Source organism: Bos mutus, chromosome 21 (assembly GCF_027580195.1).
Source record: "Bos mutus isolate GX-2022 chromosome 21, NWIPB_WYAK_1.1, whole genome shotgun sequence".
Taxonomy (NCBI): Eukaryota; Metazoa; Chordata; class Mammalia; order Artiodactyla; family Bovidae; genus Bos; species Bos mutus.
The window spans coordinates 48,134,547-48,238,846 of record NC_091637.1 but is presented as its reverse complement, the minus strand read 5'-3'; the positions used below and the strand labels follow the sequence as shown (position 1 = coordinate 48,238,846).

The window sequence follows — 104,300 nt, the reverse complement described above, 5'->3', positions numbered from 1 at the left end:
CGAGGGTGGTGCCCACTCTGCCTTCTGGGTGCCCCAGGCCAGATGGGGGTGCGCAGGGGCTGCGACCCGGCCCGGCGGGGGCTGCCTTGAGCCCTGAACTTGTGACCTTCTCACCCACCCCCTCTGCTTAGTTCTATCAGGGCCTGGGAACCCGGCTCCCTCACCCACCTACCCCAGATCAGGAGTGAAAGATAGAGTCGAGTGAAAAACAGCAGTTAGGGCATCTCTCGCAGCACCCCACCCTCCGTTCATGGCCGATCTGCCTTCCCCACCGCACCGCACCCCACCCCATCGCCGCTTCTGGGTACTTTGGCTTCTTGGTTCATTCCTTGTCTCATCCGAAGAGCCCTAGACTTTGACCCGACGTGACTTCGTCACTCGTAGTTTGGCCTTGGGAGTTAAAGGGGATAAGGAGAAAAGTGCAGGTAGAGCTCACACCTTGGGCCTTGATTACAAATAGACTTGAGTTTTAAGATTGGACCCATCTTCCGTACTTCCATTCGGCCCTAAATGTTTTCCCGTTTTGGTGGGAAGGGAAAAGTCATAGTAAATCTGCTTGTAATCACTGGAGTGAGTATGTTGAATCCGGGAGCTTCCTCAAGGTCCACCCTTCAAAGGAGTGGATAACTAGCCAAGTAAACTTGGTTAAAAGAAGTTTTAGATTTAATTATAGATGTATGTTAAGTCTTCCTTTTCTGCCTTCTCCAGTAGTCTTAACTGACATCATTTTGGAAGTTCAGTCATTTTTAATTGGCTCAGAATTTTAGATTTGGAAGGGGCCTTGTAGTTTTCCAACCAAAACCCCTCATTTTACTGATGAGAATTTGAGGATCAGAGAGGTTAAGCTATTTGTACAGTATAGTAAATCTAGTCGTGGGAAGTAGTTGAAGACACTACTTTGAGGATTTTAGGACAGAAAAGTGGGAAAGCCACATTTAATTGTCTATTAACAGATATATCTGATTGGAAGGAACTCAAATTTTACTTGCAATTTACAATGTTTCTCACTTATCTACCTATAACATGGCTAATGGGCATATATCTGATGTGCTAGGTTAAAGTGACTTAATGTTTCTTTACTTTAGTTATACCATAAGAAAGTACATTCCCAATGATTATAAGTTGTGCTGTAAAGGAGACGTTTCTTTAGAATGGTCTTTTATGTTTTGTACCACTTAATAAAATGTAATGACTAGTATATTGTCTGCATCCTAGTTTCGTGTTTGAATCAAAATTTTTTAGTTTTATGCTTTTATACAGACAGTACTAGGGGAGAGAATGCTTATCAAATAATGCCATTTCATAAAGAGCTGGTTTGCAAAAGGACTTTATTTCAGATATGCAGTTGTTGAATATGGGACCAAGCCTGGCAGGATTGGTTCTAGAGTGAGTGATTTTAAGATTAATTTCTCCCTTGGAAAGGAATTTGGGGAGGTGTTTTGCATGTCTCTGTAATCGGACCAATTAAGAAGAAAAACGTGGGACTTTTTCAGACTGCTGTTGAAAAGTGATAATGTAAGAAATAAGTAGATGTGATTTAAAGGACAAATATGATCTTAGAGCAGAGCGATTGAGGAGACAAACAGTGAGGAAGAGGAGGGGAATTGTACTTAAATATCAATCAGGTGATACTCAGTATGTCTCAGTAAAAAGTAAGGATGTCGAGTTACAATCCAGGCTTGTTACCTCTTGTAGAAACTTAAACCTGGCCAATGGCTGTGTGTAGATGTCTTCACGTTAAGTTTCATAGAGCCTGCTCTACCAGCTTCCATGCTTTTAAATTAAGCCCTAGAGTCCTAAGGGAGTGATTCTCAGGACCTCTTTATAATCTTAAACATTATTGAGGATCCAGAACAAAAGAAAAGAAAAAAAAAAAAGTCCCTTAGTACGTCCTACTCTTTGCAACTCCATGGACTATACAGTACATGGAATTCTTCAGGCCAGAACACTGAAGTGGGTAGCCTTTCCCTTCTCCAGGGGATCTTCCCAACCCAGGGATTGAACCCAGGTCTCCTGCTTTGCAGGAGGATTCTTTACCAGCTGAGCCAGGCTTAATAGAAGACAGGTGGATTTTCGGATCTACTTGCTGTTTTGATATGTTGTCTGGTTGAATTGTATGAAGGAAATCTGGCTTCACGTATGGAGCTGGAAAACTCTTATTGTTTCCTATGCTAAAACTAATGTTGGCATCTTTTAACTCCCCTCTGATTATCCTTGACCTTTGTTTTATCATTATCTTTCAACAGCCATTTTTTTCTCGAATGCTTCTTTTTTTCTCAAAGCCATCTCCTATATTTAGCTTTAAAATAATCTTTTCTAAACAAATCTAGTTATTTTAGGATTTCTCTGTACCCTTTGTCAATATTTGAAAAATCCATGATTGCTTTTGCTTAGTATAAAATTCCCTAGTTGTCTCTGAAATTCTGATAGGAGGAAATACAGTGTCTAATTTTTATTTTCTTATTATATTTTCAATTAGGATATAATTAACTAATAACATTCTTATTTCTTTAAAGAAGGGAAAGTTCTTAGCTATTTAAGATACTTAGGTTTGTTAAGCAACAGTTTCTGTAATTTGTATTATCAAAATATATTTGAGCATTTTTATGAAAACTATTATATCTAATAATACCTTTTCTTCCCTCACTTATATTTTAGAATCAGTTCCTCATCCCATCATTATTCTTAGCAACTTCAGCATCCATGCTGGCTCTGTTGGTACCCTACCTTCATAATTCTCCAATTCTTGATGCCATTCATCCCTCCCACAAATCTTTTAGCCAGCCAGATAGTACTTGAGATTCTATCTTCTTAGACCTTTAAATTTTATAATTTCCCTCCATCACTAACCACTGCTGCAGTTTGAGAGCATGAGACAGACCTGTTGCCTAGGTAGGAGAGCTGGCATCCTAGTCAAGCAGTTAAAGAATAACAAGGTGAAGATGTCTTTTGATACCGGGCCCTAACCAAAATGGCATCTCCCTCTTCTGGTAGTGAGTTTAAATGATTATTTTGAAATTATATATCTCAAATTAGAGTTTAAAATGCTCTCATATGTTGGAATGTTAGAAGTATTCTGAATTGTTTCTGCAAAAGAAGTAAGTGATATATACATCACATGGAACACACTTATCATGTGTTTATTTCTTGTTCCTCAAATGTCCTGTATTAGTATAATAAAAAATTGCCTGTCTAAAATAGAAGTACCTCATTTTAGAAAAATCTTTTTGTTGTGTACTCTTAAGCATTATATTTAACAAGTTTAATGGAAGCTTACTTCGTTCTGGGTAGAAAAGCATGTGAGTTTTAGAATTTAATGTTTTTGACAGTCTGTTTATTAGAATGATGTAACTGATAAGGTTGATACAGAAAACTTAAGACCTGGATTTTCCCCATTTTTGACTTAAATCAATGGGACATCAATTTTATCATTTATTATTTTTTCTGTAGTTTTTTTCAAGAGTGAATGAAAAAAAGGATAAAATACCTCTTTGGGGGCCTAATGAGCTTTGGGTTCTGTAGAGCCATTCATTATTTTGTTATAATTGAGGTCATTGTTCACTTGCTAATTTTTTTCTAAGATAATTATTTTCTTTCGTTTATGATTTCTAATGGATGAGTATCAGTGGAATTGGGAAAACCATACTTATTTTGAATTTTCTTAATAGGATTTAAAAATATCTTTTAATTTTGTTACAGAAATAAGAATCAAGCTCTACAATGACAACCTATTTGGAATTCATCCAACAAAATGAAGAACGAGATGGAGTCCGATTTAGTTGGAATGTTTGGCCATCAGTCGATTGGAAGCCACAAGAATGGTCGTTCCAGTAGCAGCCTTATTTACACCACTGAAGGAGAGACCAGATCTGCCACCCATTCAATATGAACCTGTTCTCTGTAGTAGGACCACTTGCCGTGCAGTTTTGAATCCTTTATGGTAATTAAAGCATATGGAAAACACTAAAGTGTCCTTATGATTTAAAAATGTAGTTTCTTACTTGTTCATTTATATAAAATGTTTTTGTTTATATTTTTTCAAATTAAAGTAGAACCAAAGAGCTATAAAATTTTAGACTCATACTAGCTGTAGTGAGTTACAAAGAAACCAAATACAAAATTGTCCGTATGTAAACTGTTAGATTCTATCAGTATTCTCTAGATACTGATGCTGGCTGTCACCTCATTTTGTGTCATTTGTAAAGTCATAATTGGGTAGTATGGTGTTTCGAAAATGTTATGATTTCTTGTTATATAAGCCAGAATCTGAAGAATCACCTTTTATTCCTCTTTCTACTCCCTCTCTTTCCACTCAATCCACTGGCAAATCTGGTGCATTCTGTCTTAAGAACAGTACTCATCCTGTCTCTTACTCTCATTCTCTGCTAATACATGGTACTTCAAAAGATGGTAATCTTTTCTTGGGTGGTTTCATTATCTTCCTAACTGATCTTCCTGTTTCCATTCTTGCCTTTCAGTAATCTCTTCTCCACCCAGAAGAGTGGAGAATTTACACTTATAATGAAAAATCCAAACCCCTTATCAAGACCTGTAAAGCTCTATATAATGTAGCCTGTGTATATTTATGCCTTCATCTGTATCATCCATTTTCTTCATTTTCACCTACATTACACCTTACCTTCTTTCTATTCTTGGATATACTTAACTTATTTCTGCCACAGACTTTGTGCAATAGCTATATGTGCTGCCTGGATTGCTTTGCCCCCAGATTTTCCTGTAACTGGTTTCTTTTCATTTCAGTTACATTTTAGTTGTTTATTAATGAAGGCTTTCCTTTAAAGTTGCCCTCCCAAATACATTCTCATGTCTTGCTTTGTTATCTTTAGTTTTTATTATCACTTTCTAAAAGTATCTTCTGCATTTATGCATTTATTGTTTATTGTCTTTCACTTCTAGAATATAAGCTTTATGAAAATAAGACCTTTGATCTCATTTACTTATCATCAGTACCTAGAATAATGGCATTCAGTAACTATATATATTTTTATTGAATATGTGTTTTCTAGAGCTGAGTTTAGAAGTCACTGAGTCACTTGGAGAAAAAAAATAAGATTATCTTAATTTATCGTTGGTATTTACTATACATTAAAAGTTACAATATATTCATTTTGGTGAGCTTGTATGTGTTAAAAGTATGAATTAAATATTGGCAACACCTAAAAATAAATGGCTTTTAAAGATTGCTTTCACTGTCAATTTGAATTGATTCATTTTCAGAAAGAAGTTAATTTTATTGAAATTGGAATTACTGCACAGTTTAGCTAAATCATGAGCTATTGTATCTTTTCTTAAAACAGTCAAGTGGATTATCGAGCAAAACTCTGGGCTTGCAACTTTTGTTATCAGAGGAATCAGGTAAGAAAGCCCCCAATGTAGATGTTAATGCTGTAATACTAATACTGTAGGAAAATACATATTTGAAAATAAAGATTACTTTTTTATAGGATTAAATAAATAAGTGATTAAAGTATCTATTTTTAAGTAATTAAGTGATCAGGAAATAATTTGTTTCAGTTTAAAAGTTCATTACTTGGTAATAATTTGTTAAAATATTTTGCTTTTTTCTACCTGTAGTTTCCACCGACTTACGCTGGTATATCTGAACTGAATCAGCCTGCTGAACTTTTACCTCAGTTTTCTAGCATTGAATATGTAGTTCTGGTAAGAACATAAAAGTAACTTTTTAAGGAAGTTTAAAATATCCAGTAATATAGCAGTACTTTATACCAAAATAATTATTCAATTGAGCTGACTTAAAAGGCATCATTCTTCATTCTCACATTGAATTGATTGAGCATTTCAAAGGTAAGAACTGTCAAGGTCAGTTTGAGCAAGGTAATTTCTATTGTAGTTATTTGAAAGGTGGCCAGGATTTTGGGTGGGGAGGTTTGATTTGCTATATCAAGTAGGTTAATAAATAGTAAAGTATCAATTTTGCTTTGTAGTTGGAAGGTTAGTTACAGATACTTGGTCAATATGAAACTGGAGCCTAATGATATATCCCCAAGTCTAATAATGAAATTACTCTTGAATTGGTTCTTGTTAGGAAAATAATTTTTCTTCCCTTTCTGAACAGCTTTATATAATTTATTTTAATATTAAGTATTAAGGTAATGTCTTTTATGAATGTTGTAGAGATAGCAGAATATGACTCACTTGAGTCTGTCACTGATTTGTCCATTCGGACTAGTTTCTAGTTCCCTTACAATGCAATTCAGATTAGATGATTATTTTATAAAAATCACCTAATTTTGCTGTTAAGCTTTAAAGTTACTGTGTTCTTGTTTTAAAAAAAGTGCTTGTTGTAAGAAATGAAACTTCATGCAGTTAAGTAAAATTGAAAGTGAAACTCCTCTTCTTGTAACATAACTAATGTTCATAAACTTAATTTTTCACTTGATGATGTGTTAGATATATAATGTTTCATTTGTAAAATGGCTTTTTTAGAATTCCATTGTTAAACATATAATAAATTATTTAATTAGTCCTCTATTGATTATCCTATGTATTGAGCTGAAGTGTTATACTTTTAAAACAACATTTTTTTTAATCACAATCTTTTTTAAAAGCGTGGTCCTCAGATGCCTTTGATATTCCTCTATGTGGTTGATACTTGCATGGAAGATGAAGATTTACAAGCCCTGAAAGAATCTATGCAGATGTCACTAAGCCTTTTACCACCTACAGCTTTGGTTGGCTTAATTACTTTTGGGAGAATGGTGCAGGTTCATGAACTTGGATGTGAGGGCATTTCAAAAAGCTATGTCTTCAGAGGAACAAAAGATCTGTCTGCCAAACAACTGCAGGTAAGCAACAAGAATGGTAGTTTGCCTGTCTCTGCATATCACTCTATGTGTGTCTAAAAATGCCTTCTAGATATATGTTTCCAGAAAATATTATGAATGACTAATATAGTTGTATTATAACAAAGCCTTTAAATTTAGTGATGGCCTCAGCTTTCTTTCGTTTGCCTTACACTGTAATCATAGAGATTGAAGACCCTTTACTTTTGAAGTATCTGTAAAACTTAGAGTGAAACTGAAGCTGTTTTCCTAAAGATTTGAAGGCTTGTAGAAGAGTCATGCTGAAGACTGAGAGAAGGCAACCACTTTTGTTTCCTTGCATGTCACTTAGGCACTAAACACTTGGTGTTTGGCAAGGGGAGATATTTTAAGGCTTGAGAGTTAATAGGTGAACTGTGAATATATATATTTTTTCATACACTCGGATATTTTTGTCTTTGAAGCAAATTAAAGCCTTGTCTTCCAAGGCAGGGAGTTATGTGCAACATACTAGGATTATCTTGGTATATTTTTCAAAATCTTTTTCTGTCTAGATATTTTGATAGATGATGAGAGATATTCATATTACTTTAAATATGTTCATCGACTGGAAGATAGTTGAGAGGGCAGAGAATGTTCATATAAGTCAGAGAATTAAGAAGCATAGGCATGAAAGATGTTTATTACTTTATAATAATAACCCCCCTTGTATAACCCCCCTTTATACAATTGCTTATTATCTCTCCCTCATATTTATTATTACACTTATTTAGCTAATGCTTCAACTTTTGTTGGTTTCACCAGATTTAAATTTTCATACAGTCAGGGACTATTTATATTTTTCACCATTACATACCTGGCCTATAACAGATACTTAAACTATATAGCTGCTGATGAATACAAGCTAAGAATACAGACATCCAAGTTACACAGTAATCTATTTTGACTATTAATTAGAAGTGAAGTATTCTAGGCTAGTTTCCCCCTACTTTGCTCACATAGCACTTTGTACTTTGCTCTCTTATGATGTCTATTTCATTATATCACTGTTTACCTCATAGTCTTCCCAACTGGAAGTTTTGCTTTCAAGGGAAGAGATTTTGTGTTCTTTATTTTTGTGTTTCTAATGTCTATGGAAGCACCTTCCATGCCATAAATAGTTAATACATCTTTGTAGGAGTAATTAAACAGACATCACAGAAATAATCTCTTTACAGGAAATGCTGGGGCTCTCTAAAGTACCAGTTACTCAAGCAACACGTGGTCCTCAGGTACAGCAGCCACCTCCTTCCAATAGGTAATAAATATGTCAAAAAGAACTTCACAGTTTTACAGTTGATACATCTGTCTTCACCCTTAACTTGAACACAGGCCTTCAGTGATCCAATACCGTTAAATATTTTTAGGAATATAAATACTGAATTAGTATACTTTTTAAAGAGTTGTGGTAACATCACATTGCTGAAATGGTTGGTTTTTCATCATGACAATGTAAGGAGTTACTTCAGTTTTGATATAGTCTTTAAAATTTTTTTTTAAATATTGGAGTATAGTTGTTTTTTTTTTTAACTTTATGTGGGGCATTTTATTTATTTATTTGTTTGAATGGTACTGGGTCTTTGTTGTCGCACGGACTTTTCTCTAGTTGCTGTGAGCGGGGGTTCCTCTTCAGTTTCGGTGCAAGGGCTTCTCACTGTAGTGGCCTCTCCCATTGCCGAGCATAGGCCCTAGAGTGTACGGGCTCAGAAGTTGCGGAACACGGGCTCAGTAGTTGAGACTCACAGTAGTTGAGACTCGCAGGCTCCAGGGCACAGGCTCAGTAGTTGTGGCATAGGGGTTTAGTTCCTGTACAGCATGTGGGATCCTGGATTCGAAATCAAACCTGTGTCTCCTGCATCGGCAGGCAGATTCTTTACCACTGAGACACCAGGAAGGCCCCTGGAATATAGTTTTGATATATTCCTGATTTTCTGTTTTTAAGTTCAAAAAATTTTATTTTTGTGCTTGAGGGCAGCCAAGCAAAAATAGGTCCCCATAAGCTTTTAATTTTGCCTTCTTAGTTTTGTGGGTAGCTTTTTCTGCTAAACTTACTAATCAGAGATGGTATTAGTAAAATCGAGTTGATGTATCTTCTCATAATTAATTCAGTAACTCTAAAACTTACTAGATTGGTAAATGGAAGATGCAGTCCCAAAGTAATACTTGGTTTGAGTGTTCTCTTTACAGTAATTGTACTCACTGAGTTCCTCAGCAGTAGACAGCATCACTTGGGAACTTACTTGAAATGCGAATTCTTGGTCACCACCCCAGACCTACTGAAACAAAACCCTGGAACCAGCAATCTGTGTCAGTACAAACCCTCTCACTGATTCTGATATACACAAAAGTTTGAGAACCATTTGGTCTGCCTTGTATTCAGCTTCTTTTTCTGTTTTTAAGAAAGTGGACAATTTGTTTCTTAAACCTTCACCCACAAACATTTATCAGTGGCTTTTTATTTTGTTCTGTTTTGTAGATTCTTACAGCCAGTACAGAAGATAGACATGAATCTCACAGACCTTCTGGGAGAGCTTCAGCGAGACCCCTGGCCTGTACCACAGGGAAAGAGACCTTTGCGTTCCTCTGGGGTGGCACTTTCCATAGCTGTAGGACTCCTTGAGGTAGTGACAGTAACTTTATTTTGGAATGTAAATACGTACATGTATTATGGACTGGTATGCACAAGATGATGCTGGGTGGAAAAATCAGGTTACAGGATAGGACATACATGATTTTATTTAAAGTTTGATCTGTGGTGTATCCTTTTGTGTGTAGAGAAGCTTCTGGAATGATGTTTACCCAAATATTAAGAGTGGCAGGATAAGGAGAATTTTATGAAATACAATTTGAAAATTTTAAACTTGACGTATCTTAGCTTTATATTAATAATTAGAAGAGTTTTTGTAAAAAAAGTTTTTTTTTTTAAAGTTTGAAATGTTACTAGAAAAGTTTCAAAGGACTTTTTTCTCTGAACTATTTGTGATTAAGTGATGTTCCTAACTCCTTGAATACTTTAGCTATATTTTCTATAAACTAAGATATTCTCCTATATAACCACAATACAACTTTTAAAATCAGGTTTTAAAATATGTGATATATATATATATCAGTATATATATATATACACTGATGTTTTATACAATACATGACACTGATGTATTGTTGTGTTGTTGTTGTTCATTTGTAAGTTCCATCTGACTCTTTGCGACCCCATGGACTGCAGCACACCAGGCTTCCCTGTCCTTCACTGTCTCCAAGAGTTTGCTTAAATTCATATCCATTGAATTATACAATACATAACACAGATATATTACTGCCATCTAATTCTCAGAACTCATTCGAGTTTCACTGATTATCTCAATAATTTTTTTTGCTTAAAAGGTTTAATTCAGAGGCATGTAGTGATTGGGCTTCGCAGGTGACGCTAGTGGTAATGAACCTGCTTGCCAATGCGCAAGACATAAGAGATGCAGGTTTGATCCCTGGGTCGGGCAGATCCCCTGGAGAAGGGCATGGCAACCTTCTCCAGTGTTCTTGCCTGGAGAATCCCATGGATAGAGGAGCCTGGTGGGCTACAGTCCATGGGGTCATAAAGAGTTGGACACGACTGAAGCAACTCAGCATGCATGCACGCACATGTAGTGATTATGTCTGTTTAGTCTCCTTCACTCGAGTACATTTCCTCAGCCTTCCTTTGCTTTCATGACCTTGGCATGTTGAAAAATTCAGGCCAGTATATAGAATGTCTCTCAAATTAGGTTTGTCTTGATGGTAGCCTCACAATTAGATTGAGGTCTTGCATCATTGGCAGGAAGATCACAGAAGTAATGCTCTGTTCTTTTTATAGTCTATCAGGTGACACATGATTTTCATTTGTCCCATTATTGATGATGATCACTTTGATCATTCATTAAAATGTGTCTGGCAGAAGTCTCCACTGTAAAATTACTCTCATTTCTCTTCCCTTTATGATTAATAAACGTTAGATGGTGAGGATCTTTAAAACCATGAAAATATCCCATTCCTCATCAAACTTTCAATTTACTCATTTATTTATTAATATCACTGTGGGTTGATGGTCTCCTGTTTTATACGAGTTACAGTCTGTTACTTTCAGTTTTGTTTTTCTTTTAACTTTCTAGTTTGACATAATTCCAAACATAGGAAAAGTCACGAAAATCGTTCAAAGAATTCCTTTATATCTTTTAACCAGATTCCTCAAATGTTAACATTTATTGCATTTGATTTGTCCTTCTCTCTCTATATAGATAGTGAAACCATTTGAAAGTCAGTTATAACCATATCCGTTTACTTCTAAATACTTTAGTGTGTATTTCTTAATTACACAAGAACATTCCTTTTGTAATGCAGCTCATTCAACAGTTACGAGATTAACATTGATAGAACACTATTTTCCAAATCTTTAAGCTTTATTCAGATTTCACCAGTTATCCTAATTCTGTATTGTATTCAGTTGTTGTGTCTCTTTAGTGTCCTTTATTCTAATAGTTCCTCAGTTTTTCTTTGTGTTTTGTGACATTAATATTTTTTAAGAGTACAGTCTAGTTATTTTTTTAATTTTAATTTTGAAATTTTTAATTGTAGGACAATGGCTTTATAATTTTGTGTTAGTTTAGGCTAGTTATTCTGTAGAATGACTTTCAATTTGGGTTTATCTGATTTTTTCTCATGAGTAGATTGAGCTTTTGCACTTTTGGCAGGAATATTGCAAAAAAAAAATGCAAATACTGATTTGTGATCTGCTTAGTGCAGCATCTCAGGAAGTCCATGATGTGACGTTAACTTATTTTATTACTGCTGGTTTACTTAGCTTTGATCACTTGGTCGAAGTGGTTTCAACCAGGTTTCTTCACTGTAATGTTATATTTTTCCCATTGTAAGTATCTAGTCCCATCACTTCATGGGAAATAGATGGGGAAACAGTGGAAGCAGTGTCAGACTTTATTTTTGGGGGGCTCCAAAATCTCTGTAGATGGTGACTGCAGCCATGAAATTAAAAGACGCTTACTCCTTGAAAGGAAAGTATGACCAACCTAGATAGCATATTCAAAAGCAGAGACATTACTTTGCCAACAAAGGTCCGTCTAGTCAAGGCTATGGTTTTTCCTGTGGTCATGTATGGATGTGAGAGTTGGACTGTGAAGAAGGCTAAGCGCCAAAGAATTGATGCTTTTGAACTGTGATGTTGGAGAAGACTCTCGAGAGTCCCTTGGACTGCAAGGAGATCCAGCCAGTCCATTCTGAAGGAGATCAGCCCTGGGATTTCTTTGGAAGGAATGATGCTAAAGCTGAAACTCCAGTACTTTGGCCACCTCATGCGAAGGGTTGACTCATTGAAAAAGACTCTGATGCTGGGAGGGATTGGGGGCAGGAGGAGAAGGGGATGACAGAGGATGAGATGGCTGGATGGCATCACTGACTCAATGGACGTGAATCTGAGTGAACTCCGGGAGTTGGTGATGGACAGGGAGGCCTGGCGTGCTGCGATTCATGGGGTCACAAAGAGTCGGACATGACTGAGCGACTGAACTGAACTGAATGGGGAGATTCCTTGTGTACGCAACAAACTTTTACCCAGTAGTTTCAGCGTCCATTCTTGATTCTTGCTTGATCAATTATTATTGAGGAGGGCTAAATAGTGACTTTCTAATTCCATCATTTCTTCTACATTTATTGACTTTCTACTTGAGTGTTCTGTTCTTCATTTATGTTTATATCAATGTGAATTCTTATTTCATCCGATGGATTATATTCCTTTACTGTCATTATTTTTTTTTTAAACTCAAATTGTCCAGATTTTGCAATGGGAGCCCTTTCAAGCTGGCTCCTGGGTCCTTATTATATGTCCTCATCACTGTTTGAATATTAACTTGCTTTCTAGTATAGTAAGATGCTCATCTTACATGTTCCCTGCCCTTGACCTGAAATTGGCCATTTAGAAGCCCTGGTTTCTTTTAGCTCTGTTTCTTTTGGAACATGACCATGCTTCTACTTCTGCTTTATTGACTATGCCAAAGCCTTTGACTGTGTGAATAACAACAAATTGTGGAAAATTCCTAAAGGGATGAGAATACCAGACCACCTTACCTGCCTCCTGAGAAATCTGCATGAAAGTCAAGAAGCAACAGTTAGAACCAGACGTGGAACAGCAAAGTGCTTCCAAATTGGGAAAGGAGTGCATCAAGGCTGTATATTGTCACCCTGCTTTTATTTAACTTATATGTGGAGTACAACATGCGAAATGCTAGGCTGGATGAAGGACAAGCTGGAATTAAGATTGCCAGGAGAAATATCAATAACCTCAGATATGCAGATGACATCACCCTTATGGCAGAAAGTGAAGAGGAACTGAAGAGCTTCTTGATAAAAGTGAAAGAGGAGAGTGAAAAAGTAGGCTTAGAACTCAATATTCAGAAAACTAAGATCATGGCATCTAGTCCCATCACTTCATGGCAAATAGATGGGGAAACAATGGAAACAGACTTTATTTTTGGGGCTCCAAGATCACTGCAGATGGTGACTGCAGCCATGAAATTAAAATACACTTGCTCCTTGGAAGAAAAGCTATGCCCAGCCTAGACAGCAGAGTAAAAACCAGAGACATTACTTTGCCAACAAAGGTCCATCTAGTCAAAGCTGTGGTTTTTCCAGTAGTCATGTATGGATGTGAGAGTTGGACTAAAAAGAAAGCTGAGTGCCAAAGAACTGATGCTTTTGAACTGTGGTGTTGGAGAAGATTCTTGAGAGTCCCTTGGACTGTAAGAAGATCCAGCCAGTCCATCCTAAAGGAAATCAGTCCTGAATATTCATTGGAAGGACTGATGCTGAAGCTGAAGCTCCCATACTTTGGCCACCTGATGTGAAGAAGTGACTCATTGGAAAAGACCCTGATGCTGGGAAAAATTGAAGGCAGGAGACAGAGGATGGATGGTTGGATGGCATCACTGACTTGATGGACATGTTTGAGCAAGCTCCAGGAGTTGGTGATGGACAGGGAATCTGGCATACTGCAGCCCATGGGGTCGCAAAGAGATGGATACAACTGAGTGACTGAACTGATGGTTCATGTGCTCACTGTTACTAGAATGTCATTGCTTTTATGTCCTAGTGAATAGAGCTAAGAAGCAGATATGTATAAGAAGAAGATAAGTATGTATGTTTCCCTTTCTCTCTATAGCTATATATTTATATATATACACATACCCATATAATTAAGTGTATGTGTGCATATATTTACACGTATATCTACATTCCCCTGCAAACATCTATGTCTATCTCTATTACAACCATAAACACTATATATATTAGAAACCAAGATTTCTTTCAAATATATCTAATTCCAATTTAGTACCACAGGATTTATTCTGTCCTTCCCACTTTGCATATTTGTAATTCCTTTGACCGTGAGAAGCTGGCTGTGACTATTTAAAATATATTTACTTATTTGCTCAGTCTTAGAATACAGATAGACTAGTTTTAGAATTTTTAGCTCAGATCTCTGTGAAAAAGCCTAGGAGTTAGGGCTCAATGTTTATTTAACATTCTGAGGATATATGAGACAAAATACACTATACTCAAAAGTGAACTGGGTTAGTTATCCCCACCCTCCCCCCACTTCATGTGGTTATGTTTTTGATTTGTTGCACATTCTGTACATTTCTTTTTAAAAAATCCCATTCCTCTTTTGCGTGTGTGTGTATGTATAGTGAAATGTTAACATGCCTCCAAATCAAAGTTGTACAAAACTATATGTTGAGAGTAGTGTCAGTCCCTTTGTTGTATGAAATTTGTCTTCTAGTAAATTTCTTAAGAAGATGTAAGGGTCCAGAATTTCATGAACTGTCTAATGTTTGAACACTTCTTCTGTGGCTTTTTTGTAGTTGAAGGATAACTTGGCAGGATATAAAAAGCCTTGCTTCTCACTTTCTTTCTGGTAGTTTTTGAAAATGATGCTCCATTGTTTTCTTGCTTTGATGATTTTGAGAAGACTGATGCCAGTCTAATTCTCTTGCCCATGTAAATTATTTGATCATTTTGCTTGGAGGTCTTGAGGAATTTATCTTTATTATCTTAATAGCGTTATTAGAATGTCTTGTGGGTAAATATTCTCTAGTTTCTGGTGATCCTTTTTTATATGTGTATTCAAATCTTTTGTTTCTATAAAGTTTTCTTGTATCATAGTTTTAAGTATTAGTTTTTTAACTGTTTTATCTTCTTTAAGAACTTCAATTACACATAAATTGGATCTTTGCCTGTTTTCCATTTCAGCCACTTTGTCTCTGCTCTCTTATTCTTTTCTTTGTTTTTATGCTCTTGGGTATTTTCTTGCTTTTCTTCAGTTTCCTTTAAGTTTTCATTTGAGTCTGGCAGTTGTTCTGTGCTGGTTGCTAGCTCCCTTCTTTCTTCCCTCTACTTTTCCCCAAACTGCCCTTGCTCTGTGTGAAGGTTTGCATGGGAGATAGCTCACTGGGACTTAGTGTTTATTTTTTTCCTTATAAGTAATTCAAAGTTTAAATGTTTTTTGTGTTCTAGTTATGAAGATGTGCGGTTTGTATACTTTTATTTGTTCTTCTTTACTGATGTTTCAGCTTTACATGATTGCTATTACATCAGCAAGATGATACCCAGGATGAAAAGAGTATTTTTATTTATTAACCTAATTTAAGAAAGTCATAGAAGTAATAAGTATACCTAATAAAAACATTCCAACAATATATAAGGATATATGAAAATGAAAATTAAAAGGCAGTTTTCCTCGCTCTTCCCTAGATTTGTTAAGTATGTGATTTTTAAAATTATTATTAAAGTTTATATCACTTACATTCTTTTCTGCACTCGATCTTAGCCAAAAGCCCGAGAAGTGATATATTCTTTTCTGAATGTAATGAATAAGTAGCTTGAAAATGCACTCTGTATTTCTTTTTAAATAACTGCTTATAGAAATTAAAAATAAAAGCATTTTGAATATGATATTATTTATTTGTGGAACAAATAGAGTGCCCTATTTTCTTCTTCTTTCCCTACTCCTTCCTGTCTGTACTAGTTAAGCAGGAGGAACAACCTTGCTTATAGGGATCAGGTTTATAGATAATTTTAAAATTAGGAAAAAAAAATAAAATTAGGAAAACATGGCTATTAGAATAGAATTTCAAAAGAAAGATATATCTTGTGTTTAAATTTTGTTAAACATTTGATTGTTCTTGAAATATGTGTGCTTTCCTGTTGTTTAGAAAGAATATATCAAAATTCACTATCAGAAATGTGTATCCATTTGTTTCCCTTTAAACTCTTCTCATGGGTTACTTTTCCCTAATAGTGTACTTTTCCCAACACTGGTGCTCGTATCATGATGTTCATTGGTGGTCCAGCCACTCAGGGGCCTGGAATGGTGGTTGGAGATGAATTGAAGACACCCATAAGATCATGGCATGACATTGAAAAAGACAATGCCAAATATGTCAAAAAGGGAACTAAGGTAAGTTTGATTTTTAAGTCTTTTTGCCTTATTAGAAAAATTCATTTGGTGAAGAAGGAGGAATATAATTACTTGATGATAAATCCGATATTGTGATGATCCTATAGCTGCCATTCAGAATTAGAGAAATAGTCTTTTTTTCCTTGATAACTTAGGGTATTTTTTTTCTGGTTTTAAATATTTAGAAACTTAATTTTGTTGTTTAGTTGCTCAGTTGTGTCTGACTCTTTGCGACCCCATGGACTGCAGCACGCCAGGCCGCCCTGTCTATTACCAGCTCCTGGAGTTTACTCCAACTCATGTCCATTGAGTCAGTGATGCCATCTGACCATCTCATCCTCTGTTGTCCCCTTCTCCTCCTGTCTTCAATCTTTCCCAGCATCAGGGTCTTTTCTAATGAGTCAGATCTTAGCATCAGGTGGCCGAAGTATTAAAAACTTTAAAAATTTAATATTTTTAAATTAAATTTAATTTCAATATTAACTTTTTAATTAAAAACTTAATAGTGGACACCAGTAGGTGTCTCTTTAAAAATTAATCCTGGGAGAAAACCTGTGTGTCTTTTTAATATTCACGTTAAAGAATGTCTTTCCCATAAGGAAGAATTTCTTAAATTTTCCTATTTCTCATTTCCAAGAGGCTGTCCTTTAGATGTGAATATTATTCGTAATTTGAATAGTCCATCATTTTCTCAAGAGTTGTTCTCTGTTCATGAAACTTCAGTTTTACCTGGGTTTGTGTCAGTACATTTTTACTACTTTTGATTCTTGACACCCTTGTATTGGTTCTGCTTGTTAATTCCCAACCAACACCCTTTTAAAAAAATTCTCTAAAGTTTACAATTTTAGTTTAGTTGTGCTGTATTGTCTCATTTTTTTTTTTTTTGGTAGTCATTATTCAATTTTTAGTGTGTAGTTAATAACAGATAATTTTTGTTACTATTAATGGATACTATTTTCCTGACACCTAATTTCCCTTTTGAGCTTGGAATATTTCTTAGAGCTATAAAAAAAGTTTTGTATTTGTTTATCTTAACGATTTTGTTATTGTCTCTCTATTTTTGATGTTACTTGGGTATAGATTTAGCCAAGAAAAAGTTCTGTGTTGATTCTTCTATTATTTTTATGTATGAAGAGCAAGATGTTCCCTATGCTTTTCTTCAAGGTTAACTTGATTGAGGAGTTTAAAAAGAATTAAAGAATGTGAAAGTGCCAGACTTACTAGAATTTATTTATTGTATTATTTTATGAGACATTATAGAAAATTAAATTAGGACAAATCCCATTTACATTATTATGGACTCTGAACATTTCTTAGATCATCTTGATCTATTGATGGTGAAAGAGTTATAGGATGATGAAGTTTGTACGTTACTTTGATTTGGTCTTGAAAATTCTGTTGTAGCATTTTGAAGCATTGGCTAATCGTGCTGCTACCACTGGTCATGTTATCGATATCTATGCATGTGCATTAGATCAGACAGGTCTCCTGGAGATGAAGTGCTGTCCTAACCTTACCGGGTATGTATTCACATTTTTATAAGTTTTGCAATTATAAACTAATAATGAGAGTTTACAAGTATAAACCAATGACAATTTTGGAAAAAGTAACCGAGTCATCATCCTGCCACTCTAGGGCAACAGCTGTTAAGTTTCTTATACTCCTTTCAGTGATGCTCACTAAATTTTTTGTAAAATACAGTTAAAAAGGCACAAGTTCTGTTTGAAAAGCTCATCTTGATACTCTTAACTCATTGTATTTTATTACTTTAGTGGCTTTTGTGAATTTTAATTAACATACCATAAAATTTACCCATTTAAAGCATATAATTTATTTTACTTTCTTTTGGCTGTGCTGCATGGTATGTGGCATGTGGGATCTTAGTTCCCCTACCAGGGATTAAACCAGTGCCCCCTGCATTGGGAGCACAGAGTCTTAACCACTGGACAGCCATGGAAGTCCTTAAAGGATATAATTTATTTTTTTAGTATATTCTAACTATCACCATAATTTAATTTAGGACATTTACAGTATCCCAGCAAGAAACTCTGTACCCATTAGCAGTCACTCTCTATTTCTCCTTCCTTCCCCTCCCCTTTCAGCCTAGACAACCACAAAACTACTTTCTCTCTCTATAGATTTGCCTCTTCTTGATATTAGGGGGAAGCCATTTTGTCCTTCACCATTAAGAATAACGTTAGCTGTGGGTTTTTGTAGATGCTTTTATCAGGTTGAATATGTTCTTATTCCTGGTTTGTTGGATTTTACTTTGAGTGAGATGGGAAGTCATTAGTGAGTTTTCGGGAGAGGAGTGATATAATTTGAATAAATGTTTTAAAAGGGTCATTGATTTCAGTTGTCTTCAGCGGTGAGATACAGGAATAGCAAGTGGTGGAATCACAGGTGGTGAGACATGGTTGGATTTTGGATATATTTAGAAGGTAGAAGATTTGCTGATAGGTTGGATCTGGGGTTTGAGAAACGCAAATGAGTCTAGAAGGATTGCACTGTTCTTTATTGAAATGGGTACAACTGGGAGGAAGAACAGTTGGGGAGAAGATTAGGAGTTCAGTTCCGAACGTGTTTGGTTTAATATGCCAGTAGACATCCGTTGGAGGAGTTGAGTAGGCAGTTGGTTATTAGAACCTGGAAGGCAGAAGATAGGTCTGGATTTATATCTGTAGATATAAATGTGGGAGTTGCCAGAATATTACAGGTTTTTTTAAAGTAGTAAAAGTGGATGAGATTATAAGATTATGTAATTTATCACTAGGAAGGTCATTGGTGACTTTCCTAAGAGCATTGAAAGTTGACTTAGAATGAATAAGAAAAGGAACAGGAGAGGGGATTGGGAGCAGCTGGTATAGACCAGAACTTCTCAGACTTCCTTTTCACATTTACATGTCAGCTGGATATCTTGGTAAAATGCAGATTCTGGGTTTAGTATGCATAGGATGGGACTTGAAATTCTGCTTTTCAAACAAGACCCTTGATGATGCTAATGTTGATGGATCAAGGGCCACACTGACTAGGAACGGTATAGACAGCTCTTGCATAAAAGTTTGTTGTAAAAGGGAACAGATAATAGGGTGCAGTATATGTTGCCATTAATTTAGGATGCTTAACTAGGTTTAGTGATAACGTAGATCATTATAGATGGTATGTTTACAAAAATGGAAAATCTGAAAGAATGTACATGCTGACTATAAAATTAGTATGTTAGGTTGTCAAGACTTCTAAATCAGGGTCAGTGTACAAGCTTCAATTATATTTTTGTATACCAGTAACAAATACAGTGGGAGAAGGCAATGGTACCCCACTCCAGTACTGTTGTCTGGAAAATCCCATGGATGGAGGAGCCTGGTAGGCTGCAGTCCATGGAGTCACTAAGAGTCAGACACGACTGAGCAACTTCACTTTCACTTTCCACTTTCATGCATTGGAGAAGGAAATGGCAACCCACTCCAGTGTTCTTGCCTGGAGAATCCCATGGATGGAGAAGCCTGGTGGGCTTCAGTCCATGGGGTCGCACAGAGTCGGACACAATTGAAGCGACTTAGCAGCAGCAGCAGCAACAAATACAGTAGACCCTTGAACACCATGAATTTGAACTGCACAGGTCCACTTATATGTGGGTATTTTTTCAGTAAATATACACTGAATTACTACACCATCCTTAGTTGGTTGAATCTGGGGATATGGAACTGTGGATACAAAGGGGTAACTAAAAAGTTTTACATAGATTTTTGACTGAGCATAAGGGTCTGTGTCCCAACTCTGGGTTGTTCAAGAGTCAACAATAAAGAGCAAACAAAATTTAACAACATACAATCTATAATAGCATCAGAGATGACATAAATAAGGACTTCAGCAGTATCAAAAATAAAATTATTGTTGAGTACTTCTCTGGTAGTTCAGTGGCTAAGACTCCATACTCCCAATGTAGGGGGTCTGGTTTCAGTCCCTGGTCCAGGAACCAGATCCTGCATGCCTCAATGAAGACCTGGCACAGTCAAATACATAAATAAATACAATCTTATTAAAAAAATTACCATTGATTAATTATACCACAGTAGTTTTATTCTTTTGCCTAATTTAATTTTTGATTGTTTTTATTATTTAAAAACTATACAAAATGTTTATAAATGTTTATATTCATGTTGTTTATGAGTATATGTGTCCTCTTGTAATTTTTTACTAAAATTTTTTTTTAATCCCCCATTTAATGGGGGATTAAATGTAAACAGAAATTTTACATGCCTTCCCCTACTTTGGGCTTCCCTGGTGGCTCAGAGGGTAAAGCATCTGCCTGCAATGCAGGAGACTGGGGTTCGATCCCTTGGCTGGGAAGATCCCTTGGAGAAGGAAATGGCAACCCACTCCGGTATTCTTGCCTGGAGAATCCCACGGACAGAGGAGCCTGGTGGGCTACAGTCCAGGGGTCACAAAGAGTCGGATATGACTGAGCGACTTCACTTTCCCCTACTTTGCATTTTTTCCTACTTTACATTTTTTACTCACATCCTGGAAATATCTTGAACAATTTGAGGATTAGGGGAACTGACCCTTTGCATAATGGAAAGTCTGAATATAATTTATAGCTGGCCTCCATATCTGTGGTTCTTCCATATTTGCAGTTCTACATTCTCAGATTCAACCATAGTGAATAGTATGGTTCTGTGTATTTACTACTGAAAAAAACCACACGTGTAAGTGAACCCATGCAGTTCAAAACCTGTGTTGTTCAAAGATCAATTGTATATTACTCTACTGTGTGGATGTACTGTATTTTATTCAGCTAGTTCAACAGATGATCATCTGGATTATTTCCAATCTTTTATTGCTGTAAAAAATACTTAAGTGAATAGACTTGTGCCTATATTTTGCTTTTTGTTTTTGTTTGCCCAGTGATCTTTGGGATGGATTCCTAACAGTATGTTTGCTGGATTAAGGAGAAAATACATATTTAATTTTGTTATATATTGTCACATTCCCTTGAGTTGGGGTTGCACCATTTTCCATTCCCATCAGCAGTTATGAAAGTGCCTACTTTGCCCACAGTCTCCTCAACAGGATACATTGTCAGGCTGCTTTGCTGATTTATTAGGGTGGAAATGGCATCTTGGATAGTTTCTATTTGACAATTAATGTTTTTTTTAAAACTTAAATTTATAGAAGTACATGGTTATGGAAAAAAATTAACAGTATGTAAGTGCATAAAGTGAAAATGCTCCCAAAGTATCCCTGTATTCTCATTCACTGGGTATAACACTGTTAAGCTTAATGTGGCACACAGAGACCAACACATGCATATACACATACATGTGTAGATGTTCTGTTTGTAAAAATGAGAATGCGTGCCATTAACTCAGCTGTCTGCACTAGCAGGAAGAACTGGGTAACTGGGGTAGGAGAGACACACATGTTCAGTTCGATTCAGTTGCTCAGTCGTGTCCGACTCTTTGCGACCCCATGAATTGCAGCACGCCAGGCCTCCCTGTCCATCACCAACTCCCAGAGTCCACCCAAACTCATGTCCATTGAGTCGGTGATGCCATCCAACCATCTCATCCTCTATCATCCCCTTCTCCTCCTGCCCTCAATCTTTCCCAGCATTAGGGTCTTTTCAAATGAGTCAGCTCTTCGCATCAGGTGGCCAAAGTATTGGAAGTTTCAGCTTCAACATCAGTCCCCCCAATGAACACCCAGGACTGATCTTTAGGATGGACTGGTTGGATCTCCTTGCAGTCCAAGGGACTCTCGAGTCTTCTCCAACACCACAGTTCAAAAGCATCAATTCTTCTGCACTCAGCTTTCTTTATAGTCCAACTCTCACTTCCAACACATATGTTACTGTGTACCCATTTGTGCTTTCTGAATTTTGTAATGTATGATGTATAACTTATTTAAAAAAGATTTTTATAAAATTACTGAGGACAAATACAAGTGTTAGGGGCACTCAGGTACCCTCAGAATTGAGATTATTTGTGGGGTAGGAATATTTTCATATAATTGAGTTTTTAAAATTAATGTTAATAAACACATTTGAGGAAATATCTTTAAAATGTTAGTAGTGTTGAGAAATAATTTGCTTTTCTGGTTTTATCACATGGACCCAAGTACTCGCATCACATTGTTTCTTGTTCTTTTCATGCAGAGGATACATGGTAATGGGCGACTCTTTCAACACTTCTTTATTCAAGCAGACCTTTCAAAGAGTTTTTACCAAAGATATGCATGGGCAGTTTAAAATGGGCTTTGGTGGTACATTAGAAATAAAGGTAAGAGCTAAAACTTGATATGTGTGGTATGTTACCAAGAGAGAAATTTGTAGGCTTGATCATAATTTTAAAATACCATCAGTCAAATTCAATATATACTTTAAAAATTGTGGTTATTTTATATTGAAACCTGGAGTTAGAGATTTTATTCACCATAATACTGTTCATTATTAAACATATAATGAAATTTTACTTGAGCATCCATAGGTAATTGTTAAAACAAGAAAAAATCATATAAGTAAAATTTCCTTTGACTCCATTTTTTGTTTAAATAGGGTTTAACTTTTTTTTTTTTTTTTTCATGTTTTCTTTATTGAATTAAAATTATACCAGTACAAAATAACAATGTATATACAAAGGGATTTGATGCAACACAGTATATACAATTATCTTTAAAAAGTTATGATACAAGTTACAATGATTATGAATATAAAATTTATATTAAAATATTCTCCATAAGTGATTTATTTGACTGTTCTGGTTCGAAGTCGTCGTTTGAGAATCTGATGATCGCTTTCTTTCACTTTACGGTCCATCAAAATCACTTGGCCAGATATATCAATAGGAGATGAAATTTCATTTGTGTATAATTTTCGTTTGGCCCGTTTTGGTCGAGACACATTTTCTTTACTTCTACATTTGAGAACTTTGAAGAGCTCATTGTTTCAATTATCTTCTTTGCTTTTGACTGAAGAATAGTTGGAGAATGTTGTAAGAAGTCTCCAAATTTCTGTAGCGTTCCTTCTTTTTTCTTAGCAGACCCGTTTACACCAACTGTGGATGCATGACTCCGTAAAGAATAAGTTTTCTTAGATGATGGGCGTATGGAAACCTTTTGTTCCTTTTTGAAAGAATTTCTATGCTCAGAAACAGGGGACTTCAAATTAATTCTTGGTGTAGCATTCTTCTTATTTTCAAATTTCACAAAGTCCTCTTCCATTTCATGACTTTTCCTCTTTCGGGCCTTGGGAGTCTTAACCGTCACTGGTGAGGTACAACCTGGGTGTTTCACTGCCATTCTGTTTGGCTGTAAAGGTGTAAATTGAATCTCTAACTCAGGTTTTGGAAATCGAGTGCTTTGATTATTTTCTGTTGACACTTCACAAGAGTCAAGGACTACAGATCCATCCTCCACTTCACCTCTGGAAATTTCAAAACTTGTTGACTGAGGTTCAGTTTCAACCCTGCCAGGATCTGTTGAACTCATTTGTGTGGGGTGGATATCCATGGTCTGTTTTTCTGTCTTAGAAGCCTCTGATGTGATCTTTTTTAATTGTTCGATTTCATTATCTTTTTGTACATTACTGGAGATCAGTGCTTTCAGCTGTATTTCTAAAGCTGCAACAAGTTGATCGCGTTCTTCCCGCCACTGCTGGAGGTTACCATCTTTCTCAGCCAACTGTCCTTTAAGTATTTCCATTTCATTTTGTTGCTTCAAACAATGCTCTCTGTCTTCGGCATATGTTTTCATCTCTTTGTTTCGTAGATTCTCAGCTTCTTTTGCTTGAGTGATAAGCATCATTTTTTCTTCTAACCATTTTTTTCTTTCAGCTTCATGTTTCTGTTCCGATTCCTGTAACTCATCTTGAAGCTTACTGAGTTTTATATTAAGTACATCTGTGTTATCCTCAAATTCTTTATTTGAACTTTGATTGTGTTTGGCTTCCAAATCTTTGTATTTTTCCTTTCATTCTTCCAATTCTGTGGCCAGTCTTTCGGTTTCCTCTAATTTAGCCTCAAGCACTTGATCTTGTTCTACCTGAGTCTGCTCTTGTTCTTCCAGGGTCATTTGCATGTCTTTGATTATTTTTTCTTTAACACTCAGATCTTTGCACACTCTCTCATACTGTATAGCTTCTTCCACTTTTTGATTATTTAACTGCTCCTTAAGTTGCTGAATGGTTCGCTGTTTCATATCTATTTCCTGAGAACACTGGTTTTTCTTTTTCTCCAGTTCATTAATTTTAATCCTCAACAATTTCTCCTCATCACGCATTACAGAGATCTCTTTCTGTACTTGCTCAATCTGCTTTTTGGCATCAGCCAGTTTCTCTTTGAGCTCAGCATAATCTTCTTCCTTCCTCTGAAGATCAGCTTTCAGATTCTGGGTAAGAGTAGTGCTTGCAGAGAGCTCCTCTTTCAACTTTTCTGTTTCTTGCCAGTTTCTTTCCTTTTCTTCTTCCTTTAATTGAAGTGAATGCTTAGCATCTTGCAAATTTTTTGTTAATTGCATGATTTCTTCTTTCAATTTGACTTCCCTTTCACTTAAATCTCTGGCATTTTGGATAGAATCTTTAAGATTTGCTTGACATTCATTCAGATTTCTTTCTTGCTTTAAAATGATAGATTCCTTTTCCATAATTTCTTGTTCTAACTTGGCTGAATGGCTACATTCATCTTTCTTAGTTTCTAACATTGCTTCAAGTTCCTTTATTTTCACCTTATAGCAAGTAACATCTTGCGTAAGTTCTGAAAGTGCTCTCTTTCCTTCCACTACATGCTGTACTTCAATATCAAGACTAATGGTTTTTTCTTGCACTTCTTCCTTCAGCTGCTGTATAAGACTATCTTTTTCTTTTAGTAAATCATCTTGATTCTTTTTCTCCCTCTCCTCTATTTTTAGTCTATTGTTTTCATTTGTATAGTCTTTTACTTCTGCCTGTAATTTTTCAATTTGTTGTTCGAGTTACTCAATCTGATGGGTTTTTTTGGAGGAAGTCTTTACAATCTCTTTTCATTCTTCCCAAATGGCTTCAACAGTAGAGTGGAAAGACCTTTCCCTACTAAGTTCTTGAATACCATGTTCTTTAACCTGCTTACTTATCAAATAATCATTATCCAAATGATGTAACTGTGTGTTTGGCAAATTATCTTCTTGAGAACAACTGGACAGATCCCTGAGATGGAGTAAATCTATGTTTGCGATCTGAGAAACTGAATCAAGTCTACGCAGTTCATCTATTTTTGCTTGCATTAATTTTATTTGTGAAACATTGTTTGTGATGTTTCGTCTAGCAGTTTCTATCTCCTCTGACAATTTCATGATCCTTTCCTTCTGTTCTTGATTTATACTTTTCTGCACATGTAATTCAGAAATCACATTGTCATAACTCGACTGAATTTGTTGGATCTCTATACTAAAGCCTAAACTTTTTTTTTCAGAAGAAGAAAGTTCCTGCTGCAAACTAACAATCTGTTTATTTAATTCTGTTTTTTTCTTCCTTTTCTTTTTTTTTTTTTTTCTGTCTTTATTTTTTAATTTTATTTTATTTTTATGTTTTTTTACCATGAGGTACTTTAGTTATTTTCAGTATTCATCCCACTTGCATAATATCTAAGACAGAACTATGTCATACCATATTCTTTTTTTTTTTTTTTCTGAAAAATTTCACAATATAATGTTGATAGTTTACCATGAAGAAATTAAGAAAAGAGAATAGTTTCTAATGTTTATCCATGTATTGACTGTTCAGAGTGCTCTTTACTCCCCTGTATTTCCCAGTTTTGTTTTGATATTATCATCATTCATAAAGGACTTTATCATTTTTTATAGCTGTGCATGCTTCCTTTCGCTTTCATTTCTCTGAAGGTGTTTTCACCCCATTTCAAAAGATACTTTCAATGAATATCTATTACAGAATTGACAGCTTTAATTTTTCAGCACTTTATTTATTTTTTTTATTTGATAAATTTAATGCCTTTTATTGCCATACCTCATTTTACTGTGCTTTGCTTTAGTGAGCTTTATAGATACATGTTTTTTTTTTTTTTTTATTAATTTTCTGTTTAGTTGATCTATCCATAAGTGTGAGTGGGGTACTAAAGTCTCCCACTATTATTGTGTTATTGTTAATTTCTCCTTTCATACTTGTTAGGATTTGTCTTACATACTGTGGTGCTCCCATGTTGGGTGGATATATATTTATAATTGTTATATCTTCTTCTTGGATTGATCCTTTGATCATTATGTAGTGACCTTCTTTATCTCTTTTTCACAGCCTTTGTTTTAAAGTCTAATTTATCTGATACAAGTATTGTGACTCCTGCTTTCTTTTGGTCCCTATTTGCATGGAAAATCTTTTTCCAGCCCTTCACTTTCAGTCTGTATGTGTCCCCTGTTTTGAGGTGGGTCTCTTGTAGACAACATATGTAGGGGTCTTGTTTTTGTATCCATTCAGCCAGTCTTTGTCTTTTTTGTTGGGGCATTCAACCATTTACGTTTAAGGTAATTACTAATAAGTATGATCCTGCTTGCCATTTACTTTATTGTTTTGGGTCTGAGTTTATACACCATTTTTGTGTTTCTGTCTAGAGAATATCCTTTAGTATTTGTTGAGAGCTGGTTTGGTGGTGCAGAATTCTCTCAGCTTTTGCTTGTCTGAAAAGCTTTTGATTTCTCCTTCATACTTGAATGAGATCCTTGCTGGGTTCTGGGCTGTAGGTTATTTTCTTTCATCATTTTAAGTATGTCTTGCCATTCCTCCTGGCTTGAAGAGTTTCTATTGAAAGATCAGCTGTTATCCTTATGGGAATTCCCTTGTGTGTTATTTGTTGTTTTTCCCTTGCTGCTTTTAATATTTGTTCTTTGTGTTTGATCTTTGTTAATTTGATTAATATGTGTCTTGGGGTGTTTCTCCTTGGGTTTATCCTGTTTGGGACTCTCTGGGTTTCTTGGACTTGGGTGATTATTTCCTTCCCCATTTTAGGGAAGTTTTCAACTATTATCTCCTCAAGTATTTTCTCATGGTCTTTCTTTTCGTCTTCTTCTTCTGGAACCCCTATGATTCGAATGTTGTCTTCCTTTTCATTTTTAAGTTCATTCTCAATGGTGAGTAAACGTGTTTTTAGCTCTTCATTATTTTCTTGTAGAAGTCTAATGTTTTCCTCATCTGAAATGCTCTCTTGCATTTCTTCACTTTTCTTTTGGTCTTCAGTGATAGCTGGACTAGCACGCGTAAGTCCTTTCTTTGCTGGTGGTTCATCTTGTTGAAGTTCATTTTCATTTAATCTTTTTCTTCCTGAATACGTTTTAGTTTTGCTGTCCTTAGACATTTCAGTCGTTTCATCACAAACCAATTTACTGTTTATTATTAAAGAAGAATTACCAACATTGTCACTGCCTTTACATGTGTTTTCCATATGAAATTTTAGGTTCTGAAATTTGTTAATAGTATCCTCTTTTTGGTCAATTTTATCCATCAACTCTTGAATTCTTTGATTCTGCGTAATTATTTTCTTATTAGATCTCTCAAGCTCTTGAACCAATGAATTTAAATTAATTTCTGATTCACTTTCTCTCTTTTTTAACTCTTCTTGGGTTTTGATTAATTCTTCTTTGGTTTTAGCTAATTCAGCTTTAACTTGATTAAACTTTATTTCTAAACAAGCAATAGCTTCCTGGGGGTCAGCAAGAGATGCAATATATAAGTGAGCAATTTCAGCCTGTTTCTTAATACCAGTGACATCATCTTGAAGAGAATCAATAATATCTTCAATTCCTACATAATTATGTCCTTCTTCAGTTTCATCTTTTATGGCATGATCTTCATTCTTTGGTTCCTCCTGAGCATCACATTTACCAATCAAATCCTTGAAAATAGCCAAACGACATTCAGCATTTTCTTCTAAAATTTCTCGTTCCTGAAGGAGAGTTTCCTTAAAGTCAGCTTCTCATTGGGCCAAATACTGAGTAAACTCCTGTGTAACTTCGTCACGAATTTTAAATTCCAATGTTAACTTTTCCTTTCTTTCATTTATTAGTTTTTTTTCAAATCTTCTATTAAATCCAGAAGTTTTCTCTTCCCCGCATGGCTACTAAAAGCCTTATCATCCTCTAATGTATCATCTAGATCTTCATCAATGAATTCAGTTTCCACATTCTGCTTTTCTTCAGCTTTTTCTAGATCCTCAACCAAATCTTCATCTTCCACCACATCTTCTAGGCTACTTTCCCATGAAATCGTGGATCTTTTTTCATTTAGTATTTTATTATCTGAATTATTAATATCTAATGATTCATCTTGAGAAGATTTGACAGGTCCAAATGATTTCTCTTGAGAGCAATTTAAAATATCTGGAACATAAACTTTTTGTGCAATGGCTGAGAACTTCAACACATTGAGTGTCTCATCATAGGTAAAAGAACATTGGCTAATGTTGACAATCATACATATCTTCCCTTTACCATTAAAAAAACTTTGAAAATAGTGGGTCAATTTACTTTCCCGGAAAGGCACATGCTGTTGAAACTTTGACTTTTCGCTATTCTTCAAAACACTGATACACTTTCCCAGAGTCAATAAAGAAGTGTTGATATTCCCGGTCTCTCTTAACCTTTCACCTTCATTCTGTGTCCTCATGCTTCGTTCTGAGCCAGCAAGATCACATAAAGACAATTCACTGACTCGTATTACATGCGGTATTTCTGAATCTTCAATCTGTAACATTCTAATGGTAAATATGCTGTGACTTCTACTAGAAGCATTGTTCAGTTTTGTGAAAGCAACACTCTGGTGCTTTGTTCCTAGCTTTAAAAGTCTATATGCTTCTTTGGCATCAGATACTTGAATCCACTGTAGATCTTTTATGAAAGAATAGCCCTTTACATCTTGGGAAAGGCGCAGTGTCTTTCTCTTTTGGAACTTAGATGATACAGGAACAAACAAATTGTAAATACATTCGTTGTAAATCTCAAAGAAAGATACCCACACAGAAAATTTTCTATTAATATCTATGTTCAAGTTTGAGTGTTCACAATCTTTCATGGATTCTTCAAACTCTGGGATACTCAAAGAGTTTGTTAGACTTCCATAAAGAGCACCATAACTGTCATTATGCATAACAACCTCTTTAATTTGCCGAAGTAATGCACTTTTGCTAGCGACTTCTTCTTTCTCTTGATCTGGTGATAACCGTAAGTATTCTCTGGACCTATGTGGTTTAAGGTTCATCTTTGTATACAGTCTTTCCTGAAGACTATCAAATAATACATTCAAAGTTCGAGGAAGAATGCCAGTATTTTCTTCTGTGCCTTGAAACGTGTAAGTTTTTCCAGAATTGGTTAGCCCGTAAGTAAAAATCAGCCGACTCTGTCCTTTCAAGAGGTCTTTAACTGGCTGCAGAATGCAACCCTGGAAGAATTCCTTCTGTGTAGTTTCTGGGCCAAAAACCTTGGAAAAACTGAATTTTTGTGCCATCTGCCCAGAGCTTTTCTCACTTAAACGACCAAGGGTAGTATACTGAGGATCCTTCAGGACAACAGTCTGTGAATCCAGAATATACACACAGCCCTCAGACTCATGTTCTTTTTCTGGCTGTGTGAATGGTCTTACTCGAAGACAAACTTGGAGATAATCTTTAGATTCAGAACTGTTTGCCTCAGTGCTTGAAGCAACTAAGGAAAATTCACGAGAGAGGTCAAGCTTAATGCCATCAAAATTTATTTCTGAAGGTCTTGCAAGTGGGTCAGCACTGAAAACATAAGATGGTCTAGACATCCCATCTTGATTTAAATTAGATTCCATTCTGGTATGTACGGAGTCCCCTATTTCCTTCCTCGGGCCCTCACCTGCAAACGTTACCCTGCCAGCCCCACCCCGGGTTTAACTTTTTAAGGCTAGGTATACCTTGTTTTATCATGCTTTGCAGGTACTATGCTTTTTACAAGTTGAGGATTTATGGCAACCCTGTGTGGAGCAAGTCTGTTAGCACCATTTTTCCACCAGCATTTGCTTATTTTATGTCTCTGTCACATTTTGGAAAGTCTCACAATATTTGAAACTTTTTCATTATTATTGCATTTGTCATCTGTGATTTTTAATGTTACCATTAATACCATAATTGTTTTGGGGCACCATGAACCATGCCCATTTAAGACAGTGAACTTAATCAGCAAATGTATATGTTCTGATCACTCCATCTATCTCTGTCCCTCTTCTCAGGCCTTCCTATTCCCTGAGACACAATAATATTTTAAATTACATCAATTAATAACTGTGCAATGGCCTCTAAAGCATTCAAGTGAAAGAAAGAGTCCCACGTCTCTCACTTTAAATCAAAAGCTTACTGAGGAAGGCATGTCAAAAGCCAAGACAGGCCAAAAGCTAGGCTTTATGGCACCATTTAGTCAAGTTGTAAAGGCAAAGGAAAAGTTCTTGAAGGAAAATAAAAGTACATGAATGATAGCAAAAAGAAAGTGAAATAGCCTGATTGTGGATATTTTTAGTAGCCTGGATAGAGGATAAAACCTGCTATAACATTCCCTTAGGCCAAATCCTAATCTCGAGCAGGCCCTGCTGCTGCTGCTAAATTGCTTCAGTCGTGTCCGACTCTGTGTGACCCCGTAGACGGCAGCCCACCAGGCTCCCCGTCCCTGGGATTCTCCAGGCAAGAACACTGGAGTGGGTTGCCATTTCCTTCTCCAATGCACGAAAGTGAAAAGTGAAAGTGAAGTTGCTCAGTCGTGTCCGACTCTTCGCAACTCCATGGACTGCAGCCTACTGGGCTCCTCCGTCCATGGGATTTGCCAGTCAAGAGTACTGGAGTGGGTCCTAACTCTCTTCAATTCTTGGAAGGCTGAGAGAGGTGAGGGAGCTGCAGAGGAAAAATCTGAAGCTAGCACAGAGTCAGTTCATAACATTTAAGGAAAGTATGAGAGTGCAAGGGAAGCAGCAAGTGGTAATGTAGAAGCTGCAGGAAAATTATCCAGAAGATCTTGCTAAGATCCATGGCCTGCATAACAGATACTGGGTTAGTTAATGAAGGTAGTTAATTAAAACAAGTTTTCAATGTAGGTGAAATTGTATTCTACTGGAAGAAAATGCCATTGAGAACTTTCATAGCTAGAGAGAAGTCAATGTCTGGCTTCAAAGGACAGTCTTGACTCTCTTGTTAGGGGCTAATACAGTTGGTGACTGTAAGTTGAATTAAGACTCATTTACCATTTCTGAAAATCCTTGGACCCTTAAGAATCTTCTCTCCATGCTCTTTAAGTGGAACAGCATATCCTGGATGACAGCATATCTTTACCGCATGTTTACTGAATATTTTGAACCCACTGTTGAGACCTGCTGCTCAGGAAAAAAAGGTTCTCTTTTAAATACTACTACTCATTGAAAATGCACCTGGTACTCCAAGAGCTCTGACGGACAATGAGATTCATGTTGTTTTCATGCCTGCTAACCCAGTATCTATTATGCAGCCCATGGATCAAGCAGTAATTTCAATTTTCAAGTCATATTTTTTAAGAAATATATTTCATAAGGTCATGCTGCCATAGACGGTGATTCATTTGATGAATCTTGGCAGAGAATTCACCATTCTAGATGCCACTAAGAACATATGTGATTTGTGGAAAGAGGTAAAAAATATCAGCCTTAACAGGCATTTGAAAGAAGTTTCAAGCCTCATGGGTCTCTGAGGGGTTCAAGACTTCAGTGGAGGAAGTAATTACAGATATAGTGGAAACAACTAGGGAACTAGAATTAGATGTGGGGAATTAGAGCTAGCTAGAATTAGAAGGCGATGGCATCCCACTCCAGTACTCTTGCCTGGCAAATCCCATGGACAGAGGAGCCTGGTAGGCTCCAGTCCATGGGGTCGCTAGGAGTCGGACACGACTGAGCAACTTCACTTTCACTTTTCACTTTCCTGCATTGGAGAAGGAAGTGGCAACCCACTCCAGTGTTCTTGCCTGGAGAATCCCAGGGACGGCAGAGCCTGGTGGGCTGCTGTCTATGGGGTCTCACGGAGTCGGACACGACTGAAGCGACTTAGCAGCAGCAGCAGAATTAGAGCCTGGGAACTTCTCTGGTGGTTCAGTGGCTGAGACTGTCTGCGCTCCCAGTGCAGGGGGCCTAGTTTCCATCCCTGGTCAGGGAACTAGATCCCACAGGCCGCAAATAGAAGTTCATATGATGCAACTGAAAGAAGCCACGTGGCATGACTAAAAGATCCTGCATGTTGCAGTAAAGATCAAAGATCCTGTGTGCTGCAACTAGGACCTGGCACAGCGAAATAAATAAATACTTAAAATAAAATGAAGCCTGAATGTGTGACTGAATTGCTACAATCTCATGATGAAGCTTGAATGGAGAAGAGTTTCTTCTTCAGAATGAGCAAAGAAAGTGGGGTTTCTTGAAATAGAATCTACTGGTGAAAATACTTTATAGATTGTTGAAATGACCCCAAAGGATTTAAAGTATTAGATAAACTTAGTTGATGAAGCAGTGACAGAGTTTGAGAGGACTCACTCCCAATTTTGAAAGAAGTTCAATTAATGGGTGAAATGCTGTCCGACAGTGTTGCATTCTACAGAGAAATTGCTTGTGAAAAGAAGAGCCATTTGATGCAGCGAACTTCATTGTTGTCTTATTTTAAGAAATTGCCACATATATCCAGAAAGCTCTCATTCAAAAAGGTGCCGATGTGGAGCCCACCAATATGGGGTGCTGACTGTATATTCTTATTTTGCAGACCTCAAGGGAAATAAAGATTTCAGGAGCTATTGGACCCTGTGTGTCTCTCAATTCTAAAGGACCCTGTGTGTCTGAAAATGTAAGTCACTACCTTTTTTTCTAAAAAGAAAATCCTTAATTCTCAGGGTAGATTCAACAGAGTCTTGGGCAGTAGGTAGCATTCTTTCAAAATGACTGTGTGGGCTGCTTTTCAGTAGAACGAGGTTCAGCTTCCATTGGTATACCTCTGTGTGTGGTGGTTCTTTCCACATGCTACTTTTCCCATCCGTCCCTAAATTAAAACTTCTGTACTGTCTCACTAGTCTTCTATTTTTTATGCCTAAGTTATTCCTTGCCCCATTGTGCCTGGGGGAGAAAAAGCAACTATTATGATTTGGAAAGTTGGAGATTTCTGAAAGTCAAAATTGATTCCCCCATTGTTTTCATTAATAGAGGTTCCATTGGAGTAATTGAATTAGATTTAAGATTTTGAAAGTGAAAGTGAAAGTCACTCAGTCGTGTCTGACTCTTTGCAACCCCATGGACTATACAGTCCATGGAATTCTCCAGGCCAGAATACTGGAGTGGGTAGCCTTTCCCTTCTCCAGGGGATCTTCCAAACCCAGGGTTCTAACTCAGGTCTCCCACATTGCAGTCTGATTCTTTACCAGCTAAGCCACAAGCTGAATTAATTCCTTTCTTTACTATTACTCTATCTAGGAGATGTATAAGGTGCTTTGAAATGGTAGAATCGTGTAGCTGTGAAGAAAATGATGGGATAAAATACAAAGTGTGCAATCATCTTTGAAATGACACTTTAAAAATTAATTTTAAGCAGTTTGCATGGTAAAAATTTATATCTAAGATGTTTTCTTGGAAATTAGATGGCTTAAATTACACAGTTCTGATCCGAAGAACCTGTATTCATATATGCGTATGTTAAATCACTATCTCTTTAAGTGGATTAAATCATTGGATAGAAGGATAATGTTAGTTGTAATTACTTCATTAAATTGAGTATACTTGTAATGTCTCCAATATGAGAAACTTATGCTAATACTTTTATAATTTACTTAGCAAGGATTTGAATTAATTTTATTTGTGTGAAAACTGCTTAATTTTATTTCATGGCATATTTATATGATCTTAAAAAAATCTTAGACATTTGACATTTATTAAATTAGTTAGAAACCTGAAGTAAATTTTTTCTCACTGGTTTTTTTTTCTACGTTTCCACCTTTATATATATATGCATATATGTGTGTGTGTGTGTGTGTGTGTGTGTATAAGTAAGTAAATGTTAGTCGCTCAGTCGTGCCCGACTTTGCGACCCCATGGACTGCAGCCCACTAGGCTCCTGTGTCCATGAGATTTTCCAGGCAAGGATACTGGAGTGGGTTGCCATTTCCTTCTCCAGGGAATCTTCCCAACCCAGGGACCAAACCCAGGTCTCCTGCACTGCAGGCAGATTCTTTACCGACTGAGCTACAAAGGAAGCCCATATATATATATATACATATATATATACACACACATATATATAGTGGTAAATTCCCACTCCAGTACTCTTGCCTGGAGAATCCCATGGACAGAGGAGCCTGGCAGGCTACAGTCCGTGGGGTTGCAAGAATCGGACATGACTTATTGACTAAACCACCACCACCACCACCAGAGATAAATTATATTCTCTAGCTTTCAAATATGCTATGTTTTATTTTTACAGGAGATAGGAACAGGTGGCACTTGTCAGTGGAAGATATGTGGACTCAGTCCCACTACAACCTTAGCCATATATTTTGAAGTTGTCAATCAGGTATGACTTTTATATTTGAATATTGAAATGTATATTTGAAAACGTAATTTAGGCCATGAATATTTCCAGAGCTATGACCAAAAGCTTGTTCTGTTTTGAAATTTTTCTTTGTCATTTTCTATTTCTCAAGGCTACACTCCTTGGTGAGAGGACATACTGTATAATAAGAGATGTCAGGGAGAGCTGCAAATACCCAACCTTGGACAACCCAGCTTTTAGTCTTTTGTTTTAAAGCTGTAGCATAAATAAAATCTTAAATTCTGCTCTAGTTATGCATTTTTGTAGGTGGGTATCTAGTTCCTCCTAGGTGTCGCAAGGTATACTGATATATGAGTCCTTTTGAAAGAAAGTTTAAGATATCAGAATTTATAGAAAAAGATTGGAAGGTAAAAGATGCCAGTATTTGGAACGATATTTTCTTCTGCTGCAGGAGAACATTATCATATTAAAGAATGATATAACGTATAAATATTGATATACCAGTAGTTATTGGGCATAAAATGAACTATGAAGTATTAGTAGTGAGCCTGCCTAAAATATATGCAGTAATTTTCTTTTTTAACTATTAAAATTTGTGAAAAAGATAGTGGCTCTTATTGACAGACAGTAACAACAACAACAAAGCAAGAATGGCTGTTGTCAAAGGGCATGAAGAAAGTTTCCCTTTTGACCGTCTTGTTTCTTTCTGAGGATGATTATCATATATTACTGTTGGTCTCTTCTCATTAATGGTTTTCTGTTGGTCATCTGTTCATCATGTGATTATCTTCCTAAAATCTGTGTTTTCATCTTATGTACGTAGGGGAGGAAACTTGGCTCTTTTTCTTTTATTGAATTGTAGTCAATTTGAAATGTTGTGTTAGTTTCAGGTGTACAGCAAAGTTATACATATATATTTTTCTATTCTTTTTCAGATTCTTTTCCCTTATAGGTTATTACAAAATATTGAGTATAGTTCCCTGTGCTATACAGTAGGTCCTTGTTGGTTATCTGTTTTATATATAGTAGTGTGTATATGTTAATCCCCAAATCCTAATCCCCCACCCCAGCCTTCCCCTTTGGTAACCATAAATTTGTTTTCTATGTCTGTGAATTTATTTCTGTTTTGTAAATAAGTTCATTTGTATCTTTTTTTTAGATCCTACATATAAATGATACCGTATGATATACGTATTTCTCTGTCTCTCTTACTTGGTATGATTATATCTCAGTCCATCCATATTACTGTAAGAGGCATTATTTCATTCTTTCTTATGTTAGTTCCATTTCTTTTTATCCAGTTACTGTTAGGCAGAATTGCCTCACATACGCTTTTTTTATCTTTTAATTTCTTTACACTTCTCCTTTCATTTTGCTTTTTCATGTTTCTCTGAATTATATTACTTGAAATTGGTTTACTAGCTTGACTCAGTCCCCTCTTATCCTTCATAATTTTGCTCCTCTCCCCAATACATTTCTCCTTCATGTGGTAAATCACCATTGTTCTGTATGCCCTTGAAATAAGCATCCTTCTGATAGATTTTAGAATGAATTGTTAGTGCTAGAATATGCAATCCATGAGTATATGAAAACATTGTAATAGACTTTGCTTAGATTCTGCTCTTTTATTTTTATGCAGCATAATGCTCCAATTCCTCAAGGAGGGCGTGGTGCAATCCAGTTTGTGACTCAGTATCAGCATTCAAGTGGGCAGAGACGCATACGAGTGACCACCATTGCTAGGAAGTAAGTTGTATTTGTTAGAGATTTAATTTATGTGTCATGCTCCCCAAACTGGCTTCCTATTTTGAGTGACATTTTGGAGTGAAGTTAGTCTGGAAAGGATTCTTAGATGAGGTGAGTCTAGACGTGAACAGACTTTTGGTCTATTTTTGTTTGTCTTGGACTTGATTGTCTGGGTAGGAAGTATTGGTCAGTATAAACTTAACCTGATCTAGGTATGGTTTAGAAAATGCACACTGAAGGACGGCATCATAGCTCTCCTTTTACTGAAATGTATTTAAATTCCAGCTTCATTTCTAAAATCATGAGACTATTTTGGTGAGTGATGGACACAGCCTAACGTTTCAACAGAGTGTTGTGTTGGATGGCCTGTTAAATAGTAGAGGGCATTAGATATATTGTCCTGCTATAACTTTGCTCTGACTTAAAATCCTTGAATGAATGTTAAGGGAGTATATTACTCTTTTGAAGAAAAAGTGCCAATTGAGCTTTCCTTTATGTTTGTTCAGATTTTATACTACAAACTTTGAAGTATTGATTCTTGGCAAATAGGTCAATTTATTTATGCCGCCTCAATATGTACACTGGAGAAGGAAATGCAACCCACTCTCATAGTCTTGCCTGGAGGATCCCAGGGACAGAGGAGCCTGGCGGGCTGCCGTCTATGGGGTTGCACAGAGTCGTACACGACTGAAGTGACTTAGCAGCGCATATACACGTTCCACCCCCACATGCCTGTATAACTTAATTTGAAATTCAAAATATTTGCTTAAGGAAACAACTGAGCATGTCAAATTGAGGGATACTTTACAAAGCCACTGGCTTAGACTCAACAAAAATGTCTTAGAAGGCAAAGAAACTGTTAGTAACTTGTCCAAATTAAAGGAGACTAAAGAGACATTATAACTAAAGCCAGTATGCAATCCTGGATAAAATCCTGTCAGGAAAATTTTTGCTATAGGGACATTGTTGAGACAATTGGGGCAATTTGAATTTGGTCTACATATAGGATAATAATATTTTATCTTTTTTTTTACCTTTAACCACGGAATTTATTGTTTGAATATTTGCAACTATTATTCTATACACAAATTTTAATTTCTTACAAAAGTCTATATTCCATATTGCTAGGTCACTTCACTTTCCATTTTATGCCAAATTTCCATCAAGAACTATTTCCCCAAATCCCAGTCTCCAGATTGTGTGGTGGTGGTGGTGGTGTTCATTTGCTAAGTTGTGTCCGATTCTTGGCAATGCCACGGACTATAGCCTGCCTGGTTCTTCTGTCCATGAGATTTCCCAGACAAGAATACTGGAGTTATATCAGTGTTTAATTTCATTAATTTTGTAACTGGAGCTGTATAAGGGAACTTTTTTATTCTTAGGAGATACACATTGAAGTATTTAAGGAGAAGGTGAAATATCTATCTTTAATTTAGTCTCACAAAGTTTGGCAAAAGAAAAAGTGTGTGTGTATGAAGGAAGAGAGAATGGCAAAACAGAATGTTACAGTGCTGACAATTGTTTAATTTAGGTGATGAACATATAGATTATTCTACTCATTGCTTTTATGTTTGAAATATTCTTAAAATGAAAAGTTTTAAAAAGAGGTTAATCTTTCAAGAGAAAGGGAACTTTTGTTATAAGAAATTTTTCATGGATTTACAGATCTTCAATTTTTTTTTGCTTCGAATTTTTGAGGCTATTTGTAGAGAGATACCATGTGTGTTTTGGTGCCATTTATATCTTTGAGTATCACCAAAGCACCCACTTCTTCAAATTAACTTATCCTGGCCATTTTCAATAATCAAGTTTTATTTTATCCCCTTTATTTATTGGCCAAGGCAAGTGCATTTGTTAAGTGAATAAACCATATGAAAGTAAAGGACTTAAGTTCCTGAGATACAGTCAAGTTATCCTGTGTTGTATAGAGAAAATAACTTTGATCTGCAAAGTTTGGTTTGAAACTACTGGTAAGAATCATAGTGAAAGAGTATTGAAAATACAGAAGACAGATTTTGCCATGTGAACAAACCCTTTAAACTTTAGGAATAAAATTTTAAATTGATGGCTAAATAACTTTTAAGTAGTAAATTTGTATGTGTTTGCTTGCTAATGTATTTTTCACTGCTGAACCGTTTTGTTTTCAGGAGAAAAATGTTTCAGCAAGTGAATATCATGGTCGTACAAGTTGGGGAAAAATTCCCATTTAAAACAATTTTGCTTTTGAGAATTCCGTGGTGATCTAGTGGTCCTAACCATTGGTACTTCAACTGCCCTGGGCCCTGGTTCACTCCCTGGTTGGGGAACTAAGATTCTGCAAGCCCTGCTGCGGGGCCAGACAAGCAACAGCTTTGTTTTTAGTTCTATGATATTTTTTTAGTTAAAAGTAATTAAATTAAACTATTAGTATAATCACTAAGTGTTTAAATTGCATTAAAAGTAACCTTTAAAATTACCAGTTCTTATTCCTTTATTCAGTCTCATTGTTTTCTGCTTTTTGGTATTTCATTAGACTGAGATAATCTATGGCTATAAGTCACCTGGAAAATATTAAACAATTATTTGTCTACTTGAAAAAAAATTAAAAGCACAGGAAAAAAGGAGAAGAATTTGAGTGCTGCTGCGTGAGATCCCTTCTTAGAGCTCTGAGTCATGTAAAAGTGGTTCAGCTTTTTACGAAGCTATAAGTATTGCCAGAATTGCTTTAAGTGAGGTGCTTTAGGAACAGGATCAGCTGAAGTATTAAAAAACTCTGCCTGTGAAATGTTAGACAAACAAACAAAAGCTATTGCTGGGTCTCCTCATTATCAGCTTGACTGGATGAGATTTATAGAACAGGTGAGTTTAATAAATTGTGCTATTTTATATATAATATCAAATGAATCACTTAGACTAAAATTTTACTTATTATTTTTTATTGGTTTTAGTGTATCAATATGGAGAGAAAAGAATACATAATAATTTTAATTAAGTAATTTTTATTACTAATAATTGAATTAAAGACCAATGAGAAAAAATTCTGATACTTTATTCATTTTCTGGTTCAGGAAATGATAATTATTTAGTCTGGGAGAAAATTTTATTTTTTGTGTTTCCATTTTTCTGTTTTTATAAGATTGAAGATTTTATAAGATTGAAGAAATGAATTTTTAAAGTCTGATATACCAACCCATGTCAGTTCAGTTCAGTTCAGTCGCTCAGTCGTATCTGATTCTTTGCGACCCCATGGATTGCAGCATGCCAGGCCTCCCTGTCCCATCACCAACTCCTGGAATTTACTCAAATTCATGCCTATTCAGTCGGTGATGCCATCCAACCATCGCATCCTCTGTCATTCCCTTCTTCTCCTGCCTTTAATCTTTCCCAGCATGAGAGTCTTTTCAAATGAGTCACTTCTTTGCATCAGGTGGCCAAAGAATTGGAGTTTCAGCTTCAACATCAGTCCTTTCAATGAATATTCAGGACTGATTTCCTTTGGATCTCCTTGCAGTCCAAGGGACTCTCAAGAGTCTTCTCCAACACCACAGTTCAAAAGCATCAATTCATCGGCTCTCAGCTTTCTTTATAGTTCAACTCTCACATCCATACATGACTACTGGAAAAACCATAGCTTTGACTAGACAGACCTTTGTTGGCAAAGTAATGTCTCTGCTTTTTGATATGCTGTCTAGGTTGGTCATAACTTTCTTTCCAAGGAGCAAGTGTCTTTTAATTTCATGGCTGTAGTCACCATTTGCAGTGATTTTGGAGCCCAAAAAAATCAAGTCTGTCACTGTTTCCACTGTTTCTTCATGTATTTCCCATGAAGTGATGGGACAAGATGCCATGATCTTAGTTTTCTGAATATTGAGTTTTAAGCCAACTTTTTTTCACCTTCATCAAGAGGCTCTTTAGTTCTTGTTCGCTTTCTGCCATAGAGTGGTGTCATCTGCATATCTGAGGTTTATTGATATTTCTCCCAGCAATCTTGATTCCAGCTTGTGCTTCATCCAGCCCAGCATTTCTCATGATGTATTCTGTATGTAAGTTAAATAAGCACAGTGCCAATATATAGCCTTGATGTGCTCCTTTCCCGATTTGGAACCAGTCTGTTGTTCCATGTCCAGTTCTAACTGTTGAATTTTCCACAGTTTGTTGTGATACCAACCCGTGTATCTGTGTGCATACACACACACATACCTATGCTGTTATTTTTATATGTAAAGATCTTAATGTTTTAAGGAATGTGTTTGGAAATCTACTGCTTCTGCGGTGGCACTGGTGGTCAAGAACTTGCCTGCCAGTGCAGGAGACATAAGGGACACGAGTTTCATCCATGGGTCAGGAACATCCCCTGGAGGAGGGCATTGCAACTCACTCCAGTATTCTTTCCTGGAGAATCCCATGGACAGAGAAGCCTGGCGGGCTGCGGTCCGTGGGGTCGCAAAGAGCTGGACAGGACTGAAGCACCTAGGCACATGCAGTTATTTTAGAGGATTTTATTAGGTTTGGATATTTTTTTCTGAAAACAGTGAGTACTATACTGAAACTACTATTAGTGATTTTTTAAACCTAATTTTTCTAGGTAATATTGGAATTTTGAAATATTGATGTAATTTTCTGTATCTTTTAAATTTAAATCTGTGTAATAGCCAACTAAGGTATCATGAACATTATAATTTAGCAGCAATTCTGTATTTTCTTCTTGTTTTTAGCTGGGCAGATGCTCAAACTCAGATCCAAAACATTGCTGCATCTTTTGACCAGGAGGCAGCTGCCATTCTTATGGCTCGGCTGGCGATTTATAGAGCTGAAACTGAAGAAGGTCCAGATGTGCTTAGATGGCTAGACAGACAGCTCATAAGACTGGTAAGAAGTAAACATACTGTTCTGAATCAGTATGCATTTATTGATGGTCAGTATTTTCTGATAATCTCTTTCAAAGGTACTTGACAGTGTAACTGAAGGACTGTGGAGGGACTACTGATCAAGTTGCTGAGAAAGGCATAGTCATGAATAGTAGAGCTCATCGATCTCTTCCAGTAAATGAAAATGCCTTTTTTCCTTAAAATGAAGGAGTGACAATTATGTAACCTATTATTATTTGGGGGGACTGATACCAAATTAATTCCCAATTTAATTGCTGTATTTGTTTTTACTGTATTTTTGCATAGTTTCCTCCACTGCTGTGGTTTTAATTTTCTATTTTTATTTTAGTGGAAGTTTGAAGAGAAATTAATTAGGATATAAAAATTATACACATTAACATACAAAACATAGACAAGTCTTTATTATCTGTATCTAGGCTACCAAAGTATATGTTAGTAAAGTTGTTAAGAATGCTAATTATACTTGGGCTTTAACATGTCAGGAACCCACTACTTTCCTTATGACCTAGAATGCTTAGTTAAGTTCTGTTCTTAATGCTTCCTATTTACTCAGCAAATTCTGGCCTATAATTTCCTTGAAAGTACTTCTTCAATTCTTCCTTGAGTTTGGAAATTCTATTGAGAACTGTCTTTGCTAGGCTATCAAATTTCTTTTTTTAGCAGGAAGTTTTTGTGTTCTTTGTCTAAATTTTCATGTATATTTAAAACATTATTGAGGGAACTAGTCTTTGTTTAATAAAGTTAACCATTTTTGTAGCATCATCCAGTGCTTTCATTCTTTCACTTTTGAGGGCGTTTTTACTCTAGGACCTCTTTGTGAAGAAAACAGTGTTGTGGCAACATCAGCCTGTCTTTTTTTGACAAGAGTCATAAAACCTTTCTTGGAGCCAACCATTAATTGGACACCATCAGTACAAATGCCAGCATATTTTCTCCAAAGTAGACTTTGGTTTCCATATAAGAAGATCAAAACATTAAATATGTTTTGCCCTTTGCTTGTTTAGGGCAGCAGAAAAGTCCTCTGGAATTTCACAGTTATTTAGCAACTTGGCATGACATTGGTGAAATCTGTTGACTTGTTCGCTTGATTAGGGAAGCTGTTATTTTTCAGCCAATCATACAAACCTCTTCAACATCATTTAACATGTCATGAATGCATTCACTTTTTATATTGTTTTACAATGGAACCTTTCTAATTTCTCAGACTTCATCTTATCCTAGCATTTTACTTACTGTAATTTTACATGTGGTCATTATTAGGTTCTTATCTATTGTGTGATTTTTTTCTTTTCTAGATAATAAATTTTGCTCTGAAATATCTTGTTTCCTGAGCTTTTTCACTAATTGTGACTGTGTAATTTTAACAAATACTTTACTGCTTTGAGAATCTAAAAGCTGTTTGAAGTAATCAGCACATTTATTTGTCATATGGTTATGATTTGTAGTTAACCTACTATCACTGCATTTGTAGGTTATGACATATGACACGAAATCGGATAGTACACCTTGGGTTATCAACCTGTGTAAAACCCACTGATAAGTAGCTTTCCGTGTGAAGCTGCACTTTTTCTGGTATACTGGTGGGACCAGGCACTTTAGTTGTGCTGTTTTTAAGGAGGACTGCTTCCATCATTACCGTTTTCTTACAGAGGTTAGGCTTTGACCCTTTGGGCTCATTTATGTGGCTGGCTTTGTGCATTACTAATAGCTGAATTAAAGACTAAAGTTCTTACAAGTGTTGTTATTTTCTCCAAGAAAATTGTGTTACTATCGCTTTATTTGCCCAGTCTTACTACTACTAAATAACTCAAACAGTGGATCTTTAATATACCTCCTTTTTGCTTCAGTTTTTGTTTTTTTTCTCATTTGTGGTAGTGTTCTGGTTGGGTTGTAAATAAAAACTACTCCTCTCAATTCCAGTAATTAATGCCAGGGCATTTGAGTGTTCAGTAAAATTTTAAAAAGTAACCCAAAGATTAGAAATTTATGTATGTGTATATTATACAAAATTTATATTGTTATCTGTGGCATAGGCAATATTTATAAAAAATAAGTTAATATGCATTTAACCTCTGGATGAAAAAGGACTTTAAATATGAAACATATAATCAGGAGCCATTAAATAAAAATATTAAAAGATTTATTACATTCAAATGAAACAAAAGTCTGTGTGGTAAAAATACCATTAGCACAATTTATTACCAACATTATTACATGTATGGCAAAATGTGAAAATTTTCATATATAAGAGCTATTGCAAATGAGTAGTATTTGGGTAAAAGATAAGCAAAGATCATGGACAAGGAATTAGCAAAAGAAGGAATGCAGTCACCAATAAAAATGAAAATGAAAAACATGAAAAAGTTACTGATCTTATAATAAAATCAAATGATGTGTGGCATACTGGCTTTTCTGAAAAATCTTTCCAACGTGTTTGATGTTCTAGATCTCAAGTATATTTTGTATTTTAGACCAGTCCAGGAGAACTTTCTACAATGGCAGAAATGTTCTGTTATTGGCACTGTCCATTATGGAACTACTACCAACATGTGGCTCTTGAGTACTTGAAATATGGCTAGTGCAACTGAGAAGCTGGATTTTAATTTAATTTTAATTAATTTTAATTTATCATAGCTAGTGGCTTTCATATTGGACAGTGAAAATTATTATCCTAATCTATAAGTTTCATCAGTGAAACGTTATTAGGGCACATTGATGTCAGAAGTACTCTTATTCCCAGATACCAAGATCTGTTTTCTGAGGATTAGTGCTGCATCTGCAGCTTTTTTATCCTTTGGATAGCTGTGGTTCTGAAATGATTTTTCCTGAAAACCAAAAATGTGGTCAAACCAATTATGCCTTTTATGTGTTCTTTATGGCACAGATAGCTATGTAAATGATTTAGTTGAACATTTTAGGCTACAAAAGCCCTGCACTACTTTCAGCAGTGAATCTCTTGTTACTTTTTGGTGGTTATTTTTGCCCTTGATCATATGCAAGTACTAATAGATGTTGCCAGGAAGTAGACCAGTTACATAAGTACTATAGAAACTTTTCAGGTCAGAGACTTTGCTGAAGAACAAAGAGGAAGCTACCATTTACTCAGTGCTTAGTGTCCGCCGTTGTGCTGAGCACTTTTCTCCTGTGGATTATCTCAGTTACTTTGATGCCTTTTGTTATATTATCATGGAGGGTTTACTTCCCTATTGCTAGAGTATGTGTCTCCTTTATTGCCTTTTAGTTTCTGCCTTTGTGTTCTTTCTGTCCGGGTTTACCCGTTGATCTTGATTTTCTTTTCCTCAGTAGCTCTTTCTTTTTGGTATTTTTTCGAGTGTACCCAATTTTATACCATCATTTTGCCTTTAGAGCCACTGTGGTATCTTGACAGCACATCTTTCTGTCTATAGACTGTTCTCTTTTTTAGGTAGGGTCTTAGGGGGCACATACTGAGCTCCTTGGGCCGTCACCCAGAGCTCTTTATTTGCTATCAGAGACACTTAGTTTAAAAAAATGCAAACACTTTTAAGATGAGTTGTTCTGCACTGAAGCAAATGTATTGTTTGCTTCCAAAATTCAGATTTCTGTCTTTTTTGGTAATCATTCTCTTGGTAAGTCTATAAATAATATCCCAGTTTTACTGTGTCCAGTATCTGCCTCCTAAAGAGAATAACTTTTTAAAAATAGAAAACACATAGGCAGAAGTTTTACCTCTGTGCCAGAGTATGTATTACTAACAAGTTTTATTTTATTTAGTGTCAGAAGTTTGGCGAGTATCACAAAGATGATCCAAGTTCCTTCAGATTTTCAGAAACTTTCTCCCTTTATCCACAGGTGAGTAGACAGAAGATCTGTGTTCTTAGTGTTGACAGTAGCGTCGGGTCTCACTTTTCCTGTTGTCTTTTATTACTCATCTTATAGGATTATTCTTTTGGTTAGGTTTTAAGTTTTGAGATAGCTAAGAAAACAGTATTATGGTTGAATAGTTAGTGAAAGTAAGTAATATTTTTATGATAACCTTGCATATAGCATATATTTGTGGTGAGTAGAAATTTACACCAGAACCTTATCAGGGAGCACAGTTTGGTATGAAGCAGATTAGCTTTCCATCTGATAAAAGGGATCTAACTAATAGTAGTACTGCCGAAAGGAAGTAATTTTAACAATCTGCTAGTCTTATGGTATCGTTGCCTGAGGACAACTTTATGGAGATATCCCAGATAAATAGAAAAGAACCTTTATCTTACAGAACCTTTCTACTTGGATAGTGGAGTCTATCTGTCTGTTGTTTTGGTAGATATTCCCAAAAGTATAGGTTTATATGATGAGTAATAGAGATAATATTTATTCAACTGAGTATATACGAAGTGCAAGTAATTTAGGAGAATAAAGATGGTTGACGTGGATTCTGTTTTCAAGGAGTGTTCATTTTGAAGGGTGAGATCTGAAATATATGTAAACAATGCAGAAAAGAAAGTGAGATTCAACACTACAACAGAGACACAATATTTAAAGGAAACTTTAAAGAATCCTTCCAAATGGATTATTTGGTATATCTTTATGGAAGAAGTGGTATTTTATATTACCTTAACCTGGAAGGATGATTAATATTGAGATACAGAAATTCAAATTTTTGCTCCTCACAAAAACTTTGTTTAAAGCTTCGACCTTCTTTTCAGAGATACTCTTATTTTTTGAAAATAGTTTATTGATCTGTAACCTAGAAACTCCATGTTTATAGGGGGAGACTTCCCCAAGTCTCTTGTTGAGATTTTGGAGGATTAGAATAAGGCAGTGTCTACTTGTCTTAGAGGAGAAGGGAGTGGCTACCCACTCCAGTATTCTTGCCTGGAGAATTCCGTGGACAGAGGAGCCTGGCAGGCTATATATAGTCCATGGGGTCGAAAAGAGTTGGGCACAACTAAGTGACTGTCACTCACTTGTCTTAAGGGAGGCAACCCTTTGTGTTTTGAGAATTCTCGGATCTCACTTTATATCAGAAAATAGTAAGGGAATTGAGGGCATTAGTTTAAGTTATTGTTGTTTAGTCACTAAGTCGTGTCCAACTCTTTTGTGACCCTATGGATTGTAGCTCGCCAGACTCCTCTGTCCTTGGAATTCTCCAGGCAAGAATACTGGAGTGGGTTGCCATTTCCTTCTCCAGGGGATCTTCCATCCCAGGGATTGAAACTGTGTCTCCTGCTTTGGCAGGCGGATTCTTTACCACTGAAGCACCAGGGAAGCCCTCAGTCTAAATATTTGACTTAGATCCAAACAAGGGGTTTTTGTCCCTAGTCTTGGTTTTCTTTTGAGTCATCTCTTTCTTTTTAGCTGTTGTTGAGTTGCATTTTTAAGTAACTGATAGATATCATGGGTAAGATTCTGAGAAATACAATTTAGAAGTTGTTTTTTTGTATTAATGGCTGTAATCAAATGTGTTCATAGTAGTAAACTTCTGTTGCCATATTAAAATCAGTTAAAGCTGTCTCGCATGTTTTATCTTGTAGTTTATGTTTCATTTAAGAAGATCTCCTTTCTTGCAAGTTTTTAACAATAGTCCTGATGAGAGTTCCTATTATCGTCACCACTTTATGCGTCAAGACTTGACCCAGTCTCTCATCATGATTCAGCCTATTCTGTACGCTTATTCTTTTAGTGGACCACCAGAGGTGAGAGGGGTAGAAAAAGAAATTGGTTTTGTTACTGTGCTGTCTGCTATTAAAGTAAAACAACTAGGTTTTTCTTGAAATATAGTTATTAAATGTAAGAATTTAATTCAAGCATGAATATCTTGTTATTCATATATACTCTTAATGTTTATGAGTGCTTACTATATGCTAGATAAGATGCTAGGCTATATTAGGAAATTATTAAAAAGATAAACAGCTATAAGAGACTTTGTATTTATTAAAAAAATTTTTAACAGACTTTTTAAAGATTATTTTGTCTAGTCATTTGGTTGATAAAAATCCTATCGGTCTCATGACTTATGTCCTTACCAATGTCTGCAGGTGATGACGATTCTAGAAACTGTATTCCAGAGTTTAGTGTCTGACAATTAGGGCATTCTGTCTAAACAAAAGCTTTGTTTTAATACAGTCCCATTCTCCTATAGTCTTTTGGAACATAAGATACTGTTGATTATAAAGATATATACTTAGAAAAATGATAAAGCTATCCATTTTGCCTTCTTAGCAAACTGTCCCAATTATTTTTACCTATTTTCAAATAGATAGTTTTTCTGTTTCATGATTAAAACAATTTGTTTACTTAAAAGTATGTAATGACTATATTTGAAAATAATAACTTTAGGAAGGGTCAGTATAAAGAGAATATGATATCTATTTGTTAATGATCTCTAATGCTGCCTTTATTCACTTTTGTAAAAAAATAGTGGGTAAAAAGTTATATTTTGTTGCCATTTTTTATAGTAATTTGTCATAGTTTTTACTTTTCTAGAAAATGCATTTTTAATTGGTCTAGCTATACATTTGGTCTCATAGTTATTTGAATGAGGAAAGTAAGTTTTAGAAATACCTTTTTTTTTTTTTTAATTTCATAGTAATATATGTAAGTTGTAAACATCTGGAAAACGTCAAAAAGTGTTTGGAAGAAAAATAGAATCCCACTGCCTGCTCTTGTCAGGTTTCAAACTCTCCATTTAATCCACGAATCCCATTCATTTCTTAAGGCTTTGCATTTAAAGTTATCCTCTTTCTCTTCTGCATTGTTACTTCTCTCATCACCATCATTCTATTAACACAGAAACCTTAGTGTCACTCTTGTTAAACAAAAGCCCCTGGACTTCACATTGTCTCTAGTTGCCGCCTCATTGCTCTGGTCCCAGTCACAGCTAAACGCAGAGAGTTGCTTGTTGTCCATATGTTCCCACGTTACATTCTCTTCTCCACCTATATTAGTCAGACTCTTGGCCCTGAGATTATTCTGAAACAACTCTTATAAAGGCTACCAAGCCCTCATCTTGCTGGAACTCACAACAGCATTTACCCAGAGAGGACTCTCCTTGAAAAACTTTTGGTCTAGGCTTCTCCAATGCCTATAGCACCTACTGGTTTTCCTCTTCCTCACTGCCTGTTCCTTCTCAGACTCCCTCTGCTGGCTTCTCCCTTTCTGAACTCTAAATGTTGGTGTGGTCTGGGCTCAGTCTCTGGCTTCTCTGGATTCCCTTGAAACGGTGCAGTCTAATCACATAGCTCTAATTGCCATCTTCATGCATGTGATACCCAAATTTATGTCAGTTCAGGCCACTTCCTTCTATTTCATATTCAGAACTATGTTTCCATCTCCAAATTTTCTCTGTGTCAAGCCTTTCCTCTCTCAGTGGTGCCACACACCATCAGACTTAGGAATCTATTCTCTGATTTCCTCTTGACTACTCTATTTTTCAATTGTTATTTCAGTTTAGTGATTCCTCAGAAAATTAAATTGAAACATCCTTTAAGAATTCATAATAGCAAGAGGTTTTAAGTAGTAAGATAATACATTTAAAAGATTTAAAAGATCCTAAGATCAATTTTGTATTTTTAAGTAATTAATTTTTCCTTCTTCCTCTTTCATTATTATCCTCACATCAGCGGTTCTTCTTGATAGCAGCAGCATTCTTGCAGATCGTATTCTCCTCATGGACACATTTTTCCAGATTTTGATTTATCATGGTGAGGTAAGATTCCCTTGTGTTTAAAGCTATGCACGTAGTTTCAGTAAAGTCTTTTAATTCATATTGCTAGAAGTTTTCCTCCCTTTACTGTATGAGTAGTGTCTCCTCTATGATAAACTTTATTTCCGCTTTTATTAAGTTATGTGTAAAATGTGATTCTTCCTTTTGTGAATTTTTAGACTTAATTTTCAGTTGACCTGTCTGTGGTTGTTCTGTCTGTTTGTCTGCACATAATTGGAGAAGTGAATTTTATACAAAGCATAGCTGTGAAAGAGTGAGCATATCATACCTTTGGGTTTTACCTGAAGACACTAAGAAGGGAAAAGTCAGTAGGCGGGCTTTCCTTTTTGTTATTTCATGTATCCATTTAAAAAGTATTCTGGGACTTCCCTGGTGGTCCAGTGGTTAAGATTCCATACTCCCAATGCAGGGGGCTAGGTTTTATCCCTGGTCAGGGAGCTAGAGCCTGCATGGTGCAACTAAAACCCGACACAGACCCCATCCCCACCCCCCAAATATTCCACACGAAGTATTTAAAGTAAAAAAAAATATTTCAGTTGATCTTAAAGATTCATTTAAAGCACAAGCTAATTAAAATTTATGACTTAATTTGATAGGTAAATGAAAAGAGCAGACTATTTGAGTAGCAATTGAGTTAATCTAGGTTATTTAGCATAACTCTGTTCATTCCTATATTTATTCATTCAGGCAGTATTTAAGTGCTTCCTCTGTGTGGAAAGCAGTGAAATCTAGATGCTTTGAGAAATACAGATCTTTTTCATAAACTTATACTCAAGCTTATAGTCTAGTGTTCAGGTAACTTGTGCAGATATATTTTTCCAGTGTTATAACTGTAAATGATTTTAGATTTGCACTGTAATAGGGAAGGGGCTTTCCAGGTGGTGCTAGTGGTAAAGAAGCCACCTGCCAGTGCAGGAGACATAGGAGACATAACCCAGGGTTCGATCCCTGGGTTAGGAAGATGCCCTGGAGGAAGGCAAAGCAATCCACTCCAGTAGTCTTGCCTGGAGAATCCCATGGACAGAGGAGCCTGGTGGTCTGCAGTCCACAAGGTTGCTAAGAGTCAGATGCCACTGAAGCGACTTGGCGCGCATACACTCAGGGAAGATCTTATTCGAAATATCACTTTAAATATATGGGACTTTTAAAGACCTATTGATTATTATTTTTAACTGTTACCAGTTACTAGAGCTATTTAACTTTTTTGGGGGGGGGTTAAATTTTTTTAATTTTTATTTTATTTTTAAACTTTACAATATTGTATTAGTTTTGCCAAATATCAAAATGAATCTGCCACAGGTATACCTGTGTTCCCCATCCTGAACCCTCCTCCCTCCTCCCTCCCCATACCATCCCTCTGGGTCATTCCAGTGCACCAGCCCCAAGCCTCCAGTATCGTGCATCGAACCTGGACTGGCGACTCGTTCCATATATGACATTATACGTATTTCAGTGCCATTCTCCCAAACCATCCCACCCTCTCCCTCTCCCACAGAGTCCAAAAGACTGTTCTATACATCAGTGTCTCTTTTGCTGTCTCGTATACACGGTTATTGTTAACATCTTTCTAAATTCCATATATATGCGTTAGTATACTGTATTGGTGTTTTTCTTTCTGGCTTACTTCACTCTGTATAATAGGCTCCAGTTTCATCCACCTCATTAGAACTGATTCAAATGTATTCTTTTTAATGGCTGAGTAATACTCCATTGTGCATATGTACCATAGCTTTCTTATCCATTCATCTGCTGATGGACATCTAGGTTGCTTCCATGTCCTGGCTATTATAAACTTTTAAGAATAATGCCTGTGATACTAGCTCTGTGACAGAGCTAGGTTTTTGATTATTTCTTTTGTCTTTCAATAGTTTTATTTCTTCAAATAGCTTGTTAACATGCATAAATGAGAAATCAGAAATTCAGATGACTGTTCCTCTGTTAAATATAGAGATATAAAGATATACATTGATTGATTCAGTTAACTTAGAAATCAAGCCAGGTTAAATCTTTGGATGATTTAATTAAATGGTGTTTTGGAGTCATTTACCTTAATAAAAGTTGATTAATAAAATCAATATTTTTACCTTAAGAATATTGATTCAGATGCTCTTTTATAGGTGTATTATCTTTATAATATTATTGCTATTATTATTAAAGTTTTTACCTTTATGTATCTTGTGAGAATGTAACTCCATTGGTAAAGATTCATAATATAAGAGGTAATTAATTTTGAAGTCTCCAGGAAATCTTCTGTACCAAAAATCCCCTTTATTTATCATAAGCTTAGGTAGATACCTTTTTGTTGTTGTTGTTCAGTCGCTAAGTCATGTCCGACTCTTGACGACCCCATGGCCTATATAGCCCACCAGGCTCCTCTGTCCTTGGAATTCTCCAGGCAACAATTCTAGAGTGAGTTGCTGTTTCCTTCTCCATGGGATCTTCCCGACCCACGGACTGAACCTTTGTCTCCTACATTGATTTGTGGATTCTTTACCACTGAGCCACCTGGGAAGCCCAGGGATACCTTTTATCTAACTTTAATATGATAAGTGTAGTGTTTTATATTTTTTCATTATTATTTTTACTTTTAAAGAAGAAATATCCTAATTTTGCATCTGTTTATGCAAGAATACTGAAATTAGTATTTTAACTTTAAAAAATTAGTAACTTAAAAATAAATGGGATAATAGTCTATGATTTTCTTATTTTCTGATGATTGTTTCATTTGAAAAACAAATATTTGGTTAGGCAAGAAAAAAAGTAATAATTCCTTTAATTGTTTTAAAATTAGACCATAGCTCAGTGGCGCAAGTCAGGATACCAGGACATGCCAGAATATGAAAATTTCCGCCACCTTCTGCAAGCCCCAGTGGATGACGCCCAGGAAATCCTTCACTCCAGGTTTCCAATGCCGAGGTACATTGACACGGAACACGGGGGCAGTCAGGTAATGCTCTTCATTTGTTTGCATGTGTGTTGATGATTTTACAATGAGTTGTTCCTGTTTGCCTTCTGACATTAGTTTGAATAGACTGCTTCACCAGGCAAATGAAAAGGAAGGAGATGGGCAGATGGTTTCCAGAGGAAGGTATGCTTCCTTCTTGCCTTAGTTTTGAGAGCAGAGCAGTAAGATCATTGACTAGCTGACTACAGGTGGTGGTTTCTCCCATCTTCTTCCTCCAGCTCAGCTCTAGTCAAGAGCCAGGGTGGTGTTTTGGTGATATGCCAGCTTTAGTTGAGCAAGTAGATATGAACAACTTAGGAAATAATTTAGTGTACTTTTCTCAGATCTCTTTGTTTACTGACAAAGTCTATGAATATGAAGTTTATGGTAACATAATTTTTGTTTTCCTTATTCTATCATTTCACTTTTCTAGAAAATGTCATGTAATAGGAAAGCATTATGGCATTATAAAAAGGTGTGTAATTTTTAGAGTTATTAGGGTTAAATAACGTACATATAGCCTTTTTTGGCCTTACAGAAGACTCAATTAGGACCCCATAACATACACTTTTTTTTTTTGTTTTTAAAAAAAATTTTTTTTGTTTATTATTTTTGGCCACACTGGGTCTTTGTTGCTACACAGGCTTTTTCCTAGTTGTAGTGAGCGGGTACTACTCTGTGGTTTGGCATGCAGGCTTCTCACTGAGGGGGCTTCTCTTGCTGTGGAGCACGGGCTCTAGGGTGTGCAGGCTGTAGTAGTTGTGGCACATGGGTTTAGTTGTGGCTCCCAGCTTTTAGAGCACAGGCTTAACAGTTGTAGCACGCGGGCTTAGTTGCTCCGTGGCATGTGAGATCTTCCCAAACTGGGGATTGAACCTGTGTCTCCTGCACTGGCAGGTAGATTCTTTACCACTGAGCCACTAGGAAAGCCCAACTCTTTTTTTTTTTTTTTTTTTAGTATTTTATTTTATTTATTTATTTTTTAAAATTCATTTCCTTTTTATTTTTATTTATTATTATTATTTTTTTACTTTACAATATTGTATTGGTTTTGCCATACATCAACATGCATCCACCACGGGTGTACACGCTGTTCCCCATCCTGAACCCCCTCCCACCTCCCTCCCCATACCATCCCTCTGGGTCATCCCAGTGCACCAGCTCCAAGCTTCCTGTATCCTGCATTGAACCTGGACTGGCGATTCGTTTCTTATAAGATATTATACATGTTTTAATGCCATTCTCCCAAATCATCCCCCCTTCCTCTCCCACAGAGTCCAAAAGACTGTTCTATACATCTGTGTCTCTTTTGCTGTCTCGCATATAGGGTTGTCATTACCATCTTTCTAAATTCCATATATATGCGTTAGTATACTGTATTGGTGTTTTTCTTTCTGGCTTACTTCACTCTGTATAGTAGGCTCCAGTTGCATCCACCTCATTAGAACTGATTCAAATGTATTCTTTTTAATGGCTGAGTAATACTCTATTGTGTATATGTACCACAGCTTTCTTATCCGTTCGTCTGCTGATGGACATCTAGGTTGCTTCCATGTCCTGGCTATTACAAACAGTGCTACAGTGAACATTGGGGTACACGTGTCTCTTTCAATTCTGGTTTCCTCCGTGTGTATGCCCAGCAGTGGGATTGCTGGGTCGTGTGGCAGTTCTATTTCCAGTTTTTTAAGGAATCTCCACACTGTTCTCCATAGTGGCTGTACTAGTTTGCATTCCCACCAACAGTGTAAGAGGGTTCCCTTTTCTCCACATCCTCTCCAGCATTTATTGCTTGTAGACTTTTGGATCACAGCCATTCTGACTGGCGTGAATACCTCATAGTGGTTTTGATTTGCATTTCTCTGATAATGAGTGATGTTGAGCATCTTTTCATGTGTTTGTTAGCCATCTGTGGAAAGCCCAACTCTTGAATAACTTTTACTGCTGCTTTTAAATTCTTATTAGAGGTATATAAATTAATTATAGGTTATTTTTTCACTTGTTCCTAGAAAGTACAGACCTTGCTTTGTTTATTGATGTATCCCTAGTGCCTAGCACAGTATTACAAAGTAGGTAGTAGATATCAGTAACTATTATTCAGAAATGATAGCAATTATTATTAGGGTTTTACTATATTTATAATAGGAGCTACTATACCCTATTGAGAATTTGCAAAGCTGTTAACACTTTACATAACTTCTCTCATTTGATTCTCTAGCAGTCCTATTATTGTTTCCATTTTACGGATAATAAAACTGAGACTTAGGTTACTTGTGGCCAAGGAAAACTGTAAATGGAGGAATTGGGATTTGAATCCAGATGTTCTATGCTGCTGCAGCTGCTGCTAAGTCGCTTCGTTGTGTCCAACTCTGTGTGACCCCATAGACAGCAGCCCACCAGGCTCCCCCGTCCCTGGGATTCTCCAGGCATGAACACTGGAGTGGGTTGCCATTTCCTTCTCCAGTGCATGAAAGTGAAAAGTGAAAGTGAGGTCACTCAGAGGTCGCTCAATGAACCCATGGACTGCAGCCTACCAGGCTTCTCCATCCATGGGATTTTCCAGGCAAGAGTACTGGAGTGGGATTTTCCAGGCAAGAGTACTGGAGTGGGGTGCCATTGCCTTCTCCAAGATATCCTTTAGAAGTAGAAAAGATTTTGTATGGTACTAAATTTCAAATGATAGGACTGTCTTGTTCTTTTAATGTGAAAAATAATTTATGAATTGTTCTCTCATTGATGTCTCACCACATGTAGTGCTGTATTCCTTTTCAATTCTGGTTATTATTTCATGATGATAAGGCATAGTGGATAGATGGGCAAAATGTTGGGCAAGTGCTGTCATGGAATAGCCTATAGTTTGAAAAAGTTTGACAGTCATTGTTTAAAGTGAAAGAACATGTAGAGACTTTGAACCTTTGGAGACTTTGAACCTTTGTTGATGTTTCAGACCAGGTGTTTGGTAAATGTCACACTAACTTTGTCATAATTGTTGCACACATACTCTTTATATGTTGAATTTTGAATTCTACAATTTGTATTTGTTACTGTAAATGTTATTATGTATGTATGATTTGGAGAGGTTACACTTATTTGTAACATATAGTGGTCTACGTATTTCAAGATTTATCTCATTTTTTAAAGTTTCATTTTAATAAAATTAATTTTATGAAAATATATTAAATAGAATTGATTTTATATGGCATAATGTATTTGTTTAGCCTATATTGACCAAATCTTATATTTGATGGATAATATTATTTCTTCTTTGCTTTTAAGGCTCGTTTCCTGCTTTCAAAAGTTAACCCCTCACAGACTCATAATAATATGTATGCCTGGGGACAGGTAAGTGTAAATAGCAGACCGTGGAAATTATTTCTTTGTGTTTTTTATAGTTCGTTATTTTAGTGAAAGCTACGTTTTTTGCCTTTGTTTTTGGTAATGGTTTCTGCTGGAAAGTAATAAAAAAAAGAGGTGAAAATAGAATTAACATTTGGTGGCACCACAGAAAATACAAAAGTGATTATATCAAATATGTAGAACCCTTTCATATTTCAAGCTTATCATGTTTCCCTTGAGACAAAAAGCAATAAAGTGTATAGTAAATGAACTAGAAGGTGATGATTCAGACTTAATGCTAGGCTGAGAACCATAAAAGGCCACAGTACGCAGGGAGTGGTCAGGGATTGTGGTTGAACAAGAGAGGCTGGAGGCCTGGACATCATTATTAATGTATTTTAACTTGGTAGAAATTCTCTCTCTTGATACACTGCTGCTGCTGCTGCACTATATCACCACTTATCAAGTGTCCAATCTGCAGGACTCTATATTGGTACTTCAGGATCCCAGCTATCATCCCTGCCTTTGAAGAGCTTGTAGTCTAGTATTAGAAATAAAGCACATACCTAAGTCATTAAAAATACAAGGCAGATTGGGTTGTATGCTTTTAGGAAAATTTAAAGTGTTACGGGGGGATAGAGGAGAAGGAGGGAAAAGGGTCGCATGATGGCAGAAGAAGAGATATTTCCTTTAGAGTGCTTATGACTCCAATAAGTAGAAATTATGTGAGGAACGGAATTCTAGGTAGATGACAGTATGGACTAGGATAAAGAGTATATGTCAGGATGAATAGTAGAACAATAAACTGGAAATGTAATTGTACAGTTAGTTATGGAGGCTCTTGAGTACCAGGCTGAGGACTGAGGAGCTGAGTTTTTATTTGCTAAGTTATGGAATGTCATTGAAGGTTTTTGGCCAGAGAGCCAATTCTGACTCTTGGATAATACAGTTGAATCTTAAGATTAATTGGAAGCAGTCTGTAAGTTGGAACTGTTTCTGCTGAAGTAATCCAAGTGAGAGAGAAAGAAGATGAGATGGTGAAAAGGAATAGATTTGAGTTATATTTCGAGAGGAGACTAAGTGAGATTTGATTAGCAGTTGCAGGAAAGTAAAACTTACTCTGGGGCCAGACAGCTGTATACAAAATCTGAATTCTGATTGGATTCTGGATTAGAGCAAACAGCTTATAAAGAACATAATTGGGATGATTTGTGAAATATATAGACTGTATGTCAGATACTAGTATAGTAATAAATTTCTTAAGAGTAATAATGGTGTTGTGGTTATGTAGGCGATTGTCCTTGATCTTGGGAGATATATCCTAGAGTGTTCGGGGATAAAATGTGATGTCTTCAGCTTGAAAAAATGATTCAACAAGAAGAAAAAGAAAAGAAAAAATAGATACAAACATAAAATGTGGCAAAATGTTCATCATTGATTTTAAGTTCAGTGCTATGTTGGTATTCATTGTACTTTTTTCCTAAGGTTTGAATTTTTGAAAAATAGTTGAGGGGGGGAACAAGGGAGTAAGGCGCTCTGAGCCTGGGTAACTGAGAACGTGTGCCGGTAGGAATGAGAGTGAAAAGACAACGTTTTAGACCTTGAGTTTGAGATACCATCTAGATGCCCAAATGAGCAGGCTGTTGAAAACTTGGGTTTGGTGGTCAGGGCAAGGATTAGATAAGTGATACTGAAAGCCATCACAGTGGATGGTTGTCCAAGGAGAGGCTACAGAGGCAAAGAAGGATGAGACAGAGCCTTGAGGAAGTACAAGTGCTAGGAGTATTTTATACGTAATCAGAGAAGTGGAAGGAAAAAGAGAGGAACACCGTGTCCTAAGTGGTGAGGGAGAACTTTATAGAAGGAAGAAGAAGGGAGTAACAAATACTGAGATGCTGCAGATACTTGGTTTGAGGACTAGGCGGTTATTTGTGCCCTTGCTAAGCAGTTTTAATATAGTCATTGTGTAGAGGATAGATTATTAAAGAATTAATGAGTGGTGAAGAAGTGGAGGTCATTAAGTATAAATGGTTCTTTTGCAAATTTAGCCTGAATGAATAGTAGAAGGATGATTGTTATTAGAGTAAGGGCACAAAACTTACTTGTAGGCTAAGTGTAAGGAGCTAACGTTGGGGAGACCCAGAAGGACACTGTATAGATGTTTAAGATCCTCAGAAAGAGACAGTGTGATCACATTATGTGGAGTTTAAGCACTGGTAGGGAGGCAGGACATTTCTTTCTGCAAAAGCAAAGAGTGAGAAGAAGGGTGAAGACAGAAAGATTTTGAGGTGGAGAGAAAAACTCTTATTGGAGAAGCCTGTTTCTTTTCAGTAATAGATTATTGCTAGAGTGAGAAATGCTGGGGTTAAGGACTAGATAACAGAACAGGTTGCTGCTGCTGCTGCTAAGTCGCTTCAGTCATGTCCCACTCTGTGTGACCCCATAGACAGCAGCCCACCAGGCTCCCCTGTCCCTGGGATTCTCCAGGCAAGAACACTGGAGTGGGTTGCCATTTCCTTCTCCAACGCAGGAAAGTGAAAAGTGAAAGTGAAGTCACTCAGTCGTGTCCGACTCTTAGCAACCCCATGGACTGCAGCCCACCAGGCTCCTCCATCCATGGGATTTTCCAGGCAAGGGTACTGGAGTGCGGTGCCATTGCCTTCTCCAACAGAACAGGTTAAAAACAGCTATAAAGAATATAAGAAAGCAATAGAGGGTGAGTAAAAGACCTACAGCAGTGTTGAGGGTCCATTTTATTTACCAACAGTTTCTTGAGCATGGTTCCGTAATGTTCTTTAGCCATGCTGTGTAGTTAGGCATTGCATCAAAGATGAAAGAACTGGGGCTAATTTAGAACTAGAGGTAAGAAAGATGGACACAGCAAAGAGAGTAGAATATTTGAGAGCATTGTTAAACAATTGACTATGGGGCCCAGGCTAGTTAGAAGAGAAATAAAGCAATAATTGGAATTCAGGCCTTTTTCTTTGAATATAGTGAGTAAGTGAGTGAAAGTTACTCAGTCGTGTCCGACTCTTTGTGACCCCATGGACTTTACAGTCCATGGAATTCTCCAGGTCAGAATACTGAAGTGGGTAGCTTTTCCCTTTTGCAGGGGATCTTCCCAACCCAGGGATCGAACTCAGGTCTCCCCCATTGCAGGCAGATTCTTTTACCAGCTGAGCCACCAGGGAAGCCAAAGAATACTGGAGTGGGTAGCCTATCCCTTCTCCAGAGGAACTTCCCAACCCAGGAATCAAACCAGGGTCTCCTGCATTGCAGGCAGATTCTTTACCAACTGAGCTATGGGGGAAGCCCTTTGAATATAGAGGTGCCTCAAAAGTTTGCCTTGAATTCTCTACATTTTAGAGAATTTTTTCTGGGTGATTGTATCCATTCTTGTGGCTTCAGCTTTCATTTGAGTCTAACTTGTAAGTCTCCATCTTTGCTTTGGCTTCACAGTGACCTGCAGACTGGAGTTTATAACCACCAGGTGCAGAGCACTTGAGTTTCCTGTAGACATTTCATAAGCAGCATGCCCCAACTTGAGCTCTCTCATACCATCTTGTACTTACTGACTTGCAGGTTTTTTACAGAGGAGCCCACCATTCTCTCAGTTGCCAGGGCTTGGAACTTTAGTCATGTACATTTTCTCTCTTCTGCCCCTAATCATTGACTTATTTTCCCTGGCCGTTCCCTCCTTTCCCTGTCGCTAATCAAGATTAGGCCCTGTTAGTCTTCACATAGACTGTTGGAATTACCTGCTGGCACCGCTTCAGCTGTTTCTTCCCATTTTGGCACTGATCAGAGTGGTCTCCCTAAAACAGTTCTAAGTCAAAGCACTGCATGGAAATCTTTAATAACCCCCTATTGAGTTACTAAAAGCTCTGTATTGCTATTGAGGGTCCTTTGTAGTGTGCTCCACATAGCTTTGCCCACTTTTAGCTACTATTTAGTCTTTTTAATCAAACTGGCCTTCCTACTGCACTCTGAGTGTACTGAGCATGTAACTTACAGAGCAGCCATCCCTCAAGGCTCAGTTTTAAAAGTTTACTGACTCCATGAAACTTTTTCTGTGATTGTATGACTGGATATTGTGGAATATCCCTGACCCTTCATTCCCCTTCTCTTTCCCCATCCATTTCTGATGGCACTTATTTTTCCTGTTAGAATATAAATTACTTGAGGGTAATAACTGTGTCACTTTCATTTTTGACTTTCCACAGTACCTTAAACATTAGCACATATTGACTATAATACATCTGGACAGGACAACAGAGATTAGAGTAGGGGAATCTGTGGAGATGCTTTAGGAGTTACAAAGCTTTTGTGAAATAGATAGATAAATTGAGTCCATGGTCTAAAAGTCCTGAAAAGTGAGGAGGTTTTTTTTTTTTTTTTTTTTAATAGCAAGGAAAGGAACTTACTCCTGGAAATTGTTCAAGGGGTACATAGCATGTGTGAGAAAAATTTGTCTCCACATAATACATGTACATATAGATTTTCAATATCATCCCTCACCGTCTTCCACTTGGTAGGGAGTGGTGGGGAGACAAAAAGCCAAGTATAATCCTGTGATGTGGAACTTTGGGCTACAGGATGTCCATGAGTTAGCCTTTCTTTTATACTTTAGTCGGTTGAGTATTGGTTTTGGTTCTGGATCCCACAAGGTAAAAGGAACTTATTTAAGAAAAGAAAACCACAAGAACATAGAAAATATAGCACCAATAAATAGAGTTAATGAAAATAGTAAATAATCAATATGAGGGGGAAGTTAAAGGATACTTTAAAACAGTATTCATCAGGGGTCGTTTATCAATTGCCCGTAAGGACTAGGTGAACAAATGAGTGAAACTGGCTGCATATAAGAGACGCTTTCAGTCTCAGTGTCAGAAACCAATGCCTGAGGGCGGGGGCTGTGGCCAACTAGGGCTTATGGGGAGGGTCCACAGATGTTCCTATTTCCAGGCAGTAATAATTAAGTTCCAGTTTAATTATTATAGGTCATATTATTATTTTTTTAATTTTATTTTATTTTTAAACTTTACATAATTGTATTAGTTTTGCCAAATATCAAAATGAATCCATCACATAGGTCATATTATTTTAAGCTATGGACAAATGGGGGTGGAAAACCATCATGGATGTATTTTTAAAGAGAAAAAGGGTACAGTTGAAGAATCGAGATCAATCAACTGGAAATTTTTGATAAGATTGAGTTGAGCATTAGTATTTATCATTTCAAATAAGATCACAGTATATAAATTAGAAGACCCATATATATTTTGTCTGGTCTAGGAGAACTAGATCTGAGATTGGTGAATTGAGGTAGAAAGGCATCAATCCATGTGTCGTTCTGGGCTGATAGTTGAAAATTCTGCAAGTTACTAAACTTTCCTATGCCTTCTTTTCCTTATCTGTTACAGAGTTTAATGACACGTACTTGATATACCCAGTAATACTCAGTAAATATTAGTTATTAGTTTTCCTTGTTATCACTGGAGAAAACAGTCTCTCTCTAGAGATATTTAAGATAGGAAAGAAAACCAATAATAATATAACCTATAATAATTAAACTGAAACTTAATTATTACTGCCTGGAAATAGGAACATTAGAGGCATAAATAAGAGCCCTAACATTTTTTAAGCCAGACCCTGAAGGAGGGAGATCATTTCATTGGGTGAATATGATGGAGAAGGAAATCCCAGGCCAAGGAACAAACATGCAGTATTGTTTATCTTATTCACTCATTCATTTATCCATCCACCCATCCATGTATTCAACTTTGAAAGCATCGTCTTTGGAGAAACTTAAATATGCTTTGTTGTTATTAAAGGAGTTCTTTTTATTCATTTGATAAAACCTTGTTTAAATATTTTCAATCATTCGGTTAAATTATATCCTTACATATGGTGGTTTTAATTACATTATCAGGTCTGTCTCTCCTTAGGTTATTTTATAAAGTTTTTTCCTCAAAGAGGCAGTTAAAAGCAGTTTGAATTTCTTCTCATTATTACATTTTAGAAAATATAATAATCTTTTCCAGAAATGCCATCTGGTTTAGGAAAATTGAAGAATTAGTCACAGTTATACCTTTGGGGCAAGCTGGCATTTGATCCTATCTTTTATGAATAGAATCTTATGAAAACAAAACAAACAACTCCTTTTAGATTGGTTTAAAACTATTTCAAAGATCTTTCAGTCTGTGTTGAATTAGTTCATGTGTCTAAAAACAATGAAATTTTGGTCTGATGTATTTAAATCAGTGTTTCTCAGTCTTTATATTTTGTTAAATTTGAAAGCATCCCTTTTTTGTAATGGTGTTTGAAATGTCAAAATTAAATAAATGTGATAATTAGGAGTAAGAAAGAAACCAAGAGCCTAAGGTTTTTCTTGACATATGACTTTTATAAGAGAAATTATGTTAATATTTTTATAGATAATAAGCTGAATCTGCACTGTTTTAGTCATTATACTAAGATTTTCATAAACTCTTATTTATTAAAACACTTGTGAGGTGAGTACTGTTAATCTTATTTTTCAGAAGAGTAAATTGATGCTTACGTAGACTAACTTTCCCCAAGTCACATAAACTGTGACAAGGGTTTGGATTTGATCCTAGGTCATTCTAACTCCAGAATCTGAACTTTTAACCATTAAGCTAAATTGATGATTGAAATTTAGGGAGTTAACATGATACCCAAGCATTTTGCTAAAAATTATGAAATCTAATACCTTAGTTTTCTTTTTGTCAGAAATCGAGAGTCCAGTATAAGTATTATCCATGGATGACCTGAAGGGGGCGCCGCTGCAGCACTGCTTCTGTGATGGTGCTGGAGGCCTCTGATGCTGTAGTGCTTCATATGCTAAATGATATAAAACGTGGCCCTTTCTGCCCAATCCTGGGTGTATGTTAAAGAGAAAAAGGGTACAGTTGAAAAATTGAGATCAGTCAACTGGAAATTTTTGATAAGATTGAGTTGAGCATTTAGTATTTATCATTTCAAATAAGGTCGCAGTATATAAATTAGAAAACCCATATATATTCTGTCTTTACTAGGAGAAATAGATCTGGGATTGGGTGAATTGAGGTGGAGAATGTGTAAAGTGGAAAAAAAATCAGGTATAATTATAGGAAGAAAAAAAGGAGCTATTGGCTTATTACTAGTTTAAGTCACATTTTTGATACCTTACTTCCTATGTTAACTGTGAATGTAGAATAAAATATAGAATAAAATATAATAAAACTATATATGTAGCCTATAAAAGAATAGATTTTCTAAAATAGATACTAATGTTATAGGCCACCTGCGTGTGTCAGGTATTGTTCTATTTGCTTTACACAATTTAACTCATTTAATCAGTATGACAGCCATGTGCAATAGGTTCTGTTCTTATCTGTATTTTACAAATGAGGAAACTAAGACTCAAAGAGCTAAAGTCACTTCTTCAAAGTCATATAGGCAGTAAGCGGCAGAGTCAGGATTTGAGCTCAGTCTGCCTGGCTCCAGTCTCTAAGCTCTTAATTCCAGTGCTGTTGTCTCCCTTCATTATGTAGTTTTTCAAGTTCTTATGAATTCACCTGTGAAAACATATAATAAAATTGATTGTCCTTTTCAGGAGAGGTTATGGCATGTCTGTGGCTATGCCAGAGAAGAACCACAAGAGCTGTGAATTCTTATCTCATGTTTGCCACTAATTTGCTGATATCCTCTGAAAATTACTGAATTTCCTTATTTTAGGCTTTTATATATACCTCTAAATAAGAAAGTGGATATCAGGTGAAGAATTTAAAAATCCAGATATAAAATACTCCAGGAAACTTTCTTGCTACAATAAAATTTCATTATTAGTGGATTGGATTATTAAGATCATTTCATCAACACAGTTTTTATTAAAATAGAAGTCAGGAATTTTCCCTAACTTTAGAACCCACAAGAATCAATGAAAATGACTTGAATGAAAAAAAAAAAGAAAGAAAGAAAATGACTTGAATGAAAATATATGTGTGTTTTATTTAAAACATGATATAAATTCTCTTCCTTCCAGCTGGCAGTTCTGCCAAAATATATGTAATTGAAATTTTATTTTAGTAAACAGGCAGCAATGAAGGAGGCTTACTTCTTAGTAGAGATAAAAGCAATACATTCAAGACAAATGAACACTTTACTACTTTAAAGACTAAATTGGATATGGAGCTATTTTAATGCCAATTGATGAATTGCAGTACAAATCTGACTCTGACCACTTGGGGTTAGTGCAGACCCCAAAAGTCAAAGGACATGGTCCACAAACAAGACCTACCCTATTCAGATGCCAGCCGAAAGTCGAATCCCAGGTTACCCACATTTCCGACCAGCTGGCTACAAATTCATGTTTGGGGGTGGTGAGAAAGGGAGAGTGGTCGGATGGGAGATGGGTGGGTGGGGTAGATAAGAGGATGGGTTCCCACAACCCCCCATCAGATTTGGAAATTCCCTAGAACAACTCACAGAACTCAGGAAAGCACTATATTTATGATTACAGTTTTATTATAAAACTGATAATTCCTTTTCCCATGGAATCGGGGTTTGTCACCCTCCCAGCTGATGTATTGATGTATTTATTCTTCAAATAGGAATCTCCACTTGGCTCTGGTATCCAGTGGGTTTTTTTTTTTTTGCCTTTGTTTTGTATGATTGATTGAAAATCTAGCCCCCCACCGCCCCCACACCATCCCTTCCTCCCTGGAGGTCAGGCTCTCTTAAAGCCCAGCCATCTAATTACATGGATGATCTTTTTGGTGACTGGTCCCTATCCTGAGTCATCTCATCTCACAGCATAAACTCTAGTGTGATCTGAAGGGCTCATGAATAACAGATGCTGCTGTCGGGTAATTCCAAGGATGTAGTCTCCCCCCTCAGGAATCTGGGACAAAGACCAGTCAGATTCTTTATTATACAAGAACATAGACATTATTCTGCTTAAAATGATTTCCTTGTCTATTTTTTTTTACACATTTGCTTATACATTTTATCCTTTGTTTTTGATTATAGCGAATATCTTTGTTTTCTTCTAGGAGTCTGGAGCGCCGATTCTCACAGATGATGTTAGTTTGCAAGTGTTTATGGATCACTTGAAAAAACTTGCTGTGTCAAGTGCTGCTTGATGTGCTGAACTTAATAAGATTGAGAAGATGAAATAGTATTTGTTTCTTTTTTCTCTTCTTTTCAGTTAATCTGTGGAAATCAACAGAGATCTCTGTAGACTCTTTTTGTATTAGTATGATTTGAGACAGCATTTGGAAAAATGTTCATGTTTGTAGATTAAGCTAGAGTATAAGAGCAATACGAACAAATTTGTTTTCCTTGCCCCACAGTATTATAACTGGTTTTAGAAATTTGAGGTCTTTATAACTTCAGTTCAGTTCAGTCGCTCAGTCGTGTCCGACTCTTTGCGACCCCATGAATCGCAGCACGCCAGGCCTCCCTGTCCATCACCAACTCCCAGAGTTCACTCAAACTCATGTCCCATCTAGTTGGTGATGCTTTATAACTTAATTATGTTAAAAAGTAAAAATAGCGTCTGCCTTGCACTGCAGGGATATAACTCATTTGTATGTTGCAGACAAATTCCAAGTGGCACTGAATGTTCCTGACTTTTTGAAAACTTGTTTCTTAATTTTAACCAGAAAGTAAACAAAATCATCAACAGTAATGATAAATGTGAACATTTTTGCCTATTCATTGAATATTTTTCCATGATATTCAGCACTTATGTATACACTTCTTCTGTACTTACTCTGTTAAGGCAGATTTATTTTTATGATGACTTGTTTAGGAATTATTTGACTTTATATATGGTAATTTTCATGAAGATAATTTAATGTTTTTGGTCATTTGAAAAAAATAGTTTAGAGATGAAAGTTTTTTTGGATGACAGTTCCATAATTGATAACATGTGAAATTCCCACAAAGGACCCAACTATGTGATTAAACATATTTTTTTTAATAAAGGGAAATAGAAAAAAAATAGTTTCATCACAGTACATTTTAGAAAGGCTTTGCAGTAAAAAGACTATTGTAACTTCTAAACCAAATTTAATATTCACTGCATGCTTTTGTTATTTCCTTTTGTTTTTCTGAGGTAAGTTTTATATTATATCCTTCAGTATTTTAAACTCTTGGGAGTTTACACACTACTTTCTGTTTTTGCTTCCATTTCGTGAACAGTTGTAGTTCTTATTGAAACAGTATTATCTAATATTTTGTTGAATTTTATCATGTGATGATGCTCAGTTCTCTCTTGATTTATTCATTAGTATCATTCACTTTTACCTTTTAAAGTTTACTTGTAGCAGATGTTTACATTGCTAAAGCCAGATATGTTTGACCATGAAATTCACATCAAGTACTGCAATAAAAGGTGGTGCTACTATATGGGCTTAGAAGGACTGCGATGATTGTATTTGCATGAACACAATCATTTGATGGGAAAACAGAGACTTTAAATGAATTGTTTATATGTTTTATTTGATTAGAGTAAATAAATTGCTCTGTTCCATTTTATTTGAACTATGATAGGTCTAAATACCAATAAAATATACATTTGCTCTGTTTTCCCGCTTATTTTGAAATCTAGTAAGCCTGAAAAGCCTAGTGTAAAAGTAGAGCATTTATAAAACCTGCTATTGATGGATTAAAAAGTCACTTATTTAAAGAAAAAACAGCTTTATTGAGTTTTAATTCAAGATAAATTCCTTTTAAATCTGATAAAAATCCTCCAAAATTTTTCTTTTGCAAAAATGAGAACAGATACCTCAATGCTGGTGAACATTGACATTATTTGATCCATTGATTTAGAACAAAGGTCCTTTTATGGTGAAGATGATCAAGGCATTTGAACATTGCTCTTTTAATTTCTTTGATCATTTAAGACCAACATCTTTTTGTTGCTTTCCTGGCATTCTTCAAATTTGATTATTCAATGTAAATGCATATCTTATATTTTTGTCACTGCATAGCTGATAGTCTTCTCTACAACTGCTGTGTGCTGCTCTTCACAATTTAAAAATGGAGGAGCAATTTAAAAAATGTTTTACCGTACACTGTTTAGTGTTTAGACTGCAACTATTTTAATTTCTGATCAACCTCATCTAAAACTTTGCACCAAGAAAAATTTCTAAATTGTGCTATTAATGTCATGTTTTATTTTCTTGGTCAGTCCTTTAGTTTTAAAACAGTTCAAAAAGAAAGTTTTAATTGTAAAGATACTAAAACTCATTAAAGGTTTCCATGTGTACACTAAAATTTGCACTTACAAAAAAGATTACACCTCAAAGTTCACACTGTTTCACTGTTTTAAAATTTAACCCCAAACAAAAACTCTGGGTGGCCATATAAAGACTGAGTGAATTGTTTCTTCATCTTTGTAATTACCACTGTTTATTGAACCTACTGTTTAAACACTAGGATACTTTGACCAATGGATATTGAAGACCAAAAAAAAAAAAAATCTCTTCAAGGGAGACGAACTGATTCAAAAACTGTTACTAATTTAACCTTCCAAAGGCAAGGGTGTCTGTATGTTGGGACTGGATTGTATGGGATTTCTCTGAATTAAGTTCTGAGTATGGGACAAATACAATGTTTATGAAAGGATAGGTAGTTCAGTTCAGTTCAGTTGCTCTGTCGTGTCTGACTCTTTGCAGCCCCATGAATCACAGCACGCCAGGCCTCCCTGTCCATCACCAACTCCCAGAATTTACTCAAACTCACATCCATTGAGTCAGTGATGCCATCCAGCCATCTCATCCTCTGTCATCCCCTTCTCCTCCTGCCCCAAATCCCTCCCAGCATCAGAGTCTTTTCCAATGAGTCAACTCTTCGCTTGAGATGGCCAAAGTATTGGAGTTTCAGCTTTAGCATCAGTCCTTCCAATGAACACCCAGGACTGATCTCCTTTAGAATGGACTGGTTGGATCTCCTTGCAGTCCAAGGGACTCTCAAGAGTCTTCTCCAACACCACAGTTCAAAAGCATCAATTCTTCGGGGCTCAGCTTTCTTCACAGTTCAACTCTCACGTCCATACATGACCACTGGAAAAACCATAGCCTTGACTAGACGGACCTTTATTGGCAAAGTAATGTCTCTGCTTTTTTAATATGCTATCTAGGTTGGTCATAACTTTCCTTCCAAGGAGTCTTTTAATTTCATGGCTGCAGTCACCATCTGCAGGGATTTTGGAGCCCCCCCAAAATAAAGTCAGCCACTGTTTCCCCATGTATTTGCCATAAAGTGATGAGACCAGATGCCATGGTCTTAGTTTTCTGAATGTTGAGCTTTAAGCCAACTTTTTCACTCTTTCACTTTCATCAAGAGGCTTTTTAGTTCCTCTTCACTGTCTCAATGTAATAATCAGAAAATTACACACATATTATGACTCAGAGGTAGCCATAGCAATTGTATAGACTGTAGACCAATAAAAATTGTTTCAAGCTGGAGTATTTTATCACTGATATTATTTGGAATTGATGGCATATGGCAATAAAACTCAAACCAAGTGCTCTGACTTTGTTACACTGCTGTCCTTGGAAACAAGATTATTTTCTCATGAGTTATATAAGAAATTTCAATGAAAATTATAAAATATTTAGAATTGAACAATAAAAGTACTCTTTCAAAACTTGTGGTATGGAAAAAAAGATTATTAGAGGAATATATTGTTTTAAAGGCAACTGGAGAAAAAAGATTGAAAATAAATGAACTTTGTATTCAACTCAATGAAAATGAACAACAAATACATCTAAGGAAAGAAGGAGAAAGGAAATAAAGGTAAAATAATTTTTAATGAGATAGAAAATAAATGGAGGCAATGCTTCATAAAACCAAAACCAAAAAGATAATAAGCGTTGAAAGTCTTAAATGCATTTTGAAAGCAAAGAAGGAAATTGACTATCAGCTCATCTTCTGAATAGTTTTTTAATGGAGATCTTAAATGAACAATTATTCAAATTTTTTGGTCCAGGCCAATTAAGCATAATTGTTTAGTTGTATAATTACCAAGGCATCTAAAATTTATTCTCTAATGAATTTCAGGGAAAAGTTGATGTTAAAATCATATACTTACTCCTTATGAACATAGAAGTACTTACAAAGTTGAGAAATTATAGTTAAAGGAGTCCGTTGAGATCATTAAATCCTATTTCCTTACCCAGTTCAAGAATTCCCTCACAATATCCCTGATGGTTGATTGACCTCTGTAGATCACTTGCAGTGTCAGTTAAGACAGGAGAGCGTAGATTGCTGAACCCTACAAGTGACTTACACCTTTAAAGAAAAGATAGTGAACTGGGAAGGATTAATATGTGACATACCAAAAAGAAGCCTTGACCAGAATTTGATGGCGAACATTTAAATCTGTTTTACACAACACATTCTGAGGACTATAACCATTGACCTACAAAGCCATCTGGCCCTCTGATATTGTCATTAAATGAGAGTGGGGCAGCCCGTAATGCAGGAAGTCTGTGCTACTTCAGAAATACACTTTCCAAGCAGGACATCATGTACCTACTTCCCAGCAGAGCCCTGTAATCAGAGTACACTTCTAGGTAGAGAGAAGGGCATGAAAAGCCAGGGGGTGCGAATCTGTTTCCTAGGGAAAATGCGGCCTGAGCTGCTGCTGGGAAGAATTGTTTTCTGATCTGTGTCAGGATCTTGCTCAGCTGCCTTAACAGGGTGAAGCAGCCACAGAAGGATGCTATGTGTACATTTAAACTTGTCTGAGGACTGCACTGTTTGTTTTAGCAAAACAGGGAAATCCATAAAATCAACAATTTCTGGAAGGGTTAGACATTTTTCTAAGGATAACAAATGTGTAGATTACTTAGGAGTTACAGTAAAGACATCATTTGAAGTGATAAGCGTTGTGATTGAAGAACCTCTAATGAGTGAGGATCACATTTCACTAGATTTACTGGTTTAGGGCTGATAGTTCCTGTCATGAAGGCAATTTAAAAACAACTTAATCTGCAGAAAATTAATCTTCATAAAATCCTTGTGAGATGTTGACAGGTCAAGTTATTTGTGTGTTTGAAAACATCTGGGAAGAAAAACTCAATGGAGATGAGAGAATCATAGCACAGTGCTTCTCAAGCTTGACCAGGCATAGGAATCACCTGGTGATGATAAAATGCAGACATTGACTAAGTACTAACAAGGTAAGTGGGGAGTACAGAGTCAGACACAGTCCTCCTCTGCTGAGCCCAGGTTATTCCATCCTGTCTGATCTCTTGAAATGTATCATTCTAAAATTCTGTTTTTAATGAGAACATTAAGCCAACTGATTTATCAAATATCCCTTTTCAGCAAGTAAGTATTTCTATTACAAAGGTTATTAAGTTACTGAAATATTAATGGGAGTACAGTATCATGTACCTGAAGAGAATGTGTTCATTGAGTCTTGGGTTTTGGTAATACCTGGAATCAGCTTCTATATTTCGATAAAGGTGTTGAGAAAATAAGATTCTGAGTAATAGACTTTGGAATAGCTTTATTTATTTTAGGGAAGATGCATCCCATTTTTTAGGACTGTGCAAGCGAAGGCATGTTATGAAATGTTCTTCACTAGGTATATTTCAACATTCAGAAAACTAAGATCATGGCATCTGGTCCCATCACTTCATGCGAAATAGATGGGGAAACAGTGGAAACAGTGGCAGACTTTATTTTTGGGGGCTCCAAAATCACTGCAGATGGTGACTGCAGCCACGAAATTAAAAACCACTTACTCCTTGGAAGGAAAGTTATGACCAACCTAGATAGCATATTGAAAAGCAGGGACATTACTTTGCCAACAAAGGTCCGTCTAGTCAAGGCTATGGTTTTTCCAGTAGTCATGTATGGATGTGAGAGTTGAACTGTGAAGAAAGCTGAGCCCCGAAGAATTGATGCTTTTGAACTGTGGTGTTGGAGAAGACTCTTGAGAGTCCCTTGGACTGCAAGGAGATCCAACCAGTCCATTCTAAAGGAGATCAGTCCTGGGTGTTCTTTGGAAGGAATGATGCTAAAGCTGAAACTCCAGTACTTTGGCCACCTCATGAGAAGAGTTGACTCATTGGAAAAGACTCTGATGCTGGGAGAGATTGGGGGCAGGAGGAGAAGGGGATGACAGAGGATGAGATGGCTGGATGGCATCACCAACTCGATGGATATGAGTTTGAGTGAACTCCGGGAGTTGGTGATGGACAGGGAGGCCTGGCGTGCTGCGATTCATGGGGTCGCAAAGAGTCGGACACGACTGAACTGCACTGAACTGAGGTATATTTATTAGTTGCTTAGACAACCATTATGGGTTAGATAGACATGGATATCCAGTGGCTCAGATTATAACCTGCCTGCAATGTGGGAGACCTGGGTTCAATTTCTGGGTCAGGAAGATACCCTGGAGAAGGGAATGGCAACCCACACCAGTATTCTTGCCTGGGAAATCCCATGGACAGACAACCTGGCAGGCTATATAGTCTGTGGGGTCGCAAAGAGTCAGACATGACTGAGCAGTTAACACACTAGACAACCATTATGGATTAGACAGACGTGGATATTCATGCAATTAGAAAAATAAACTCAACAGTCTGAGCAGTCTTTACACCAACAGACTACCGTTCTGTGTATATTACATCATCTTTTTAAAAATTTTATTTCTTTGAATTTATTTTCAACTAGAGGATAACTGCTTTATAATATTGTGTTTCTACCGTATATCAACACGAATCAGCCATAGGTATACTGATGTCCCGTCCCCCTCAAACGTCCCTCCCACCTCCCACTCTGTCATCTTCTTATATATTTATTTACAGTAGCATTTTCAATTACATTCACTTATTGAGTATCATACAGTTTTTGATGTGGCTTGTTGTAAATGACTCTAATGATTAGTTTCCATTTGGAGTCTAAAGTCCAGCATGGTTTCAGGGAGCTCATGCTTTGTTATTACAGGTTCTCTGGCAAGAACATTCACGGCGCCCCTTGTGCTTACTCAGCCTCTATGGGAGACAGCTACATCTGCTTCTCCATCTGCACCTTTCAGTTTTAAGTCCATATGTCCATATCATTAGCTGTCCAGCTGTCTAATGAAGGAAATTAACTGGGTTCAAACAAATCTCCACCTTTCTGAAAGACCTTCCACAAAACAATAGTTATGTGGAACACTGCAAGGATTTCTTATGATTAAATAGATCATGAAATGGTGATGGCTGAAAAGAGATATGTTAAAACATGACCAGAGTTTACTTTTATTTATTAAGAATATAATCACAAAATATTTTTAATAATGAAGTAGCCATGCTACATGTTATATATGGCTCTGCACCTGTCATAGATAAAACCCACTCATAAATAAAATCTAAGGTTGCCACTACAGGGTAAGAAAACCAAATCCTTGACATGGCATTCTAGACGTTATCAATCAGCACGCCTGTAACACTCAGGAAGTCCTCTGCTCGCAGCCTCTCTGCCGAGATAAGCAGTCAGTCCCAGTTTTTTCCTTAAACAAAGGCGTGGGATCATTTAAAGGCATCTCTAAGGTGCAGACTGGCTGCTAACCTATAAAGTGATTTGGCATGAAAAAGTTTTCCCAGTAAGGATCAGTTCAGTTCAGTTGCTAGGTCGTGTCCAACCCTTTGCGACCCCATGGACTGCAGCATGCCAGGCTTCCCTGTCCATCACCAACTCCTGGAGCTTGCTCAAACTCATACCCATCGAGTCGGTGATGCCATCCAACCATTTCATCCTCTGTCATCCCATTCTCCTCCTGCCTTCGATCTTTCCCAGCATCAGAGTCTTTTCAAATGAGTCAGCTCTTCACATCAGGTGGCCAAAGTATTGGAGTTTCAGCTTAAGCATCAGTCCTTCCAATGGATATTCAGGACTGATTTCCTTTACGATGGACTGGTTGGATCTCCTTGCAGTCCAAGGGACACTCCAACCCCACAGTTTAAAAGCATCAATTCTTTGGTGCTCAGCTATCTTTATAGTCCAACTCTCACATCCATACATGACTACTGGGAAAACCATAGCTTTGACTAGACGGACCTTTGTTGACAAAGTAATGTCTCTGCTTTTTAATATGCTGTCTAGGTTGGTTATAGCTTTTCTTCCAAGGAGCAAGCATAAGGATATCCCAGTACGGATACTGGCAATTAATTAGACTATGTATACTTCCTCTCCTCTAAAATTTGAATAGGAAAACTCAGAGAGCAGCAGCTGTTCTGTAATGAGAGGAAAAATGATAGAGAAGAAACAAAGAGTGGAAGAGGCATGTTGACTGTAGAACCAGAGGGTGAAGGTTCATGAGCCGTGGCTGGGTAGGGATCCTAGATGCCCTTGAATCTTGAAGCCTGGCTATTTTATGGAATCCTTTCACCCTTACTCCCAAATGTTTCGTCGTCGTTGCTGTTCAGTCGCTCAGTTGTGTCCAACTCTTTGGAACCCTGTGGACTGTAGCACACCAGGCTCCACGGGGTTCTCCAGGCAAGAATACTGGAGTGGGTTGTCTCTTCCTTCTCCAGGGGATCTTACCAACCCAGGAATTGAACCTGTCTCCTGCGTTGCAGGCGGATTCTTGAACCAGTTGCAAATGTGCCCTTACATCAAATCCCCAATATTGAAAAAGAGTTAAACTTGTTGGTGAAACAATGGTCACAGTGACAATGATGATACTACCTTTTCACCTGCCTGTTGGAAAGAAAAGGGATTCAGCATTGAGAACACTAATCAGACAGTGAGATATGTGGCACATTTGAGTCCCAGAAGATGCCTTATCTGCTCACTTGGAACAGATAAGGCTCACCTGGTTTGGGTGTCTTTCTAACACTGTCCAAGAGGATTCCTAACAAAAAATCTTAATATCGATGAGTAATGGGAATTACACATGACTCACTCCACTTTTCACTTTCATGCATTGGAGAAGGAAAGGGCAACCCACTCCAGTGTTCTTGTCTGGAGAATCCCAGGGACGGGGGAGCCTGGTGGGCTGCCGTCTATGGGGTCGCACAGAGTCGGACACGACTGAAGTGACTTAGCAGCAGCAGCACTCCACGTCTTTATAATTAGTGCATTGAAAGAGCAGGGATCGTGAATCATAATTTTGAGAGCTACTATATTTTTATCTCTGTCCCTTTAAACTTGTTCAGTGTGTGTAATTTTCCATCCATCAACCACTTGAGGAAGACCCTAGCAGGTTGATAATTTGGGCATCACTTCTACCTAATAGATCTCTCTTAAGTCATAGACATAGTCCCACTTAACAATAGTCATATTCTTGCTAGGTGGAAAGCATTCATCATTTCATTCACAGTTCTGCATGTGGTCTCTATTACGGCTCACGTATTCTGCTATCTATGTTATCTTAGTCCAAGTTACTTGTTTCACATTTATCCACAAGAAGAGTATAAACTATACATACACAGAGAATTCCATTGTTAGTCTCTGGTTCTTCTCTCAGTGAAGCTTCCTAATCAGCATGTCTTGGGAATAGTTCTAGTCTCCATATACTCTTTTCACAGGACCTGGAGATTGCCTCCTGGGTCTGACCTGTTCACCTCTTCCTCCACAGCGTTTGCTCTGTGATACACAATTCTCACTTTAGGACCTTTATTCCAAGTCACAGGATTTGCTTATAAGCAGCTCAAAGGAAACCCGAAGAGACAAATCTTTATCATGAATTCTAGTGGAAGGCTACATTTGCCTCTCAAATGCTGCTGCTGCTGCTGCTGCTGCTGCTAAGTCACTTCAGTCGTGTCTGACTCTGTGCGACCCCATAGACGGCAGCCCACCAGGCTCCCCTGTCCCTGGGATTCTCCAGGGAAGAACACTGGAGTGGGTTGCCATTTCCTTCTCCAATCCATGAAAGTGAAAAGTGAAAGTGAAGTCGCTCAGTCGTGTCCGACTCTTAGCGACCCCATAGTCTGGAGCCCACCAGGCTCGTCTATCCATGGGATTTTCTAGGCAAGAGTACTGGAGTGGGGTGCCATCGCCTTCTCCATCTCAAATGCTAGACAAGGCCATCTGTCTGCTTTTCCTGTTAAGGTGGTGACCTGATGTGCGGCTTTGTGCAGAATGTTGGTGGTTATGTTCTCTTCTGCCCCCTGGGTCTGCTCTGCTGGTGGGGCTTCTCTGTGGGCTGTAACCATGGGAAGGGTGTTTCAGTGACAAGAGTCCCACCCTGGTGGGAGTCCATGCTGAAACTGGATGCTCCTTTGCCCAAGTCTATGACACCTTGTTTAACACCTAAGTGTTTCTCAGTAATTGTCACTAAAAATATCTCAGCGATACAACCATTCACTCACTTTATATGCAATACTATGTAGATTACATAAGTGCTGTAGACTAGAGATGAAAATTATTTATAGAGCAGTGCCTTGTGCTAAAAATATCAGTTGCTGATGTTTCTAGAAAGTTAGAAAAAGAACTAACCTACCAGTCAGATATATGCAGCAAGGGAGACATGAAGTATTTTATCGTTTATCCTTCCCGTAAAGAAAATTATAATTTCATTTCAAATAATCAGTGAAAAATTTATGTGTGTTAGATGATTCATACATTAGAATGTATCTGTCCTTTATTTCTGACTTTTGTACTTAAATGAGATTAATACTAAAATATTTCCTGCCACGTCTTCCTTACTATTAGATTTTAGGACTGAAAAACAAATTTGTCAAGAGACAAAAATTATTCTGTGCTTTTTTTTCTGTTAAGGGCTGTGTCATTACATTTCTCTGTATTATTTTCACTTTCTACTTATTTGTAGAATTGCTGAACTAGTTGTTGAATTGTGTGAAAATTTTAATTCACTGTGGTTTTTTTACGTTAATATTATTAGGCCTTCAATAAACAAAAGAGAAAATGACTAAGGGAAGAAAATAATGACATAATAAAAATAACAAGGAAAGCATTTCAGAGAAAGGTTTAAGAGGTGAAAATAGCTTGAAGGCACTAACACTTTTTCACCACACGGGGGCAGCAGCTACCACATAACTGGAAACAAATCATTTTCTTAGTATTTCTCCTCCACTTTAAATTCTGGACATTTCTAATAATTTTTTGTGATTTAAAAAATATCAATGCCCACGTCTTAGTGTGTGATTTTTGACAGCTAATCCCTACTCCTGTCTAAAATAATTGGACCCCCAAAGTAAAAAAATAGTTTGTTGAAAGTGTACAGAATTGGAAAGTCTGAGTTAATCTCCACATCACACATGGAATACTTTAAAAAACAGAGTTCCCAGAAGAAAATTACAAATACATAAAATTTAAAATTTTCTGTAAATCAATTCTCTTAAAAGTAGCAATTGTGAAAAAAAAAAAGTATTAATTGTGGACTCTGCAGCACAATTAAGAGAGACTGGGAGGGGATTCCAAGGTCACACATAACCCTAAAATCTCCAGATTGACCACGTTTTTGACCTATAATTTCTTGCAGAATATTTAATATTTTAGTCATGTTTCATTTGGTTACCATCTAAATATAGATTTTAAGTATGATGTTCGTTTTTTAAGCAAAAGCACAATAACCATAACCAGGAGAATTTGTGTTAAGAAAGTTATATTTAGTAGAAGATCCTAAAATGTCAAAAATTCTCTGACTCTTTCCATGCTCGAGTGAATTACTTATCATATGAGTGGAGATCTGTGGGGATAAACAGCTTTGGTAAATGTTAGATATAGTGGGTGTTTCAGCTATTTTTAAACATCAAGGTTTGAGCATTTGCTATTTCCAGCAGGAGTAATCCAGCAGAGTTTAGATTAACAGGTGCTTTCTCTTTTCTTTTTCTTTTGTATAATCAGTGTTTGTCTATCTAGCAAACAGGGGGAAACGGATAGTGTATCTCTTTTAAGAAGAAGAATCCATGGGTGTTGATATTAAGCACACGCGCAGGGGACAGAGGGTGCCGAGTGAGGTGTTTAGAAGCATGACTGCAGGGGTTAGAGTCCCAACTTTGCCACTCCCCAGCTGAATCACTTTGGGCACGTTAATCACTCTGAACCTTCTTCTCAGGTGTAAGATAGGGAAAATTACAGTACCTACTCATAGGGTTGTGTGAGCATTAAATGATTAAGTGCCTGTAGTATGCTTAGAACAGTGCCTGGCGCTTATTAAATGCCCTGTAAGTGTTGCATATTGAAAAGCAGAGACATTACTTTGCCAACAAAGGTCCGTCTAGTCAAGGCTATGGTTTTTCCTGTGGTCATGTATGGATGTGAGAGTTGGACTGTGAAGAAAGCTGAGTGCCAAAGAACTGATGCTTTTGAACTGTGGTGTTGGAGAAGACTCTTGAGAATCCCTTGGACTGCAAGGAGATCCAACCAGTCCATTCTGAAGGAGATCAGCCCTGGGTGTTCTTTGGAAGGAATGATGCTAAAGCTGAAACTCCAGTACTTTGGCCACCTCATGCGAAGAGTTGACTCATTGGAAAACTCTGATGCTGGGAGAGATTGGGGGCAGGAGGAGAAGGGGACGACAGAGGACGAGATGGCTGGATGGCATCACTGACTCGATGGATGTGAGTTTGAGTGAACTCCGGGAGTTGGTGATGGACAGGGAGGCCTGGCGTGCTGCAATTCATGGGGTCTCAAAGAGTTGGACACGACTGAACGACTGAACTGAACTGAACTGAAGTGTTGGTTGCCATCCTTGTCATGGGAGGCTTTACTCCTCTCTGACTCTTCATTGTCTGTTGGGCACCCCACGTTATTATCTGCCTTTTACAGATAAAGTAACTAAGACTTAAAGGCCTTATAAAAGTGTTCATGGCTGATAAGTGGTAAAGTACATGGATTATATTATACTGATTGTATACAAATACACCAGGAACTGCAACTGAATAACAAACTTAATAGTAATTAATAACGAATGAAGCACTCACTTTGTGCCAGGCACTGTTTCATGTGCTAAGGATAACCTCTGAGACAGGCACCATTATTATTTTCATTTTGTCAATGAGGAAATGAAGGCACAGAATGATCAAATGACTCACGCAAGATGGCATAGCTACTTAGTGGATAGACTTGAGTAAGTCCAGGTAATTTGCCCTAGAATCCACGACTTATTTTTGCTGTTTTCCCTGGGGGTGATTAAAAGTTCCTATGGAGCTTCTATGGAGTCCTGAGATGAGGGAAGGGTATGGGAGGAACTCATTGAAAGGATGTGACTACCAGTTGTATGGAGAACTGGACCAATACAATTAATGCTCCTCACCCCTGCCCCTGTTCTTGGAATGATGCTCTGCCCACTGTTCCCACACTAGAGGCTCTTTCAAAGACACAGCCTTAAAAGAATAGGTGTTGATGAGACCATCTGAACTGAAAAAGTGACAGAACCTAATTAAAGCCTCTGTATAAGCTTTTAAGGTTCTGGTGGGTGAGTGAAGAGATCAGCTCATCTAGCAGGCACCCAAGACAAGTCTTGCATGCAAATTTTCTTGTTTATTAAAACTGTCACCCACCAATCTGGAGTGGTCTGCCCCTTTCCTCAATTCTTCCTTGCTCTCAGTGTATGGGGCCAGTTGAACCAACAAAGTGTCATTTGGTCATCACTGGCTCGGCTGGAAGGCCATTCCATTTGGTGTTTGGTCATCAGCCTTCCCCTCACTGCCTGTGGCCCCTGTATCTTGTGGACTGTCTCTCTTGATGATGCTTCAGGAGAGCCCAGCCAGGAGCCCCTGCTGACCAGCTCCCACGCCTGCTCGCAGGGGTCCTACTGATCTTCCCAAACTCAGTCGGTCCACACTTTGGCCACTGGCTGTGGGCTTCCATCACTGCCCCATGCTGCAGTGACCTCTTGCTTGGTATACTGATTTGTGATTTTTCAAGTAACTTCAGGATCCTTCAGTAAAGTTGCTGAAAACTTCTGTTGCTCTCTCTAGCTCTCTGCCTACATCCAGGTACACCTGAGTAGGGGTTAAGCGCCGTTCTCATAGACCTTCTCCACACTGCTGTCTCCTCCATTATAATTGCCTATTAGAATAGAACTCCAGGCAGGAACAAAGACTCAAACTCCTATTGATTTGGGATTTACACTTGCCGGAACTCTCTACTACTTATCTCCTCCACCGCGGGTGTTTTGATATTGAGTTGAGGTGCCCAACCTCGTAAACATGTTCTAGATATCCCTCCTTTACTCCCACCCACCTCCCACCTACTTTCCTCTCCCTCTTTACCCGGACTCCTGATTTCTTTAACTTAAATGGAGGTATAGTCAATTTCCAGTACTGTCATTATTACAAGCATTGTCACCATCACCGAGAATATACAGTGAATTCCCAGGCCTGGGCGTTACATTAGGGATGTGTTGCAAACAGACTGTTGGAACTGCAAGAAAATCTAACATGAGAGTCTAGGGGGTTATTTCAATTGGGCAATATCTGCTTCTCCAAATTAATCCACTGGGAAAATACAGTAGATGAAACAGCTGAGATAGACATGGGCCATATATTGAGGGGCCATGTAAGCCAGGTTAAGAAGTTTAGATTTTAAAGGCACTGAGAATCCCATGGCAGATTTTAAGCAGGACAATGTCTGATCGGAGTGAATAATCTGGAGGTCGGTAAGGCTCAGTTCAGTTCAGTCGCTCAGTCGTGTCTGACTCTTTGCGATCCCATGGACTGCAGCACACCAGGCTTCCCTGTCCATCACCAACTCATGAAGTTTACTCAAACTCACATTCATTGGGTTGGTGATGCCATCCAACCATCTCATCCTCTGTTGTCCCTTTCTCCTCCTGCCTTCAATCTTTCTCAGCATCAGTCCTTCCAATGAATATTCAGGACTGATTTTCTTTAGGATGGACTGGTTGGATCTCCTTGCAGTCCAAGGGACTCTCAAGAGTCTTCTCCAACACCACAGTTCAAAAGCATCAATTCTTCAGTGCTCAGCTTCCTTTATAGTGCAACTCTCACATCCACACATGACTACTGGAAAAACTACAGCTTTGACTAGATGGACCTTTGTTGGCAAAGTAATGTCTCTGCTTTTGAATATGCTATCTAGGTTGGTCATAACTTTTCTTCCAAGGAGTAAGCATCTTTAATTTAATGGCTGCAGTCACCATCTGCAGTGATTTTGGAGACCAAAAAAATAAAGTCTGTCACTGTTTCCACTGTTTCCCCATCTATTTTCCATGGAGTGATGAGACCAGAGGCCATGATCTTAGTTTTCTGAATGTTGAGTTTTAAGCCAACTTTTTCACTCTCCTCTTTCACTTTCATCAAGAGGCTCTTTAGTTCTTCTTCACTTTCTGCCATAAGTGTGGTGCATCTGTGTATCTGAGGTTATTGATATTTCTCCTGGCAGTCTTGATTCCAGCTTGTGTTTAATCCAGTCCAGCATTTCTCATGATGTACTCTGCGTTGAAGTTAAATAAGCACAGTGACAATATACATCCTTGACGTACTCCTTTCCTGATTTGGAACCAGTCTGTTGTTCCATGTCCAGTTCTAACTGTTGCTTCTTGACCTACATACAGATTTCTCAGGAGGTAGGTAAGGTGGTCTGGTATTCCCATCTCTTTCAGAATTTTCCACAGTCTGTTGTGATCCACACAGTCAAAGGTTTTGGCATAGTCAATGAAGCAGAAGTAGATGTTTTTCTAGAACTCTCTTGCTTTTTTCAATGATCCAACAGATGTTGGCAATTTGATCTCTGGTTCCTCCGCCTTTTCTAAATTCAGCTTGAACATCTGGAAGTTCATGGTTCACGTACTGTTGAAGCCTGGCTTGCAAAATTTTGAGCATTACTTTACTAGCATGTGAGATGAGTGCAATTGTGTGGTAGTTTGAGCATTCTTTGGCATTGCTTTTCTTTGGGATTGGAATGAAAACTGACATTTTCTGGTCCTGTGGCCACTGCTGAGTTTTCCAAATTTGCTGGCATATTGAGTGCAGCACTTTCACAGCATCATCTTCTAGGATTCGAAATAGCTCAGCTGGAATTCCATCACCTCCACTAACTTTGTTCGTTCTGATGTTTCTTAAGGCACGCTTAACTTTGCATTCCAGGTTGTCTGGCTCTAGGTGAGTGATCACACCATTGTGGTTATATCTGGGTCATGAAGATCTTTTTTGTATAGTTCTTCTGTGATTTCTTGCCACCTCTTCTTAATATCTTCTGCTTCTGTTAGGTCCATACCATTTTTGTCTTTTATTGTGGCCATCTTTGCAAGAAAAGTTCCCTTGGTATCTCTAATTTTCTTGAAGAGATCTGTTGTCTTTCCCATGCTATTGTTTTCCTCTATTTCTTTGCATTGATCACTGAGGAAGGCTTTCTTATTTCTCCTTGCCATTCTTTGGAACTCTGCATTCAAATGGGTATATCTTTCCTTTTCTCGTTTCCTTTTGCTTCTTTTCATGGCTGTTTGTAAGGCCTCCTTAGACAACCATTTTGCCTTTTTGCATATCTTTTTCTTGGGGATGGTCTTGATCACTGCCTCCTGTACGATATCACAAACCTCCGTCCATAGTTCTTCAGGCACTCTATCGGATCTAATCCCTTGAATCTATTTGTCACTTTCACTGTATAGTCGTAAGGGATTTGATTTAGGTCATACCTGAAAAAAGGAGGACAGATGAGAAGTACTTGCTATGAGTGAGGGGCCTTGTGCTATTCTCTGAGTTTTGAGGCATTTCCTTTCTCTAATTCGGAGAAGGCAATGGCACCCCACTCCAGTACTCTTGCCTGGAAAATCCCATGGACGGAGGAGCCTGGTAGGCTCCAGACCATGGGGTCACTAAGAGTCAGGCACGACTGAGCGACTTCACTTTCACTTTTTACTTTCATGCATTGGAGAAGGAAATGGCAACCCACTCCAGTATTCTTGCCTGAAGAATCTCAGGGACAGAGGAGCCTAGTGGGCTGCCGTCTATGGGGTCACACAGAGTCGGACAGGACTGAAGCGACTTAGCAGCAGCAGCAGGCAAGAGGGATGATGCTGGGAGAGGGGTAATGAGAAGGATAGAATTCAGAGACTGATGTGGGAGGGAGAAGAGACAGGCTGCCTCTGCCTGGAGTTATTTTAGCTAGAAAATTCATAGTTATTCTTTCGTTTTTTAAAACAATTTTATTGAGATATATTTGACATATGAAATTGTATATATTTAAAGTATTCAGCTTGATGTTTTGATAAATGTGAAAATATCACCATAATCAAGCTAAGTAATTTACAAATCAGCTCTAGTTACAATTGCATGTACAATTTTATCTTGAGAAGATTTAAATTGAGATCGGTTCTCTTAGCCAATTATAAGTATGCAATATAGTATTGTTGAAAATGTGAAAAATATGTATATACATGTACACACACACAAAGAGAAATATTATTCAGCCTTAGAGAAAAATCTTGCCATTTGAAACTACATGAATGAACGTGGAGGGCATTATGCTATGTGAACTATGCCAGAGAAAGACAAACACTCTATATTTGTCCTTTAAGAGCTCCCCAGTTAAGACTTCCCTTTCTTCTCATGGCTTGCTCCCATAGCTTACCTGTGCACATTTGATATGATAATTTTTTTTTTTAAACTGTGTCTGTCTGTCTCACTAGATTGTGCTGTCTCTAATGAGGGCAGTAATTTTCCCCCAAAGTTTTTGTATTCTCCGACTTTATTCCATTGCTTGATACATAAAAGTCTGTTAAATATTTGGTAAACAAATGAATGGATGAATAAACAAATGAAGAGACCTATCAGAGTACTAGGTGTTACTCTGGAAGTTATGCCATGTTGTGCCTTGGCACCCAAATCCCCTGAGTCAACGTGACTGAAAACACCTGGATCCTACAGTGCAAGCGTATTGACCCAGACAAGGAGACTGGCCCAGATCTGGCACAGCAGGAATGTCAAGGAATGAAATCTGAACATTAGCACAAGCAAGGCAACTTGACTTCTTGCAAAGCAAAACCTGTCTGGATTTTAATGTATCTTAGGGTACAAAAAAAATCAGGGATCCCTCCAGTCTGTACTTCTCTAACCTGGTGGACTGGAATTCTACTGTGCCACCACGAAAAGCAAGAGAAGTTACAGGCAGCCACATCCACCCACCTGCATCATACCCTTTGCACTATTTGCTGCATTGGGAGCAGATCAAAGGAAAAGCACCTTTTTGAACTACTTGGTGTCTCCTGTCTTTCCTGCCCTCCAAACCAAAGCAGCGCTCGGCGCATCCACCACACACGTGCAACACTGGTTGGATTTTTATGATTTTTGCTAGCCTAATTGGTGTGAAGCTGTATTCCATTGTTTGATCCAGATTTTCAATACTTTAAATCTTTTACTTTAAAAAGTTTCTCTTCTCTAGATTCTTGATCCTCTGTAACTACTTTTTATCTTTGCTTTCTGATTACAGCCAACAGAAATTTGTCCTTTTATTTTTTTTTTTAATTTCAAAGAACCATCTTTGGGGTTATCATTCTGATATTTTTCTATTTTCATCTTCATTACTTTACTCTTATTAATTCCTTTGTGCTTACCCTTGTCTTGCTTTATTGCTTTCTTAGGAGTTCTCAGCTCATTTACTATGATGCTTTCTTTGAGTGTTAGTGAATATTTTCCTCTGGGTACCTTGTTGCTGATACTGTATTCTTTAATGTGTAGTGTTTTCATTTCGGCTATTTCTAAATTGATCTTAATGATTTTTGTTTTACTTAGGAGGTTTATAGGAGTTGGTGTTCGGTTTGTGGTATAAATAATATGATACACATATCCAATAAGTTGATCTTATGTATTTCTTGAAATGTCATCCTTTTTATTTTTTTATTTTTTGGCCTATATCTGATTGGCCAGGAAGCAGACAGTGTCAAAATTCTCTACTACTATTGCATTGCTGAAAATGTATCCTGGTATGTCTATGGACATATTTCCTGTGTGTGTTTTCAATACAATCCTAGTTGGCATATAAAGATTTGACTGTTGTACACATACTAAGGACTGTATCACTTATTAACGTAAAATAATCCTATTTTAATGTAAAACAATCCCATGTAATGCTTTTGGCCTTATATTCCTCTTAATTAGTTATTAATATTTTCATCACTGCTTCTTTCTCCTGTGCCCTTGTTTCCCATACATTTTCCTTCCCTTTTACTTTTTTCCTTTTTATGTCACTTGATATTATATGGAGCTCTTAAACTCAGCAGTTTGGGACTCGATCTGCAACCCTCTGACTTCAATATGTTTGGTGTTACCTGTCATCTTGTTCATGTTTTGTTTTCCCATTTCTGTGCGTTTCCATTGTTTTGAAATATGGATCTCATTTTCTTTGCTTTTATCTTCCTTCGGAGATAGTCACACACATATTTAAATTTTGCTAGTGGTACTTAGCTTTCAAAGTTTTTCAAAAGCATTCATAAATTTACATTTCTGTAACTCCCAAAGAGTAAAACCATATCTTTGATTACTGTTTAGAGAAGTTTAAACTCCCCTCCAACTTCTCCTTGAGGATCCCTGGGGGCTCAATGGTAAAGAATCTGCCTGCAATGCAGGAGATGTGGCAGAAGCCATAGGTTCCATTCCTGGGTTGGGAAGATCCCCTGGAAGGGAAATGGCAACCCACTCCAGTATTCTCATCTGGGAAATCCTGTGGACAGAGGAGCCTGGTGGGCTACAGTTCCTGGGGTCTCAAAAGAGTCAGACATGACTTAGCACCTAAACAACCACCACCACCTTCTCCTTGCTTATTACTTCTCACCCACCCAGTTCTTCTTAATGAAATCTGAGTTTTAAAATTTGGATTATTATACAAATTTTAAAAATACTTTTTTCTTTCAAAAATGTTTCTTTTTAATTGTAGCATCAGGAATGTTTGGATACTGCTTTAGTTTCTCTTTTTAAACTCTTCCTAGATGATTAAATCCATCTTTCAGCCATTTTTGGAGCTCTGGAACACTTCTATTTTTACCTCCTTCATATTTACCTCCTTCTAGGCTTCTTCTCTTGGCCAGTTGAAATTGGTTTTCAAATGTATATATTTTTTAAAGGTTTTAAAAATATGAGTGGGTATAGTTTCTGGAACACCCGAGTCTGTTTTATTGCTTTCACAAGTATGCAACAACTTGGGTGTATGGATGAGAAATGCTGCCTGCCATACCAGTAAAGGAAGGATGCCATGGCCATCAAGAGGGAGGCCACTACAGCCATGCCCAACCGTGCCCCCTGAGGGGATCCAGGATGGACAAAAACAGGACACCCACCCTAGACAGCCTATCAAAGACAGGATTTCAATGAGCCCAGACTCTTGCCCCTACAGAGAAATGTGCTAAAATCATTAACTTCAGATGTATGATTTTCTTTAATTAACAGTGATCTTTTGATGTTCCAACTACCTGGTTTTTGTTGCAAAGCTTATATATACCATACCTCCTCTTGAACTTCTGCTGGAGCAATCTATTCCAGCTAGTTGAAAGCTTGGCTTAAGTCCTCAGGATATCTTCAGAATAAAACACAATTATCAAATTTAAGGCTTTTTTTTTTCCCCCTTAGTCAACAGCTGTGTATAAAATTCTTGGATTACCATGAATTTCCCCTCAGGTGTCGCAGGGCAGGGACAAGGTCATGCACACTTGATGGTGCTCCTCAGAGTGGCCTGGCCCCTGAACTGGCACCACTGGTGGCCAGGAGGCCCTTCGGGTGGCTGCCTTTTCCCCAGCAAACTCCTCTGCACTGACTGGGCTTTGTCCTTCAGGCTCCAGCACTGAAGGTGAAGAGAGAGCAGAGAGGGTTTGTGGAGGACCCGGCCCCTGACTCAAGATCATCTGGGTTCCCTGGGGGACGACTGTGCAGGGTCACCGTCTGGCCGACTCCTTAACTTGGTTTGCGCGCTCGGCGAAAAGCCGAGCACAACCCACGTGTTGATGACGCGGACGACCCACGTGTTGATAACTGGCGCAGAGAAGTAGTGGGCTCTGTGGAAGGCTGAGGCTGTGTACGGAGCCGGGCTCTGTGCACCTGTACCTCCCGGCGCCCCGAGACCACAGCCCCGTGGCCAGAAGGCCTGTGCGGAAGTGGCCGTCGGTGCTGCGCTTGCACAGCCCACCCGCCGCCTGCACTCCAAGACGTGGTCTAAGACCCTCTCTGCCCCGCCCAGCTCCTGGGTCTCAGGTCCTGGTCTTGTGCACAGCTCACGTGCAGTCCCCACGTGCCGCTAGTGCGGCAGGTGGGTCACAGGCAGCAAGTGGGTCACGTGTGGTCCCTGCGGCCAACCAGGAGCGCGGGCCGGTGCCTGGCGGTCTTAGTGTAGCTGATGTCCACCCGCAGCAGCGCCTTGTGCCCAGGCTCGGCTCCAGTGGTGTTTTGTACTAAATATAGGATGGCTTTGGTTGTTCATTGTTTCACAACCTAGTTATATCCTATAGAGATGCATGATATGCTTTGAAAGGCTTTTCCGGCAAAAGAGGGTTAAAAAAAACATACGGGGTCATATATTCTGAACAAAGTAACTAAAATAGCATAATATTTAAGGGCCATTGTCGTTGGTTACTTTGTACTTTATTCTGCAGAACAAGGGCAAAGAACCTAGAAATTAATTAGTGTTTCTAACCAGAGCCTGTGATTGCTACTCCCAGTTAGTACCAAGGTAAACTTGACTTTCTTTTATAGAGAACATTAAGTAGAAGGTGTTTTTTTTTCCCATTCAAGCATGACTTATTTAAAGTTTTTTTTTTTTTTTAAAATAAGGTTTGGACTCTGTAGTAAATATTGAATACGTCTGGTTTTGTAATAAATGACTCATAGTTGTTGGTTCAGGAAAATCTATATTTTTAATTCTGTTTAGTTTGAATAAATACTTTTTGTAATGAGTGCTCATGGTTAGAATTGGATTAAATGAACTCCGGAAAAAAACGAACAAAAAAACCCAACCGAAAATCATGCCCAAACAAATAAATAAACAAATGAAAAATGAATTTCTCCTTAAATCTTTTAAAGGATTTTTTTTTTCCTCTATCTTTTGGCTTTGAGTGTTGCAGTACATTTTATTTTAATCCAGGACAGGAAAAAAGAGGGGGCAGTATTGTATAGTGTTTCAGAGGACTGGCTTTAGTACTTCACAGACAGAGGTTTAAGGTTTCTATCTGCCACTTACCTACCTACCAGTTACCAGTCATAAGATCCTGGATAAGTTAGGCTTCAGTTTTCCCACTAGCATGAGGAAGAAACCAGTGACGGTATTGAACCTCATAGAGTTACTGCAAGCATTCAGTGAGTTAATTTCTATGTTTAGCCCAGTACTTACTGTTCTGTTCTGTGCTGTACTAAGTCCCTTCCATTGTCTGACTCTTTGGGACCCTATGGACTATAGCCCGGTGGGCTCCTCTGTCTGTGGGATTTCCCAGGCAAGAATACTGGAGTGGGTTGCTCCACGGATCTTCCTGACTCAGGGATTGAACCTGCATCTCTTAACATCTCCCGCATTGGCAGGTGGGTTCTTTACTACTAGTGACACCTGGGAAGGCTTCAGTACCTATCTTACGTTACTCGTTTATTTACTTGATTTTCCCTTCTGTCTGTTGGGGCTTTTTTCCAGAGATGTCAGTTGTCTGCATTTCAATCTTTCCTTTTCTTTTTCTTCTGCTGTCATCGTGTTACGTCTTATTGTTTTATATTTCATAAGAGTATACAAGTTCAGGAACTTCCCTGGTGGCCCAGTGGCTAAGATGCTGTGCTCCCAGCAGCAGGCCTGGGTTTGATTATGGGTTAGGGAACTAGATACCACATGCTGAAGCTAAGACCTGGCACAGCCAAATAAATAAATACTAAAAAAAGATATACAAGTTCATTCTCATTTTTTCTTTTATCACACCTGCATTTTCTCTCAACCTAGATTTTAATTTTGCTAATGTGTTTCCAAAACTTTTTAAGTCATGAAATGTAATGCACATACAGAAAAGAATATATCCTAAATGCACACACTGAGAAATTCTAAGAGAATAAAGTTTATTCTCTAAGAAGGAGGTTAGAAACAGAACATGGCGGCATCCCAGGAGTCTCCACATGCCCCATCCCTAGGGACAAACTCCTTGTTCCTTTCAAAGGTAATGGTCTTCCGACTTTGACGGTAATCACTGCCTTGCTTTCTGTTTTTTAATCGTTTGGCAGCCTACGTATACATCCCTAAATATAGCGGTTTAGCTTTTTAACTTTATGTACAAGAAATCAGCCAGTGTGAATTGTTTGTTTGGCTCCTTCCATAAGTCACTGTATTTGTGGCACTCAGCTGTGTTGGGGTGAGTAGGTGTCGTCTGCTGCATTTTCGTTTCTGTATGGTAGGTATCTCATCGTTACGTACAGCGCCATTCTACCCTGTCTGCAGGGGTTAGATTGGGTCCACACAGTTGGGTTGACTATGGTTTTTGGCTACTAAAAAAATGGTGCTTTAAACATTCTCTAAAAAAGTACAAATTATATATATTTAAGGTACATACCATGATGATTCGATGTACATATATACATAGTGAAAGAATTACCACAGTCAAGCTAATTAACATATTGTTCCCTTGTATAGTTTCATTTTTAAAAATGATTAGAGCACCTGAAATCTAAGCAAGTTTCCAGTATCCAGTACAGTATAATTAACTTGAATTTTGTATTCTGGTGCACTCTGTGCTATTTCTTAGGGTAAATATTATATATCCACTAGAAGGTTTGTTGACTAATAGAGCACACAGATAATCAAGTCTAGTAGGTATTTTCAGACCACTTACCAGAACAGTGTGCAATAGTACTTGTAATTTCCTTAAAACTATTCACTTGACCTTCTCATTTCACCCTGCTCTTTCTTTGTCCAGATTATCCTCGTTAGATCAGATGTCTTTTTATATTGTTCTTGAAGACTAATCAGAATTTGGAAGTTTTTTGCTGGAATATAAAGAGTTTATTTTTAGACATTAGCTCTGTTTTTCCTGGGCTCTCATATATGTTGTTCTCTTTTTCTTTATCCTGTATTTTTTCCCCCTCACAGACTCATGTTGGGTTTTTCTCCTTTTGTTTCCTTGAACAAAATGAGATGAATCCAAACTCCGTGTTTGTCATCAGGTAGGGTGAGTAGACTTTTTCTTACCTCCTCACTCATATCTTTAACAAACCGTATTGGTGTATTGATACAGTTCAAAGATATTTAGATATGATCTCTTTTTCACAGGACATGTGAAGGGCAGGTTGATGCATTGCACTTTCAGCCCAGTTTTCCTTTTCGAAGCGGGCGTTTGTTCAGTTGACGTACCGTTCGTTTGTCTCTAATGCTTGATTCTGTGACGTGTGAATCGCTACGGTGCACACAAGCTTCAATCCTCAGCTTTCGGTGCTCATAGCCGAATAGTTCGGTGTTCACAGAGAAGGCGGATGTCACCCGTCCCTTCATGCGTCTCCTCGCCTCTGTACACATACTCATTGTCCCACTGCTTTCTGGTGTTTACTCTCTCTGCCCGGACGCAGAGATTTGGAGGAGTGAGGAAGGGAAGGGGAGTCCTGTGTGGTTTTGTGTCTCACACATAGAAAAACACCCAAGGGGCATGGAGGGCTTCGTCTCTGTTTGCTACGTTCTTTTTTACTTATTTACTTGTATTTTGGCTGTGCCGGTCTTCGTTGCTGCTCTGGGGCTTTCTCTAATTGTGAAAAGCAGGGGCTGACTCTTGGTTGCGGCGTGCACAGCCTTCTCATTGCGATGGCTTCTCTTGCTGTGGCGCACAGGCTCTAGGCATGCGGGCTTCATTTTTCTGGACTCTGAGTCAGAGGACTGAAAGTGGGATAATATAAATATCTTTTCTGAATTTTAAATAAAGCTACAAACCATGGTGTGGGGGTTAGTGGTTGGCAGGAGCCTGAGGCAACTCTCTGGGCAGCTTGTATTCTGTCTGTTGATCTGTATGCTGGTTACACAGACGAGTTTGGTTAGTGAAAATTCATTGAGCTATATACCCTAATGATGCATGAACTTTTCTATATGTTACTCCAATAAAAGGTTTTTTTAAAGGTTAAAAATAATTTTGGGTCGTGTATTTTTTTTTTCCTTAAGTGGCTTCTTTTTCATGATTCACACCAGAGTATGTGGTGTGATGAAGAGCATTAGGTTTTTCTCAGTGTATTTTCAAATGCCTTGGGCTTTGTGTTGATTCCACTGATTGTGGCATGAGGTTATTGATCACTTCATTGTGTGTGCAGTGGATTTAGTTTTATATTTCCATGGGTTATTAGGGTAGACATAGGAGCATCTTTTTGGAGGCTGTTAACCGATTCCAACCCACTCCAGTATTCCTGCCTGGAGAACCACCATAGACAGAGGAGCCTGGCAGGCTTCAGTCCATGAGGTCACAAACAGTCGGACATGACTGAGTGACTAATCACAAAACCAGATTCCACATTGATCTTGAAACTATAACACATTACATTTAATTATCATAGTAGAGAAACATGAGGGCAAGGTATATATGCTTGAATCTACTGTACTAAATCAGCTGGAAACATTATACTTAAGATGCATTAGTATCTGTTCAAAGAACCAAGCCTAAATCTACCTTGCTGTTTTATGGGGTAATGGTACCAGTTTTAGGCTGACTGCTGAGATTTAAAAACTCACCTTTTGAGATACTAAACTGATTTTACACAAGTCAGCATTAAAGAAGATGGTTGATGACATCTAGTGAATTGAAGATGTCAAGATAGACAGTCCACATAATTAAAATTGTATCATCTTTCACGTACCATTAGTATGACATGTGCTCTGAAGGGTAAAAACTAACAGTTTTTCCTGAATTAGTTATATTTTTAAATGGACCAGAACAGTGGTTTTCAAACCTGACTGTGCATCAGAATCAATTGGGGAGTTTGTAAAAAGTACATATGTTTTTGCTGTTACACCAGACTTACTGAGCCAGCATATACATGGATGCACCCGGATATGGGTCAGCATTGTGGTGCATTGCACTGGGGCACATAGCTTCTCTTCTTGCTTTTCTAAGCTTCTGGGATGTTAGTTTTTTCTTTTTTCATACATTCTGCTTTTTCTCAATCCACTCTTTATGAGTTTTTTTTAAAGATTTATTTTACTGAAGTATAATTAATTTAGTGTTGCATTTATTTTACTGTACAGCAAAGTGATTCCGTTATACATATTTTTGTGTACATATATGTACATTCTTTTTATATTTTTTCCATTATGGTTTATCACAGGCTATTGCATATAGTTCCCTGTGCTATACAGTAGGACCTTATTGTTTACCCCTTCTATACATCAGATCAGATCAGATCAGTCGCTCAGTCGTGTCCAACTCTTTGTGACCCCATGAATTGCAGCACGCCAGGCCTCCCTGTCCATCACCAACTCCCAGAGTTCACTGAGACTCACGTCCATCGAGTCAGTGATGCCATCCAGCCATCTCATCCTCTGTCGTCCCCTTCTCCTCCTGCCCCCAATCTCTCCCAGCATCGGAGTCCTTTCCAATGAGTCAACTCTTCTCATGAGGTGGCCAAAGTACTGGAGTTTCAGCTTTAGCATCATTCCTTCCAAAGAAATCCCAGGGCTGATCTCCTTCAGAATGGACTGGTTGGATCTCCTTGCAGTCCAAGGGACTCTCAAGAGTCTTCTCCAACACCACAGTTCAAAAGCATCAATTCTTCGGGGCTCAGCCTTCTTCACAGTCCAACTCTCACATCCATACATGACCACAGGAAAAACCATAGCCTTGACTAGACGAACCTTTGTTGGCAAAGTAATGTCTCTGCTTTTGAATATGCTATCTAGGTTGGTCATAACTTTCCTTCCAAGGCATAAGCGTCTTTTAATTTCATGGCTGCAGTCACCATCTGTAGTGATTTTGGAGCCCAGAAAAATAAAGTCTGACACTGTTTCCACTGTTTCCCCATCTATTTCCCATGAAGTGATGGGACCGGATACCATGATCTTCGTTTTCTGAATGTTGAGCTTTAAGCCAACTTTTTCACTCTCCACTTTCACTTTCATCAAGAGGCTTTTGAGTTCCTCTTCACTTTCTGCCATACGGGTGGTGTCATCTGCATATCTGAGGTGATTGATATTTCTCCCGGCAATCTTGATTCCAGCTTGTTTTTCTTCCAGTCCAGCATTTTTCATGATGTACTCTGCATAGAAGTTAAATAAACAGGGTGACAATATACAGCCTTGACGAACTCCTTTTCCTATTTGGAACCAGTCTGTTGTTCCATGTCCAGTTCTAACTGTTGTTTCCTAACCTGCATACAGATTTCTCAAGAGGCAGATCAGGTGTTCTGGTATTTCCATCTCTTTCAGAATTTTCCACAGTTTATTGTGATCCACACAGTCAAAGGCTTTGGCATAGTCAATAAAGCAGAAATAGATGATTTTCTGGAACTTTCTCTCTTTTTTTTTTTTTTTGGAACTCTTCCTTTTTCCATGATCCAGCGGATGTTGGCAATTGGATCTCTGGTTCCTCTGCCTTTTCTAAAACCAGCTTGAACATCAGGAAGTTCACGGTTCACATATTGCTGAAGCCATTTGCATCTGCTAACCCCAGACTCTCAATCCATTATCTTCATGAGTTTTTAATGTTATATTTGTTGCTATGGCAATTTTGTAGCAAAGCAATACAAATCAAGAACTTCATTCATTCATTAATTGACTCAATCAACATATATTTTCCAGGTACCTTTTCCCAGTTATCTTTTATTACATTATAAATCTGAAAACTTAAAACAGTTTAAGTTTGCTTAAAACAGTAAGACTTAATTTGCTTATAGTTCTGCAATATGGGGTCACCTGGAGAGTTCTGCTGATTTTGCTGATGGTCACTCTGGTGACTCATTCAACTTGTAGATCAGGTGGGGCTTGGATTAAATTGGGACACAAAGATAATGGGGCCTCTCTTTCTCCAGCAGAGTCTCCCAACTCTCCACGGGTCCGTGGACTTAAAAGCAGAAGTTCCAGGTATTCTCAAGGCTTAGCCTGGGAACTGGCATCACCACTGTATTCTATGATTAAAGCTAGTCATGAAGTATACACTAATTATGGGGAGGGAAGCACATGAGTATGTTTAAATCAGGAGTTTTGGGTCACTGGGAGCCACTGGCATATTAATAATAGATTATCACAATGATTTCTACTGTGGTAGATACTAAAGGGGTGGAGATAGAAGGAAGTGAAACTGATGTTGAGAAGTTACATTCTAGTTGGAGATACGGTGAATATACAGGTATTGTTAAATAACACTGAATTAAGGCTATAAGACCTTAGACAAGCGCCAAATTCATGATAACAGGGGATAGAGGGTCAGGCAAGGTCACAGATCTGTGGTGAATGAGGTAGATTCTTGATAGACAGGTAGGAGTTTCCCTTGGAGGAAGAAGGTAGGTTGTGTGCCTAAAAGATCATTAAGTTCTATAATAGTTCACACTCCACAGTGAAGTCACTCAGTTGTGTTTGACTCTTTGCGACCCCATGAACTGTAGCCTACCAGGCTCCTAGTCCTACATCCATGGAATTTTCCAGGCAAGAATGCTGGAGTGGGTTGCCATTTCCTTCTCCAGGGGATCTTCCCAACCCAGGGATTGAACCCAGGTCTCCCATGTTGCAGCAGACACTTTACCATCTGAGCCACTAGGAAAGCTGGCTCCACAGCTGGGATGTTTTTTAAAGTCCTTTCTGAACAGCTGCTTTGTTTTAGAACCTTTCTAAGCCACCACCAGTCAACAGATGCATTTTGATTTGTTGGGCAGGGGTTAGCTCAGGAGGGAAGGAAGTGTGGGCACGTGTGTAGTCAGAACAAAAAGGATAAAACTGGCAAATCAGGGTTAGGGTTATTTTAGGGTTGATCTACCTTTAGAAGAACATGCATTTGTAGCTTTTGCAGGAATGATGCCTGGATTTTCATTGTTGGAGTTTTCCAAAGGTCCAGTTTTCCTAGGGCTATCTTTTGTTCCTTAAAATTTTTGTTTGTTTGTTTATGTTGAGGTAACATTGGTTTATAACATTGTTAGTTTCACATGCACAACACTGCATTTCAGCTTCTGTAATGGCTACAGGGTGCTCACTGCCAAAGCTTTAGTTTCTGCTCGTCACCGTGCAGTTGATCCTGTCTATCCATTTTGTCCCCTACCTCCCTTTCCCTCTGGTAACCTCTACTCTGTTCGCTATATCTACTTGTTTGTTTTTATGTGGTTTGTTTTGTTCATGTAGTTTGTTTTTCTGTTTGTGTTTCCTTTTTGCTTTTCACATGTGAGTGAAATCGTATGGTATTTGTCTTTCTCTGTCTGATTTATTTCACTTAGTATAGTGCCCTTGAGGTTCATTTGTCACGAATGGTGAGATTTCATCTTTTTTTGTGTGTGACTGAAAAGTATCATCTTTTTAATGACTGAAAAGTATATTATACATACACACACACACTGCACCCTCTTTACCCCTTCACCTGTTGATGGACATTTAGGTTTCCATATTTTGTCTAATGTAAATAGTGTTGCATGATCACAGGGCTGCGTGTATCTTTTTCAATCTGTTTTTGTATTCTTTGGTTTAGAACTACTGTATTATAGTTCTGTTCTGTTTTAAAGGAGTCTGAATACTGTTTTCCATTGTGGCTGTGCCAATTTACACTCCCATCAGTAGTGTATAGGGGTTTCCTTTTCTCCTAACACTTGATATTTCTCCTCTAACACTTGATATTTCTTGTCTTTTTTTATCTTCTGTTTTAAAATACTGTTTGCCTGACAAGGTAGGATTTTCAATTTAAAATTCTTTTGCAAAGAGACCAATAGTCTCATTGTTCTATATCTGACTTTATATATGGAGCTTAAATTTTTAGTCATACCACAGTTATTTGATGCTCATAAATGACCTGACTTAACACACAAAATCTCCATCCTTGAGCAAATATCATGGAAAGAACAAGCATTTAGTGCCAAAGGATCTAGGTTCAAGTTCAAATGCTTTAAGTTCTTTAACTTCTCTGGCTTTCTGTTCTCTTAAAGTGAAGTGCATTTCTATAGTAATATAAACTTACCTAACTAACTCATCAAGTTGGGAGACTTAAATGACATAATGACACATAAATGCCACAATTATTCTCAAAACAATTTGAAAAAATGACTACCATATATATGTTTTTTTAGCTACCTCAGTTCCTTTATAGAATAAGAGAATATTCATTGCTATTGTTATCCAGTATCTGAATGATGTTAACTGAATCAATGCACAAATTTAGAAAAGCTCCCCTCCCCTGGATCAACTGGTTATTTGATCAACTTGAGGCTGACTGAATTGTAATGTAACTGTTACCTAAATTAACCACATGTGTACTGGTAATCGAAAATTCAGTATGCTAGAGACAGACTTTCAAATCTGCAGAGGTTTTCTTGATATCAAGCATCAATGGCTTCAGTTCTCGAAAACACCAGTGAACATGGCTAAATGTTTTTTGTAGGCTGTCAGACTGAGAACAGCTTTGAAAGAGCTTAGTACACTTAGGTACCATCACACCGAAAGCTCAACTGGTTATCACCTTTCAAAAAGTTAACCTTCAAGTGGAAGTTTAAACTTGTCTTATTTACTTTTTGCTTTTATCTTATTCCAGTAAAGTCAGAAGAAGGTCCTTCTTAAAAAACCTGAACTAGTCTAGAACAAGGGTTGGCAGAGTATGGCCCCTGAACCACTTCTGGCTCTCTGCCTGCTTGTGTATGACCTGCAAGCTAAGAATGTATTTCTCAGTTTTAAATCGTTGAAAGAAAAATCAAAAGAAGATGATATTTTGTGATACATGAAAAGTATCTGAAATTCTAATTTCAGTACCATAAATAAAGTTTTATTGGAACTCAGCCATGCACATTCATTTATGTGTTGTCTATGGCCGCTTTCATGCTGCAGAGTTGAATAGCTGCAGTAGAGACCATGTGGCCCGCAGAACCTGAATTTGTACCATCTGCTCCATTACAGATAAAGTTCACTGATCCCTGCTGTAAGTTCTTCAGAAAGGAAGCCGAGCACCTGGAATTTTCCCTACAGCATAAGGAGTGGCTGACATTTGGGATTTCTGTATAGGGAATCAGGAGCATCTGGGGTCTGTCACCCTTGAAAACACTGTCTGTTGTCCCCAGAGATGGAAATTTCCCCCAATGTTGATGGAAGTATCCAGCTCTATAGAGCCTCTGAGTCTTACACAGGGCTTCTCTCTCTCTCTCTTTGTAAAAGGAATTTTCTTATTCAGTGAGTGTGTGTAGAATATTCACTAATAATGTGTTTCATAATAGGTTGGAAGATGAAGGATAGTGAAAGTCTCTGATTTCCAAGAACTTACTGTCTAGGTGAAGTGAAGTGAAGATGCTCGGTCGTGTCCGACTCTTTGCGACCCCATGGACTGTAGCCCACCAGGCTCCTCCATCTGCAGGATTTTCCAGGCAAGAGTACTGGAGTGGGTTGCCATTTCCTTCTCCAGAGGATCTTCTTGACCCAGGGATCGAACCTGGGTCTCCTGCATTGTAGGCAGATCAGGGAAATCCCACCAGGGAAATTTACCGTGTCTAGGTGAATGATGCATATAAATCGTCATTATCGATAGTATTGGTGCTAACTTGAGAGGATGACTTGTGTGTGTGTGTGTGTAACACTGTTGCTTTTGGTGTCAGAATCCCTCCTTTCTTTTTGGGATTCTCCCTTCCTTCTTTGTAGTGCGTGGATTTTGGGTAGAACTGATCTTGATCCCTGTTCCAGAGGTGAGCATCTAACTCAGGGCTGGGCCTCTTACCAACAGCCCTTAGGACTTCTAGAACTCTGGGAAGGAGAGTCCTTTTCTCCTGGGATTTTCAACTGTTAGGATTATATAAGCCACCTTGTAGGGAGAACTTGCTTGAGAGAGAAGATGCACAGAGGGAAAGCAGAGCCAAAGGGATGGAGAAGGAGGCAGAGAGTCCAGTAACACTGACTGAACCTCTGGACACAGCTAGGCCTTAATTCCTTTTCTTTCCTGCCTTAGGAACCAGTGCAGTTCATTTATTAGACTTCTTTTTTTTTTTTTTTTATTAGACTTCTTGCCAGCGAAAGAGAAGAGAATGTGGGCCTGAGTGCCAAATGAGCTTTATAAACAGGAAGAGTCAGGGAGTCAGAGATTAAGATCAGAGGGAGCTGTGCAAACTGGGGAAGTTGATTTTGAAGAAGTGGACTTATCTGGGCTGGGAAGAATAAAGGTGTAGGCTGAGAAAAGGAGGGATGGAAGGGCAGAGGAGAAGTGTATGGAAAGAAAAATTTCTTCCATTAATGAAATACTGCAAGCAATAACATGTGAGAGGGAGTAGATTAAAGCAATCTCAAAGCCTAGTTAAGTCTTGCAGAAGTGGAAGTTAACTAGACTTCTTATCCCAAATCTTCATGCCTTCAAACAGTTCTTTTTCATAGCAAAGGCAGCCTAAATTTTCTCTTTGAACAGTATTTGGAAAGAAAAATGAAGTGGAGAAAGACAGTAGTTATTAACTAATTCTTCCAAAGAGTGGTCTGGTTAATAACAACAAAATGGTTTGCATCCATCTAGGTTGAACAGGGCACCTCTTCTGGGTTCAGTCCAGCAAGTCTCACAGACACAATAACATCAGGTACAATAATGTCAGATCTGGCCTTTAGCATTTAAAAGGGAAATTTGACCTTTAAATTTTAAAGGAAATGAGAAACAAAGGGATTACATAATTAAAAATCTGTTTCTGTCTCTTAAAAGCAATTCAATTTAGGTCAGGAGCCAACAGACTCCTTTCCCTCTAATCGTTTTGTCTTGGCTCCTGGTACCCAGTTCTTGTTTCTCCTGTGAATAGCTCATTAATGTTGGGCAGATGTTCCCATTGGGTGCCCTATGTTAAGGGGAAATAATAGAGGCAGGATTGTCATCCAAGAGACGTTAATACTGACTCCAAAATAGAATGATGAACGAGAACCTGGCCTCTTTCATGCCTCTTAGCGGCTAACCCCCAGCTAGGGTTTGTTTTCTATTTGACCTTTTTGGTAAATCTGCTATTAAGAAACACTGGGCAGGGACTTCCCTCTCAGTCCTGTGGTTAACACTCGATGCTTCCAACACAGAGGATAAGAGTTCTGCCCCTGGTGGGGGAACTAAAAGCCCACATGCCACGTGCCCCACCCCACCCCCCAAAAAAGAAAAGCATGGGGCAAAAATATTCAGTCCTATTCAGTTGGTAGGATGCTGAGACTGTCCCCACCTACCCAGGTCATCTAATCTTTAACATTCAGAAGGAGAGAAAATAGAAATATTAAAAAATATCATGGAGATGGACATTTGAATATAATTAATATTAAATCAAGAGTAAACCACTAAACCAATCACTTATAATTCTGAGGATACATGACAAGTCATTGAAAAGTATAAAAGATTAAGTAAAGTTTTTATTTTTGACTAGGTAATAAATTTAAAGTTTTAAATGTAAAAAAACATGCAGAGCTTTATCTCTGTCCCCCATCAGTTCAGTCATTATTCCCTACAGGCTAACACTGTTAAGTTTCTTATTTACCCTTTCAGATCATTTTTATGCACATGGAAGCCAATGTGATATATCCTTTTGTGAACAATTGGCTGCATACTTTATACATTTTCTGCTTCTTCATTTTGCTTTTTCACTTAATAACACGTTAGAGATGAGAAGCCTTATAATTTTAAAAGAGCGCTATATGTGGACTCTGGAGGTTTATGTACAAATCTCATCACTGTATCTATAGCATAACATTGTCTGCTTTTAGAAAGAGACACTAGTACAAAAAAAAGCCAATGCTGGGTAACGACTTGAATGATAATCTTCAGCCACAACTACTCAGTTTCCTTTATGGCAGCCTTCTTTAGTTTTTACATTTGTAAGTCCTCTCTCTTATAGAAAAGTAATTGAAATAAGCAAGAAGAAAGAAACCATTCATAATTTTTACCTCTCAAAAATATCCATTTTCATCTTGATGTTTATTGAGACTCTTTCCTTCCTCCTCTCTTTCTCCTGTAGTTTTCTCTCTCTTTCCCTGTGTACACATATACATTTATATGTGCAAACATACATATTTTAAAAAGGAGATCACATTATTCATGTAGTCTGTGATGTGATTTTCTCTTCTAACAACTGTTCATATCAATGAAAATAGGTGTATACAATAACTTTAAATCACAGCCAATTACTCTAATGCATGGATAATCCATAAATTATTTTGCCAGTTACAGTTCAGCAACTTCAAGTATTTACTATCATAAACAGCTTCACACTCTACAACATTCTGAAGTGCTTAATGTCTTATTGACAGGAGATTTCCAGATACTTTGCCAAAACACATTTATTTCTCCTTCATTCTGTCCCCCCCCCACCCCCCACTTCTTTTCCTCTTCTCACTCCCCTCTGTCTCTTTCTTTTTTTAGAAACACTTCCATTAGCAATGTATTTCATTCTGTTCTGGTAAGATACCAAGCCTGAATCAGGGTGGGCAGCTGGCTAAGGAGGCTAAGAGGATGCTTTAAAAGCTGCCGGTAAGGAAGAGAGGTTTCTGCCTCGCTAACTCCCCATGGTCATTAAGGCAGTGTACAGCCCGCCTTTCCACATGCCCCCTGCAAGCTGATGTCTATCATCCTTCTCTGATGGTGCCTCTTTTCTCTTTCAGAGTTTGTCTTGACACAGTATTTTCATGAAAGCTCACTGGTATAAAAATGCAGCCATGTGACCTAAATAATTATCCTCCCAAGGTGATTATTTAGAAAGACAAGACTTGTTTGGATACAGAAGTTCTGATATGTTTGTTCGAAACAAGAAGCCTCACTGTCTTATACTAATGTTAGACATTTCACCGGGTAGAGTCCGTAGGCTGCAGGAGTTGATATGGGAATTAAAATAAGGACCACTTTACCTGAGCCTGTTGGAAAAGAAAAATACATTGGAATAGCGTGAGAACAGCCATAATTATATCAACATTATGTCTTAATTTGCATCTCATCTTCCAGGCAGGTCATGCTGGGTAGCAGAAACAATTAGCATTTCATAATGTAGTAATCCTGTGTTCTAGAAAAACAAGCCACATGTGAAAGCCAGATTAATTAACAAAATATGATGCTGAACTAACCGGCACCATGCCTGGTTCTGTTACTGCATGGTTTGTACTCGCTGAGGCAGGGGAAGCAGAGAGAGTTTTGGAGATAAGGGCTTCCGTCTTTTGAGGAAGATACATGCTAGTGTAGTAATTTTCCTTCTGCTCTTTCAGTGTGGTGTTGGGTATTTGTGTGTGTTCACATCTGTGCTTTTGGGCTCAAGTCTCCATTTTTTTCTCAGTTTATAGTTTCTGTGAGCACAGTATCACAGAGGCAGGAGGCTTTGCTGTTGACAAAGGCTGCACACCTGAAACTAACACAGCATTGTTAATCACTTATACTCCAATATAAACTAAAAAGTTGAGAAATAAAATAAGAAATATGGAGGAATTTGAACCACTTAACAAGAAAGAGACATCCATTAAGTTGCATTTGATGTGAGACACCCAGTGGGTTTACCTATCCCTGTGTGATAACTGACTGATTCTGTCTCCCAGATCACCTGGCCTTAAGGTTTGAAAAGTGGGGTGTTATTTCCTAGCTATGAGTTATTAAAGTAAATAATCTTTCTCACTTCAAAGACAGCTTAATGGATGTCTCTTTCTTGTTAAGTGGTTCAAATTCCTCCATATTTCTTATTTTATTTTTTTTAAGTTTTTATTTTATATTGGAGTATAAGTGATGAATGTTATGTTAGTTTCAGGTGTGCAGCAGAGTGATTCAGTTATACATATACATGGATCTACTGCTGCTGCTGCGTCACTTCAGTCGTGTCCGACTCTGTGCGACCCCAAAGACGGAAGCCCACCAGGCTCCCCCACCCCTGGGATTCTCCAGGCAAGAACACTGGAGTGGGTTGCCATTTCCTTCTCCAATGTGTGAAAGTGAAAAGTGAAAGGGAAGTCGCTCAGTCGTGTCCGACTCTTCGCGACCCTGTGGACTGCAGCCTACCAGGCTCCGCCGTCCATGGGATTTTCCAGGCAAGAGTACTGGAGTGGGGTGCCATCGCCTTCTTTTTCAAATTCTTTTCCCATTTAGGTTGTTACAAAACATTGAGCAGAGTTCCCTGGGGGTATACAGTAGGTCCTTGTTGGTTATCCATTTAAAATAAAGCTGTGTGTACATGTCAGTCTCCAATTCTCCCGTATTTCTTAAAAGAAGTACTATGTAAATGAATGAGTCATTGATACTCCAGAGCCCATCTTTCTAACCATTTTAATGTGGCATGAAAGTGAAAGTGTTAGTCACTCAGTCGTGTTTGACTGTTTGTGACCCCATGGACTTAGCCAGCCAGGATCCTTTGTCCATGGAATTCTACAGGCAAGAATCCTGGAGTGGGTAGCCATCTCCTTCTCCAGGGGGTCTTCCCGATCCAGGGATTGAACCCAGGTCTCCTGCATTGCAGGTGGATGGACTTCTTACCATCTGAGCCACCAACTGCATCTGAGCACAAGACTTTTCTGGAATTTAATTTTAAAGGTTTTCAAGTCTTCTGGCTAGATAGCCTGCATTTGCTTCTCTGGATTCCCTTTCTACGCTTCTCCATTCTGCTCCACATCCCAGGAGGGTGACCTGTAGAAACCCTTCAGTGGGCTTCTGTGACTTCTGGTTGGGTTCAGCCCTGGCAGGAAGTTGGAGGGAGGGAAGTTGGGGTATTTACCTCCCCAGCTCTCTCCCTGCAGACTACAGCGTTACAAATCATGATGAAACAACTGAGTGCTTACTTTAGACTAGGACCTACTTGCCACCAGTCCCCAAAGATAAAGAAAAACAGAGCCTTTTTGTTGTTTCTTTTAATGTTTCTGCTGTTAATTCCTATGGAGAGTGACAAAAGTAAATGACATTATGAAAGTCTAAGAAATCTTATCTAGGTCTTAAAGTTGTTGTCTTTGGGCTGTAGTTCCTGACTCCTTTTTTCTTAAGCTGTAACCAGATCTTCGTGTTTACTCATATTGAAAAATGATGAAGAATAGCAATTCATTTCTAGATTGACTTCTATATAAGGTACCATACAGAATGTGCAGCCCTTGGCTCAGCCAACATGGAAAATATGAATGGACATATGTAGCATGGCTGCAATATTCAATCTGGTCTTTTAGCTATCAGTTTAAGGCTCCATAAAATCGATTTAGTGGAGACAGATATTGATCATGAAGACAGCTAATGCAAAGAGATCAACTCTGCCCATTTCTCCTTATTTTCCCAACAGCTCTTCAAGGTCAGGGAACATGTCTGCTTCTTTCTGTAAATCTTCATTAGGTGTAGGACAGGGCTGTCTACAAAGGGAGCCCTTCCAGGTGCCCTTGAGAGAAGAGAAGCTATTAAAGGACTCGGTGAGTTGTTTTGACTAAAAGTAAAAACAGTATCTTGAAACAGTGACTGGATAAACCTGACTGAGAAAAACATACATGTGAAAAAGTGGGAGAGATGAGATTGCAATTGTGGGTTGAGAATAGCCCAAGGAAGGCCTGGGAAACCAGGTCAGAGAGCTGGAACTCTGTAGACAATGAAAAGGGATTAAAGGGAATTCCAGATGCATTTCTCTTCCTTATACTGGAAGGAAGCTACGGGGAGCTTGGGAGGGAAGAAAGACAATTTAGAAGAACTATCTTTTCTCAGTTCTCATCTGTCTCATGTCAGTTCCATGAGGGCAAAGGACATATGTTTTGTTCCCTGCTACACCCTCAGAGCCCACTGCAGTGGCTGTACAGGATGGGTCTTCTGGAAATGCCCATCTCCCCTTCTTCTTTTCAGTTGTTTATAGAAAACTTATAGTAGGAGGAGCTAAACTCTCCACCTATTTTTGTTTTTAATCCCAATCAGGTAACATTCTTTGTTTTTCCACTGGGATGCTTATAATCTCCTTGATAGCACCTCATCTGGTTATTATATTTTTCTTTTTTATTTACACTTAAGGGAATGCACTTGATGTAGTTTTGTATTTAATTTTTATATTTGAGTTTTGATACTAAATATTGTACTCATAATGCCGTTTTGTGACATGATGTAAAAGCTCATTTTATTTTGCTTTCTGTTTTTTAACTTTTCTAGCTTTTTGCCATGGAGAAGGCAATGGCACCCCACTCCAGTACTCTTGCCTGGAAAATCCCATGGATGGAGGAGCCTGGTAGGCTGCAGTCCATGGGGTCCCTATGAGTCGGATACGACTGAGCAGCTTCACTTTCACTTTTCACTTTCATGCATTGGAGGAGGAAATGGCAACCCACTCCAGTATTCTTGCCTGGAGAGTCCCAGGGATGGGGGAGCCTGATGGGCTGCCATCTATGGGGTCGCACAGAGTCAGATATGACTGAAGTGACTTAGCAGCAGCAGCTTTTTGCCATGGGTAGCATGCCGGATCTTAGTTCTCTGAGCAGGGATCAGATGCATGCCCGCTGCTGTGGAAGTGCAGTGTCCTAACTACTGGACCGCCAGGAAAGTCCTAAAAGTTCATTTTAAAAAAGGAAATAAATTTACTTTGTTTAAAGCTTAAGACATCACATTTTTATATTAATACATTTTGTATATACATATATATTAATGTCTTGTGGTAAATTCCCAGGGGATTATATCTGAAGTAAAACCCTCAGGAACATTTTGTGTGTTAAAGATATAATTATAATGCCAAACTACAAGCAAATCTTTTCCAGTCTAACCAAGGATGGACCTCAGCTTATATTTTTCATTTTGTTTCAAGATATATTAGTTCCATAAAAACTCAAGGAATTAAGATAGTCAAAAATAGATCCTTTTTTTTGGTTACTAAAGCATCATAAGCCCCAAATTAATGTATGTTAGTGATGATAATTTATCTACTCAGGCATTTTAGTCAGAGAGTATTAGAGTTTCTGAAGAAAAGTTTCAAAATTATTTAAAGTGTAATTCATCTTAAAAACCATATTGAGAGCACTGGCTGTTTTTACCGGTCATTTGCATTTTGCTTGCCTGTCACTCACACCATTAGCCCCGCTGAGACTCATGTGCAAAGATGCATTTTCCCCATGACCATCTGGTACTATCACACTGACAGTCGCTTACCTGGTTACTAGCCATGCTATGTGGCTGTCACATTTTTTCTTGAGAATTAGCTTGATGGGCTAATTTTTAAGATTTACCAGTAACGTTGGCTGAATTACAAGCTGCCACTAAAATAGCAAGTCTTTATAGGATGTGAACCTCCTTTTCTTGCTACAGAATCTCTCTTTAATGGGTGTCTTCTGCCTGGAATGTATATCCCCTTCTTTGTCTAGTTCAGTCTTGCTTTTCTATGTTGCTTGACACCAAGCCCACATCAAAATATTTGTTCATCAAATGAAAATGTTCAATAATTAACAGGAGAGCAGTTTTAAAGCCTGAGGAAGCAGCAGAAAATAAGTTAGTGTATGTGTGTCCATTAATATGACACGCCAATTATATTCAGATAGGATAAAGTTGTTAGGAGGCTAAAGGGAGCTGGCAGTATTTATTTTCTCCAGGCTAAGGAAGATAGAATCCAGTAACTACCAGAGTCATGTTGGGGGGAAAACATACCAGAGTAGAAGAGATACTGTGAAAGCGTCAAAACAATGCCTCTTTTCTCTCTCCCTCCTGCTCCTGTTCATTCATGCTGACCACTGAAACTGATCAGGACCCATGCTTGGGGTCTTGATAGTGGTGTCTGAGATGTTAAGTGGGAGTCGGTTGTCACTGATTTTGTGACAGTGCTTAATCAGATTTCATTTATCCTGTAGTACATTTGCATATGTGGTTGTTGAGAAATAATAATTTATCTTTTTTAAAAAGTGATTTGATCCAGTGT

At 37.7% G+C, this 104,300-nt stretch overlaps 2 protein-coding genes across 2 annotated transcripts; one reads left to right on the top strand and one right to left on the bottom strand.

The window, feature by feature from the left end:
• Positions 1–3,720: 3,720 nt before the first annotated feature.
• SEC23A (SEC23 homolog A, COPII coat complex component) lies at positions 3,721–66,047 on the top strand. Its single transcript, XM_070358207.1, is given in 20 exon segments — positions 3,721–3,793; positions 3,796–3,940; positions 5,319–5,376; positions 5,596–5,682; positions 6,591–6,827; positions 8,021–8,100; positions 9,319–9,463; positions 16,180–16,338; positions 17,743–17,858; positions 22,496–22,619; positions 33,093–33,173; positions 34,797–34,886; positions 36,505–36,611; positions 41,306–41,459; positions 45,233–45,310; positions 46,984–47,212; positions 49,072–49,157; positions 51,967–52,122; positions 55,393–55,458; positions 64,509–66,047. Coding segments are annotated over 20 exon segments (2,361 nt in total). The 3' UTR covers positions 64,599–66,047.
• LOC138984437 (kinesin-like protein KIF20B) lies at positions 22,969–30,651 on the bottom strand. Its single transcript, XM_070358767.1, is given in 4 exon segments — positions 22,969–23,250; positions 23,253–25,835; positions 27,416–28,387; positions 28,390–30,651. Coding segments are annotated over 4 exon segments (5,475 nt in total). The 5' UTR covers positions 30,143–30,651; the 3' UTR covers positions 22,969–23,083.
• Positions 66,048–104,300: the final 38,253 nt, after the last annotated feature.